Source organism: Balaenoptera ricei, chromosome 13, assembly GCF_028023285.1.
Source record: "Balaenoptera ricei isolate mBalRic1 chromosome 13, mBalRic1.hap2, whole genome shotgun sequence".
Lineage (NCBI taxonomy): Eukaryota > Metazoa > Chordata > Mammalia > Artiodactyla > Balaenopteridae > Balaenoptera > Balaenoptera ricei.
In genome coordinates, this window is record NC_082651.1 from 13,651,114 (window position 1) to 13,791,373 (window position 140,260).

General features: G+C 51.9%; 3 protein-coding genes and 2 long non-coding RNA genes across 20 annotated transcripts in view; 3 read left to right on the forward strand and 2 right to left on the reverse strand.

Annotated features, from left to right (window-relative positions):
* The window catches only part of IL1RN (interleukin 1 receptor antagonist), a 6,068-nt gene extending 3,352 nt beyond the window's left edge, over positions 1-2,716 (forward strand). The window contains exons 3-4 of the mRNA XM_059942651.1: positions 1-102; positions 1,370-2,716. The exon at positions 1-102 is cut by the window's left edge and continues 11 nt beyond it. Of these exons, the coding sequence (XP_059798634.1) occupies positions 1-102; positions 1,370-1,585 (318 nt within the window). The 3' untranslated portion in view covers positions 1,586-2,716. The remainder of the gene's footprint in view (positions 103-1,369) is intronic.
* Positions 2,717-16,762: 14,046 nt separating this feature from the next.
* On the forward strand, positions 16,763-52,904 carry PSD4 (pleckstrin and Sec7 domain containing 4). Of its 6 annotated transcripts, none has more exons than XM_059942250.1 (19): positions 16,776-16,837; positions 26,115-26,237; positions 29,173-29,244; positions 36,489-37,574; positions 38,660-38,785; positions 39,083-39,161; positions 39,654-40,035; positions 43,488-43,697; positions 44,145-44,225; positions 44,362-44,474; positions 44,689-44,747; positions 44,908-44,997; positions 46,051-46,094; positions 46,464-46,624; positions 47,691-47,761; positions 47,853-48,016; positions 48,548-48,692; positions 48,975-49,118; positions 50,639-52,904. In XM_059942250.1, the coding sequence occupies exons 4-19, from the start codon at positions 36,600-36,602 to the stop codon at positions 50,894-50,896; spliced, it is 3,102 nt and encodes a 1,033-aa protein (XP_059798233.1). In that variant the 5' UTR covers positions 16,776-16,837; positions 26,115-26,237; positions 29,173-29,244; positions 36,489-36,599; the 3' UTR covers positions 50,897-52,904. The 6 variants fall into 6 exon arrangements, with proteins under 6 accessions (XP_059798235.1, XP_059798233.1, XP_059798237.1 ...); XM_059942254.1 differs by having other exon boundaries at positions 43,521-43,697; XM_059942251.1 differs by lacking the exon at positions 29,173-29,244.
* Positions 41,728-55,977, reverse strand: LOC132376583 (uncharacterized). 2 transcript variants are annotated; one of them, XR_009506357.1, is made up of 7 exons: positions 55,911-55,977; positions 53,480-53,704; positions 50,660-50,707; positions 49,051-49,217; positions 47,667-47,843; positions 46,154-46,261; positions 41,728-43,686 (listed from the first exon to the last, which is right to left on the reverse strand). It is a non-coding gene; the product is annotated as an uncharacterized LOC132376583 (long non-coding RNA). The 2 variants fall into 2 exon arrangements; XR_009506356.1 differs by lacking the exon at positions 46,154-46,261.
* Positions 55,663-57,927, forward strand: LOC132376585 (uncharacterized). Its single transcript, XR_009506358.1, has 3 exons — positions 55,663-55,743; positions 55,998-56,244; positions 57,287-57,927. It is a non-coding gene; the product is annotated as an uncharacterized LOC132376585 (long non-coding RNA).
* A 6,217-nt stretch (positions 57,928-64,144) lies between these two features.
* PAX8 (paired box 8) lies at positions 64,145-120,398 on the reverse strand. 10 transcript variants are annotated; one of them, XM_059943178.1, is made up of 12 exons: positions 120,287-120,398; positions 119,841-119,951; positions 89,893-90,058; positions 87,809-88,006; positions 86,351-86,439; positions 85,943-86,068; positions 85,528-85,703; positions 81,134-81,254; positions 80,468-80,674; positions 73,562-73,663; positions 66,743-66,829; positions 64,145-65,282 (listed from the first exon to the last, which is right to left on the reverse strand). In XM_059943178.1, the coding sequence occupies exons 1-12, from the start codon at positions 120,381-120,383 to the stop codon at positions 65,206-65,208; spliced, it is 1,557 nt and encodes a 518-aa protein (XP_059799161.1). In that variant the 5' UTR covers positions 120,384-120,398; the 3' UTR covers positions 64,145-65,205. The 10 variants fall into 10 exon arrangements, with proteins under 10 accessions (XP_059799161.1, XP_059799160.1, XP_059799168.1 ...); XM_059943177.1 differs by having other exon boundaries at positions 87,809-88,009; XM_059943181.1 differs by having other exon boundaries at positions 65,192-65,282; positions 80,468-80,595.
* Between the last annotated feature and the right edge of the window lie 19,862 nt (positions 120,399-140,260).

Sequence of the window (140,260 nt, forward strand, 5' to 3'; positions counted from 1 at the left end):
GTGGTGCCCATCGAGCCCCATGCTATGTTCCTGGGGATCCATGGGGGGAAGCTGTGCCTGGCCTGTGTCAAGTCTGGTAATGAGATCAAGCTCGGGTTGGAGGTAAGGACCCATCTCAGATGAACAGCCACCCCAAACTCGGGGGCTTAAAACAAGCACAGTATGTTCTTCCTCATGATTCTGGGGGTTGACTAGGATCAGCTGGGCTGTTCTGTGCCACATGCTGTAGCTGGGGTCCCTCCTCCGGCCACGTTCAACAGGGAACCTGGCTGGGCCTCCTCCTCCAGGCTGTCTTCCCACGGGGTCTCTCTGAGTTCAGTTGCCAGCTTGAGCTTCCTTATAACATGAGTGCTTGCTTCCAAGAGGGATTACTCCAAAAAGACAAGCCTCAAGGTGCAAGCGCTTATTAAACTTTTGCTTGTATCATACCACTAATGTCCCATTAACCAAAGTCAGTCATGTGGCTAAGCCTAGCCTCAACGAGGGAGGGGACTACCAGGGTGTGGACACCAGGAGGCATGGCTCCTTTAGGGACCTCGATCTCTGTATGCTGCTCTCTTGCCCAAGGGTCCCCAACCCACTTGGACTTGCCCTCTTTCAGTAAAGCCAACCTCTGGGACCATTCTCTTCCAACCCTTATCTACTCAAACCCATGAGCTGGCATCCCATCCAAGACCCTGTACTCCCGTGCAATATTTCTTTTATTTTTGCGGGGTGTGGGGGGGTCCATGCCGTGCGGCTTGCAGGATCTCAGTTCCCGGACCTGGGATTGAACCCGAGCCATGGCAGTGAAAGCCCGGACTCCTAACCATTAGGGCAGCAGGGAACTCCCTGTGCAATATCAATGGGCTACCAGTCCTGGGAAAAGAGGACTTTGTATCAGGGGATTGCTGGACAAAATCTTAACTCAAATTGTGAGTGGCCGTAACTATGGCACTGTCCCTTCTGTCCCCTAGTGGACAGACACTTGATTGGAGCGGGGCTGCCTGCTCTGTGTGGAGTAGGAGTGACCACGATAATGTGTGTAACGTCTCGCACGGACTGCGGTACCCTGCCCACCTTCTCCACTCCCCCCTCTCGGAGGTGCAAACGCGACAGACAGCCAGCCTCCACAGGCCTTGGCCTCTGCTGATGGTGCCATGTGTTTAACCAAACCTATTGGCCGAGGGCTGGAGTGAGCAGATTTCCCCAAACCAAGGCGTAACCATGGGACAGCCTCCTTGTGTCACAGGACCCGGGACACTCGGTGTCCTGCCACGGTCTTCGGGCCAGCATTTGTCCGTGGGCAATCGTGGGGCCGGGTCCTGGGGGCTGGGCTACAGGGACCCCACTGTTCCTTGGCTTCACCTGCCCCTCCCCTGGCCTCCAGCCGGTGAACATCACTGACCTGAGCAGGAACAACGAGGAGGACAAGCGCTTCGCCTTCATCCGCTCCGACAGCGGGCCCACCACCAGCTTCGAGTCGGCCGCCTGCCCCGGCTGGTTCCTCTGTACAGCGCTGGAGACCGACCAGCCCGTGGGCCTCACCAATGCGCCTCAGGATGCTGTCCAGGTCACCAAGTTCTACTTCCAGCAGGACCAGTAGTGGTGGCGTTCAGCCTCCCCTGCCCCCGCTCCCAGCACATCCATGACTCCAGAGATGCCACTCCCTCCCGCCCGGGGGGGCTCCCGGTGGTGATTGCAGCGCTCAGCGGGGCGGCCTTGGCCGGGGTTGGGGGGGAACCCTCAGAAGGAGGTCCAGGAGCCCTGGGAACAGCTTCCTCTACTCACCCAGCCTCCACGAGGCCTCCGCCAGGTCTTTCTAAAGTGCAGATGGAATCACGGCCCCCGCTCGAAGCCCTCAGGGTCAAGTCCAGGCCCCCAGGCCAGCCCTGGCTCCTCCTCCCCCCTCACCTCACTTCCTGGCCCCAGACCCCGAAGGCCGCTGGCTGACCTCCCCCCAGGGGGCTCCCATTCCTCTTTTTGCAAACTGGTGCTGCTCCAGGGGCAAGAGTTTTAGGCTCTGTGGCAGAATGGAAAATAAGGGTTTCCTGGTATTTTTTTTTTAATTAAGCCAACTTTGAGAGAGAGTCCTTTATTTGGAGATGATGTCCTTTCTGGAAGGGGGTAGAAGATTAAAATATCCCCTTGTTTAGGAAATGATGGTGAAAGGAGGTGATAGCTTTTTCTCTTTGTCTTTCTTGTTTTTGTGATGCCCTGACCTGTAAAAGTGAAAAGTTAGTGGACTAGGTTGGTCCCCTAGTTTTTTTCTTTCTGGAATGTTCCTAGAAGTCTAGACGCACCCCACCACCCCCACCCCGGCCCAGGCCCCGAGCGCCCTGTCCACTGCAGACCTCCTGCAGCTGCCTGCAGCGCTGTCCCCTTCCCTGCCCTCCCATCAAAATCCCCCAGCTCCCAAGACACAGCACAAATGTGGCTTCTCCGGACCTCCCGGGAGGAATGAATCGCTCCTCGACCATGTTAGCACTTCCGACACCCTGAGACTTGTTTGGAAGATGTTGTGCCTCTGTCTGTCTCCCCACCATCCTGTGAGCCCCTGAGAGCAGGGACCTTGACCTCCCCCCATGTCTTAGGTCTCTGCAGGGCCAAGCACATGGCCTGGCCCTCAGTAGGTGCCCTCAGTGAACGTGTGTTGTATGTGTTGAGTGGAAAGTTTCCTACTCCCTGTGACTTGAGCTTTGTTTTACAATAAAACCTTGAAAACTTGAAAACTTTGCTGGCTGTGTCCGTGGCCTTGCCGGGCTTGGGGCAAAGAGAACTGGAAAACGGGGGTGGGGTGAAGTGTCGAGCGACAGGCCTTTCAAACCCTGGGGCCGGACCTGCATGGCTCTCCTCTGAGTCCTTTCCTCCTTGGGCCTCGCTGTCCTCGAATAACAGGAGAGCAAATCTCTCTGCCAGGAAAGTGTGCAGCACCATCGTGCACAATAGCCTCCAGCTGGAAACAACCCAAACCCCCAGCCCAGAAGAGTGAACACGTAAACCGTGTACGTTCATACATACAAGGTAATGCTCGACAGCGAAGAGAATGGATAAACCACAGCTGGCTGCAGCCACAAGACGGATGGATCTTACAAACATCTTGTGGGCTTCAAGAATCCCAAAAGCATGCATAGAGCACGATTCCAGTTACATACAGTTCAAAACAGGCGGATGGAACAGTCGTGGGGAGGGATGCAGAGACACAGAGAGCAGCAAGGATGCGTCCTGCCTGAAAGCCAGGTGGTGGCCCGAGGGGCCAGGCAGCGTTCTATTTCTTGGCATGGGCGTGGTTAGGCGATTTTCTGTATGTATGTTACATTCACAGTTTTGAAATGTCTAAAAATAAAAAGCCTTGCCCCCTCCCCTCATCCTGGGCTGTGAGGGAAGGGGGCACCTGAGAAATGGTGAAATTAACAGGTGGAATGTTGAATGTGGCCCCGTGAGATGGGAATGCAGGACTGCAAGAATGACCGTTTATCAAACACCCCTCGGCTAAATAGAGTCAGGCCAGCGAGGGGCGCTGTCTCTTCCTGGGATTCTGCTGACTTCTGGGCTGGGTCCCGGTGGTCCTAGAGTCAGGCCCTGCTGGGCCCAGAGCCTGCTGTGTGATTTTGGCCAAGTCACCTCCCTTCCCTAAGCCAGGTCCCTTCTTGTCCCAGGAGAGTGTTGACTTAGATTGGAGTTTTCCAAACAGAGCTCCTTGGATGCCTCTCTGAGGTCCCTGGAAACAAAGCCCATAAAAGGGAAGTGGAGATGCCAGGCTCCGTCCCCAGAACTCAGCTCCCACCCAGCCCTCTGCTTCCCAAACTGGACTTCCCTGCACGGCTTTATTTGAAGAAGAGATGTCATTGCTACAAACAAACAAAACTGAGCAGGTTAAAAGGCAACTGACTGGGAACTCCCTGGCGGTCCAGTGGTTAGGACTCCGTGCTCTCACTGCCGAGGGTGCGGGTTCGATCCCTGGTCCGGGGACTAAAATCCCATAAGCCATGTGGCACGGCCAAAAAAAAAAAGGGCAACTGACTGGAGAAAATCTTTAAGATCTCGCCTAGATCCCAGATCCTAAGACGACAGTGAGGTCGCCCCACCACTCAGCTTTCTCTTCCTCGTGTGTAAAACGGAAGGAGCCACCTGCCCCACGGGGACAATACACGATGAAGTGAGACAATATGAGTGAAACGCTGTGTGTGATAAGAGTTTGAGCGTGGCTGATGTATTTTCAATCTTGGTAAAAGGAGGGCGTTCAAGGCGGAAAACCCTTCCAGGCTTCACGGTGACAATAGCAGCTAACATTTGTGAGGCTCCACAGCCATCCTCCTCTCATGAAACAGGAGGTGAAGCCCAAGGCTCAGACACCATGCGATCTGGTTAAGCAGCCAACTGTAGGTCAGCAACAGGCGAGGCAGTCACATAGCCATGCACGCACGTGAGCCCTGGAACTCTGGAGCCACTTCCTGGCTCTCCTGTTTTGCAACTGTGCTCGTGGATGAGTTAGTTAAAGTCTTGGAGTCTCAGTTTTCCTACCTCTGATGCAGAAATCAGCCGATGCAAAGGGCTGAGTTATTTAATCTTTGCAACAACTTTCTGTGGTCGGTAGGAATGTTCTGATTACTAGTATAAATCCTGCAGGAATCAGTGCTCAGAGGAATCTGTTTGAAAGCCCTGTTGCTCAAAAGGTGGTCCATGGCACAGCAGCAGCTTCATCTGGGAGTTAAAATGCAGAATCCCAGGCCTCACGCCAGACTTACTGTCTTAGGGTCTTCCTCTCAACCAGGTCTCCAGGTGGTTGGGTGCATCTTACAGTCTGAGCAGCTCTGCTTTAAAAGGAAGCACTCATACCATGTCTAAGCTCTGGCATTTTTGTTAAACCGACTCTTGTAATTACAAACCCATACCACATCCTTGCTATCCCTCCCGGTAGCTCCCTGACGGTACCGAAAACTCCCCTCTTAATATCTCCTCACTTTGGCTTGAAATGTTCTTTAAGAGAGGAAAAGCTTTAAGCCGCCCTCACGTTGCTAGAATGTCAGCTCCACACACGCAGGGCTTTCATCGGTTTTGTTTCATGGTGTATCCCAAGTACCCAGCTTGGAAGATACTGGGTGCTCCATAAATATTTGGTGAATAAATAAATTGGCCACTGACATCTCAGTAGGGATTAACGTATTTCATTGTTCGGAAAATTTAAGCAGAGAGAGGACTCAGACCAGGGAAGTTTTAAAAGAAAACTTAGAGAAAGGGAAAGGCCTCAGAGTCTAGGAGGCTTGAGGTATTTGGAGGCTGATGGAGGAAAAAGATCTGACCACCAGGTGGCAGCAGCACACACAAGCTTTACTGGGTGATGCTTTCGGGGAGGTACATCACAGCAGGGGTCCGTCCAGAGGCTACAGGTAGCAGGTCTCTGCTTAGAAGGAGAGGAGGACAAGGGGACTTGGGGGAGGGGAGCTCCTGTGTGTAGGCGATGTCACTCAGTAGCACAGCAGGAATCTCTGGGTCAGAGAGCTCCAAAGGTCAGCAGAGGACATGCGGGGGGCCAGGGTGGGTCTGTTCGGGGAAGGCCCCATAGGCTCCTGCTTGGTTACAATCTCTCTTTTCTTTGATACTCCTCAGTCTTGATGGGGAGAGGTATGGGACAAGAAAGGGAATAATACAGTTTTGGATAGAGAGGTTAATCATAAACTCGGCAGAGGAACTCAGTTTTAGGGGGATTTGGTTTCAGTAGAAGAAGGTTTTCTATTTTCTTAGTCTTGTTAAGACATTTTGAGCTTAATTTTGGGGGGACGTAGATTGTGCTATAACTGAAAGTGTTAAATCGGAGCAAAATTCTTGCAGATCTTGGGGAAACCAAATAATTTTGTGTTTTCTCTTCACATAACGATGAAATCCCTAAGTCATAATGGCAGATCTCAACATGCTTGATATTAAACCCAGCTCTCAGAAAAGTTCGGAGAGATAATGAAATACCCTATTTCTGTTGGGGCTCTTAGCCTGAGAAAACTTAGAGAGATGTTCAACTTTCAAAAGAAAATTTTGCCTCTGGGTCTACTGCTGTTACCCAGACTAGGGGGATTAAAAACGCAGTTCAAGAAATGTCCACCAGGGGTCAGCATTTTCCTGAAGATAGTCCTATTATTCTCTTTTTTTTGGGAAAAATCTTAGTTTTGGGAAAAATCTTGGGAAGACAAATAACTATTTCAGTTTATGCTCTCAGGGGTGAAGATTTAGTCTTTCAAAGATTCCCTAAGAAAAACCTGGTTTTTCACTCCAGGGAAAGTTTATTCTCATTCACCTGTCAATTGAGCTGTAGTTTAGTCCTGATTTGGGCTATTTACACGTAGGAGTCTGACCCCTGACAAGCACCCAGCAAATGTTGTCTTTTATCCATGTCTATTCTCCAAAGGGTGTGACCTGAGAGATTCTAAGGGTCTTCTTACACCTGCTTGAAAGCCAGCATACTGTAGTCGTGTTTCCAGCTGAGGACCGCTCACCTGGATGATTGATTGACATGTGGAATTAACCTCACACCCCCCCCCCTCCCGCACCTCCACCCGGGAAAGAACACACACCCACCTTGCCAGAACTCAACACAGGAACCCCTGCGGCATGTCTGCAAGGGAGACGTGCACTTTTTCATGTTGGAGGGTGCTGGCTGGAGCTCTCCGTAATAGAAAAACAAAAAAGCCAAGACCCTCATTACCATGAGGAGTGAATCCATAGACTGAACAGCTGTGCCTGCGTCCTCTCCCCAGGGAAAGTCCACGCAGACTCAGATGACTCGGAAAATTTGACTTGAAGTCAGAGCGGAGGAATGATCTTGGTGGCCAGTGAACTCAGACAGCTGCTCCTGTTACCCCACCTCCACTCTGAGGGTCTCCCTGCAAAGGGAGGGGAGTTCTATGTCCTGGATTCAGGCACCCCCTTCCATGGGCCGTGATGGAGTCACTCTGCCACTTTCTTCTCTCTCCTTGGCAGCATTCCTTATGAGTCATGGATGTTTTCTTTCCTTGCGTCACAGGCCATGTGGCCGGAGCACGAGGACGGGCGAGAGGTAGGCAGGGGCTAGATCCTGCTGGGCTTGGCTAGTGATGGCTAGCATTATAGTCTGTCCTAAGGCAGGAACAGGCTTTGGAAACTCTGAATCCCATACCCTTCCACCACCTTGTGCCCTAATTTGCAGTGCCCACTCTCTTTCTCTGCACCAACTAATTCCTACTCAACTTTCAAATCCAGGCTCTTGGGCAACTTCTTCCATGAAGGCATTGAGGACCATCCATGCCAGCCCTCATTAAGCCCACTTTCTTGAAACTTCCACTAGGACCCGTGGTCCAGAACCCTGATTTGCATAATACTGATGAGGTCTTTCCAGGTGGGCATGTTTTAGCCGTCCCCTGAATAACCTAAGGTAGGGACTAAGTGTTTTGCATTTTGCAACCCCCAGAGCACCTGACCACTTACCTGAAACTGATTTTAGGTTTCTACCCTGTCCTGAAGTAGAGTATTCCTGTGAAACCTTTCATAAGCCTGAATGGCGTAAAGTGAAGAAGAAATTAGCTTAGGACACATCTTGCTAACAGATGGCACAAAATAAATCGAGATAAAGCACAGATGCTCACAGACACAGTTCAAAGCTATGGCGCCTTGATGCTGAGATGCTGAGTATAGTTCCCAGGGAAGGAGCTCAGGGGTGCTTAGGTGTTACTCCTGCTTCTGGAGTGTGTGCTGCCTCTGTAACGTCTAGCTACAAAACAAACGCTGTTGCTATTTTTGCTTTTCTCCTTTTTTTGTAAAAGCGAAAATCTTCTTCGGATTCCATTGGTGAAAACGGGTACTAAGTAAGTCTTCTGTAAAAGAGAAGCGGTGTAATGCAAACTTTCGAAAAGCGGGGGATACCTGTAAAACTTATTGCAAATACATTCTGAAGTATATTAATTTCATGTGCATTTCCCTTTTACTCTTCCCTTTTCATCTTCTTCACTGAGACCTCTGCAAAAATGGCACCTTATCCAAGAGGTCTCTTTTGACTATCCTGCCTAAAATAGCATTCTATCACCCAAAGCCACCTGTGACTCTTTCATTCACTCTCTCTGTGGCCTGTTTATTTTTCTTTCTAGCAATGATTACTTTCTGACATGTTATATATTTGCTTGTTTGCTTATTTGTCTATTCCCCTACTACATCTCAAGCTCCATTAGGGCAAGGACATTTCCCCACCTCAGAGCCTGATTATTAATTCAACAACCTTCATGGAGCAAGGATTGCGCGTCACTTCCAGGTGCTGGAGATGACACACATAGCGCCCCCTAGCGAGCTTAGCCAGGAGTGGAAAGCAGTTCAAATACCCACGCGTAACTGGTAGTATTTTCCCATAGTTAATTGGTATTTCCAGTTTTTGTCTTCTTTCTTGTGTGTTGTGGGGTGAATTGGGAAAATAACGGTTCCTTCTCCTGGGGTAGATATGGGGGTCTGCGGGGACAAATTTGGTGTCTCTGTGTCCCTGTTGTGAGAACCACAAAAATCTCGGTAGGGCTACTTAAGCTTCCTGAGGCTCATTTTATTCATTTGAAAAACCAAAATCATTATACTTCTCAGAGTCGTTTGGAGGATTAAATAACATATGTGAAAGTACTCTGTATAAAAGCTCTCTATAAAAACCGTTTTAATAATGTTATAACCCAAATGTCTCCAGATGTCTCCAGCCTGTGGAAGCAAAGCAGATCACACCACCTGCGTGTCGTGGTCCTGATCCAGCTCCCCCTTAAGCCCTTCACCATCCTCTGATAGGAAGCCACTCTCCACCCAGTATTTCTGGATGACCCAGTGGGGGACCCTCACTCATGTCTGTCACAACCTTCATCCCCCATCTCCCTTCACTTCCCTCCTCTCCTTATCCGTCAATGTCTGTGCCAAAGGCAATCTCTCCAGATAAGCCCAGAGTCTCCAGTTCTCCAGGTGTCCAAGAAGGTTCCAAGAAAGGAAAAGAACATCTATTTTCTCAGCTTCTGTACCACTAGTGTAGCACTTGTGTCCCCAAATAGCACTCGATGCTGCCCTTAGGTCCCCAGTGAAAAATCTGGCCTGTCATCATTCGTTTCAAAAATACACACATTCCCAAGAAGAAGCAACATTTTGTAGGCATAGTAAAGTCTGATCCCAGTTTAGAGAAGAAACACAGGAAGCTGTGTGCAGAGATGGGGCCCTTGGTCTCCTGTTCAGAGTGCTGCAATGATCACTGGGGTGCATGTATATATCTTTTCAAATTACGGTTTTCATCTTTTCCGGATATATGCCCAGGAGTGGGATTGATGGATTATATGGTAGTTCTATTTTTAGTTTTTAATGGAAACTCCATGCTGTTCCTTTTTTTTTTTTTAATGGAGTATAATTGCTTTACAATGTTGTGTTAGTGTCTGCTGTACAACAAAGTGAATCAGTTATATGTATACATATATCCCCTCCCACTTGAGCCTCCCTCCCACGTCCACCCCCATCCCGCCGCTCTCGGTCATCACAGAGCACCCAGCTCCCTGTGTATAGAGCAGCTTCCCACTAGCTATCTACACGTGGTAATGTATATATATCCATGCTGTTCTTGATAGTGGCCGCCCCAATTTACATTCCCACCAACAGTGTAGGAGGGTTCCTTTTTCTCCACACTCTCTCCAGCATTTGTTATTAGTAGACTTTTTAACGATGGCCATTCTGACCAGTGTGAGGGGATACCTCATTGTAGTTTTGATTTGCATTTCTCTAATAATTAGCGATGTGAGGATCTTTTCATGTTGGCCATTATTTTAATTGAGGGTTTTTTTTTTTATTAATTGTAGAAGTTGAATATAATCTGAATATGACTCTTTTGTCAGATATATTTTTTGTAAATATTTTCTCCCAATCTGGGGTTTGTCTATTCATTTTCCTAACAGGTTATTTTGATTAACAGAATTTTAAAACTTTTTTATAAAGTTCTGTTTATCAGGTCTTTATATCCATTTGTAGGAAATCTCTGCCACCCACAAAGTTGCAAAGGTTTTCTCCTGCTTTCTTCTGGATATTTTATAGTTTTGGTTTTTATATTTAGGTCTATAATCTATCTTGAGTTAATTTTTATGTGTGTTGTGAGGTAAGGGACAAGATTGTTTTGGATTTTTTTTCATTTCTAACAGTTTAATTGAGGGAATTCCCTGGTGGTCCAATGGTTAGGACTCAGTGCTCTCACTGTCGGGGACCGGGTTCAACCCCTGGTCGGGGAACTAAGATTCCCACAAGCCATGCGGCAAGGCCAAAAAAAAAAAAAAAAAGTTTAATTGAGATATCATCATTCATATGTCATGCAATTTAAAGTGTACATTCCAGTGGTTTTTAGTACTGTGATGATTAATTTGATGTGTCAACTAGACTGAGCTAACGGATACTGTAAACCCAGACAGCTGTAAAACATTATTTTGAGGTGTGTCTGCGAGGGGGTTTCTGGAAGAGATTAGCATTTGAATGGGTAGACTGAGTAAAGGAGATGGCCCTCACTATTGCCAGAGGACATCATCCAATTTACTAAGGGTCTGAATAGAACAAAAAGGCGTAGGAAGGACAAATTTGCTCTCTTTTCTTGAGTTGAGAGATCCATCATCTCCTGCCCTTGGACATGGGCTCCCCTGGTTCTCAGGCCTTTGGACTCAGAGTGGGACTTACACCAGTGGGTTCCTGGTCCTCCAGCTTGCAGATGCCAGATCAGGAGAGAATTCCTATAATGAATGAATGAATGAATAAATAAATAAATAAATAAATCCTCTTTCTATTTCTCTAGAATAGAAATAGTTCTATTTCTCTGGAGAACCCTGGCTAATACAAGTGTTTTTGTAGAGTTATGCAACCATCAACACAATTTCATCATTTTTATCACCCTAAAAAGAAATCTCATATCTTTTAGCAATCACTCCCCACTTCCCCTTTCCCCCAGTCCTAGGCAACAATTAATCTACTTTCTGTCTCTATAGATTTGCCTATTCCAGACATTTTATATAAATGGAGTCATGCAATATGTGATCTTTTGTGCCTGAGTTCTTTAACTTAGCATAAAGTTTTGAAGTTAATCCATATTGTAGTTTCATGGGCCAGTATGGGTGAATAATATTCCATTGTATGAATATATTACATTTTTTTAAAAAAAGGTGAGACATTTATTTTATTTTTTAAAATATTTTTTTAGTTATTTGTTTGGTTGTGCCGGGTCTTAGTTGCGGCTTGAGGGCTCCTTAGTTGTGGCATGCAAACTCTTAGTTGCTGCATGCATGTGGGATCTAGTTCCCTGAGCAGGGATTGAACCTGAGCCCCCTGCACTGGGAGCGTGGAGTCTTAACCACTGCACCACCAGTGAAGTCCCATTACATTTTTTTTATTCGTTCATCAGTTAATGGACATTTGGGTTGTTTCCAATTTGGGCTATCATGAATAATGCTGCTATGAACATTCAAGTACAAATTTTTATGTGGACGTGTATTTTTATTTCTCTTGGGGATATAGCAGAAAATGGGATTTAGGTCATATGGTATTTCTATGTTTAACCTTGAGGAACTGCCAAACTGTTTTCCAAAGCTGCTAGATCATTTTATAAGCCCACCAGAAGCATATGAGGATTCCAATTTCCCTATATCCTCACAAACACTTGTCATTATCTTTTATTATATCCAGCCTACTGGACGAGAAGTAGTATCTCATTGTCATTTTGATTTGTATTTCTCTGATGGCTAATGATGCTGAGCATCTTTTCATATGCTTATTGGTCATTTGTGTATCTTATTTGGAGAAATGTCTATTCAGATCCTTTGCCCATTTTTTATTGAGGTGAAAGTTTTCTTTATATATTCTAGATACAAGTCCCAAAGTTCATTTTCTTACCATACTGATTTCTAGGTGTTCCAGAACCATTTGTAGAAAGACTTTCCTTTTTCCACTGAATTACCTTCATACCTTTGCCAAAAGATGCCAATTGACCATACATGTGTGAACCTATATTTGGACACTCTACTTCCATTACATTGATCTGTTTATCTATCTTTATGCCATTTCAGTTTGAAGTATTTCCTAATTTTCCCTGTGATTTCTTCTTTGACCCATGGGTTATTTAGAGGCATATTGCTTGATTTCCAAATTTTGGGGCATTTTCTAGATAAAGTGCTGTTGTTGATTTCTAGTTTAATTTCATTGTGATCAAGAAGACATGATCTATACAATTTCAACCCACTGAAATTTAGAGATTGCTTTATAGACTATATAGTTGGTCTTGGTTAATGTTCTATGTTCACTTGAAAAGAATATGTATCCTGCTGCTGGTGTAATATTCTATAATGTCGATTTGGTAATGATGAATGATAATGTTTATATCTTCTGTACCATTATTGACTTTGTACTTGTTTTATTTATTACTGAGAGAGGTGTTAAAATATTCAACTATGATTGTGAATTTTATATTTCTCTCTTTGGTTCTGTTAATTTCTGCTTGATATATTTGGAAGTTCTGTTGTTAGATTCATACATATTTAGGATTGTTATGTTTTCTTGATGAATTGATCCTTTTATCTTTATAAAATGACACTTTTTATTTCTGGGAATACTCCTTGTATTGAAGTCTGCTTTGTCCAAACTTACTATAACCACACCAAGCTCTCTCAGGCTTAATGTTTACAAACTATATTTTATCCATCCATTTACTTTCAACCTGTCTATATCTTAGAGTATATCTTTTATACTTAAAGTGTGTCTTTTCTAAACATAGGGCTGGGTATTTTCTTAGCCATTTTGACAAGTTCTGCCTTTTAACTGAAGTGTTTAATGTAGTTAATGATAACTTTTCAATATTGCTATTTGTTTTATTTGTGTCCCCTCTTTTTTTTGTTTATTTTTTCCTTACTTTCCTGACTTCTCTTTTTCAGTAGTTATTTTTATATCTTATACTGATATTACTCTGAATTAATATTATAAAGCTTCACATATAGGAACCTTACAACAATATGGTTTTATTTACCTTCCCCTTGTATGCTTTGTGCTTTTCTTGTCATATACCTTACTCTACATGTGTTATAAATCCCCCAATATTATTGTTTTTTATCTAAATTGTCAGTTGACTTTTAAATCATTTAATACAAGAAAGAAAATTGTCTTTTATATTTACCCATAAATTTATCATTTCCAGTTCTCTTTTTTCCTTTCTGTAGATTCAAATTTTTATCTTACATCATTCCTATCTTCCTGAAGAGTTTCTTCACTTTTTTTTTGTAGTGTGAATCTGCTGGTGGCAAAAACTCTCAGGTTTTATTTATTTGACAATATCTTTATTTGGCTTTCTATTTAAAACATGTTTTTAACTAGATACAGAGCTATAAGTTAATAGATTTTTTTCTTTCAGCCCTTAAAATCAATGTCCCATTGTCTTTTGGCCTACATTGTTTCTGATGAGAAGTTAGCCGTTATTCCTATCATTGGGTCCCCATATGCAATGTGTATTTTCTCCCCTGGTTCCTTATAAGATTTTTCTCTTTATCTCTGTTAAGTCAGGAGCTGTGAAAAAATCCGAGATTTGATTTTACTCTGCTTGTAAGCCAGCAAGTTAGCATGTCACAGTTTTCATAGACACTGGCAGAAGATAAGAGATAATTTATGACTCATAGCAATAGAAGAGGAACATTGTTGCTTAGGTCTCCCTACCCCAATTCCCACAGGGCGATATGATGAGGTCCCGATGTTGCCTGCACAGACAGTGGGCCATGCTATAGCAGAGGAAGCCCAATGTTGGGAGGCTCTGATCTTATGCAGAAAGTGACAAACTTGCCTATCTCCCCTCTGGCAGGGAAAGATTGAGGTGTCTCTTCATTCCAGGTTAATACAGATAGAGATGTTTCCCTCCCTGGAGGAGATATATTTATATTCCTTTTGGTTCTTTATTTTAAAAATAATGGGGATCATATTTCTGCTGAAATTCCCTCTCTCTTCACCCTTTATATCTACCTTTTGCTGTAGGTTCTCTAACATTTTTATCATAATTTTTATTTTTAATTCTTTATTTGTATTATATCTAATTATTTTATCTAATTTTTATTTTTAATTTTTGATTCCAACATCTTATTTGTCTGTAGGTGTGATATTGTGATATAATAAGAAATACATATTTGGTCTTTGCCCCTGGTTTCTGACACAGAACTCCTAAAACCTCTTGTAATTTCCTGAGTAAGAAGGTGATAGGAGCATCTTTTGTTATAATACTTGGGGGTTTTTTGTTTGTTTGTCTGTTTGTTTTGTCCCCAGTTTTTGAAATAGCTCTGCAGTGACAAAGGTGAGCGTTTTTTGTTATTCATAACAGGCAGCTTTCAACAACACCTGAGTTTATGTTAATGAGGTGACTTTTGGAAAGCTCCTATAGATGGGAGCTGGTTGCCAGGGGAACCAGTCATGTGATTAGATGTTTGGAACTTTCAGTCCTACCCCTTGACCTCCAGGGAGTGGAGAAGTGCTAGAGACTGAATTCAGTCACCAGTGGTCAATGATTTAATCAATCATATGCCTATGTAATGGAACCTCCATAAAAACCCTAAACAACTGGTTTTGAAGAGCTTCTGGATTGGTGAATGTGTCCATGTACCAGGAGGGTGGTGTGCCTGGAGATGGTATAGAAACTCTGCAGTCTTTTTTTGTCCTATGTATTCATTGCATTTGGTTTTTCCTGAGTTATATCCTTTATAATAAGCTGGTAATAGTAAGTAATGTGATTCCTGAGTTCTGTGGGCCATTCTAGCAATTAACAAACCTGAGGAGGGGGTCCTGGGAGTCCTCAATTTATAGCCAGTGGGTCAGAAGTACAGGTGACAACCTGGGACTTGCAATTGGGGGCAATCTTGTGAGACTGAGCCTTTAACCTGTGGGGTCTGCACTAACTCTGGGTAGTGTCATAATTAAATTGTAGGACACTCTGTTGGTCTGAAGAGTTGGAGAATTGATTAATATGAGGGGAAAACCCACATATTTGGTGTCAGAAGTACTGAGAGTATAGAGGAAAACAGTTTTCCTTTAGTGGGTATATTTTAATTGACTGGATTTTTTTTTTTCCCCTTTTGACCATAGTTCACATTTCCTGTTCACAATGTCTACTATTTTGTTGTTTTTGTTATTGTATGGTAGACATTGTGAATGATGCATTGTAGATGCTCTGGATTCTTTTATTTTCCTCTGAAGAGTGTCAAGTTTTGTTCTAGTAGGAAGTTAAATTATTGGAAATGCCACTTGGTTTTGCGGGAGCTTGGTTTTAGATTTCTCTTGGCTTGTCCCTAATCCTGGGGTATATCCCTTAATCCTGGAATGCAGTCTTTACTCCTTAAGTGTGGTCATTCAGAGGTGTCAATGGACAGTCCAAAGTGTTTACCAAGCCCCTCTAAGATAGCAGGACTTGACTCTAAATTCCCCAGCAGCAGGCAACTAACTGCTCAAATCTCTGCTCAGCTATACTTTTCCTTTGAGTCATGTGGATTCTTGCCCCACGCGTGTTCATTCAGGAGTCAGCCAAGGATTTGAGGGAAGTTTGCAGGCAGATGTTGGACCTCTCCCCTTTGTGGTTCCCTCCTCTCCAGGATTTTTCCCCTCAGGGAGCAACCCCTCACCTCCCAGCCCCAGTTTACATCACATCACTGCTTATCTCTCCCGCTAGGCCGCAAACTTTTGGAGTATTTGGTTCAGCCTTCTATCCCATAGTGCCTAGTCAGTGTCTGACATACATACAGTAGGTGCACAATAAATGTCTGTAGCGTTAACAAATGAATTACTAGTAAGTTGTAGGATTGATGACCTAGCATCAGGGGCTCATCCTAAAAAGACAAAGCAGCAGCATTGTGTGGTAGTGACTGTCTATGTGGCCTTGGTCAGGTTATTTCCCTTCTCTGTGCCTCAGTTTCCTCATTATATGGAAAGCTGCCTACCTTATAGGGTGGTTGTGAGGATTAAGTATTAAGACGGGTAGAGAGCTACTGCCTGGCACATCAATAACACTCAAATTAAGTATTAGCTGCTGTTGTTGCTTAAGGACCTGCAGCATCCCATAGAGACGGACTTCTCTACGTTGTCAATCTCTAAGGAAGCTGAAATATCACTGGCTATACTGGAAAAATGGAATCAACTTCTATTTTCACATATGGTGTCTTATATAGTTACAGAAATGGAAACCAGAGAGTGGCATCAAGTGGGACATTAAAAAACAAGAGCTTCTTGCCAACATCACTACGTCTTAGGACATGTTTGCTAAAACAAATTGAAGTTTCAAGACACAACTATTTGCCTCCAAGCCACCGATCCCCAGACCAGCTAGCGAAAGTTCACCAGTTGTCTGTAAGTCAACAGTTACAGACAGCTGAAATTCTGAGCTCAAATAATGCAGTTTTTTCTTGCGCTCACGAAAGAACTGGCACAGAATGGGTTTGGAGGGACTCGGATTTTGACCCTGCTCGGGGCCTGCACCCGTCTGGGGCTGGCCTGGGTTTCCAGCTGGTTTCTGAGCTGGAGGAAGACACCGGAGAGAGGGCTCGGGGCGCCGGCGGCCCAACGGGGACAGCGCAGGTCGTGCAGGAGGCGCCCGCCCGCCGCCGTCAGACCAGTCGGACGGCTTCGCCCGCCCCGCCCCGCGCCGCCGGCCCGGCCACCGCCCTCCGTCTCCCCGCCGGAAACCCAGTGCCTCGCGCGAGCCGCGCGCCGGAGCTGGACCGGCCTGGTCCCCCGCGCAGCCGCCGCCCCGCGTTCCCCGCCGTCCCCGGCCCGCGCCTGGGCTCCGGGCCATGGGGCGCCCGGGAGGGCGGGCGGGCGGCCGGAGCAGGAGCCCAGCGGGACACTGGTAAGGGCAGGTGGGGCCCCGCGCCGCCCTCGCTGCGGAGAGTGTGCCGCGCACTGGGGGCGCCGCCGAGCGAGGGAGCATCTGCGCAGCCGGGGAGAGCGGCAAGAGGCTCCGAGGGGGCGAGAGCGAGTGGGGCTGGTGGGGTCCTCAGCGTTCAACCTCATCAGGGGGCGGGGCCACCGACAGCAGGGGGACGCTCACTGGGAGAGTCATACTGGCCGGCCTGGGGTGCGGTGGCTCCTCCAGCCGGGCGGGGTGCACCTGGTTGCAGGAGGAGCCCTTAAAACCATCCAGCGTCAGACCTGGGCGACACCGAGAGCCTAACTCCTTATCTCCCGTTGGCCTCAGTGGCCCCTCGGCCGGTGACCCGGCGGGGCCCTCCTCCCTGCTCCCTGCTTGCTGGGAACCTGGCCAGTCTGGCAGGCTGCCTCCGCCAGGAGCGCACTGGGATGGAGGAGAACGCAGCTCTTCCCCACTCCCTTGGATGCTGGCCCCTCTCCTTGGCCCTTCTGGGTGTGTCTGGTCAGAAAACACCAGAGGTTCCTAAGAAGGTAAATAGTGTCTGCTCAGCAGACAGACTCACTTTCCCCTCTAGGGTTCTTTCTGGCTCTGGGATTGAGTTTAGCTTCTTTCAGTAAAACAGTGGAGCCAGGGCTGTGAGTTCCTTGCAGGTGTTTTTTTCCCACTTTGCTAAATGTGCTGACCCAGGCCCTTGTGTCCATGGCCTGCATGTCTAGGTCAGGTGGGCAGCATCAACGTGAAGGCCAGGACACCTGGGGGCTCCACCTGCCCCTGAACCTCATTAACCCAATCCTTCCCCTGGCCCAGAGCTGATTGGATGTAATTAGCAACTAATTGGATGTCTCTGAGCCCCTCTACGTAAGAAACATGAAGGTCAGGTTTAGACAGCAGATAGTGCCGAGTGATTCATTTCTTTCTTCCTTTATGTGAGGGTTCTGAAGAAGGGTCATTCATTCATTCATTCATCCATCCATCCATCCATTCATTCAACATATATTTACTGAGTGCCAACCACTAATCAGGCATGAAGGCACTGGGAATACAGCTGCTCTCGTTTACGTGAATTGCGGGAGAGAGAAAATACCAAGTAAGCAGAAGAATCACATTAGTTCAGAGAGTGATTAAGTGCTGTAAAACAAAACAAAACAGGATGATGATGGGCATGACCGTGAAACAAATCAGAGAACTCGGCCCTGAGCTAGAAAAGGTAGCAAGCAGGCTCTCTAAATGAGGTGGGAAAATGGTACCATCCTCAGGCCCTCAGATTCTGGGGGCACAGGATAGGATGTCCTCTGTGACCATGAACAGGGACTTATGAGCTGCCTACAAGGGATCAGTGAATAAAGGATGAGTGGTGAGTAGCCCCCCTGTGGAGTCCTGAGCATGGCCTCCTTGTTGGGAGGCTTAAATCTGAGGTGGAGATTTAAGCTTCCCCAGAAGACATATCCTGTTGACTCGATTATTTGTTCATTCATTCAACAAATACTGAGGGCCCATATGTTAGGCACTGTTCTGGGTGTTAAGGATACATCGCTGAACAAGACGGTCTTTCCTCTCTAAAGCTTATTTTCTGGTGGAGAGAAATGGATAGTAACAACAGCAATTTTAATGTCATGTCAGATAAATGCTGTGAACAAAAGCAAAGCAGCTTAAGGGGTTAGAAGGTGAGGGGGGGCTCCTGGGTTCAATAGGGTGGTCAGGACAGGCTGTGCTGAGGAGCTGGATGTAGACAAGACACAGGCATGTGACTAGCTGGGGGAAGAACATTCCAGGCAGAGGGAACGGCAAGTGCAAAGGCCCTGAGACGTGAAGGAGGCTGGAGCAGGCTGGGCATTGCTGAACAGGAAGGAGGCCATGGTGCCTCTGAGAGGTGAGCAGGCATCTCTGAGGCTCTCATTAGAGGAGGCAGGGGCGGGGCTCAGCCTGCTGACCGGAGGCGTCCAGGAAGGCAGGTGATGCTCTCAACTGCCGCGACAGGAAGATTTACATGCTGCCAAGAAAACTCAGGGTCAGGCCTGGAGGTTTACACTAGCAGGGGAACACGCGATCACCAGAGATGGAGAGTGTGTCTCTTGGCAGGAGAGGTATCACTTGCTTTCCTTATACCCAGCATCCATCCAAACAACATGGGCTAAAGTGGGAGGTACACACCAAGTTTTCCAAATCAGTAAAGACTTGACATGGGGAGAAAAACTGTTGCCTTCTAGGAAAATTCCACTAATCTTCTGTTTTTCAAAAGAATGATCTCATTAGTAGACTTAAAAGGAAAACAGGAGAGGATATCGGGCATGTACTATATGCCAGGCTCCCTTGAGCACTTCATGTGCAAACACAAATCATTCTCACAGCACGTCTGTGATGTGTGGACCACCCCGTTTCACAGATGAGAAAACTGAGGCCCAGCGAGAATAAGAAAGTTGCCCACTTTTACACAGCTAGTAAGTGAAGAATCAGGATTTATAATCAAGTGGTGCAGTTTTAGAGCCAAGTGCTCTGAAAGAGAGAGAGAGAGGTTTTGGCTGAAGGAATGTTTGTCTGCAGTAGAAAGGGTCTCCAGGGTGCCTCACAGCAGGGGCTGGTTAGAGAGAAGACAGCAGGACTTATGGGTGCATTCCACTTCTTTGCTGTTTTTTAAGATAATATTTTCATGGGTTAAAAATTCTTTTAAAAATATTTTGAAAAGTACTACTTGCCTGTGTTAAAAATCTTTCTACAAGCGTTCGTTCAAACAGCCCTTAAGGAACACAGTGAGAAATCTCCTTCCTTCTACTGTCCTCTGATTCCCAATCTTCTTTAGAGGCAATTGAGAATACTTGCAGACATATGTTCTATTTGTAAATGAGCATATACGTATTATACTTTTTCTTTTCTTTCTTTTTCTTTTTACACAAATAATAAGAATACGAATACTCAGGTCTGGGACTTCCCTGATGGTCCAGTGGTTAAGACTCCGCGCTTCCACGGCTAAGGGACGGGGGTTCGATCCCTGGTCGGGGAAGTTCCGCGTGCTGTGCAGGTGGCCAAAAAAAAAACAACGAAAGAATACTCAGGTCTGTACCTTGTACCGCGCCCCCCTTCTTTTTTACATATTCAGATTCAGGACATATAGACGTGCTTCATCCTTTTAAAATAAATGTGTACTATCTCACTGAATGGATTTAACATATTTATCTAGCCATTCCTTCATGGTCTTCTAAATTGTTTTCCCCATTTTCATCTGTTTTTTTGCTGTGATAGACAACTATGCATTAAGGATACTTGTACCTACATCTTTGCTCACTTCTGTGACTGTTTCAGCAGGAGAAATCCATAAATGTGTAATTACTGATTGAAAGGCTCTGTGTATTTTAGATTTCAATTGATGCCGGCTTGGTGTTCTAAACTGTTCTTGCCAACTTGGCAGACCAAAAAAAGGGCATCACGTTGTCGTTTTAATAGGTATTTATAGTGAGCGGCGTTGTGAGTCTCCTGTATGTTTTAAGCCCTTTGTCTTTCTCTTTCTGTGGACTGTTCAGGTCCTTGGCCTATGATTTAACTTGGATTTTTGTCTTGTTGTAATTATTGAATTATAAGGGGTCTTACGATGATTTTCTCTTCATCCCTCAGCTCTAGTCCCACTGACTGCCCTTCACCATCTTCCCTACCTTTGTGCACAGCAGCTACTCTGATATATTTATGATATGTTTATCCTGGGATCTGGACTGTTTTAGAGACATATATGATGTTGATTTATATATGCATGTATTTTAAACTTACATACGTTGTATTGCGCTACAAATCATGATCTTACTTTTAAACCCGGTGCTCTTCTTTAAGAAGATTTATCCGGCTGCTCCCTGGACACTTGGTTTGTTGCTTCTGATTGCTGCACTGCTTTCCGCGGTTGGAATTATGGAATTATCGTAACAGTTGATTCTTTTTTATTTATATTTATTTATGGCTGTGTTGGGTCTTCGTTTCTGAGCGACGGCTTTCTCTAGTTGTGGCAAGCGGGGTCCACTCTTCATCGCGGTGCGCGGGCCTCTCACTATCGCGGCCTCTCTTGTTGCGGAGCACAGGCTCCAGACGCGCAGGCTCAGTAGTTGTGGCTCACGGGCGCGTGGACAGGCTATCGGGCACCTGTTGATTCTGAAGTCCTGCTCACCTGGCTGGAGGATTTCCGTTGGCATTTAGGACTCCGGGCTGGGGAGGGTTCATGAACCTTCAGCGAGTGGGTAGGAGATGAACGTGTGGGAGTGGATGAGGTCACCATGGGAGAGCATTAAGGGCAAAAGAGGCCCCAGTGGAACAAAGCCCCGGGTTGTGGATGAACAGGCTTGAGAAGTGGATGGGCAGGCTGGACCAGCAAGGAGGCACGGATGCACTTTCGAACTCTGCCCTTTGCTGGCTCCACAATCTCAGGAAAGCATCCTCTCAGCCTGGGAACCTGGGCAGGGGTGGGGCGGGGGTCCTTATAAACAAGGACGGCCAACGAGGGGTCCCAGCCTTCCTGGCATCTCTCAGTGTGCCCTTGGAGGATGAGTGGAAGGGCTGAGGCAGGAGAGAAGAGGCCTCCGGAAGCACAGGTGTGTGGGCTGTCTCCCTGGGGAGGAGCTCGGGGCCCCAGGGCTGTTCCTGCTGGAAGCTGCCAAGCCAGGCTGCCCGCTCTGTCCCTGTGGGCAACTGTTGATAGACATGATCTGTTCCAGCTGGCACAGAGAGGGCACCGGGGAGCCTAGGGCTTTGTTGCTCTGGGCAGGCTTATGTGTGAGCATCCCCAGGGTAACACTGACCTTTTGGGGGTGGGGGGGGCCCAGACAAAACCCCCTCTGAGTTTTGTCTCCCTCCTTCGCTATGTCAGCATATACCTGTTCTCTCTTTTTTTTTTATAAAGTTTTTTTTTTTTAATTTTTATTTATTTTATTTTTGGCTGTGTTGGGTCTTTGTTGCTGCACGCGGGCTTTCCTCTGGTTGCGGCGAGCGGGGGCTACTCTTCGTTGTGGTGCACGGGCTTCTCATGCGGTGGCTTCTCTTGTTGCGGAGCACGGGCTCTAGGCGCCTGGGCTTCAGTAGTTGTGGCACGTGGGCTCAGTAGTTGTGGCGCACGGGCTTCATTGCTCTGCGGCATGTGGGATCTTCCCGGCCCAGGGCTCGAACCCGTGTCCCCTGCATTGGCAGGCGGATTCTTAGCCACTACGCCACCAGGGAAGCCCGCCTGTTCTCTTTTTTATGTAACACCAGAGCCTTGCTTTTCCGCTGGTTGTGCACCTGAATTTCCTGTTCGTCAGTCAATGGCTGATGAAGGCTAATTAGCATCATAAGGAAGACCCTCGACCCCCACCCCGTTCTTCCTCCAAAAGAGTAACTGCTTGAAAGGTTGGATTCAGCCCACTCATTTACATAGCTTGTCATGATTTTTGACAGAAGAGTTTTCCACCTATACTATTTTATTTCATATTTTTCCTGAATACACACAATTTGAAAAAAACAACATGAAGTTGGCATTATTTACTTTAGCATGATCCTTAGCAACAATATCTGTGAAATCATGTTTTTTTAATGCATATTCAAATACATGCTTAACTATTAAAAATGTTTATTATGTGTACCATATGCCTACTTAGGCAAACACAGCTTTAGATTAGTGGATTCATGGAGGAGATAATCTTCGCTATGTGGGAGAGGGGGAAAAAATACTTTTCCTCTGCCCTCTAAGATTCTGTCAACTGGGACCTGCGAATTAAACTGGCAAAAGATTAACAGTAGAAAAAGGTTTATTGGCCTGCACGTGGGAGCCAGTCAGAGAAGTAGCTGGCTTGTTAAAGGGTTAAAGGCTTATACACCTAAATTAGTAGGGGAAAGGGAGCACGGAGAAAAAGCCTTCTCTGGGAAGAACCAATAGGTTTCTTTTCCAAAGACAAATGGGTTTTTAGAACAAATGAGAAATGACAAAGTAGTGATAATGTTGGTCTCTACAGGTGTGAGTGTTTTTGCAGTCTCCTTCTGGGCCATAAATCTCTCCTAGAGAAGGGGTTCGGGGTAGATTTTATTGAGTTCTCCCTTCTGGGAGTAGATCTGCCCTGCGGAAGGAATTTATGGCTGCCTTATTTCTCAGAATTTGCTGCTTTTAGTCAGATAAGGAAAACTCTGAGAAGGCTTCTTACTGTAACTGTCAAATCTCAAATGTCTTCATCTCAAACTTCATCCCAGTTCTGGGGCTCCGAGTAGGTCCCTACACCAACATCAGAGAGGTCACCCTGCAGCCAGTCGAGCGGTGGTAGCAGTGAAGGGTCAGAAACAACAAATACCCACGCAGACCCTCTTAGGCCCGCCCCCGTCTCACTCTAGTCGTCCACTGGCAACCTGGTGGGTAGAGGGGTTGGCAAAGAACCTCCCAGTCTTAAAGTGAGCAGAGAAATTCAATCATTATTTAATTCAACAAATTTAATTTATTTTTGCTGATGACAAACATCATACATATTTATTTATTTATTTGTTTTTTGTACATACGTATTTATTTTTAAACAGCAGGTACACACCAAAAAAACATAAAGAACTTAACATCACGTCCATTGTTACCACACACAGATAGCCGCTATCAACCAGTGTTTTGGTATTTCATTGCCTAAATACACACATTTTTTAAAAAATTGAGACCATACTGAATGTATAATCAAGTTTCTTACTTAATAATATGCCGTGAGAATCTTTCCACTTCATGAAATACTCTTCAAAAACAAGATAGTTCAAGGTTGCTGAGGTTCGCTCTATGGTTCTATGGTTATATCATAATTTATTTATCTGGTTCCTGGTGGATACGGAGGTGGTGAGCATTTTTTGCTTTTATAAGTATCTTAATGCACATGTATTTCAACAGATGTTTGTAAGCATCTTCTGGGTGCCCAGGGGGCTCAAGGACAGATGTGAATAACTAGAGCCCTACTCTCTGCTTACCTAAGAAGGACAGACCTGTGACAAGTGGCTGCAGGGAAAATGCTAATCTGAAAATACAGGGTGGCTTTGGGAGAGAGCAGCTGGGGCCGGACTTTGGTGCCAAGGAATAAGAAGGCCAGGGAGTGGTGGCCTGGGCACCTGTCCACAGGCTGGGTAGGGACGCCTCCCAAGGTTACTGTACCCACCACGGGATTGGGCAACCAAGTCCAAGAGATAGAAGCTTGTCACTCACTTTTGTAATAATCACTTCCTGCCCTTGCCCAGGAAAACAAGGGCAGCCTTGGTGCCCATGTGTGTAGGGCGGTTGGTGATGGTGCTACCGCTGGCCCGTGATGCCCTGCCTCTGGGAGACCTCTCCCTCCCAGTCTAAGACCACAGGTGTTAGGGAGCGGCACCAGTGGCCCCTGCCATGGGCTCAGTCCCTAGAAGCCCTCACCCTGGCCCTCCCTCCCAGCTGTTGGCCAGCGGGACAGTCACCATCTAATCTGGCAGAGGAATATTTAAGAAGGCAGGTGTCCTCCTGTCTGTCCTCCCTGAGGGCCCAGGCTTGCGACGGCCTGAGAGCTAAGAGGGAAAAGGGCATTTTCTGGAGGAAGGAGCAGGTGTCTGCCTTACTCCCAGGCCTCCCTAAAGGACAGAACCTCTACAGTGACAAATTCAGGGACATGGGGGCCCGTCAAGGTGCTTCTGGCCTTGGCTCTCCCCCGGCCTGGTAGCCGGTACCCCCCGGAACGATGGTAGTGAGTTCCATCACTGTTGGAGTTTTCATAAGCTCTGCGTTGTAGAAATGAGTTCAGGCCGGGCCGTGAGGAGCCCTGCTCGCTTGGAAAGCAATCCTGTTCCTTCATAGCAGCAGCGTGTAAATGGCAACAGGGTATAGCAGAAAGTGCATTTGGTTTGGCAGGCCTGGGTTCAAGTCCAGCCTGAGAGACTGCTCTGACCCTCGGTCTCTTCATCTGTTCTGCGGCGTGGGGATCATAACACCCCACCCCCACCCCAGACTCTAGGGTTTGGAGATGCTGCTTGCAAAGGGCCTTGTGAGTGTCAGCCCCTAGGGGCCCTCTGTACAAGGTGGTTAGAAGTCAGGTGCCCATTCCCTTCCTCTGCTGCCTCCCGCCTCTCACCCCTCTGCCTCTCAGGAGGGCAGGCTGTGTGCTGAAAGCCCCAGAGCTCCTCTCCTGGAAGGTGGGCTCCACTCCGCCATCCGCGCTCAGAGCGTGAGATGCCACCTCCCCACCTGTGCCGAGCAGCTTCCGCTGCGGGCAAACAGGAAGTCACTCACCTCAAGGGAGGCAGGAAGGGGCTGCTTGGCAAGGCTGCCTGCCCCTGGGCTGTGGTTGGGTCCGGAGGCTGCGTGTCTGCTGGGCCCCGGGGAGGGGGACAGGGGGCGGGGACCCCCAGAAGTGGGAGGGGGCACCACAGATCAAAGCTCACCGCCAGCAGGGGCTCTGGGCGCAGGAGCTAGTTGCCCCGCGCCTGCCCACACCGAACCACACGCCCTGTGAGCTGGAGGCCCTCCTTGCCTGTGGACCACCCTTCCCCCCGCCCATCCAGTTTTGCTCCTTGCATCTTGGGAAGGAGGTGAAAGTGCTAGGAGACGGAACAGAGCTGGTGGCTGCAGGAGTCTGGGAGTCTCTTCGAGGAGTTTGCTGTAAGCAGGAAGCCCCCCGGCCACACCCCAAATCGCCCCAGATGCACACACCAGACACGTATAAGACCCGCTGCCCGGGAGGAGAGGGGAGAGGCAGACTCCGTTTCCCACGGTGCTGCTTGATGTGATTGAGGGTCAGAAGATGAGCAGCTTTGACTCATTCATTCATCAGAAGGTTTTGGAGCAGTTATGAGCCAGGCCCTGTGCTGCACAACCTGGGTAGCGGTAGAGGTGAGTGGACCAGTCCTTGCCCTTGAGAAGTTCACAGTCAGGGGAAGGAAGGAGACTCATGAATACACGGAGGAAGCTGATTGCTGGTGCCCGGCCTGACTGGCAGCATCTCAGCCCCAGGGAGCCCAGCATGCCGAGGGTCCCCGGGATGGCTTCAGAGCTGGGAGTGGAGGGGGGAGACCCTTGTCCTGGGCTCCTAATCAGTCCTCACCTCATGGTCGCCTGGCTTCTGCCCCCATCGTGCCTCCAGCCCCCACCCCCAGCTTGTCTGTAACCTCCGTGTGGCCTCATTCGATGGTCACTTTGCTCCTTATCTTGCTCTACTTTCCCGTAGCGTTTGACACAGCCGACCACTTCCTCCTTCTGAAGTTATCTGTCTCCTCTCTTGTCTTTCTTTGGTGATGACACACCCTCACACTGTTTCTCTTACCTCCTTGACAGCCCCTGCTGTTCTCCTCTGCGGACTTCTCCTGGGGAGGCTCCGCCAGCCCCCAGCCTGGGCCACCTTCCTGCTGGTCACATAGGAGCTCCTTTCTTCAGCCCAGCCCCTCCTGTCACCTCCAGGTACCAGCTGCTCCTGCTTGAGTATCTCACAGATATCTCAAACCTAATATTTATTTATTTTTTAAATTATATCTTTCTATTTTAACCTTCCAGTATATTATTGTTCCTGCTTTATACAGTTTTAATGTTTACTGCATCTTTACCACTCTTTGCTTATCATTTCTTCTTACATCTCAGACCCTCAATCTGGGAGAATTTTCTTTCCTCCTAAAGTGTATCCTGTAGAATTTTCTTTAGTTTGGGATCACACTTTCTTAGATTTTGTGTGTCAGAAAATGTCTTTATCTCATCCTTGTTCTTAAAAGATATTTTCATTACATATGAAATTCTGGGGTGACAGTTATGTTTCTATCACCGCATTGAATATTTTATCCCACTGTCTTGTGGCTTCTATCACTTAAGTTGAGAAATTTGCTATCAGCATAATTTCAAACCTAATATTTAAAGAATGAAACTCTTGGTTTGCTCCCTGAAGCCTCATCTCCCCACATCTTTCCCGTTTCAGCAAATACCATTACTACCCATCCAAGTTGCTCAAGCCAGAAATCTAGAAGTTGACCTTGACTTCTCTCTCATCACTTACATGGCAGATTCTACCAAGCATCCCCGATATAGATCCCACATCCTCTGTCTCACCTTCTCTGCCATTTCTGCTGCCCTCCAAACCACTGTCCCACCTCCCCTGGACTGTCACAGAGCCCCTGCCTGGTCTCCCCGCTCTCACTGAGCCCTCCACTGTCTGTTCTCCATGCAGCAGCAGGTGATCTTACAAATAAATACACCTGTCACTCCCCTGCTTAGCCCTGGGGACCCCGCGGGATCTGGCCCCATCCTCTTCTCCCACCCTCCCCTAGGCCAGCTGCACTGGCCACGCTGGCTGGCTTTCTGTTCCCTTCACTCCTGGAGACCTTTCCGGCCTCGGGTAAGAAATGAGACATGCAGTTTCATCTGCCTAAAATGCCCACCCTACACTCTTTACCTGCTGGCTGCTGTTTACGGGGATGTGGTGCCCCCGGTCTCCCTCCGCAATGAGCTTCCCCACTGCTCACTTTCCTCTCTCCCCGTCCCATCCCCCCGCCAGCATTTATCACAGTTTATAATCACACACTGATTACTTCCTCACCTGTTTATTTTCTGTCTGTCCCTTGATTGGAAGCTCCTGAGGACAGGGGTCCTGTGCTTTATTCCTGATGGTCAGCAGCTTCTCGCATTGGGATGGCATGGGGCCGGTGCTGACTGAGCCGTGGCCACGTGCCGGACACCCTGTGAGGCTGGAGGCCTGAGGGAGGGTTTGCGTTTAGGCCGAGGCGACTTTAGGTTTCTGGTTGACCTGGCTGGGCAAAGTGTTGTAAAATCCTCCACACAGAAGGAGGAGCAGCTTGGGGAAGGTAACGAACCAGGTTTGTGTTGCACTGACCTTGAGATAAGCCTGCCCCTAACATTTGCGAGCCCCAGAAAAGGGAACAGTGGAGGCCCCCCACCCCAAGATGTGTTCGGATATGTCAGTGTCATAACACCGCACCTGATGAACTGTTATATAAAGTGTGTCCTCTTTTCCTGCCTCTCACTTGGATGATGACCTGGAGGTCCAGCTCTGAATTAGGATTCGCAGCCTCTGCTGAATGTGGCAGCAGAGGCCGCCCCAAGCCTTTAGCTCCTTCCCTTTCTCTCCCCTGCCCTGGCTTGGTACCGCACGCTCATGGAGGGGGTCGACCCGCCCCCAGGTCCAGGGCCTCTCCACCCCCTTGCTGCCTCTTCCCCTCCCCCCAGGTCTAGGGCTGCACAGAGCAGGGATGTCCCCGGGGAGGGGCAGGAGTAGAGGTTCCATGGGTCCAGGAAGCAGAGAATCTCAGACTTCTGGGTGCCCAGAGAAAGGCCTGGTAGGCACGTCCCTGTGGACTCCTCGCCGTGTGTGTGTGTGTGTGTGTGTGTGTGTGTGTGTGTGTGTGTGTGTGTGTTGGGGGGTGCAGCTGGAGGAAGGCTCGAGCTGGAGCCACGCCCTGTGCGCTGTGGGCCAGGCCGGCCTGGGTCTGAGGCCCTTTGATTATGGGCCTTGCAAGTCGAGGAGTCTTCTGGGCGGTTGGATTTATGAGGACTAGAGTTCAGGGAGGGGGGCGGGGTTTTTGGACCCTCAGCAGGGAAGCTGGTGGTCACTGAGACTGGAGAATAGATTGTGCGGAGGGAGGACAGAACAGTCCGGTGAGCCTGGTTCCCCCAGCCTCGGACTCAGACTCCTGGACCCCTGTGGCCTGTGGCCTGCAGACATACGTTGGGAATTCAGCCATGGGAGACGGACGACAGTCGGTCCCTGTGGTCAGATGCTCTGAGTTCTAACCACAGCTTTGTGATTTCCCAGCTGTGCCACCATGGCCAGTGGCTTTACCTCTCTGAGTCTGCCTCTGGATCCATGTAATGGATATAGTAACACTTCATAATGTAAGTGAGGGGGGGACTCAGGGGCTATTGGGGAACCCTTTGTCACTGTAGGACAGTTATACCAGGTGCCGTTATTACCTACGTAAGACATAGCCACACACAGATTGAGGGAAAAAGAAAAGTTACCAGCCCCAGGGCCCTCCCGAGTCCCACCGAGTGCCCTGCCAGGACCTGAGAGCTGGGCAGAGATGAGAACCTGGTGACAGGCCTCAGGGAGGAGGGACGGGGCGTGCTCACAGTCTGGGGCGCTGCGCCTTCCTCTTTCTTTCTCCCAGGCCCCTGATTCGGGGCTGCGCGGAGGGTGGGGGACCCCCGGGAGCAGGGGCGGGGGGCTGGGGCCAGAGGCGCCGGGCCTGGGAGCGGGTGCTCTTGTCTCGGGGCAGGAAGTGTGAGGTGCAGCGCAGCTGGGGAGCCCCGGAGGCCTTGGGGCAGCAGGGGGGTGAGTGTGGGGAGGGGAACGGAAGTCGGAAGCTGCAGCCGCCACGTTCCCCATTCACAGGCCAGACGGACGGGGCCGCAGGACCGCTCCTGGGGAGCTGGGCCCACGCATCCCTTCCCGGGTCCTCTGGAGGTGAGCAGGGTGGGCCTGCTTCGGGTGGGGGGCTCGGAGGGCGCCGGGGGGCGGGGATGCGGAGAGTCACGTGTGGGCCCTTGTGGTGACCGCCGGGGCAGGTGGGCAGGAAGAAGGGCTCCGTAGGCCCCTGCGTGTGCACCTGCTGAGCGCCCGGCCTTGGGCTGCCGCCCCGTCCTTCCCCTTCCTCCTCTCCGTCAACCGACCCCCTCCCAATCTGGCCCTTTCTGTGATTCCTGCTCTGGCTCCCACGTACCCCAGCCTTCCCGGAGCCTCTGGGGGTCTGCAGTCATGAAGTGGCCAAGGACCCTCCTTCCTAAAGCTCCTGTGAGCCTCCCCAGGTCCCAGGTGGCTGCTGAGACTGGTACCCAGCGGGGGCTCACGTGGCCACAGGCCCCAAATGAGCCTTGACCCCTCGACCCTGGAGAGAAGGAAGCCATTCGGGCTGGGGCTTTGGAGGGGGCGCAGCTTTGGGTGCGGTCACCGTAGGAGCTCGGACTCGGGGTTCCCAGCCCCGTGTTGCCTTCAGGCCCCCGCAGGGAGGACGGGTTGAGGGGAGGGGCCCAGCGCTCGCTTGTTCGCCTGGGCCGTTCTGGTTTAGGCCTGTCGACCTGTTGGGTAACAGGAACCAGCGCACTCTCAAAGGCTTCCCTGTTTGGGACACCGTCAGGCCTCCTAGTTGTAATTGTTCATCTCAGCCACTGCCCCCTTATTCTAGGGCCTGAGATCCTGTGGGTGGAGTCAGTCCTGTGTTAAAAGGCTGGGGAGGGCGACCTGTCATCAGCTGATAATAAGTACCCCAGAGGACTGAGGGGCCTCAGCCAGGAGGCCTGTCTCCCAGGGCTTTAGGGCATCACAGGGCTCCCTCCTCTACAGATAAGGAACCAGCCTAGGCTCTTCTAGAATCCAGGCTCTAGGCTCTTTGTAGTGGGAGGGGGAGATCCAAGAAGGGGTGAGGGACGCCCAGCCTGGCCCTGAGCCTTTGTTGCGCTTCACAGGCAGTAGTTTCTCTGGAGATCCTTTGGTCCTCTCCTCCCACCCTTCCCCCCATCCTCTCTGCCCCTACCCCGTCCTCTCTGCCCTCTCCCTTCTCTGTCTCTGCCTGAGTCTCAGCTGACCCCACCTCAGGGTTCTCACCACCAACTCTGTGTGTGTGTGTGTGTGTGTGTCTCTCTCTCTCTCTCTCTGCACATTTGCATGAAGCCTCCTTCCGTGTGGGCAGGATGTGGGGTGGCCCCTACTCATGTACCTTGGGTGCTCTGGCCCCAGGTTCAGGCAGGGGCGTCTGTCCTGCAACTTGAAACCGGAGACGCTCGGGGAGCTGTCCTCAGGGGCAGCACCCTTAACCTGGCCTCCGCCCAGGGCTGCTGAGGGACAGAACAGGTCACCTCCTAAATCCCTCGATGGGCCAGGAGCCTTTGCTTTTTGCATAGGAAGGAAACATTTCCAGGGCAAAAGGAAGCAGTTTTCTGAGTTGGAAGCTTAAAGGGAGAGAGAGAGATGCACGCTCCAGATAGGACATCCTGGGCCCACTCCTGGGGGACTGAGGGAGCCCACTGGGCTGAGTCCGTGCTGTCAGGGAGGGTGGTTTGTTTGGCTGCAAGCCAAGTTAATCTGAGCAAGACGTAGTGTTTCTGAGCACCTCCCAAGGGCCGGGCCCAGCATTAGCACTCAGACCCCCTTCCATTGTATAGCAAACTTCTCAAGTAGCTTTATCCATCTTATTTCCTTCTTTCAACAGGCAAGGAACCAGGTGAAGTTTTGGACCAGAGTCGCATGGCTCGTCCAGTGTAGCTAGGATTTGAGTCTAGTCTGTGAGCCTCCGGGTGTAGGGCGAGTGGGGGCCGAATGCAAGGCGTTCACGCTGTCATCTTTCACACTCAGGCAGGCTCTCCCCCCCCCGCCTCCCATGGCCTTCGGCATCTCGGCACAGGCTCTGTGCCCAAGCGGGGGCTGGAAAGCAAACCCACTCTCAAAAGGATGATCCAGGTGCCATCTGGGCTCCTTCCTGCCCTAAGATCAAAAAGACCTTGCCTTGAAGCCCAGGGCGGGTGTCGGGCGGTGGTGGGAGGGACTTATGTCCCCCTGGTCCCCCAGCCGTGGATTTCTGTGACCTTTATCTTCCATCAGCTAATGCAGGCTCAGCCCCTGCAGAGGTTACTCGGCTCAAGACAGGAGCCCTGGGGGCTGCCTGGTGGAGCGCTGGCTCTCTCCCCCAGCCCCATCCTCAGCTTCCTCCCTAATCCTTCCTCTCACTGGCTTCTGGACTCAAAGCATTTTTTTTGGATTCCAAAGAGCCATTGCACTTCTTCCAGAACTTTTCCTTAAAAGTTTTCTCTTCCTGAGCCATCACGATGCTTAGAAAAATGAAGGGCTACTCATTTCAGAGATAACAAAGCCTACCTAAGAAGCCTGTGGCAGACACTTTCTCCCGCCTTTGTTCTGGTTAAGATGCCTGAGGGATTTCAAAAGCCGTATCACTAAGCATCAAGGGTGAAAAAAGAAAGGTAAACCAAGAAAATGCTAGACACATGAGACCTAGGCTCTGCTCCCCAGTTCCTGTGTGTGTGTGTGTGTGTGTGTGAGAGAGAGAGAGAGAGAGAGAGAGAGAGAGAGAAAGGGAAACTTCTTAAACTCGCATTTCTAGTGGAGAGCACAGACAAGGTGGTTGAACGGGTCCTGAAGTCTCCTTCTCTCTGTCCAGCTACTGCCTCAGAGCCAGAACCCAGATGAGCATTTTGGCTGCTGGGCTGGCCTGGCAGGAGCCACCTCTGGAAAAGCTCTGCGCTAAGCGTTCTGGGCTTCCTGGAAGGAAGGTGTGATTGGCTCATGGCCAGACTGGCCCTCAGGGGGAAGTCTTCATGTCATAATGAGGCTAAATCTCCTTCTCCAAGCCTCAGTCTCCCCAGTCCTGTAGTAAGGTTGTTGAGGAGGGGGTTTTCTGAGGATCCATCCACCCATCCACCTACCCATCTATTCATCCACCCCTCCATCCATCTATCCATCCAACTATCCCTCCATCCCTCCTTCCACCCTTGCATCCATCCATCCATCCATCCATCCATCCACCCACCCACCCATCCACCCATCCATCCATCCATCCATCCATCCACCCATCCACCTACCCATCTATTCATCCACCCCTCCATCCATCCATCCATCCACCCACCCACCCATCCACCCATCCATCCATCCATCCATCCATCCACCCATCCACCTACCCATCTATTCATCCACCCCTCCATCCATCTATCCATCCAACTATCCCTCCATCCCTCCTTCCACCTTTCCATCCATCCATCCATCCACCCACCCACCCATACACCCATCCATCCATCCACCCACCCATCCATCCCTCCATCTCTCCATCTCTCCATCTTTCCTCTTATTTTCACAAACATTTCTGGAGTGCCACCTCTGAGTCAGGCAGGCCCTGCCCTGAACAGTGGGGGAAACAGGTGAATTAAAGTGACTCCGCATCAGAAGAAATTCGTGCTTCGTTCAATCCATGAATGCCCAAAAGAATTGATTTGTGGGTGGGAAGAGAGAGTGCTGCTTAAGGGAGCTACAGACCTGGGTTCGGATCCCAGCGTCCCCACCCACCAGCTGAGCTCCCTGGGCACATTTCTGAAGCTCTCTGAGCCTTGTTTCCTTATTAGTAGGAAGGCGATGTCACCACGTGTCTCACTCGTGGGACTGAGCTCACAAGACTGAGTCTGGGGCTGCAAAGCCTGAGCTGAATGAGTGGCACACCGCAGGGGCGGGGCACTCTTGACATAGGGTTGGGTTGTCAGATACAAGACAGAATGCAGAGCTTAATTTGAATTTCAGATAAATAGTGAGTCCGTTTTCAGTATAAATATGTCCCCAGTATTGGGCATCCTCTATTGTTTACTTGCTAAATGTGACAAGTCTACTGAGAGCCCATGTGCACCATGTGGACCTGTCTGCCTGCCTGGAACCAGGACACCCGCCACCAGCCTCTGTAACCCCAGGTGTCTCATGGGTGGTCCTGAGCTACTCAAGTCAACACTAACCCTCAACTTTCTAACCACTGGAACTAGAGGATAACGATATACCACCAGAACTTTGAAGTTGGAGTGGGTGTAACACAATTGGTCACTAAAGCGATTGTCGGTCACCATTCCCACAGCGAGACAGCAGTAGCAAGAAGCTCAAAGAACCTCCTTCTTGGCGATTACATTTTGGGAAGGGAAGGCAAGCTAGAACCACGTGGGTTAACACACTAGAAATTACGCTGTGGAGTAAATGCTCTGAAATAAGAGCGAGAGGGAAGGCGTGCAGACACACCTCTTTCCCCACCACGTGCTGGATCTGTCTGTCCCTGCTTCCCCCCCAAGTCCCCACCTCACCTCCCTTGGGTCCTTCAGTTCCCCTCAGGCCCCAGACATCTGTTGTCTTCTCTTTGGTCTCTGGAAAGCTGCTACAGCTTCTCTGATTTTTCTTTCCCTTTGAATCCATGGAGGAAGACCCCATTTCTTCTGGGAAGGCCAATTCAATCCTCGTTTATGTCTAGCATGGTCATTAACATTTACCTGTATGGCTGCTTTGTTTCATATACATATTTATTTATAAGGACCTATTGGCAAAGAGGGACGTGTGGGACTCTTATCTTGTTAAAAATTGCAGGGCACCCTTTCCACCAGCCACTGCCCACCATTTCCCCTTCCCATTATTGGCATTTGAACTTTCCTGTCAAGTGATTCACTGATGAGAGGAGGAGAGTTGATGTCATTTGGGCAGAAGGCTGTGAGGCTCCTAAGGCGGGCACACATCGGATGGAATGTGTGGAGGAGGGAGGACGGGGTGGGGTGTTTCCAGAGGGGAGCCAGCTAGGCACAAATAGACCAGGTCTTGGCAGGGAGGGAGGGAGGGTCAAGGGGTCTGGGAAGGGAGGTGGAGATGCCTCGTGTTCAGGTGCCTGTAAAGTAGCTGCTTCCCGGCACCTCTGCCTACCATCTCCTAAATGGAGCTGCCTTCCCAGAGTTTCCTGTATCCTAAGGGCTGGATGCTTGAGAAGCCTGCGGTGGGGTGGGGGGTGGGGGTGGTGTCTCACCTCCTTACTCACACTTGGTCATTCTCCAGGCAGGCCTGGGAAGGGAGGTTGGACCCAGAGGGCTTGCCGGAGTATAGACAATGGGTTCTGGGTGCACTCCCTCCCTCCCTCTTGGTGATAGGACTATAGCAGGGCTCTGCCCTGGGATGGAGAGAAAGAGCCTCGAATGATGGCTGAAGCTGAGCTAAAGGAGTTGGACCCGTAGGAGGAGCAGAGTTCAAATCTACTGGCCTCAGAGCATCAAATACAAGATTAAAAGTAAGAAACGGCCCCACCTCTTGCGAAGCCCCAGTCTACTGGGGAGGCCAGCTGAGAACTCAGTGGTAGATGGGCCCTTCCTGGGGGCTAAAGCTTCAGAATCCTGAGGTCCCAATTCAGCAATTACAGATTCTTGCTATGCTCGCAGTGAGGAATGTGAGGATTGGGACAGAGGGAGAAGTAAAAGCCCAGAAAGGGATTCTGGTTTTGAGAGACTTTTTTTTTTTTTTAACATCTTTATTGGAGTATAATTGCTTTACAATGGTCTGTTAGCTTCTGCTTTATAACAAAGTGAATCAGCCATACATATACATATATCCCCATATCTCTTCCCTCTTGCGTCTCCCTCCCTCCCACCCTCCCTATCCCACCCCTCTAGGTGGTCACAAAGCACCGAGCTGATCTCCCTGTGGTATGCAGCTGCTTCCCACTAGCTATCTGTTTTACGTTTGGTAGTGTATATATGTCCATGCCACTTTCTCACTTCGTCCCGGCTTACCCTTTGAGAGACTTTTGGGAGGATGCTTTCAAGGGGAATTAGAAACTGAAATTCGTGCGGGTCCTTTCTCTCTTCTCTCGGGCGCCTCCTGAAAGAAGGAACAGTGCCCGGCCGAGCTTTCTTGGTGCCCTTAAACAGAAGGACCCCACCCAGCCTTTGTTTCCCAGCTCTGAGTGTTCCCGTTGATTGAGTGTCTCGTGGTGGGCCATGAAGTAGGTGGGAGTGAGTATCAGGAAGTTACGCACGGTTACAAGTCAGGAGCAGGGGTGTGTGTGTGTGTGCACGCGTGTGTGTGCTTTTGTTCCCCCAAATATTTCAGAATGGCTTACACGCACACACAGTCCTCAAAATAGAGATCTGTGAGTGAGGAAAGTGAGGCAAAGGGAAAATAAAAGCTGTGACGTGGTCTGGGGTGCACTTAATACAGGAAATGCGTGCATAGGGCCTGCGGACTTAACCTACACTTCCTGAGGGCCAGTTACCGAGGGAAAACAGGTCGAGTTATGAGTTTCACAGTGTCCACAGGATCAGAACAAGCCAGTTGTTCTGAAGAAGCAGGGCCACCCCGAAAGCCCTGTAACCTGGGGACCACGTGCAGGGGATGGAGATGCATGCTTCTAGCAAATGCCCCACGAGAATCCTTGGCTGCATCCGATTAGGCCCGGCTCAGAGTGCCAATGTGGCCGATGCAGCGGGCAGCTCTGAGCAGGTGTGGAGCGGCCCCAGCTCCCCGCTCCCCGCTCCCCAGAGGGCAGCCGCCTCCTCTCCGTGCAGCCCAGGTCTGCCCCGTGGGCTGAAACATCCTCCTGAGCCAGGCTGCGTGGCTGGAACTGAGAACCGGCCAGTGAGCTGTGGTGAGGATGCAGGCCCCAAAGACAGGAGCCTTGGGAAGGGGAAACAAGACCAGCTGCGGCCTTCCTTTCCTGGCTGCCTGCTTCTCCCTCGAGTCTGTTCCATTCCCCTCACCTCTGGCCCATATCTGTTTGGCTCCCACGTACATTGGTCTCCCCATCCTTCTTTTGGTTTGCTGCTACCTTCCCGCTATTTTGAGACATTTCCACCTTCTGCACCTGCTACCAACCATCTTAGCCTTGACCTTCTCCAATCCAGGGTCCCCAAAGAAGGGTCTGGCTTGCCCAGTTCATCTCTTTCAGCTCAGCCACTCGGGCCACCCTCAGCCAACAGATGAGTGTCTTTGGGGCGGGTGCCGCCCTGGCGCGAGCAGTTGCAGTTGTGGGTCAGATGGCGTGTATGGTACCCTCCTCATCCCCTCAGGGCTGCGGAGGGCAGCGGCCCTTGGCCCGGGCTATGGATGTGGCAGGCACTCGAAACCACGTGTAACTCACTGGACGTGTGCTTCCAGGGGCTGAGAGCCCAGTGCTAACCTGCCTTTGCTTTGGGTACTTCCAGGGTAGATGTGGGGTCCCAGTCACCCCCCTGGCCGGTGCTCCCTCTAATCTACACAATGGGCTTGTGAAGGCGGATGCTTTTGGGGACTCCTGTGCAGCTTGCACTCTGTGGATGATGGGCGACGACGGACTCTGTGAACACCCCAAACCCATGGAATTTTTCGACATCTATTTGGGAGACCACACGCAGCTCCACCCAGGAGCACACCTGAGAGAGACACGCGGCCACCCTGACCTTCTCGAACCTTGCGGGGAGCAGACCTGGGCCTCTGACCCTCCTGATTCCACGAGGCGAGATGTTCATCCCAGGGGCTCCAGCCCAGAGCCCACGCATCCGGGGAGCGGCTCTTCCCAGGAGGGGGCAGGGCAGAAAGCAGCATCCCCCGGGTCACCCCGGGACAGCCATCCTCTGGGGAGCCCAAGCCAGAGCCAGAGCACGTCCACCCAGGTGGTGTTCTGGGCGGGCATCCTGCAGGCCCAGATGTGCGTCCTGGACCTGGAGGAGGAGCTGGAGAAGACGGAAGGGATCAGAGCTGAGCTGAGATGCTGCCTCCCCACGGCGTCTCCCGACCTCCCCGCTTTACGCTCCAGCCCGGTGGGACCCCGGGACTCAGGCCTCCACCCCAGCCCACCCGTGGACGTGCACGAGGCCTCGGGGGACGATAGCAGCGGGCCTGAAGGGGAGAACCGGAACCCGGCATGGCCGAGGGAGGGCGTGCCAGACTTGTCCCCGGAGTGGGGTCCCGAGGAGGAGAGCATATTCTTTGACAACCCCCTCTTCCTGGAGAGCCCTTCCTTGGACCCCAGTGAGTCTGAAGCACGCTTTTCCTGGGGGTTCTCAGATCCCTGCGCAGATGTGAGGACCGGGCCCCAGAGCCCGCAGACCCTGGAGCCCTCACCCCCAGGAGGCAGCGTGCTGTGGGAGCTGGGCAGTGAGCCGGATCTGGGGGACAGCACAGTGGATTCCAGCGGGCACGCCACACCGCCATTCCCTGTGCCCACCTACAGGCTGCACTCCTCCTCCTGGGCTGTGGTGGGCACCACCGAGGGGGCTCCCGCAGCACCTCCCGGCCAGGAGGAGAGCGAGGTAAGCAGAGCCCTGGGAACCAACCCCAGGCTGTGCGTGGGGACACGGAAGGAAGGGCCTTCCTCTGTGGTCACCAGGCCCAGAACTCTCTTCCCAGATGCTGGGGCCTTTGGGGATCCTGGAGCAATAGAGCAGAAAGTCAGGCCCGGTGTGGCCTTCAGAATTAGAGGAAATTTTACAGGCGCCGTGATGTCAACTGAACATGATGGCAATTAACGTTAAGGCACAGATGTCTCCCCTCTCGCCAGCTCCAAGGGGCTGCACGTGGACACATTTGGAGAACAAATAGCTCCTCCGGTTGCGGCGTGTTCCAGGCCAATCTCGGGCTCTCCCTCTCCCACCTCGAAGACATTCCCAACTGTAACAGGGCAGGGGTCAGCCTGCTGGGGTGACCTCTGCCCCTGGTGGGGAGGCGTCTGCTTTAAGAGGCCTCTCTTCTGGGGAGAGATTGCAGCATTTTGTTACTTTTAGCTCACCATCTTTCACTGTATCCAGTGTCACCCGAACAGGCCCACGTGACAATGGCAGAGGTCTTGATATCAACTAGCACGAGCTGTAGGGACAAGTTACGTGAGCACATTTTTCCCAGGGAGGCCTCTGCGTAAGAGATAAGGAAACTCAAGATGGCAGAGCAGGGCTGTAACTTTCTAATCTCTGTGGTCCCAGAGAACAAGGGGAGAGCTCATAACCAGAGCAGCTCTCTCAGCCGACCCCGAGATCAGAGGACTGGGGTCCCTGTGCAGGGCAGCTGTGCCTGTGTCCTGTGATGTGCTTTCTGGGGCCTGGTTGCTCCAGGGCCCCGGGAGTCCTCAGAGGGAGGCCTGGGAGGCCTGTGCTGGGAGCTGGCCGTTTGCGCTCATCTGGGAGGGCAGGGCCCAGCCCAGTGCCTGGGGGCTGTCACCCTCTCTACAGCACAGCCCCTCCTTGGGCAGATGCTGCATGAGACAGGGCCATCTGAGCAGCCGGATAAGAGAAGACTAGAAGTCAGTGAACATGCATGAGGCCCCAAGGCTGGAAGGGTGTCGGGAAGGCCCTGGGAGCAGTTTCCCTTGGGCAAACCTCTCTCTTCTCCTTTTCTTTCCTAGACTCCTCTGGGAGACAGTCTTGCTCCTGCCCGATCTGCAGCATCCTGGGTGGACAAAGCATTGACCTGGGAAACAGAACGTGTGGGATCTGATGCCAGCCCTGCCACATGTCCTGTGCAACCTTGGGCAAGTCACTTCCCCTCTCTGGGCCTCAACTTTTCCATCTGTAGAGAAGGAACATGAAGCCAGTGATTTCCAGGGCCCAGCACCAGCACCCCTAGGATGTGGGTCCCATCCGGGGTGCCTCTTCTGAACTGAGGCCCAGACCAGGGTGTGAGGTCTGGGTGGGAGGACAGCAGGGAGAGGGGGGCCCTGTATACTCATGGTCCCTCTTCCCTCCCTCTCCTCCCCTGTGCCTTCACTGCCCCCTTCACCTCTCAGTGCCTCCAGGGCTCACAGATGCCTCTGTGTCTCTCTCAACAGGCTCTGCCAAGTCTCGAGGGCTGGCAGACCAAGGACGTTCCTTCCTGGCCCCAGGGGCCTCTTCGCCCCCAGGACAGAGGTGAGATCCAATATGGGGTCTGGGAAATTGGGTGGTTGGAGGCTTTGGCATCTGGAGTGGGGACAGAGAGCGTTCCCCAGGGGTGTCATTAAGGAGTCCCCTTGTTTTGTGTTGGAGCCAGACAGACTTGGGCTTAAATCCTGCTTCTGCCTCTGTGACTTCATCAGTACAATGGGTTTTAGAATACTCATCTCATAGAGTAAATGAAGAAATGTACAAAAGTCCCAGCCTTTTGGATGCCTGGGTCTCAGTGGTTTAGCAAGCCCTGAAACCCCGGTTGCCTTGGGGCTGAAGTTTTGGGAGTCGTCTGCCCACTGTCCCTACGTGTGGTGGGTCACTGCCCGACGAGGGACAGAATGTGCAGCTCCAGGGAGGGGCCCCGGGACGGGGGAGCTGCTGGGGGTGGCAGCCCAGGCTGTTCCCTGGCTCTGCCCCCTTGGCCCTCAGCCTGCCCCTCGTCCCGTGCCAGCTTCACTCTACACTCTTCCTCAGGCGACAGGCATGCAGAGCGTGCCCAGGACTCTGCTCCCTGCGCCGCGTCCCCCGGCCCCTGGGGGAGCCCAGCCTCTTCGCCGGAGCCGAGCAGCCCTGAGTCTGAGGCCAGAGGCCCCAGCCCCCGGCCCAGCCCCCTGTCCTCCCAGGAAGGCAGCTCGCAGCTCTGCAGCCACCCCCCGGGCAGCGTTCTTCCCACGTGGATGCTAGATACTACCAGCCCTTCATTCCTGGAGACGGATGGGGCAGAGCCAAGTTCCCTGGAGAAAGAGAAGGCAGGAGAGGCCCCAAGCCCAGGGAAGGAAGTAAAGAGTGAAGGCCCAGCCAGGACTGCCGAGTCTGGAGCCAGCCAGCCTGACGTACCCTTGACTTCTACAGAAGGGTGAGTGTCGTTCTAACCACCCTCTGCCTCCTAATTATGCAGGCATTTAAGAATACCCGGTGTGATTCTTTTCCCATATAAGTTCCTCCAAAATATTGAGTAGAGTTCCCTGTGCTATACAGTAGGACCTTGTTGTTTATCTATTTTATATATAGTAGTGTGTATATGTCAATCCCAAACTCCTCATTTATCTCTCCCTGCCCCCCAACCCTTTCCCTTTTGGTAACCATAAGTTCGTTTTCTATGTCTGTGGGTCTATTTCTGCTTTGTAAATAAATTCATTTGTATCCTTTTTTTTTAGATTCCACATATAAGTGATAGCATATGATATTTGTCTTTCTCTGTCTGGCTTACTTCACTAAGTATGATCATCTCTAGGTCCATCCATGTTGCTGTAAATGGCATTATTTCATTCTTTTTTTTATGGCTGAGTAGTATTCCATTGTGTGTGTGTGTGTGTATATATATATACACACACATACATACCACATCTTCTTTATCCATTCATCTGTTGATGGACATTTAGGTTGTTTTCATGTCTTGGCTATTGTAAATAGTGCTGCTGTGAACACTGGGGTGCATGTATCTTTGCAAATTCTAGTTTTCTCTGGGTATATGCCCAGGAGTGGGATTGCTGGATCATATGGTAACTCTAGTTTCTTAAGGAACCTCCATACTGTTCTCCTTAGCGGCTGTACCAATTTACATTCCCACTACAGTGCAGGAGGGTTCCTTTTTCTCCACACCCTCTCCAGCATTTACTATATGTACACTTTTGGACGATGGTCATTCTGACTGGAGTCAGGTGACGTGAGAAAAGCACATTGGGACTTAACATACTAATATCTATTAAGCCAGGATTATATGACTGAAGGGTTTGGTAGCACAAGAAACCAAAGAGCAGACAGTCATACACGTGGGGCAGGACTTGAATGTGTCGAGGCAGAGCCAGGGAGACGTGTCCACGGCTGGACACCAGGAGAGGACCGGGGGTGTGTGGGGTGCAGCGAACCTGACCTGACCAAGGCCATGTGCCCGGAAAAATGGGGGTCATGCTAGGCAGGTCTGGGGAGAGGGAAGGTCAGAGCTTGTGACGTGGGGATGACATGCCGCTTTGAATTTGAGGATGTGTCTGGGAGGCCCAGGGTGCTGACTCGGGTCTCAGGGGAAGCTGGAGCAGCAAGGAGAGGTTGGATTGGGACCAAAGGAATGGTGGGTCTTGGGGTCCATAGCAGGACTAAGTAACCCTAGAATTGTGACCAGGGGTCGGAATAGTCCAACTGGAAAATCATCCTAGATGTCCACCTGCCCCAAGGATGCTGCATGAAGGCTGTCAGCCCCTAGGATCTCTACGTGGGGAAGGGGTTTTGTTGGCCAAATCGGGGTCATATGAAAGAGACCAGGGGAGACTAGTGATGGTTCAGGTCGTGGACCTAGTGTTGGACTAACTGGAAGGTTAACTCCACTCCCATCTCGAAGTCATTGGGTGATGGTGAACCTCAGGCAGTGCCAGAAACCAAAGAAGCCTCTTCCTTCTGCAGCTGGAAAGCTACACTGTCCCTGAAGAAGTTCAGAGTAATCAGAAGAGTCTCTAGGTGTCTAAAAAGAGAGGGTTCATGATACCAAAAATTGAAGTTAATTCAACCCCAAATAAAAGTAAAATCACCTAAAATGAGAACCATACTTTCATAGTAAATAATGAAAAAAGGTTTAATTGATGCTTTTCTTGGTAAATGACACTAAATATTACATAAGTAAATTTATTTAATCTTATATTTAATACGCTATAGGAGATTAATTTTCCTGGCCTAATTTGGTGGCCCAATGAGATGTCTTTCATTCATCCTTAACTTTCACAGTGAGGTCATAAGGGTCTATTTAATTTATCATTTTATTTTATTTTTTTATTTTTGGCTGCCCTGAGGTGGCATGTGGAACTTCCCCAACCAGGGATCGAACCTATGCCGCCTGCAGTGGAAGTGCGGAGTCTTAACCACTGGACCACCAGGGAAGTCCTATTTTATTTTATTTTATTTTTATTTTATTTTATTTAATATCAGCTTTATTAAGATATAATTCACATACTATACAATCCATCCATTTAAAGTATACAATTCCATAACAATTTATATTTGCCCTGTAGGGTTTTTTTCCTCAAAGTGCCTTCCCATCTAGATATTATTTTAGTAACAACACTCACTGACTAGGTCATTTTTGTAAAAGTATTTGAGGGCTTTGTCAGCTGATAATCTTCAGTAGCTCTCTTTAGATGTGACAAGCATGTCATTATTGTTATTTTCTCCTCTTCAGTTGTTCACTGGACTAACTCTTCCCGTTCCTCACTTGTCAGTGGCTTCCCAGGTGATCCCTGGAATCTTCCAGCATCACTTTCATGGCCTTCATAAAATCCTTTTTGGCAAGATTTGTAATTTCACTTTTCAGTTGGCTTCCGTTACGTTTGCCCTGCCTTGTTGGATGTGGATGAACCTCAGGAAGCAGTGAGAAGTTACCAGCAAAGACGCTGACCCAGTTGGGGGCAGAGATATACATTTGTGTTAAGTGGAAAGGGCTGTCAAGTGCAGCCGAATTTTATAAGTGGGTAGTCTGTCGGTGAACATTTTCATACTGTGATAAGTTTTGCTTATCTGTACAATCCCTGACTGCAGTAACCTGGATGATGACCATTCCACTAACGAGGATACCCCAATACCTGGTTGCAATGTTGCAGGGAAAACGCAAGAGTCAGGGAGAGATTGGGCCGGGTGACCCCTGAGATTCTGAGTGTCCTCTGAGTCTACCGTGAGGGTTGCTGGGGCCTGTGTACCCTCTGTAGGGCACCATCCAAAGCCCCTGCTGGAAGGCCCCCTTCTCTACCACAGGGCTGCCGATACGGGAAGGCAGGGGTTGGAAACCACCTGTGGCAATCCCAGCTGTCAACATTCCTAAAGCCGGTCTCGCTTTCTGTTCTTGCTTCACCCTTGCACCTTCCTTGGCTCCAGATCTAGGAGTGGAGGCTGGAGGCTGGAGCTGGGGGAGGGGAAGGGGGGCAAGGAGGCATGATGGGGAGGGCAGGACAGGTGAGGGGCACAGGTGGCTGCTGACATTTGGGGAGGTATTCCCACCCCTCCTTGGGACGGACTAAACACCACTGGGGTCTTCAAAGGGCTGCACCTGCCACCTGAGGAAGTGCTGGTACCAAGCTCGGCTCCAGCCCTTGCTAGCTTTGTGTGAATACTGCCCTCTCTGGGTCCTCCTGGTGCCCAGGTCAGGCCAGGCAGGCTGTGACCCTGCCTATTCCCCGGGGGAGGCCCTGGTCCGGCTCTTCCCCGGCCACACGAGGCCCTGGAGCTCCAGCTCCTGCCCTGAGCTCTGGGCGTGGACTCTGGGCACACCCGCCCCTACGACTGACCCCAAGGACGCTTGACCCAGAGCCCCTTTGTATCCATCCCAAGCGGGAGTCTGAGGTCACCGATGGACTTTCGCAGCCCTCCTGAGAGCCCCGTGCCCGAAGCGCAGCCCCCAGAGGAAGGCCAAAGGCCCCCAGCTGGAGACAAGCTGGCGAATGGCGTCAGGACCGACAAGGTGGCCTGGAACTTGGCCTCCCGCCTCTATCGCCTGGAGGGCTTCCGGAAGTCCGAAGTGGCCGCTTACCTGCAGAAGAAGTAAGGGGCTTTGAGCCTGAGCGAGGCCAGAGGTCGAGTCAGGAAGGGGGGGAGCAGCCGGTGGGCTCCCTGCCCGCCTGTGGCCCTCCGGCCCGACCACTGACCTCTCAAGCCTTCGTTCCTGTCCCGTCCACTGCACCCCTCTCCCATTTGCCCCCAGACCCTTGCCATGCCTGCCTCTTCCTCTTAGTCACACTGTGTCACCCTCGACCCCTGCTTAGAGCCGCCGGACCCGGCGACCTGCCTTCCCCCCACCCCAAACCCCTGTCCCTCCCACTCAGCATCGGATGGGGTGCCAGTGCCCTCTTGGGAACTAGGGTCCAGCCTGGCTGTGCCTTTCCCTTGATCTCACCCCCCAGCCCCCGTCAGGCCCCAGGATATGTGCAGGCCCTGGGGCCCCCAGTCCAGAACCCCAAAGCAGGCTTCATCCCCACTTTCCCTCCACAGCAACGACTTCAGCAGGACGGTGGCTGAGAAGTACCTTTCCTTCTTCCAGTTCGGAGGCCAGAGCCTGGACCGTGCACTCCGGTAACACCTGGGGGCCTTCTCTGGGGAGGAGGGAGGGATGGTGGGGGGCAGTGGCACCCCCAGCAGAGGCTGGAATCTGATTGGCCCTGAGCTCTGGGGCTGCTGGGCTCTGCCTGGACTCTGGACCTCCTTCCAGGGGCTTCCTCCACGCCCTGGTGCTCAGTGGGGAGACCCAGGAGCGGGAGCGGATCCTCTACCAGTTCTCCAAGCGCTTCTACCACTGCAACCCTGGGCTTTTCTCCTCAGTAGGTAGGGAGACGCCGGCCCTTTGGGGGGACCGGGGAGAAGGATGGCAGGGAAGTGTCCCCAGTCTGCTTGGGGGTTCACCGGGTGGTGGCTGGTGGGATTGTGTTTGGGGGGGGGCTCTGGGGGGCCCAGAAGCATTTGGGGGTCTCCCCGCCCAGGGTGGGCAGAGGAAATGCAGGAGTCCCAGTTCCAACGAGCTTTCTCCCTGGGGGGACAGACTGCGTGCACACCTTGACCTGTGCCATCATGCTCCTTAACACGGACCTGCATGGACAGGTGAGAGCCTGGGGGGTCCTGGAAAAGGGGAACCGAGGCCTGGGATGGGGGGTCAGGGAGGGCCCTGGGGACCTGGGGAAGGTTCGGAGTAGCTGGCCGGGGGTCTTTCTGTTGGGGTCGGGCATGTGTGCCAGCGACCCCCCTCTCCACATGGCCACAGAACATTGGGAAGAGCATGAGCTGCCAGGAATTCATAACCAACCTGAACGGCCTGCGGGACGGCGGGAACTTCCCCAAGGAAGTGCTCAAGGTACGGCACGGGGGCTGCTCAGGGCCTGGAGCCTTGGCTCTTTGTCCCAAGGGGAATGTGAGCTCATGCCTGGCTTTGCCGAAACATCCTTGAGAGGACAGGCCTTCCTTACCGAAGGGAACTAAAAGTGTGGGCCCCGGGCCAGCAGTATCAGCATCACCTTGGAATTTATTAGCTTGTGTGAATACACAGGCCCCCCGCCCTGGACCTACTGAATCAGAATCTCAGGCTGGGCCCCTACAATGTTCTGTCATGCTTCTGGGTGATTCTTAGGCCTGTGAAGTCTGAGAAGCACTGGTTTTTGGTTCTCAGGGCAAAGCTTCAAGTGGTAAAAGTCTAGAGCTAGGATTCGGGAGCCAGAGGTTCCAGAGTTTGGATTCTAGTCTTGGGCAGCTCACTCCTTGGCCAAGGCAAGTTCCTCCGGGGCCAGTGACCATGTTACAGGGTTGTTATCACAACCTGCTTAGCCCAGGGCCTGGCCCACAGTCTGCTTTCCTAAGCAGTTAGAGCATTTATTCTTTTGTCTAGTCAGTGAACATTAATTGAACACTTACTAGGTGCCCGGTGCCCCACTAAGGCGTGGCCAGGGCTACAAAAGCCAGCCAGCCACATTGATGTGAGTACTCTTGGTCATATCATTTCAAAGTCACAGCACCTCGTTTATTCATTCACTCACCGTACACTGACTGCCCCTGTAGTCAGCTGTTCCTGTAGCGTCAGATCTCTCTGGGCAGGATGGTGTGTGGGTGATTCGTTTCCCCTTCAAGGGAACTAGTTCAGGCCTCGCTAAGCTCAAGTAAGGACGAGGATTGCTTTGATCATCCTTGTGTCTCTAGCTCCCAGCACAGCGCTCGGCACACGGCAAATGCCCCGTACATTGCTGCACGTGTGCGCGGACGCGCGGGTGCGTGGGCTGCCTCCTGCTCGGGGCAGAAGGGCAGCTGCCTCGGGGTGGGGGCGGCAGGCTGCAGCATGCCCGTCCTACCTCTGCCAGACAGAATGTGCGCCCCACGGCCCGAGGCTCCCGGGCCCACCTGTGTGTTTCTGTTCCAGGCCCTCTACTGGTCTATCCGAAGCGAGAAGCTCGAGTGGGCCGTGTAAGTGAGACCCATCTTTCCTCCCCTCCCTCTCCCCTGCCCTCCCTCCACCCACCCACCTGAGTTGGAGAACTCGGGCCCCTGGACAGTGCTCCCCTCTGCGTGGGTGGAGCCGGAGGCGGGGCAGCGGGCCAGTCTCAGAAGAGGGTGCAGTGGCCAGGGAACACCTGGAGGAGCCAGAGGTGGCGAGGGTGTGGGGATGATAGGGAGTGATGGGTTGCCTTTGGCGGAGGGCTTCTTCGGGGGTGGGGGGTCCTGAGGTGTGGCTGCCCACCAAGAGAGAGAGGATGGGGGTCCTGAGGTGGTGGTGGGCACCTCCTGATGGCCTCTGGCCGGTCAGCACCCCCAGCCTGATTCTCTGATGTCCAGGGATGAAGAAGACGCAGCCAGGCCCGAGAAGGCCCGGCCGTCTGCCCTGGCTGGCAAGATGAGCAACCCCTTCCTCCAGCTGGTCCAGGACCCCACGGTGCCCACCTACAAACAGGGCATCCTGCCCCGGAAGATGCATCAGGATGCGGATGGCAAGAAGAGTGAGTGTCTGCCTGCTGCCATGCGGGGGCATCTGTGTGCCCGTGAACGGGGGGTGTGTGTGTGCAAGTGCCGTGCTCAGGGACACCGTGCAGAGAGACGGCACGGGCGGAGGACAGGCAGCCCGTGTTCCTTCCCCAGTGCTGACCGTGAACCGGGGTCTGTGTAATGTGCTGGGGGCTGGGGGAGGGGTGCAGAGACAAGACAGACCTAGGGACCCCCCCCCGCCCCGAACCCCTGTGCTAGGGTGGGAATTAGACAAGCACACCAGTGTCTGGGATAAAAGGAAGAAAGAGCTGCGTGGTGTAGGGAGGCCTCCATCGAGTATGGGGTGTGGAGGAGGGCAAGGTTTCTGTTTTTGTTTTGGGGTGGAACGTGGGGGACAGGATAGTTAAGGCTTCTGGGACGCAGTGGTCTCTGAGCTGAACCTTGGAGGAAAAGAGGGCCTGATTATTTGTAGTTGGGCAGAGGGATCCCCACTGAGAAAAGAGCACGGGGCGTGTGAAAGAGGATGGCGTGAGGTGCACCGGGCCTCATCCTGCAGACTGTTGAAGGCTCTGGAGCCGGGCAGCCACGTGACCAGCGCAGGAATGGGATCCCAGATGGGCTGGGGTACGGTGACCAGCCAGGGAACTGGCATTTGGCTGTGAGAAGCCACATGAGCAAGGGCAGGAGGTGACCGTGGGGAAGCAGGCCTTCTGCCCTAGCATCTGAGCCCCTGGGCCTCTCTGGATGGGACCAGAAAGATGTCTGAGAAGAGCTGTGCTTCTGGGCGGGGTGGGGGGGGGGGCGTGTTTGGAGTCAGGATGGTCTGTATGAGCGTCGGCTTTTGTGGTTGTTTGTAAATAGTTCTGTTTTGGTGTCTAAGAGTGGTTGCCCATGTGTGAGACACGGTACTGCCTGTTTGTGATCGGTTGTGTTGTGTTGTGTCGGTGTGCTTGGGCATGTTTCTCTACACCCTGGGGAGGGACTGGAGTTGGTGGAGGGGAAGGGGGGTGGGGGACAGTGTGTGTCTGAGGGTCCGGAGGGGGGGCCACCACCCACCTTTGTGTTCTGCTCCTGGGGCAGCGCCGTGGGGCAAGCGCGGCTGGAAGGTGCTCCACACCGTCCTGCGTGGGATGGTCCTCTACTTCCTGAAGGTAGGGAGGGAGTCTGCACCCGCGACGGGCAGCACGGGGGGACGAGCAACTGATGCAGACCTCTCTTCTGAGCCCGTGTGCCCTGTGGCAGGGAGAGGACCACGGCCTTGAGGGGGAGAGCTTGCTGGGGCAGATGGTGGACGAGCCGGTAGGGGTGCACCACTCGCTGGCCACTCCCGCCACCCACTACACCAAGAAGCCGCACGTCTTCCAGCTGCGCACGGCCGACTGGCGCCTCTACCTCTTCCAGGCACCGTAAGTTTCGTGGCGGGGAAGTGGCAAGCGGCAAGGCCCCAGCTTTCCTCCCTGACCCCCCTCTCATCCTCTGACGGCTACGGGCCCCGCCCTGGGGGGGGGGGGGAGGTGCCGTCCTGACCAGGCCACCTGAGATGGGCTGCTGGCCGGGGTCCGGCTACAGCTGGAAGCGGGGGCTTCCTGCTTCCGTCCCCTGCCCTTGGCCCACTCCGCCACTGCACCACCTCTTCCCTGAAAGTCCGACTGAGCCTCCCAGTTCCAAACAGAGGATTCCAGGAAGTCACTAACACTCGATCATTTCTTGGCATTTGATATAAACTCTATTGCCTTCCCAGATTTGCCTCTTTGTCCGCTGAGAAAAACCACAAGCGGCGGTCAACCACCTCGGCCAGTGGCGGGACTTCTGGCTTTTGTCGGCTCGGAGTCCTGAGCTGCCGGGCTGCTGTGCTGACCACGGGAGGCTGGGGGCGGGGATAGGTGATAGCACCGGACTCTGTGGTCCTGGGGACAGACGGCCACCTCTCCCTGCAGCACTGCCCAGGAGATGACTTCCTGGATCGCGCGCATCAACCTGGCCGCCGCCACGCACTCGGCGCCGCCCTTCCCCGCCGCGGTGGGCTCCCAGCGCAAATTCGTCCGGCCCATCCTGCCCGTGGGCCCCGCCCAGAGCTCCCTGGTACGGCCCGGGGGAGGGGCGGGATGTCGCGCGGGAGGGGGGTGCACCCCGGAGGACTAGGAGGGACATGAGAGGCGGTGCAGCTGGCCTAGGAAAAGGGCTGGGGAGGGGGAGGGATGGGCTGAACCCCTAGGCCCGGGATCGGGGATCGAGCTGTACACCTGGGCCCAGGAACGGAGGCGGGGGAGGGGGGTGTTGGGGGGGATTCTTGGGCTGCCCACCTGGGCCCGGAACGGAGTGGGAGGGCTTGGAGCAGCTTCCCCCACTGCCTCCCGCTCCCAGGAGGAGCAGCATCGATCCCACGAGAGCTGCCTGGATGCTGCCTCCGACGACCTGCTGGATCTGCAGAGAAACTTACCGGAGCGGCGGGGCCGCGGCCGAGAGCTGGAGGACTACCGCTTGCGGAAGGAGTACCTGGAGTACGAGGTGAGGTGCCCGCGCCTCACCTTCCGCCTGGACCCTCTGCCGCCCTCTCGTGGCCGTGGCCGTCCCTGCAGCCTTGGCTCAGGGCAGGGGGAGGTGCTCCTGGGAGAACACGGGGTGCTGTGTGCGCTGTCTGCGCACGAGTGTGTGCACACGCGTGCGCAAAGTGTGTGTGTCCGTGTGCACTCGGGCCGCTTCCCTTCTTGTCCTGGGGGCACATAGCAGCTGTTTGTCTGGAAACACTCTTAGGGAATGTTATTTTCATACATGTTTTTTCTCCTAAGAGTATATTTGGCTTTTCCTACATTGAAGGGAAAGCTATATTTTAACAGAATTATTTCTCCTAATACCTACCTAATAATAATAATAGGCAATATTTCAGAAGCTTGCATTGCATGGATTATCTTATTATCTAACCACTCTGGGGGTAGGGGCGGTGATCCTCATTTTACAGATGAGGAAACTGAGGCACAGAGAGATTAAGCGACTTGTCCAAACCTGACACATTTTCAAGAGACTCCAGTTACATCCGTGCCTCGTGTATGGTCGTAACTAAGGAATGACCTTTATTAGCTCTCTGATCGATGCTGAGATATTTTTTCCCACCCAACACCCACCCTGCACCCAAATTCAGGAGGAGGGTAGGTGAGGGGCAGTGTGGGAACAGAAGGGGTCAGAGGCCACCCAGGGGCAGAGAGGGGAGAAGGGAGCGTCAGTGTCACCTCCTGGCTGTGCCCACCGGCCCTCGCGCTGCCCTCTCCCTTTCTTTCTGGCTTATCCCTTTGGCGCGCTGGCTGCATCCATGGCTGGGAGCGCGCCACTTCCCAGAGGCCCCGGCGTGTGGCCGATAGGACCCAGCTCTGCCCGTAGCATTCCAGCCTCTCCCTACCACTGACTGACCAGCTGGGACCTTTAGCAAGGCCCACCCCTCCCTAGGCCTCACTTCCCTCTTTACAAAGCAGAGCAGTGACTCCCACCCAACCTCCCAGGGCTGGGTTGAGGATCCAGCAGGCTGGAGGGTGGGAAAGCACTAGGTAAACTGGGAACTGTAGCCGAAGGATGCTAGTTACAGAGGCCCAAGGAGTGTTAAACAGATGAGGGTAGTTAACGTCATACTCTCCAGATGCCAATTGTTAAAACGGCACACAGACTCAATTAGGGTTGAGTACAGATGTGTGCTGTTTGTGTACAGTGCTGCACAGATCTCGGGCCTAGCGGGTTACGGATCTTTTAGTGTCTCAGCGATGTAACGTGCTCCAGAGATGTCAGTTACAGCACTACACGGGGTTGGCTGTTAGACCAGGGCTGGACTTACAGGTGTAACTATAAAACACCCAGGGCACGGCAGGGTCTGCAGACCCGGTTGCTCAAGCAGATGCTAGCCTTTGGCCCGGCGCTCTTTCTGCAGGAGTCTTTATCGCCATAGCATCATTCACATGTGAGCTGTCTGTCCCTCACGATCCCAGGCCCCTCCCGACCTGGAGCCAGGGTGGTGCTAAGGTGGCGGGACCCGTGTGTTGCAGAAAACCCGTTACGAGACCTACCTGCAGCTGCTGGTGGCCCGTCTGCACAGCCCGTCGGATGACCTGGACCTGTGGGAAGAGCAGCTGGGGAAGGAGGCCGGAGACCCGCAGGAGTCCAAGCCCAGCCTGAAGAAGTCCCACTCCAGCCCGTCCCTGCACCTGGATGAGGCCCCCACCACGGCCAAGGTCAAGCGCAACATCTCAGAGCGCAGAACCTACCGGAAGATCATCCCCAAGCGGAACCGCAATCAGCTGTGAAGCGGGTGCCCCCTCACCGACTCTGCCCCCCACGGCCTGGGGTGGATGTGGGATGAAGCCCCGAGGAAGAGCCTTGTCTCAGCGGGTGCATGATGGTGATGAGGCCCCGCCCCTCCCCCCGCTGAAGGACAGCCTTGCTTCCCTGTGGTCCTCCTTCCCTCCCTCGTACACAGGAGTTTTCCTAATACTGCTGCCCCGCCCCTGGCTGCTCCCGAGGGCGATGGGAGGTCAGGAATTTGGCTCCACTCCCACAGTTCATCCCATGTCACCCTCCATCCCTTCAGAAACCACAGCGGACACCTTTCCCAGGCCTGCGGGCAGCTCAGTGCTTATTTGAGAGTCAGAGTGCTCGGGGACCCCCGGCCTCTGGGACAGAGGCTGGGGCAGCAGAGCCCTCTGGGCAGACAAGCTAGGGGAGCCTCAGCCCTGAGGGTGGTCTTGCTCTGGGAATCACGTGGCCTGCTGGGAGAGGTCCTGGGAGACCCCAACCAGGCCCCGCCCACTGGGGGGACAGCCTTCTGGGTAGGGGCAGGGATGCGGCGAGTTCAAGGGCTCAGTGAGGCTGACCCTGGGGCCCCGGCCTTTGTCTCCTCTCCCACACATCACCCACTCGCAGTGGGCAAACGAGAGAGGCCCTGCCTTCCACGGCCAATTGCTGATCATCAGAGCAGAGCCAATGGCGGTCAGTGAGGGCCGGAAGGGGTGGCGGCCTCCAGAGCTCGGTGGAGAGCCCTGGAACGAGGGGCCTCTGCCTCCCCAGAGCAGGGAAGGAGTTCTCTCCGGGTTCAGACCCTAGGGAGGCTGAGGGTAAGAGGTGGTGACACATTCGCATCCCCTGGGGGCTCTGGAGAGTTGGGGGGGGGGGGCGGGTGGAGGCCTGTCTCCCTTCCCACACACCCCTTCCCTGAAAGCTCCGTTCCCGAGGGGCTCCAGGACCCTTCCGGACCCCTCCCCTGCCCCAGCCTGCTCCCAGGGGCCTTTGCCACCCTGCCTGGGAAGTCCCCTCGTGCTCCCTCGGGCTGGCTCCCAGCTGGGCTGTTCTCTGGGGGAGGTTCCGGGCCCTCGCGGACCTGAGGCTCTGCCTGTGGGAAGGAGGCTGGGCTGCAAGGACAGCCACCATTGTCTCTGTTCAGCCAAGTGTGCGAGCAGGCGGCCCGCCAAGAGGGGCCTCTCCACTGCCCGCCTGCTGGCTGACGCACGGCCCCTCCGGCCTTCCTGCCGGCCCTGTCCTCCCCTTCATGCTTGTAACCAGCCTGGAACTCCACCAGGTGGGGCTGGCACTTGGGGGCCACGGCCGGGGCCCAGGGCCGGGCCACACACCCAAAGCGTGCACAATAAATGCCAACAGAGAAGGAGGTGTGTACGAGTGTAGGGGGAGGGGAGGGTCAGCCAATTCCGGGCAGCTGGGGCCACCTGCAGGGTGGCAGGCCGCATCCCCCTTGCCGTGTGTGCGTGCGTGTGCGTGTGCATGTCTGTGGCCGTGTATGTAACACACTGAGCATGTGCAGGAGCCACATATGTAGGCTGTCACAGCTGGAGGGGACCTCAGAATCATTTACTTATCCACTCAAGTGTTCATTCTTTCATTTCACAAGTAATATTAGCTACCTTTTATGGGCCAGTACTATGGGATTCAAACACGGATTAAGCACAACCCTGGCCTCCAGGAGATGACCATCCTGCTCTCTGGTTCCCAGTTGGCAGTGTAGAGACACGCTGGAGACATTCCCATCCTACACCCAGGGATTCAGATACAGTAGGTCTGGGTCAGGGACACCAATAGGTATTTTTAAGACTCCCTGGGCAACTCTTGATGTGCAGTGGCAGTTAACAGTCACGGCAGAGTCCGGTCGTCTCATTTGATTGAGGTGGGAGCCTAGCGCCAGGTGGACGTGACTTGGCCCAGGAGCGATGCTTACAGGCTGAATGGCCGTGAGTGGGTTATTCGACCTCACTGACCTGTATGCTTATTTCTAAAACCCGAATAAAAGGCAGAGGTTTGTTTGCATGGGTGCATGTGTGTGACATTTCCATGCTTCTTTGCTCTTGTAGAACTGGCATCTCCCTTTCCCCCCGGACGTGTGAGGCCTTCAGAGCCAGGTGACCGTGGCTGCCGGGTCCCCCTCTGGCCAGTGCTGCCCAGGCCCCCGCTGGCCTGGAGGCCTGGGGAGGTGGAGATGGGTTGTTGGGCTGTGGTTATGACATGTGACCACCAGGGGGCGGGCTTGCATCTTCTAAGCCTGGGCGGCCCAGTTGTCCAGCCACAGCTGTGCTCCCGGAAGAACAGGAAGTTAGGGTGCCCCCCCCTGCCCCCCCCCCACCAGAACCAGGCCCTTCCACTTCCCCAAACCCACAGTGGCCCAGCCAGGCCTCCCACCATCTAGGGAGGTCTGATCCAAGCAAAGGGTTGGGACTTTGACATCTTCCTGCAGATGGAGAGGAAGAAGTTTCTGGAGCCTTATGGGGACAGCCTAGAACTCCCTACAGAACTGTCCCAAGGAACCTACAAAAATGGAAACCAAATGAGTCCCCAGTCCCAGGCCTGGGTATGGAACGGATCAAACCCCACGGGCCTAGACTCACCTCGTCTCCACCCTACTCTTCTTTCCCACTCAGCACTGGGTTGGTCCATATCTTCGCAGGAGAAGGGGCTGGGCACAGGTTCTTGGTGAACAGCTCAGACTCCATAAGGCTGGTTGAAGTTTGCCCTCAGTTCCTCCTTTCCCACCTAGGGAGTTCAGCTAACCAGGAGATACCCCAGATGTAACCTCTTCCTGGTCTCTCAGCATCTCTGCTCCATCTGGTTTTCTGCTGAAGACATTCATTTGTTTGTTGTTTGCCAGGCACCAGGGAGGAGTTAAAATCATTAGGGCCCGAGGCCTGGGTCCTTTCCTCTGGGGGCTCCGAGCCAGATGGAAACAAGTGGGACGTGTCCTGCTCGGCAGGAGCTGGGCTGGAGGGTTGAGGTGGGATAGAGTGAGAGACACACGGTGGTCAGGGTGGGCCGAAGCTGGATCGTAAAGGACCTGGTGTGCAGCCCAGGAGGGTGGGTTTCCAGCAGAAGAGTGACGGGCTCATGGCTTGGGAGACAGTCTGGGAGTTTGGCTTTAAGAAGATGGAACGACTTGAGTAAGTGAGCCTAGAATAGGGTAGATTATGGCCTGGAGATGTTTTATACTATGCATGCAAATTTTCTGTAAGTCTAAAATAAAATGGGGAGGGGGGGGAAGAGAATGCCCTGGAACCTTGGCACAACCTGGCCATCCACATCTGGCCACATCCCTCTCCCTTCCCCCGACCCCCCAACTTGCTTGCTGCCCGTACTTAGGGGGTTTCCTGAATGCCACACTCTGAGTAAGGGCCCCTTCCCACCGCCCCCTCTGCCAACACCTTTGCCTCCAGCTATCCTGCATCTAACTGGCCCCCATCTCTACCTGTTCCCTGTCTTCTGAGGAAGCGATGCTCCCTGCATTCCTGGAACTGACCCGCCCCCCACCACTCGTGCCCACACCCCTCTCCCTCCCCATGTCCTGCCTACCCTGACCTCGCCCTCAGGGGTCCCGTTTGGGTTTTCAGCCTATGCTCTACCCCTTCATTATCTTTCCTCGAAAACAACTTGAAGTATCGCCATCATGAGGAAAAAGAAAAGCCTGCACTTGACCATCTGATGCCTGTAGCCGAGATCCACGGATGTGTGGTCTTTGCCAGCCCTTTCCCTCCCTCCCCCGGTCCCGTTCACACCTGGCACGTTGGCCTCCAGCCACTGCTCCCCACTGATGACCCTCAATCATCAAATCCAAAGTCTTCCCAGCTTCCTCACCTCTCAGCGACCCTCGGCCCCAGCTGCCCCCTGACCTGTGGAACCTGCACGAGGCCCAGTGTGATCCGGCCAGTTTGTTAGTTTCTTGTGCTTCCATTTGCTTCTCTATAAAATGCGGATAATAGCACTACTTACCTCACAGAGTCCTTGTGAGGATTAAGTGAAATTATGCACGTAAACAGCTCAGAACAATGCCTGGCACAGAAGGAAAGCCTGTTAGCTATTAGTACCGGCCTTACTGGCCTTCCTCAGGCACCCTCCCGCCTCTGGACTCCGGTTTACATTCTGCCCTCAAACGTGGCGTCCTGCTCCGAGGCTGGGCCTCTGCGCTCAGCTCTCCCTCTGCCTGGACTTTGTAAGTGACAGATGTAACCTCACATGGGCTTTAGCAGAATAGGACATTGTTTGGCTCCAGTAACTGGACAGTCTGTGTCCAGGTCGGGCTCCACACTGAGCCAGGAACCTGTTTCTCTCTTGCTCCCAGGCCTAGGAGGGCAGGAGCAACCCTCACGGTACCGAGGTGGCCCCAAGAGCTCCCAAGACTCCCTCTTCTTGGTACAAATCTGGCGCGCAGAGAATATCTGCTCGTTGGAAATTTCAAACTCAAGTCCAGGGTAGGGTGTCTTTGAGCAGCATACCTTGGGCCATGTGCCCACCTCTGAGCCAATCACTAGGGGCCTAAGGTAATCAGAGGCCTCCTTCCGAGATGGGGGTGGGGTGTGGAGGCAATGCCACCCAAAGGATGGAGACTGGGACCAGCTGCTGAGCAATCCGGAGTGCTAGGACTGGGAAGAGGCAAAATCCATTGCCGTCCACATGCCATCTCCTCCGTGAAGCCTTCCTTGAGTCTTTCTCGCCCCGGTATTCCCTATCACATCAAAGCCTAACTTTCTACGCCCCTCCCCTGCCCTCCCCTCCTGTCTTTCCTGTCTCTTTGCTCCCAGTAGAACATAAACCTCCCAAGGGCGGGAACAGGGCTGGTTGTTTTCCATCGTATCCCAGGGCCTGACTCCTGGTGTCGAAAAAGGTAAATCTCAAAACTTTATCCTCCCTGGGCTTCCGGTACTCCATGTTCTCCTGGTTCGTCTTCTGCTTTCTTGCATGTTCTTTTCTGTCTTCCCTCCGCTTGTCACCTCCCCCCTCCGCCCAGCCTGAACTCAGCCTTTTCCCAAGGGGGACTCTCAGAGATCTCACCTGGCTGACCACAGGACTGTCGCTTTAGCTTCTGGGAAAAGCCTCCAAATCTAAGCTCTCAGTCCTGATCTTTCCTCTGAATTTCAGACCTGGACTTCTGTCTGCAGGACGTGGTCCCTCAACAAATCCTCCTGGAAATGGTAAATTTCTGTACAGATGTTACTGATTACACGGGAGAGTGAACTTAGGATCATCTCCCCTAAACCTGTCCCCGGCTGACTCCCCTTTTCTATGAATGATTCTGTGACAGGTCGTCCATTGCTTTGAAAGACAACATACCAGGATGATGAGGAGATTTGAGCCAGATGGGCCTTTGCTTCACCTTGGGTGTCAGGTAGAAGCTTCTGATTTTCTGGATCTCTTTGTCCCCATCTGGTGTGACACAGACAGGGTTGGGGGGGAGGTACATGCACAGAGAGGCGCTGACTCCCTCCCTGAGCGAATGAGGCCTGGTAAGTGACCGTGACAACCCTTTCACCTGGCCGCCGAGAGACTCCAGGCCGATGTGCAGCTCAGGTGCAGCCGCTCAGGACCCACTCTTCCACCCATTCTATATTTTCTGTGCTCCTGATGCTTTATTTCTTATTTGTATTTCACTAATTTATTGCATGCATTTCCTGTGAGCTGTCTCAAATCCCCTCTGGAACAAGGTGGGAATACATTAATATTTAAAATAAAATAAACAAAATGTCAGCTTGTGTGTGTGTCTTAGGCTGGAAATTCCTTAAGGGCAGGGACCATGTCTGTTTATATAGCACCTGGCACGGTGTCAAATGGAGGCTTAACAAATGAATTTTGATGAAGACGAGAAAGAAGCTGCCGGCACGAAGATACAGAAGTTTGGATCTCACCCTCAGGCCAGACCTCATCCAAACCCCCTTTTCGCAAGGGGTAACCTTCCTCAGGCCCCTCCAAATTCCCACCTTGTTCCTGATCATCCAGATTCCCCATAACCAACCCCGCCCTCACCCACACTCCACTCTCACAAATGCTCCCCTTTTTCCCCAGTCACCCCTCACTCGGGTCTTCACCCCAAAACGCCCAGCCCACCCTTCTACCCTTTCACCCCGTGCCCCAGCCCCGCAGGCCCAGGCTGGGCAGCAGCGTGTGGTGCTAGGAGATGCCACCGGCTGAGTGTTTGAGGTGCCAAGGCACGCGTAGGGCCCTCCAGCCAGGCGGGGACCTGGCAGAGGGAGGGGAGGGGATAAGGTGCTTCAAACCTCCAGATACAGCAGTTAAAAAGAGGACAGAGGCAATGATCCTTCAAATTGCCACATCTGTATAATCTGCCTTTTATTTTCTGCTTCATGAAGTTTTATTTCCCATTATTTATTCACCTCCCCTTCCTCCCCTCCCCCACCTCTGCTCCTCCTTAGCAGGCGACATGCTCAGATGGGCCCCGAGCCTTGGCCTGGGTCTCCGCCCACCCCCGCCCGGCTGCTGGGAGAAGGCACCTGCTCGCCCTCCGGTGACTCCCTCTCCTCTCCCCATCGTTGTGTTCCAGCCCCTAAATGCCCCTCCCTCCCTCCTCCAAGGAGAGCTTGGTGGAAATGTGCATGGGGGAAGGGGTCACAGAGGTGAGGCCTGTCCCCAAGGTCCCGGTCCCTGTAACCACCCCGAGCCGGAGCTTATGGCCGGGAAGAACCCAGGAGATGGAGGTGTCGAACTCCCAGCCAGGTGGTGTCTCCACCCCACGTGCCATCCACCCGCCTCCTCTCCCGGGCCTCTTCCCGACCCTCTCTACCCAGGACCCTCTTCATCCTCTCTTCCCTCCAGTTCTTGGACCTGTGGTCAGGGAGCTGGGCTGGCCCCAGCCTGGTGCAGGGGGTTATTGAGATGGGGAGGAGGGGGACCAGCCAGGATTGCAGGGAAGTGAGCTCTTAGAGGCCCTGAGCATCCCCTCACGCCCCCCACCCCCGACCCCGCTCCCACTGTAGGAACAAAGATGCAGCTCAGAGAAAGACCCGGGCCATCAGGTTCTAGTTAGTCATGGGGGGCAGGGGGAGGCAGGCCCACAGTGGCTGCAGTGGGGTGAGAGGGTGGGAAAGGGCGCTTACGTTGTGAGTCTCCTCGACATTGAGTCTTCTTGCCTAGCGCCTCCTTAGCCCTCCGTGGGACACAGGAGCTCAGGACAATAGCCCTTTTTCAGGCCCGAGGTTGAGGGTTTGCAGTCGGTGTTCTTAGAGGCTGCTTCTTGAAGAAGCTATGGATGCTCAAGGAAGGCCTGGGAGGGGCATGCGGGATTTTGCAAATCTTACCTGAAACTGGACAGCACTTTATATCACCTCTCTTTTGGCTTTTCTCCCTTTCCCATCTTGCCCTGTACTGACTTTTATAAAAGTCTCATTTTTTTTAATAAAAGCTCTGATGTTTCTTGTCTTTATTTTGGGTGACGATGGTGGTGGTATAAATCCTGTCCAGTTCATCTTGTTTTCTTCTAGGTGCCTATCACGGGGTCTGGCACAGAACAGGTGGTTTATGACCTATTTCTGAATGAACGAATGAATCAATGAATGTGAGTCAGTCTCAGGCCCCAGACTGTATTAACTGTGGCGAATTCACTTCGCTCGGGTTTCTGATTTCTGTCCCAGCCTGGAATCCTCTGGAAGCCTGGCTTTAGCCCAGCCAGCTGAGGCAGGACCCCAGGGCCCTGGGTGGGTGGGTCACAAGAAGCCAATGCCCCCACCCCTGACCCCAAACAGAGACCGGATTCCACATATGGAAATATGGTGTTTGCCTGATGGAAAATTACCAGGGGAATTTGGGAGAAAGAGGGCTTCATACCTGAACCAGCCAGATGAGTCTCGTAATGCCTTTCACTGCCCAGGTGACTACTGAATCACGATGTTACGGCTGGACATCACTCTGGCCCGAGCCACGCATTTTACGGCCAGGGAAGCTGAGGATTTCCCTGGGGTTGCCAACCGGGAGGCGACCAGGGCAGGGACACAGCCCCACACCCAGGCCTGAGCTCGGGAGCAAGGCCGTCCCCCAGGGGGGTAAACAGAGGTGTTATGATGACCATAACTAACAGCTCCAGGGACACCACAGCCTCAGCCCCTACAATGGCCGGCGAGCAGCCCCTTCCCTCATCGTCATCATCAGCAAAGAGGGTGGCTCTGGGGAGGGCGTGACTGTACTTTCAACAAGTAAAACCTCAGTCCTCACCGCGGCCGAGAGGCCTTGCCCCACTTCCTTCTTTCTTACCCTCTACTCTTTCTCTTACTTCTTCCCTTTGATGGAGAAGTAAGTTTCCATTCAGACCGAGCTCACCCGTATTGATGAACAATGTCTTTGCCGCAGCAAGGTCCCCTGGGGAGGCATGTGGGTGGGCTGGGGGATGCTCTTTGGGCCGCGCCCCCGGGGGTGCACTCTTCTCCCCAGGGGGTGTATGGGGGGGAACCAGCGTTGCCCACAGCTGGGGGCCTCCACTCAGGGCCCCCCAGGAGGCAGGAGCAGGACGTGAAAATTGGGACCTGATGGCAGTGGAAGGGTGGGGTGGAGGGGGATGTGAGTTCCCAGGCCTGGGCTGTTAGTGAAGCTAACTAAGGCCCTCCTCCCTGTAAAAAGCAAACACATCTAAAACAAACAAAAAGATTTATTTGTAAATGAAAGCGGTTCTCTTTCAAGGCCGGGCCCCCGGAGTTGGGGCAGCAGGCAGGGCTGTGTGTGTGATTGTGTGCACGCACGTGTGGGCTTGGGCTCCCATTACACGGGGGAGGGTGCCTTGGCCGGAGAGGAGGGGGAGGGGAAGTGGGGAGTCTCAGAGGAGGGGGGGGGACCGGGAGGCGCGGCGGGGGGAAGGGTGTTGGCTTCACGCTGGTACTAGTTTGATTTATCCCTAATGAGTTCTCAGCACATGGCTGCTCCCGGCTCACTCCGGGGGCCAGCGCGGCCTCCCGTGGGCCCCAGCCCGCCCCCGACTCCACAACAGACGCCACTCACTCAGAAAAGAGCCAATTTCCACGCTGCACAGTCTGCTTCACTCAAGGGGAAATCACATTTCCCTGGGAGAGCCGGAGGCAGCGCTTCACTCCCCAGCCTGGCCGGCTGCCACCGGGTACAGATGCGGAGGAGCTGGGCCCTGACCTGCCTTCTCCCCCAAAACAAAGCCCCACTTCCCCCAGCCCTCGCCCCAAATCTCAGGGCAGCCTCCCAGCAGCTGGGGCTTAGCCTTTGCCGCTCAGCGAGAGAAGGAGGAAGGGTGACGTCCAGGGGCGGATGCTGCCGGGGCCGGGACCGGCCTTGCCTGCTTCCTCCAGCTTTGTCCAGGAAGCCGGGCACCTGGTTTGGTTTGAGGGGCTTAGAGATGTGGCGGTGGGCTTGCTGGTGGTGTGGGTGGGTGCATGCGCTCGAGCAGGGAGGAGTAGGGAATCGGGATCTGCCATCAGGAGATAAGGACCTCCAGCATCCGTGTCCCGAGAGCCCCCAAGAGCCAGAGGAAGAGAATAAAGTAATGAGAAGAGTAAGAAACCAGAAGGGATGGAAGGAGGGAGAAATGCTTCCAGCCTTTCCTGAGCAGACACGGGGAAACTCTAAGTACTCCCGAACACTCACCGGAGACACAAAGGTCTCTCAAAGGAATAATTGCTTCGGACTCAGCAGAAGAGGGAGTGGAATAAGAAATTAAAAGAGGTGGGAATGGACTTGAGGACACGGGGAGGGGGAAGGGTAAGCTGGGACAAAGTGAGAGAGTGGCATGGACATATATACACCACTAAACGTAAAATAGATAGCTAGTGGGAAGCAGCTGCATAGCACAGGGAGATCAGCTCGGTACTTTGTGACCACCTAGAGGGGTGGGAGGGAGGGAGACGCAAGAGGGAAGAGATATGGGAACATATGTATATGTATAACTGATTCACTTTGTTATAAAGCAGAAACTAACACAGCATTGTAAAGCAATTATACTCCAATAAAGATGTTAAAAAAAAAAAAAAAGAGGTGGGAAAAGGAAAGAGAAAGGAGCGAGGGAGAGAGAGGAGGCGGCCTTTGTGGGCCAGGATGCTTTCATCACAATCACAGCGGCAGGTAGCAGGCTGGGTCACTCCCTGTCTGCGGGTGTCACACAAACTGAGGCAGAGGAACAATCAGACCCCTGCGGTGGGAATGCTTTATGACCCTAAAAGTTGGAGGAGGGGTGGCCTGGGGGGACATTAAGGGTCAAGGATGGAGGCTCCCCCAGCACTCTCCTCCAGCCCCAGTGCTCCTTCCCGACCTGCAGGCTGACCTCTGGGCCTTTTATCCAGGACTATTCCCCAAGTTGGGAGTGTGTGGCAGTGCCCCAGGCGGCGACATAACTCTGTCCCTCCCTACAAAGTGGTGCGAGCCTGAGGTCTCTGTAGAAGCCTGACCACATCCAGCTATTCAAGGACTTAGATTGGGATGCAGATTTGGCCTTAGATCAGGGGTCGGGCTGTGGCCCCAGCTCCTCTGAATGACCTTGAAAGATCAAGTCATCCTTGTTCTCAGTTTCCCCAAGGGCAAAATGGGGCCGATGTTCAGAATTGGAGACACAAACGGATGTGAATGAGTTTTGAAAACAGACAGAAACTAAGCCTATAGGAGAAGGGTTATTCTAACTTCTGAGGATGGGGGAGTTCAGGGAGGGCCAGGGAGGGAGCCCCAATCCTCCCTGAAGCTCAGGGCACTGACTCGGGACCCCGAGGTCTCCAGCCCCCTTGTCCTGTGCCCACCCCCAAAGGACGAGCCTTCGGAAGACTCTGGTGGGAAAAGTTGTGAGCATTTGGGGAGGGGGCCAGGAGGATGGTGAGGGCAGCGGGAGAGCGGAAACCTTCGCAAGCCCCTCACCTTCTCTGGCCTCCTACTTCCCCATCTGTAGACTGTGGCCACGCTCTCCTCTCACCTGAGATTGTTGTGAGGGTTGAGCGTGTGTCTGGCACACGACGGGCAGAAAGTACATGTTTTTTAGTAACAACCAATGCCAAGAATATTGGTGAAGACACAGGAGGGGCTGGCCTTGGAGCAGGACCCCCAGCTGCCCCTGCCTCCCCCCGCCGCAGGCCATGGGGTAGGGGCCAGAGGGTCACAGCAGCTCCAGCCCACCTTAGAAAGATGGGTTCTGCCCCACCTGGTGGGCCCAGGTAGGGTTCTAGCTGCTCTGTGTCTCCCAGCAGGAAACCCACCACCGTGCAGGGGCTGCCTGGCCCACACAGACCGCTGAGCTCCAGGCACCCTGGGCTCTCCTGGCCGATGCTAGGAGGGCAGGGGGCACTGGAGGAGGGTGAGGATGACAGAGCGGGGAGAAGGGCCTGGAAAGCTGAGGAAGACTCTCCACACAGGCAGTGAGAGGGATGGTTCCAGGGTGCAATGGGGGTGGGGCGTGGCGGGGTGGGTGAGGCGGGGCCCTCGCTGCCCTGGGAACGCCTCGGGCCCAGGCTTCGTCCCCAATTCTCCTGCCAACACACGCACTACTCCCATATGCCTTCAGAAAAACCAGGGCCCAACACCTGTCCTCCCATCCTTCCCCTCGTACTCCTTCTTCACCATGACCCCGTCAGGTACCTCGCCAACTTGTCCCAACACCACCCCTGATGTCAGGGCACCTGAGATCATCTCTCTCCCCAAGCACACAGACGGCTATATTTTCCAAGCCCCGAAGGGGGACCTGTGGTTTGACTGTGGACGGAGTGTCCGGAGCGCTACTGGCCAGGACCTGCTGCACCTGGGCCATGCCACACACTCACCGACACCTGCTCTGAGCAGAGAGTCCTGGGGGGCTCAGCGCACCTCCGAGAAGGAAGGGGAGAGCTGAACCACGGTCAGCCAGCAAAAGCGCAGCCCAGGTCCCTTTGTCATCCAGGCCTTGGAGAGGCTGCCAGGGCACCAGTGTCCCCAGAAAGGGTTTGGCTGTGAATACGAAGGATCGCTCTGCAGGCCCTGGTGGGGCACCATCTATCTCAAGGTGATTCCTGTGTGGGGACTGTCTTAGGGCTCCCAGGAACCCAGAGGTTTGGGATCATGAAGAGCCTCAGATATAATGGGATGCAGTCCTGCACCATTGCTCGTGGCTGGAGGAAAATCCTGTTATTGAAAACTGAGCCTCATCTCAGATCCGCTCAGAAGTCATGGGGACTGGTCTTCTTTGTTGGGGGGGGGGGTTCCACTCTGTCTATGCCATCCTCAGCGAGCATTCCTCGCCTCTCCTTTGGGAGGACCAGGGAGGTCAGAGGCCCATCTCTCAGCCGCTGCCCTCCCAGCCTGGGAGCCCCTGGTTGGGGTGCTAGTGGGGGTGAGGAAGCCCCTCCTCCACGTGACTCAAGCTCAGCTGTTATCTGTCCAGCTGTCGGCATTAATCTGGGCATCCTGCCCCCGGTTCCAGCTGGGTCCCTCATGGAGAGGGTCCACGGAGACACCAGACAGCTGTTGCTGGGCCAGGCACCCTCTTGGGGGTCAGAGACCTGGCAGTCACCATTGTGACTTGTTCTCTAAAATTGCACAGAAGAGGGTTGTCCTAAGTCCTTAGAGTAGCTCCCTCACCCCATCCTAGCCTCAGCTTCTTGACTGCACAGTCTTGCCAAATACTTAGGGACCAAACCAAAAAAAATTAAACTCTCGGTGGCAGTCTCAGAACCTCCCTTGGGTCTAGAACCCCCTGGCATCCCTGATGAGAGCCCTGTGCTGTTGGGTGAAAGTGCTGGACTTAAGGTAAGAGGACTTGATTGAATCTACTACTTCCTGCCTTGGGCAAGTTATTTCATTTTTTTTCTGAGCCTCAGTTTCTCCATATGTAAAATAGGGCAAATGGCAGCTTAATTTATGTGAGGCCCCCAGTCCGCAGAGCCCAGTAACTGTCTTCTCCCTTCCCTCCTCTCACACCTCAGGGATCCTAAGAGCTGTTTATGTGGACTCCAGTGTAGAGCTTGTTCCCGGATCTGCCACCAACCTTCCTGGCTGATTCTCTGGCTTCCTGTTAATAACAACAGCAACTACCTGTGGGGAGTCTGTGATTGGCCAGGCACTGCGCCACGTGCTTATTTTATGCTCGCATTTACTCAGAGTTGGCACAATCAAAGCTTGGGATACGTGATTTGCCCGTTGCTGAACACCTCTTTGGGGCAGAGGGCGAATGCTAAGTCAGGGGCTCTCTCTCTTGGGCATTCGTGGTCCTTTCAATGCCCGGCCCCAAAGTGAGTTCGCTGGCCACTGGGCTCTGAGGTTCTCTGGAGAAAACCGAGTCCTGGGGTGCCTCCTTCCCCAGCCAACCCCAAAGCTGGAGACCAAGAGTAATGGTTTATTGAGTCATGTGGCAATGGTGGGTTGTCTTTAAAAAAAAGAAAGAAGCGTCAAGGGGAGAAGCCCAACATGGCAGGGAGACAGTTCACTGAGAGGAAAAGGGCAGCGTGACTCAAGCAGAGCCTCATTTACAGTATTTACAGTCAGGCCTGGGGAGGGGAGGGCAGGAACGGTGGGAGCCAGAGAGGAAACCGCCATGGCTGGCTTTGGGGGGGGGGGGTGGTTGTCTTAGGGTCTCTCGGGTAGCCGTGGGCTTGGCAGGGCTGTTGGGAGGGGGAGGCGGGTCCCCGGCCATTGTGCCTGGCTCTGCCCTGGGCAGGGCTGCACCCCACCCCCAGGAGCCCGGGGGCTTTGGAATGTCTGTCTCAAGCTGTAATAGGCTCAGCCAGGCTGAAGTCTGGCTGCCAAGGGGGCGGTTCCATGGCGGGGAGCACCTGGGATGGAGCTCCTACATTCACAGCAGCAGGTAAAAGGAAGGCGGATGACCACCTTGACCACCGGGTGGAGCTCCTGGTTGGCTGGACCCAGTGTTCAGCCTGTGGCCGAGAGGGAGGGGCAGGAAAAGCCAAGCAAGCCGCGCGGAGAAGGTGGTGCCTCTCAGGGCGGCGGTGTGGCCTGTGGGCTGGACGGAAGCGCTTACGGCCCACGGCTGCTAGAGCGTGTCGGTGATGGAGCCACAAAGGTGCCTCTGTGTGCCCCTGACCCCGTCGTGGGCCCCATGTGCCATCCCTCTCAAGCCTCTGGCTGTCCCCTCTTCTCTCCCCATTTCTCCTCCAATTTTGTCTCTTTGGAATGGGACGGTTCTGTCCCCCTGGGACTCCTGCCCCTCATTAAGGAGGCCTGGAGGACAGTGTGGTCTTCTCCAACGTCGTCCGGTCTCTCATGGTTCATTAAATCAACCACACAGAGAGGGAGCCGTGATGCTGGATTTGTGGTTATTTTTCATGTAATAAATAAAGATTCCTTTGTGTGACTCTCTGGGGCCCGTCCCAGGCCGAGTCCTCCTGTTGATCAGTCGCTCCCACTGTCCCCATGGCAACTACAGATGGTCAAAGGCCGCGGCAGTGGTAGGTGGCGCGCTTGGCCTTGATGTGGAACTGTAATAATACGGGGAACCTGGACACGTTCGAAAAAAGAACAACAACACTGCTGGTCAGAAGGGGAAACTGCACCACAGCCTCTCCCTGCCTCTGCCAACCTTTAAGACAGCACAAGTTAATCATTGACCCCTCGGGCCTATCTGATCATCAAAGATTAACTCCTCTCTGGCCCTATTTCCTCCTCCTCTGGCCTCACCTTTGAGTTTCTGGCCAGAAGGAGAACAGTGGCTTCTTGCCCCTCCCCCCATGACTCCTTTGACCTTCAACACCCTTGTGTCAGGGAGAGGGCAAGAGAGAGCAGTTACATTTGGAACCCTGAAGAACCAAGTACACACGGGGAGATCACTGGGGCTTTCCCCGGCCTTGCCCAAAAGGTGCGAGGTCAGAGGATCTTCTTCTTGGGAAGCAGGGGGATTGGGTCCTGACTGGTCAAGGGGGATGCACATTTGAGGGCCTGCACCGGGCAGCTCTGCACACCTGCAGGATGGGCAGCCCGGGAAAGTTCCATGGGAAGGGCATGTCTCAAGGCCCTCAGCCTTTCCGGCTAAACCGAACAGAAGGGTGGCTTGAACTTATCTGGCAAACAGAACCCAGCTCAGCCAGCCTCCTAGTCATTTCTGGAACATCAGGAGGTAACAGGAGGAGAGGGGGCGTCTTGGGAATGGACGGTCCTGCCAGGCCTGCGACAGCGCCCTTGCGGTTGGCCGTCCTGCACTGCGGCTTCTGTCCTGTTCAGGTTTGCTCCGAGACCCTTAAGGCCATCCCTCACGGAGACTCCAGTGGGACCCCTCACGTTCCCCATTAAGGGGCCTGGTTTCCTGAAAAGCTTCTCTACCCAGCCCAGGCCCAGGGGGAGACAGGGACTGATGAGCAGCCCCACAGCTCACTCTCTGTTTCTCGATCCCGAAGGCTGTCCATATCTCAAGCCAAATAACGGGAATGCGGTGGAACAGAGGATTTCTGTGTAAGGGCCCTGGTGCTGAATCGTGAGTATTTCTGAGTCGCTTAGATGGTTAATGCGGGCAACAGGATGGCATTGTTTGCAATCAGGGTGCTTCCCAGCAGAAGGGCAGCTGGCACTCCCGTGGGGCGCCCCTGCGACAGCGTCTGCAGCTGTGGAACTCTAAGCCCCTGAAGGCAGGGAGTCCCCCTCCAAGACTTTTCTGGAGTCCACTCACCACTGCCCTCCCAAAGCCTGAGCCCTGAATCTTACACGAAACAAAGATTTACTAGACATGGCCTTGGGATGGGGAAGAGAGAGAGTGAGGCACGGAAGTCTCTCTTCCTTCTGCCTCTTCTCCCAGGCAACCTGGTACCCTGCCTTCCCTCTATCTGCTTGGATTACAGAAAACACCTGTCTTCCTGGGCCCTCCATCTAACTGGGGCCTCCCAGGTCTCAGACAACTTTTGGCTCAGCCTTGCACCCCAACCCGCCCCGCAGAGCAGAGGGCCTGGGCGGCCCCAGAGGCAACTTACTCAGCAAGCTGGAGTTGGGGAAGCGCCAGGCCTCGCTGTAGGAGGAGTAGGGGGTGTGGCCATAGGCGTTGCCAGAGTATTCGCTTCCTGTAGGAGGCACACAGGTGAGAGACCCATGAGGTGGATGCACCAATGGAAGGCTGGGGATGGGGGACAAGGGTCTGCAGGGCTGGCATCGAGCAAGTCCTCCTCCATCAGTCCTTCGGGGGCCCCTCAGTCTGCATCATTTGAGGCAGTGCCTTTTCCATCAGGGACTGGAGGTACTGCCCCATCAAGATCAGCCCTCACAGGAACCCCAGGAGGTAGATGTTAGTATTGTGCCCATTTTCCAGATGAGGAAACAGAGGCTTGGGGATCTGCAGAAGCTCACACAGCTGGAGGGTTTGGTGGAATTTGGAAGCTGTGCTGTGACCAGGGCCCAGGTTCTAACCACTTCTGCTGCTTCCTGGACCTTCTGTAAAAAGGTCTTTCCAGGAAGGGCCAATGGGAGTGAGAGGGGTTAGGGGTCATGGAAGGACTCAGTAAGGATAAGCTTTGTAGCCTCCCTAAATATGGTTTGTTAGGGAGGGGCGTGTGTTTGGTGGTGTGGGGGTTGCTGAGGATGAAGGGAAGGAGAGGGGAAGGCATCTGTGTCCTGGGACTTGCTCCATAGAGATGCTTGTCTCATTTCAAATCTGCCACTGCAAGCAAATTCAGTGCACGATTTACACAAAGCAAATCAGATCACCTCTTTCTGCGAGTGGATTCTTGGCTTCACCAAAGGAATTACTTACCAAAAAAATTACTTAAGAATTCCCTTAAATAACAAAGCAGACCACCGCAATTACTGCTGGGGCTTGGGACGGAGCGTAAAGTTGGCAAAACACTTTCCCACACAGTAAGCCCCTTTATTCTCATAACCTTCCGATGAAGTGCTCATCAGTAGCGCCAATTTATAGAAGAGGAAATTGGAGTATAGCACGAGTGAGTAGGGGGCCTGAAATCACACAGTTGGGAAATGGCAGAGCAGAAGTTGACCTGAGGGCTCTTAACTTGAAATTCCAGATCCTCCATTTATGTACTTAGCAGACGATTTCATCCACAAAGCCAGGTTCCCGCCAACCCTGAGCTCCGGTGAATCCACACCACCTTCCAGAATCTGATCTGCTGTTGTGAGCCTCGTGCTTTCTGTGGTTCCTTCCTGATCTCCTTCCCAGAGTCTGGAAGAGAGGCTCGAAGCCACCTGGCTCTGGAGCTGGCCTGCCTGGAGCCAAATCTCCATGCTCCACTCCCTAGCTGTGCAACCTTGGACAAGTCACTGAACCCCTCTGAGCCTTGGTTTCCTCATCTGTAAAATGGGGCAGGTTATTGTCCCTATCTCATGGGGTTTTGGTGAGGATTCAATTTGATAACACACGTCAAATGCTTATGAGCACCATGCTTGGAATATAAGAAGCAGTCAAGAAATGCCAGCTTTTATGATTTTCCCATTAGGTAGGTGTTAAAATAAAGCCCAGTAGAGCCTCACACCAGTCATCCAACCAGTGTTAAAGCCTGAGCTGGGGTCAGTAGGGGCTGCTTCTCTGCCAGAGAAGAAGGCAATTGCACAGCAGGAACGGAAGTGAGGGGGAAGAGCCTGAAGCAGAGGAAGGTTACTGGGTCCTTGTCCAGGGAGTCAGCGATAGGCAGTAGTAACAGGAAGTTCCTTAGGGGCGGGGACTAAGTCTAACACAGGTCAGACTCACAACAAATACATGTATAAGAAGGGAGGGGAAAAAAAGCAAAGGGATAAATATAGAAAGGCAGAAACTAAGAAATGATCTCATCCAGGGATTTCCCTGGCGGTCCAGTGACTAAGTCTTCGCCTTCCAATGCAGGGAGTGTGGGTTTGATCCCTGATCGGGGAGCTAGCATTCCACATGCCTCGTGGCAAAAAAACCAAAACATAAAACAGAAGCAATACTGTAACAAATTCAATAAAGACTTTAAAAATGGTCACATCAAAAAAAATTTTTTTTAATTAAATAAAGATAGTAAAAAAAAAAAAAAAAGAAAGAAATGATCTCATCCAACCATTCATTTCACAAATGAAGAATATGCTGCCAAGAGAGGGACATTTGCCCAAGGCCACATGCTCCCTTAGAGCCTGCTAGGACCCTAGCCCCCAGTACTTTTTCTTGTATTCACAATGCGACCTGTCCTGCTTACTGCTGGGTTCAGCGCACCCTGGAAGAAGCCGATTCTACGTTGGTTGTCCACAACACCCTCGGGCTTTGATCCCACCTCACCCAATGCCAACCTCAGTGGCTCCAAAGGACAGGAAGAGAGGTGGAAAATCCAATGTGTTTGCCCTCTTGCTGTGTTACTTCTTCGTGCATTCACTCACTCACTTATTCACTTATCCAACACACACTTACAGAGTACCTATCTGCTTCGGTCACTTAGAAGTTGGAGTAGGGTACGGGGCTCAGGAGGTGGTACACCCCCTGGGTGCAGCATCCTCCCACCATCAGATCTGTCAACCCACCTGCAGCCAAAGCAGATGAAATGTCCCTGCACCCATGAAAGGCCAACCCATCCTCTTTGCTCTGCATCCTGCCTCACTCCCCTTTCTGAGGATTTGGTCCCTACAGTTTATCCCTTCTCCTTACTCTTCATCAACGTCTCCCTTTCCAATTCATCACTCCCTTAGCCAGCATACATGCTCTGCCATCTTCTCTTTTAAAAATCCTCTTCTTACCCCACATTCCTTGCCAGCTACCAGCCCTTCTCTGCTCCATGGTCTCTGCCCTCACCTCCTCATCCCCCTCCAATCAGGCCAACGCTGATCTCTTCAAATCTCCACAACCTCTACCCCGATCACTCCAGTGGTCACTTCCGTGTCCATCACCCCCCTCAACCTCTTAGCCGACTTTGATTCAGTTCATCACTCCCTCCATGCCTTTGGGTTTCATGATGCCAATTCTCCTGGTTTGCCTCCGAACCCAAGGGCCTTTCCGACTCACTGGCCTTGCTCGTTCCTTCTCTGCTATGTCTCTGAATGTTGAAGAATCCCAGGGCTTCATTTGTGAGCCTTCTGTGATTTTCCATTCACTTTCTCTTTATAGTGATCTTGTGTAATCCCTTGGCATTAAATAACAGCTTGGTACAATGGCTGAAATTTATGCCCTAGTCAGGATTCTTTTCTGACTTCAGACACACATCATGTGCCTACTGATGTATTAAACTGGTTATCTAGGCGGTGTCTCAATCCTAATATGGCCCAATAGAACTCTTGACTTCCACATGCCAAATACTCTACCTCTTCCTCTTCTAACCTCCCACATATATACTTGTCACCACCATCCATGCTGTTTCCCAAGCCCCAAACCAGGGACTCATCCTTGTTTCCCCTGTCATTGAACCCCTACAGCCAATTCACTAGTAAGTGCTGTTGGCTCTACCACCAAAATACATCCCCAGTGTCTCTGTTCTCCTCCTTCCCTGCTACCTCCATGGCCCACACCACTGTTATGTCCTGTATGAACTACTGCAACTGTCATTCAATTGGTCAGTTGGTCTCTGTGCTTCCTCTTTTGACTGTCTACAATTTGTTTCCCCAGTGGCCTGAGTAGTTTTAAAATTCGACCCATCCACAAACAACATCTCTTCATTCTGTAGTGCTTTTCCCACTCACTCACTGTTCTTGGATAGTTCACCCTCTTTCTTTGTGTGATCATGCTAAACTAGTTCCTGCCTTGGGGCCTTTGCACTTGCTGTTCTTTTGGGCTGGGGTCGGTCTGCCCCAGTTTATCACTTGGCTGACCACTTTGAACACCTTCTCAGAGAGGCCTCTCCTGATCACCCAATCTAAAGTAGTTACCTTCTCTCCCTGTAACTCTTTATTACATCATCCCATTTTATTGTCTTCCCAGTGCTTATCACTATCTGAAATTATCCTGTTTATTCATTCACTGACTTTTTTACTACACTTCTTTCTCCACTATTAGGCTGTCGGCTCCATAAATAGAGGGACCTGTCTTGTTCACTGCTATATCCCCAGCATCCCAAACCATAGATTCTCAACCACTATTTGTTAAGTGAAAAGTGGTGAATGGATGGTAGGATGCAAGGATGGTTGAAAGGGTGGATAACGGATAGATGAAAGAATGAATACGTGAAAAGATGTATGGAAGGATGGATAGAAGGATGGATGGATGAATGGAAAGGTGGATGGATAGATGGATGGAAGGAAGGATGGATGATGGAAGGATAGAAGAATGGATGGATGGATAGAAGGATGGATAGAAGGATGGGTAGATGGATGGGTGGATGGATGGATGGATGGAAGGAAAGATGGATGAAGGAAGGATGAATAGAAGGATGAATGATAGAAGGATGGAAGAATAGACGAGAAGAGACACGGATGTATGTAAAAATGTGTGTAAAGATGAATGGATGGAAAGATGGAGAGATGGATGGATGGATCCATCTATCGGAGCTGTGGGTGCAGCTCCAGAACTGGTTAGAGGGTCATTAACTGTATCAGTGAGACAGGAACAACAGCAACAATTAGAAGACACAACAAAAGATGAATGGATAAGGGAAATCTGTGCCCTGATCTGGTTCCTATGTCGCTCTCCTATAACACATGCCATTATTTCTGGCATGGTGGGAAGCAGTGTGGTGTACTACGCTAGATTTGAAAGAATGCTAGATTTGAAATCAAAAAAACTGTGTTTGAACAACCCAGCCACTTAGTATGGTTATGACCCCGAGCACACTACTTCGCTTTTCTATGCTTGTTTCCTTATCTACATAAAACTAAGATCACACCAGCTTCCCAGTCTTATGGTGAGGATTAAATGAGAAATAAACGTCTACCTATGAATGGCCAGGCACACAGAAAGTGCCTGACAAATGATCTCTTCCTTCCTTCCACAATTGATTGAAAAATGTCATTGGTATGCCTTGCTTTGAGCATTTTGTATGTACCTAGCACACAGTAGGTACTCAAAGAAGGTTTGATTTTAATGGAAGGAATCTCGCTTCAGTCAACTAGGAGATTATAACCACTGGTAAGAGATGGACACGAATACTTTTTCTACAAAAAAATTCCTTAAGAATTCATTTGCACCATGGAGTTATTAGGAACCAGGGATGCATTTAAATAACATTGCATTTTCTGAAAACTGATTTGCATGTAACTTACTGGGAGCCCATCCACCTTGCCAGGCAAGCCCCCTCTCGGAATTCACTTTGCAGTCCATGCTGTACTTGTGTTATTATTTTTTTTTTCCACAACACCCACTCAGGGTGAGGTCTTTATGGAAACAACCTGGGGGCCTTTGATGAGAGGCTCAAGCCTTCCAGCTACCTCACAGGTCAGACTCTGGGCCCCAGGAACCCCTTGCCCTGGGCCTGCCCCCGGGAATGATCCATAATTAAGAGAAAAGCCCTGTGCTTTATGTCTCCTCCTCCTCCTCTAAGCAGGCGGCAGGGAAAGGTGGAGAGGTTGGAAGGGGAATGGGGGGGAGCCGACTGGAGCCTGGGATTTTGATTGAGAGGCCCCATTATCCACACTCTTAAAAAAATAACCAAATCTTTTCCTTTTTTATCTGGACCAATCTCATTTCACGCTCCAGAAGAGGAAGGGAGGGAGGGAGGGGGTCTGGGGCCAGGAGGGAGAGAGGAGTCAGTATTCTGTATTTTCAACGCTGCATTAAGCACATCGCCAGGGCAACCAAGCAGCAACAAGTGCCAGCTCAGCGGGTTCCCAGGGAGAGCAGAGCCTCCTTCCCTCCCGCACTCCTCCCTCCCCTCCCTCTGCCCAGGAGAGCCCAGCCCACCTGCCTCGAACAGGGCACCCGAGTGGGTGGCTGGTAAAGAATAACCCCTGCCAGTGGGGGAGGGAAACAGGCCTGGGTGAATGCCTTGAGTCTCTGGAGTCAGAGCCAGAGAGGCTGGTCCAGGGTTGGCAGGAAGGTCACAGATGCCCTGATTGATCAGAGCCCCTTCCAGAAGCTCCAGGTCCTCAGGCCTCTCTGGGCAGTGCAAATGGCTCTATTCTACCCTATCCATCCTGAGGTCCTTCCTATATGTTTCCTAAAAGATTGAGACTCGCCCAGAGAAACTCTCATTGTCCTCACTTGTCCAAACCTTGATACCCCGGGTCACTGCTGGGTGATGACCACACTGGTGGACAAAGAGACCCCAATGACTGGCAGGGAGGATTCCAGGACAGTCCAAGTGATGATGGAGAAGTACTCCCAGCTCATCTCACACTTTATAGTACCTTTGGAGTTCTCAGGCCACGGGTCCTGCCCGTGCAGGGTTGAGTGAGTGTGAGGTGTGAAGAAGGATGTATTTCAACCATCTTCATCACCAACATCACCAACACCATGCAGACTCAGATTTTACAGAAATGGTAAACTGGGATTCACCAGAGTTAAATAACTGGGAGACCACGGGTTGCTCATAGGCTAGGCTTAGGTTTAGCTCACAGTGTTTCGATGGCCCCCAGCAGCTTCTCCATCAAGGCTCACTGAATCACTGGAAGAAATGGCAGAGTTCCGATTTGAACACCAGTCTGTCTCAGCCCCTCCCTTTTCATCATGGTGGGTAATACAGGAGCATCCGGGAAGAAGGGGGCTGAGCTGGAGAGAGTTACGGAGCCAGGACTGCACTGAAGTCTTTTCTCCAGGCATTTATAAGAAGATGCACCTCTCAGTCTATCCTTCCTTGCCCTTCGGGAAGCCTATGCGAGGGGCACACAGCTCACCTCTCGTCCCCTCTTGCTCCACCTGGGGCCACCACTTCTTCTTTGCAATGCTTCCCCTCCTGCCCAGCCCCTCCCCTTACCTGCCACCATGCCTGCGATGGCAGAAGAGGCATAGCTGCCCTGTCCACTGGTGGGGATGTGGGGTGGGTATCCAGGCAGCGTGGGCCCCACCATCTCTCGCCCTGGAAAAATACAGCAACGTGTCATCAGGTGGGCCATTGTGGGCTCCTGTACTCACTGTCTGGTTCCCCTGAGGCTCAGCAAGCCTTCCCTCTGCCATTCTCGCTCTCTCCCAAGTCATTCTCCAAACCCACTTCCTCCCCCGCCCTCCTCCTCCTCTGAGCCCAGGCTCCTCTCTCCTCTGCTGGCCTTGACGAGGCCACAGGCTCCACCATGCAGGGTGTCCTGGTAACTGCAGTCCTCTATTGCTCCCTGTTCTCCAATGATTTTATTTACACAAATCTCATTCATCCATAAAGAAGTCATGGTACTGGAGGGAGGCTGAGGGCTATGTCTTCTGGGTCTCTGTGGTCTCCCATGGCATCCACATAGCAGCCGGCACAGCTTGACCTAAATAAATATGTTAAGAGGCCACTGGACTCAAAGCTCACATCTCCAGCTCCGAGGAGAACCAGGAACAAGGCCCTATGAAGGGATGGCAAAGGTGTGGCCTGTTGGCCCATCACTCTCCTTTTTCAAACCTGCGGCAGATATTGCTAATCAATCACTGCACTCTTTGCTGCTGAGCCAGAGGGAGGTTCCTGCTACTGGACCTGGCCTTTCAGGTGGATACAACCTAGCAGAACTGCAAGAGACGTGAAACATATTGCCTTTTCCTGACCTGGAAAGGAGATGTGGGCTGACAGACAGTGTTTACACATGCCCGTGAACCACTGACATCTGTCCACGCCATTCCTGAAAAGAACCATCTCTCTCTTTGTTTATCTATAATTTGTGGGTAATACTCTGGCCTTGGTGACACAGAGGCTGCTCTGTGAAGTCCTGATTTCCCTGGCTTTGCCTCTCTTCTACGTCAGGTAGTCAAACCTTCCCATTCTGGAGACCCCACCTGACCTGCTGAGTTTCTCTCCATCTACACCACGTGCCAACAACCACAATGCTTCACCCTTGTCCCTTCTTCCATTGCCCCATGTCCTGCAGGCCCATGAGATTCTGCCTCATCCAAGGATTCTTGGCCAGGTGACAAGACATCCTGTTCTGCCCAGGTCATGAACACTGTCCCAGCATATTTATGAATAACGCCCATTCCACTCTCAAAATGCCCCAGTTTGAATGATGAAATTATTTGGTCGTCCTAGTTCTTGGTGATGTTTACAAGGTTTCTGAACCTCAGACCTACTGACACTTGGGAAGAGATAATTCTCTGTGAGGGACTGTCCTGTGCATTATAGGATGTTGGGTCTACCCACTAGATGCCAGTAGCAGTTCCCAACCAGTGTGACAACCCAAAATGTCTCCAGATATTGTCATATGTCCCCAGGGGGGCAAAAATCACCTCTGAATGAGAACCTCTGTGTTAGATTATCACCATTACCAGAATGCCTTTACCTTTTCCACACTGGGGGCTACCTTCTCTCCTAGGACTTACATAGGCTCCCTGTGAGCCTCTGTCAACCAACTTACCAAGTCCACCCCCTCCATGGCACTGTTTGTCCAACTTTCCTCCCATCCGTCCCCCCGAGGTCCTTCATATATCGGGCCCTTCAGGGGGTGCCTAGTAACAATGGAAGGGAAGGTACCTCGCATGGAACCCTGTAAGTTGTCAATACAGCACTAACTCCCTCCTTACCTCTATTTCTAGAGATTCCCTGAAGACAGTTCATTCATTTGACAAATACCGATTGAGTAACTCTGATATCCTAGGCACTTTTCAAAGCACTTGGGGATACAGCAGTAAGCAAGAATGCTAAATTAGCAAGGCTAGGTGCTAAGTCAAGATGGGGATAGACTGGGATGGGCACTGGAGCCAAGTCCAAGTCTGGGGGGGATCAACAAACAAGACCAGGCCTACAGGACTTCTGCCCTTCCTCTGGAGGGAAGGATCTAGGAACCGGAGGACTTTGGCCCTCATTCCGCTTCTACAACTAATTTTCCAAGTGCCCTAGACCAGCCACCTACATACCCCAAGCCTCAGTTTCTTCACATGCAAAATGGGATACAAAATAAGAGTGGGCTTACACACCTTATTACTATTACCAGAATATTATCAGCATAATTCAGAGCTAAGGTTTCATGCCACAGATAAACACTGATTCGTGCAATGGACACATTCTATAAATTGTTACATGTCAAGGGAAACCTTATAGAATACATCCTGTTGGAAAGGAGCCATCGGTTCATTATTTAATACTGTGTGAATGTTTTGGTAAAAATGAACAACACCCTCTAATTTCCTAATTTGTTTGAGTATAATGTCCAGCAGTGGTCGGTGCTGGACCAAACAGAAAGGAACCCACTGGAGTTCGACAGATGGGTTCAGTTCACTTGACACAGGCCTGAACAAATGAGGGCTTGGCCACACAGCTGAGGAAAGGGAAATTTTAGTATATTTAGAAGGAGAGGGAGAAGTAGGCAGAAGATATACCAAGGGAAAATCTGATCTTTCTTCAAAAAAGACTGCAATACGATCAGCTCTCAGACTCAGCCCCTTGGACCCTTGGATGAAGCCCCTGGTCAGTTACCAGAGCCCATGAGAGGCAAGGAGTGACATGAAGCCTGTGTGGGCAGGATGAGGACACAGGGTGTACGTGACATGAGTAGGAGAGTGATGGAAGAGGGTGGTGGCTAATTCAGGCCTGATGCCTTTTCCTTTTCCTCTTCCCTCCCTACTTCCGAGAGAGAGAGAGAGAGAGAGAGAGAGAGAGACAGAGAGAGAGACAGAGACAGAGACAGACAGACAGACAGACATCTAGGTCCAGATTGTGGCTGAGGAACAAAGTACTTAATTTTCCTGACCCATACCTTCCCGTCTGTCTCATGAGGAGCTAGGCTAGATGATAGATTAGAAATTGGGCTCACCTTAATTAATATTTGACTGATTGGTAGGGGGCTTCCTGGTGCATTGTGTTGAGAAGGATTCTGAGGCTGCATCTGTGTCTGCTGTGATTGGGGTTGGTGGTATATCTTGGCTCTCAGGCCACCTATTGGCTAGGGCTGGCCTAGGTGCTCTACAGAGCTCTTTCCGGCCCTGGAGCCCTGTGGTCCCACGTTCCCCTTCATTCTACTCTTATCCTGTCCCTTTCCATCACCTGGTCCTGCTGCTTCTTGAGCTTTGCAGCTCAGTGGGCAGAGCACCAGGGCACAAGCTCCCCTTAAGCCACAATTTAATTTAGTCACAGTTGCCCCCATGGGTCCCATCCCACGAGAACGAGCTCCCAAACTGCTCTTTGGAAAACTGAATTCACCAGCCTCACTCCCCTGTATTCTGAGATTTTTAATCTTCGTCTCCCCTTAGTCATCTAACTTTCTCCCAGTGGGACGGAGGTTTCTGAATCAGATGCTGGAGCAAACTCCTGAAGGCTTCCTCCCCTGAAGCCTGGCCCCCTTGAAAAGCCTGCTGAGACAGTCTTCAGGACGGCCTTCACCCAGACTCCGTACCATCAACTTTCCCACCAGTCTCACAAGACTCTGCTTCAATTCCTTAAATATATGGTTTTCTCCCAAAGCCAAGAACTTTGCAACCTTCTTAGAAATGAAACCACAGAAGCCAGAAGGTGGAGGCACTCTTTCACAGCCTATTTTATGGACTTAATTGATTTTTAAGGCTCTTCACCACAAGTTTATCTTTGGTTTGTAATTCCATCTCCTCTGTACTCAAATATACTTCCAATATAGTCCTCTTTTTAAGAAGCTGACACAGACACAGGTCTACATTGACTGGCTGGGAAATGGGGTTTTAGAAGAGAACACTAGCACCCCAGAAATACTGATAAATGTTCTAAATATCGGTAGAGGCCAGGATCAGAGCCAGAACTTGGAGGAATTCTGAGGGTAGAGGTGATTTCAGACCATTTTATCCACTCCCTTTGATGTCTGCCCTCTACGTGACCTCTTTTCAACTCCTTATCTTGCTCTGATAGCAAGGAGAATTTATGGCAATCCAGAAATCTCTTTGGCAGGATTAAATATAATTTTGCACAAAAGGATGGAGGCGGGTAACGGGGCTCTTTGATGATAAAACCGAAGTCAGGGCTTTCTCATCAGCTGAGCGGGACTCAGCCCTGGAACAGCCAGGACAAGGACAGCCTCAGTACTGCTCTCGGCCAGTGTGCTGGGACCCCAGACTGGGGCATCCTTTCCTTTTTTTCAAGCTCATCTCTTCCTCCTTTGAATAGGTTTCCAGTCCCCAGACTCTTGAGATCATTCCCCTCCTTTTTTTTTTTTTTTTGGCTGCGCTTCATGGCTTGCGGGATCTTAGTTCCCCAACCAGGGATTGAACCTGGGCCCACGGCAGTGAAAGAGTTAAGCCCTAACCACTGGACTTCCAGGGAACTCCCAGATCATTCCCCTCCTAAGCTGCTTTCTCTCTGCCGTGTCCCCCCAGTCCGCTCACTGTGGCTCAGCCACGTGGGAAGTATTTAGGTCCAATCTTGACCAGAGGCGGCGGGGGGGGGGGGGGACACTCTTTCAGGAGCTCCAGGCCAACCCGTGGGCTCAGCACGGATACTGCCATCATGGGCCTTGTGCCTGACCCATGGGGCGGGCCTAGCTCTGTGAACTGCGGCCTTGACTTGCCTCCTGTTCTTGGCAACCTCCTGGACCCAGCCCCTCCAAGCCTGGCCACTGCCTGCTCTTCTCAGAGCCCCTGCCTCTGGGCGGGGGTGGGGGGGCCTCTTCAGCCCTCAGGCTGGGCTCCACAGACTTCACGGGGGTCACACCCTGCACATCGGCCTCACCTGGGCCTGGCTCCGGGGGCCAGCTGTCTAAATGACCACTGGGTGTCTGCTGCCCACTGCTTTGCCCCATGGGGGCATGACCTCCCAGTCCTGCAGCTGGCTCGGAGAGAGGGCACGTCCATTAAACTAAGAGTGCACAGATGTGATCGCATGGTGGCTGGGGGTGCTTGAAGCCCTAAAAGGGTGGCAGGGAGGGGACAAAGTGTGGGAGCTTTGGGGCAGGGAATTTGCACCGTGCTGTTCCAACCACACTTCACACCACCACCCAGGTCTGTGCTCTGATATATCTGTTTCCCACTGCCCTCTGTCCTTCCCGCTCCTCTCTGGCTGGTCCCGCCAAGCCTCTCCACAGCTCCCATGGTAAGTGAAGAACTGCTCCCCATCACCGCATGCTTCACCCACACCCTCATCCCTTACCTGCCTCATCCCAGCCCTCCTGGCCCCGGCCCACCACGTGCACGAGGCAGGCAGTCTTGCCCGGTGACTGGGCCGGTCCACCCCACAGTGGATGTGAGTCTCTTCTGTTTCCCCCCCTCCCTCCCTCCCCATCCCATTTTCTCTGGCTGACATCACTTCACTCAGCTCACAGAGTTTTCTTCTTTAATCACTTTGGCCAAAACAAATGACCCATCTCCGCTGACTTCACCCTCTTTTGAAATTCTGCACTGAGTCAACACTTTCCTCCTTGCTTCAGACCCTTAAACATTGCCTCTCTGCCCACACACTGGGCTTCCTTTATGAATCCTTTGCCTCTGTGCCCACCTCTTCCAAGAGGACCTCCCTCATTAGACGCAGGGATGCACAGAGGGAAAAAAAAAAATCCTAGGTGCCAGACAGACATAAAACATACAGACAGTTACAAGAAAGGGTCAATGAACTTGAATAAGAGGACCGTGCGGTCCCTCTGGACGGGCAGAGGTCTGGTTCTTTTGGTGCAGTGATTTTCAAGTCCAAGGGCTTTCCGTGGGCAGAGCCCCTACTTCAGACAGAGCAGTTCTTCATTTGTCTGGTTTGGATACCTGGCTTCCGTCAAAGGTTTCATTTCAGGAGAGTGCTGCGAGGTCCAGCAAGTTTGAAAACCACTGGTCCAGAAGGGCTGGCCCACCCCTGGCTTCCCCCGTGGGTCCTGGTTCAATGCCTTGGACCCACATCTGAAAGAGTTTCCTCTCTGTGGCAGCCCTTCAGATATCTGAAGACTGTGATGGGTCTCTGCCCCCCATCCCTACCCCTCACTCCACCTCAGGCCTTCTCCCTGCCCAAGCCAAACACCTCTGACTTTTTCAGCCACTGCTCAGACCCTGGCTAGACGGGCTGATGTCCTTCTGCCAGGGAGACCCAGCTCTGCTGGGGCCTGACCCACACGGTGCATGCCGGCAGAGCCCTCACCATGGTCCTATTCAGGGGCCTCGGCCAGGCCCTTCTCTCTGGGCCTGTCGCCCATCAGTGTAAGGAGAGATTTGCTCCAAATGCCCCTAAGATGCTTCCAGCTTTAAATGTTTTTTGAGTTGGATGAGGTCCCTGGTGGGAGGTCCCTGATCCCCCCTCTCTTGGGTTGGTGAGTCACTCTGCTTGAGTGTCCTCCAAGGGTGACACTCTTAAGCTGGGCACAAGGAGAGTTACACTCTGGAGACCCAACTGGGGCTTACCCTCTGTCTTTAGAAATTTGATCCAGAATTTGGCTCCCAAAGCCAATGCCTTTCTCCCTCCAAAGTTTTCTTTTTTCCTTCTTTTGTATGTTTTACCCAGACCAAGTGTTCAGGGCTTTACCGAGCCTGGCTCCTGGCCTTAGGGTCCCTGTTTTTCCATGGGGCCTTGGGTGGAGGTTCTGGAAATCTGCCGGGCACCCCCAGAGTGCCTGCCACCCCGACGGCCTGACTCTGCAGGCTCGGAGGGGGCACATCTTGGCACCTCCAAAAGTTGCCGGAGGAATCAGGAAATGGGGGTGATGGTGGAGAGGACTGGGGGCCAGAGAGGGGGCTGGACCCACAGCAGGGGACCGGCGTCCGGCCCTGAGGACCCCCCCTCCCTCCCCCCACGATGGCTGCACAGCCCGGGACCTCCCTGTCGTACCTGAGAGGAGGGCCTGGCCCGTGAACTGCCCGTACACGGAGGCAGCATGGGGAAAGGCATTGAAGGGCGGGACCGAGGCACCGGCTGGGACCCCGGAGCCGACTTGCTGCAGATCCAAAAAGGCGGAGCTAGATAAAGAGGAAGGGGTGGAGCTAGAACTGGACACCTCGGGGGTTTCCTGCTTTATGGCGAAGGGTGAATGAGGATCTGCCGGAGGGAGGGAGACAAGGAGAGAGGGGTGTGAGATGATGGGGTGGGAACATGCACAAACCAAGCCATGAGGTGCGGGAGGGGTGCGGCGGCGCGGGGCGGCTGGGCGGGCTCCTCCCTGAGGCTGGGCGTGGAGGGGGGAGGTGGGCGGGGCTACGCGGTGCCCCTCAGGTCTCGGGAGGAGGGGAGGGGGCAGCTCTACCTCCCTGCTGTGCCTCTGTGAATGTAGACGCTGCTGGCTGCGTGTGCCCCGCGCTGAGGGGCAGGCGGAGGAGAGGGGCCGAGGATAGACGGCGAGACCCTCTGGACCCACCTGGAGGCCCAACCAGCATAGCCCCCCTCTCCTCTCCAGGCCCAGGGCCGTTAACACCTTCCTTCTCTCCATCCGCCAGCTCTGCCCTCCAGCCCATCCTGGCAGCTGGGGCCACATGGCCCAGGAGATTCCGGGCATCGTACCTGCCACCACCGGGTAGGTCTGATGAGTCGAGAGGTTGCGCCCCAAGGGTGTATTGGAAGGGGTCAGCGTGGCCTTCCCGTCGTCCAGGGCGCTGTTGAGCAAGGGCAGCGGGTAGAGGCCCTGGCGAACAAAAAGAAGTCAGTGCACAGAGGCCGTGGGTCGCAGGCCCACCTAGAAACCCCACAGCCCAGTCTCCCCAGGAAACACTCCCTTCCTCTGTCCCCTCTTCCCGCTCAATCTCAATCTCGACTCCACTTAGCCTGCTTAATTGGCTCTTATTCTCTGACTCACAGCCCTTCTGTTTTTCTCCCAGTCCCAGGCTCAGGACCTTCCCTTCTGCAGCCCCGGAATTCAATGCCGGCTGGTGGTGCACAGGCCAGGCACAGAACAGAGCAGTTCCTTCCAAGGCCCACGCCCTGCCTGGACGCTGGGCTCCTTCCTGGTCTCCTCACCCTGTCTGGGCCCACATAGAACAGGATGCAGGGCTGGGGAAGTTGGCACATGAGACTGTTCAGGGTGCTTCGCTCCATTCATTAAGTTATTCTTCTCCAGATCAAAAATGCAGGCACAGAGAGGTCAAGAAACTTGCCACACTCTCATAGGGGGCAGAGCCAGGATTTAAACCCCAGGGGTCTGGCTCCAGGGCCCATGCTCTCAACCGCTGCTCTGCAGTGGATAACATCATGACCACTTCTTACACTTGCAAAGAGTGGACACTAGATTTTGCCTGTGTTATCCTGATCCGTTGCCCCCAGCAGCCCTGTGACATGGCTGAGCAATATTACGTCTGTTTTATATGCCGAGAGCCTGAAGCCCAGAGAGGTAAATGTCCCAGGTGTGTATGAGACAGAGACTAAATCGAGGACAGCAGTTCCTGACCCAGGCATTTTCTCCTTCAATAAAATGACACACCCGATACCCCAGCAGAATAGGTGGATTTCTCTCCCCCCGCCCCATATCCAAGCAAATATAAATGTGCACATTCAGCTTGAAGATTATAGGGGTTAATTTGTTTAAAAAATTCTTTATCAGGTACCTGGGGGTTTTCTTAGTTATGACCTCGTTTTCGATTTCACTCGGCCTCCCCTCACATGAGCAGGCCATCTCCTAACATGGCCTCCAAGAAGAACTTGTTCAATTAAAGGCAAGGGTACATCACCCCTCACTATGACTCCCTCCCACCAGGGCACGAGACAGCACACACCTGCTCCCCATACACAGATCACACACGTCACAAATGCACTATGTGAATTAGTGTGCAAAACTGAAATCAAGGCTTGCTCCGTGGTTGCATAACGGCTCATCTAAAGGCAATCGCTTTCAGTGATTTCCATCGAGCTGGGTTCTCCAAGGAACCACAGCAGTTTCTGGTTGTGTGCCAGGCACTTCTGGAAGCTGCAGTCAGTTCTGGAGGCCACAAGGGCACCATTATCATGTAGCAGCAATTACTGACTAAATGGCGCTCTGGTTCCATGCCTTCCGAGGGGGCTTCCTGCTTCTAGGCAGGATGGAGTTGCTTAGGGCCTGGCTTAATGAAATTGAACAAAATGCCTAATTTCTAGAGAGTGTAAGAAAAGTTTAAAATGCTTTATGGATATGTTGATTTGATACCAAATACTTTCTCAAAATCCTATAACTTTCTAAAATTTAGGCAATTCGGTGGAAAACAAACCAACCTATATAGTCAGACATTTTGGTGACGTTTCACTGAATGGCTTAAACATCCCCATGATGACTGGATTTCTTACTGGGATTGAACTTGAATTGGGGTGCAGAGGGCACAATGCTTTAGGACTTGGGTGAGTTTGAGCCCTGGATCTGCAAGGACCAGCCAAGTAGCTTTAGTCTCCTTGACCTCTCAGAGCCTTGGCTTTCTCACCTGTATAACAGGGATAATAGAATCTGCTTCACAAGGCTGATGTTAAGGATTAAATGAGATCTTATATACCTACATTAAATGCTTAGCCCAGAATGCTTGGTAACACAAATGCTCAATAAATAGCTATTTCAGAGTTATGTGAAGAGTCATAGGCTCCCCAATTCTTGAGTCTCTGTCTTCATAATATTCACATTCTGTTGATCTGCTTCTTGATGCACTTGTAAAATAGAGGAACAAGGGCTGTGCAGACTCCTAACTACTCCTGGTGGTAAAATAGCAACCAGAAATGAGCCCACAGGACGTTTCTGTTGAATGCTTTGCCCCTTGTTGACTTTACGGAAGAGATGGCCATGTCTTCGCCCCATCCTGAGGTCAGGTGTGAGGACCTGTGCTTCTCTCCTGGCTCCCTAGGCCAGAGGGCCTTCCTGTGCCCAGTGAGGGAACACGGAGTGTTCCTTCGGCAGTGCTGACAGCGCCAGGGGCGGGAAAGGTAAGGAGCCCCGGGCACAGGCTGGGTTCTCCCTGCCGCTCACCACCGAGCAGGGGAATGAATGAGGGAGTAGATGATTGGCTGAGGGAGGGAATGAATCAATTATGGACACGGCTGAGCCTCTGTCTCCTCATCTGTAAGGTGAGGGGTTGGAGTAGTTCCATGCTTTTCAGGCTCTCTTTTTCCAGTCTTCAAATAACAACTCCCATAGGAGCATCGTATTTAAAGCAGGTGAAGTGAACGGATCTGAATGAAACCAGGGCCGGCAGGTCGGAGCTCCACAGCCATTCGCTTCCCCAAGCCCTCTCTACCTTCTCTGGCCCTGGGTCATCTCCACACAAATGGAAAGACTGGACTTGGTGGGCCCTGCGGTCCCTCTGGCTCAAGACTCTCCATTGCATGACTCCCCACGTACAGCTTGGTGCTGGGTCTCCGGGCTCCTTGTAATCAAGCAGGGCCCCTTGGGGGGCTCAGGAACAGAGCCAGGAAATGGCTCTGTGACCCAGCGGGTCTCAGCAGCAGGGTTTCTCTACTCTACCAGGACACTGGGCTGTGCAGGTTCCGTCTCACACAGCGGGTTCCCGCAGGCCCACCGCTGTGGCCCCATTCGGCTCCCCCTGCCCCGCCCCGCCCTGCCCCGGGAGCCATGTGCTGCCTTGCGGCTGAGTGCCCGGGCCCTCTCCCCAGGTCTGCTGACGGCCAGCCTTCTCTGCACCCCTCCTGGTTGCTACAGCCCGGGCTGATAAAATCGCTGACGCAGATTGCCTGCCCAGCTGCGTTGCTGGCATCGGCCCAGCAGCCCAGACGGTCACTGGCAACGGTTCAGCTGATTATTGGCATCATCACCATTGGCCTACTCAGATCTTAAAGATGTACGGGCACGCCTCACTCCTGGATCCGATGACAGCGTGTGCGGAGAGGGGTGAGCAGACACCGGCCTGGAGAATCCTCAGCTGGTTGACCAGGTGGGGTGAGGCAGGGAGACACTGCAACTGCAGTGTCGATAAAAGATAATGAACCGAGAGGCCAGCGGGCCTGGAAGTTCAGACAGAGGTGTGGAGTCTTTGTTGGGCTCTGTGGGAGACCTTGGACGTCTCTGCCAGCTTTTCACAGAAGCCAACCCACGATAAGCCATTTCACCTGCCCTGAGCACCGGAAATAAAACTTCCCTTGTAGCTGGTAGTTTATTGTGCTGGATTTCTCAATGCGTTCACTCAATCTACCTTTATGGAGCGTCTGTTATAAGAGGGGCACAATGTTAGGTGCTAGAGATAAAAGATGTTTTGAGATGCTGCCCTGTCCTTAAGAAATCTGCTGTGTCTTTACATCTCTGTCCACTAGGCGATTACACTACCCCGTGAGTTCTGGGGGGCAGCAACCCGGACGTGCAGAAGCAGGGGCGCGGGTGAGATGAAGCGTGTCTGAGGAGCAAGGAAGGATTCGTGGACCAGGTGCTGCTTGAGCTGAGTCATAATGGCCGAGCGGTATTTTTCCAGGCGGAGAGGTGGGAGGAAAGGCATTGTGCGAGGAGGGCACACCGTGTGCTGGGGCAGAGGGGTGTGAACAAGAGGGGCGTGGTGGGGAGCGTGAGCAGGGCTCGCAGGGGTGGGCAGGTGTGAGTGGCCCGAGGCGGGGCTGGAGGTGCTGGTAGAGGGCACGCTGTAGAGGCCGGAGCTATGGCTTTATTGCTGTGCGACCTGACCCCGCCGGCTAGGGAAGTCACCGCGGCAGGGGCATGGCATGGCTGGTTGCATTGCCCTAAGCTCAGAGGCTGTGGGTGAGGGAAGGCAACAGGGCTGGGAGGATGAGGAGGAAGAAGCTAGCGTCTGGTGAAACAAAGCCTGTGACGGCCTTGGAGCTGCAGGAAGCACGCGCCTGAGCCCAGCAAGGAACTCCTAGCTGCTTCTAGAACCGCAGGCTGATTAGGGAGCTTTCAGAGCCCGTGCCTTGCTCCAGCAACAGCCCCCCGCCCCCGCCCCCGCCCGGCCTGTCTGCTAACCTCCCACGCCCGGCTGGCTCCTCACCTGCTCGCCTTTGGTGTGGCTGGGGGAGACATAGGCCTCTGGGTAGTGCTGCCGATCAAAGGGGCACTCAAGCGGCTCAAGGTGGTGCTGGCTGAAGGCGTCCGTGCGAAGGTGCTTGCGGGGCCCACTGCCGCTGCTCTGGGAGTCAAGGCTCAGCCGACAGCTGTCCTGGTCACCTGGTGCGTGTCCCCAGGGAGGGAGAAAGCTTTCAGGAGCCCGTCCACCCATCCCCCAGGCCAGAGCTGGGGAGCACACTTGCTTCAGGGGAGGGAAAGGACCAGGCTCCCGGGGCCTCAGGATGGCTTCGAGACAGGCCCGAAAGTCCTGGGCCGAAGGGGGCTTGTGTCCCATCAGAGCCTCAGCAAACCGCCCTCCTGCGCCCCCCAGCCTGCCCTCTGGTTCCCACAACACTCACTGTCATCCAGTTTCCTCTTGCTGTCGCTGCCAGGCTGCGCGATCCCCAGGAGCCCGTTGATGGAGTAGGTTGAACCCAGAGAATCGGACTGGGGAGACTCTGGGGGCGTCACGGCTGAGCTGGGGACTGCAGTGGGGCGAGACGGAGGGTCAGGACGTGGAACTGACACCCCTCAGAGCCCCTGCTGCCACCGTGGAGGGGTCAGGGGTGCCGCTGGTGCCAGGGTTCTTGCCTGAGGTGGTTCCACTCCTGAATACTTCAGAGCAAGGCTGTGTCCCAAGGGAAGGGCTCAGTCTACACACCTGGGTGTGCCTGTGTGGACGTGTTTGTGTGTGACTCTGGGTGTGTACGCAGATGGGTGTGTGTGTGCAAGGGGCTGGGTGTGCCTGCAGGACCCTCGGTACTCACTCAGCGTGTGTCCTGGGCTCAGGGACTTGGCGGCCACGCAGCCATCCATGGGAAGGTTGAAGGGTTGCTGCACTTTGGTCCGGATGATTCTGTAAGGGAGACAAGAAAGGCCCTTAGAAGAGAAGAAAACAGGGCTCCTGGATGCCCCACATTCAGTTGCCTTTTTGAGATCCCACTTGGGTATCTAAAGGCACCTCAACCTCAGCCTGTCCACACTCAAACCCGAGACCTTACTCCTCACGCCTGGTCCTTCCCAGTGTTCCCATTTCACGATTAGTCCCCCTGGTCACTCAAGGCAGAAAGGCACGTGGGGCTCAGCATCTGCCTCCCTCCCTCCTCCATCGAGCCCGTCATCAGGTTCTGTGGGTGTGACCTTGTAGATCTCTCCAGCATCCATCCCTCTCTGCCACCACCAAACTCTCCCTCCAGGGTCACTCACCGGCCCACCCCTCCCTGCTCTTGACCCTTTCTAATCTTTTCTTTCTATTGCAGCCAGAGTGGACTTTCTGAAATGCAAGTCAGCCTCGGGCTTAACATCTGCCAAGATTCTTCGCGTTGCTTCTAGGTCAGAGGCAAGAATACGTTGCACGGTCACCAGCCTCTGAACTTCAGCCTTTCTTCACATCTCCACCTCAGCCGACTTCACACTCCCCTTCCCTCCACCTACTGGCTTTCTTTCAGCTTCTTGTATAAGATCCTATTAGCCACAGGGCCTTTGCACGTGCTGTCTCAGAGCTCCTTTCACCATCCCCCACCCCCCCCTTCACCTAGTTAACTCTTATTAGTTATTTCTTACTCCAGGCATCTTTTCAGAACCTCCCTAAACAAAGTCACCCTCTGCCAGCTCAATAGCCTCATATTTCTCTCCTTAGCCAAACTTAGAGCTGCATTTCTTACAGTTGTTTGCATGGGCACTTGATTAGGGCTCGATTAGTGTCTGTTTTCCCACTGGGCTGTAAGGGCCACATGGAGAAGGATTGTGCATCCCCAGGGCCTACACATGAGTGACTTATGTGTGAATGAACGAGTGAGTGAGCAAGTGAATGATTGATTGAGGTGGTGAGTGAATGATTGAATGACTAAACAAATGAGTGGGTGCTTGGATGAGGGCCCAGTTAGGGGGTCTTGTGCCTCGCTCAAGAAAGGATCAATGCAAGAGGAAGTTTCTTTTATCGAATGAAAGAGGATGTGGTGTGTGGGGAAGGAGACTGCAGCGAGTACAGTCTGGGTTGGGGACGGGGCGAGGTCGGGGTGCGGTGAGGAGAGGGGTGAGGGTGGGGATGCCCCATGGCAGTGAGGAGGCTGGAGGGGTGGTGCCTGCCCTGGGCCCGGGGCCCTTCCGGCCTGACTCTTCACCATGCCGCCCCTTCCCAGGCTCCGTTCCACTCGAGCCAGGTCTCCGTCATGATTCCCCCAAAGCCCAGGTTCCCCGGCCCCTGGCTGCGCTGTCCCTCTCACCTGTTGATGGAGCTGACACTGGGCACAGTGTCGTTGTCACAGACGCCCTCGGCCAGGAGCCGGTCTCGGATCTCCCAGGCAAACATGGTCGGGTTCTGCCGCTTGTAATCCCCGATCTTCTCCACCACCTTGGGGGTGGCCACCTTGGGCTTCGAGCCCCCTATCACTCCAGGCCGGATGCTGCCAGTCTCGTAGTACCTACTCCAATAGAGAACCCCAAAGAAGTACCCAGTAAGCAGGTGGGGTCTTCGGGCAGGAACTTAGCCAGAGACTCTCGTTCCCCTCCGAGGCTTCTGGGGAGGGGCTGGGGGGGGGTGGTGAATCGTGCCCCCAGGGCCGGCCTCCAACACGATGTTCCCGGCACTGCCTGTTTCCCTTGCATGGGTAGGTTTATGCCGCTGCCAAACCAGAACTCTCTTCGATAGACCTCGCCCAGGGATACCTGGCTTCTCTCTTTCCCGTCGTCCCTCTGGCCAGTCTCCTGCGTCTGAGCACCTGCAGGAGCCACCTTATGGGGCACAAAACACCTCCCTTCTTAGAAAGGGCACTTTGACGCATGTGCTCTGCGGGTACATACAGGTTCACGGTGGCGGTTTGCTCTGTCCAGCTTTTCTTGGCTGAAGCATGACTTACTGTTCTCCTTGGCCATCCTGGTTTTACCCCTCCCTCCCCAGGAAGCCAGCAGGGGTCATTGGGCCCTCTGCCCTGTCTTGCTGGTTCCACCTTTGTTCTCCATAATACCCCTCCACCCCTCCACCCCACCCCATACCCCCAGCCACTGGTTTTCCACCAGGTTACACAGTTCAAGTTGAAGCTGCTCCTCGTGGACTCTGGAACCCCAGTCTGGCCTGGAGCCCTGGCCACGTCCAGCTCCCTAAGCTGAGCCTATTCTCCCAGGGTCTCCACTCCCCTTCCCCGCATCCCTCAGCAGGATAGCCTGCCTCCCCTCCTTGGGGAAACTCTGGTCTCTTCTGCCATGAAATAAAATCTGGCTCTTTAAAACTCCCTTTATGTGTCACCACCCTCCGGCGCTCATCCCCTTCGTGGGATACTGCAGCCCATCTTGGGAACCCCTCTCCTGACCCCAGCCTGGAACCACGCTTTTCCCTGACAACTTTGGCCAGGAAAGCAGGGCTTTCCACGTTCAATTACAGATCAAGCTTTGGTCTTTTTGAACCAGAGCTCCTCCTGAATCCACTTACAGGTTGGGTAAGGGAGACGGGTACACTGAGCTGACACGAAGCCCCGAATCCCCCGCGTGTGGGCACTTCCCGCCGGAAGTGGCCCTCCAGACTAGACTATGCGGCTGCGTCAGTCCGGAGCTTCGCTGCTCCTGGTCCCTCCTGAACCTTTGGGTTAGCAGTTCTTAACTCTGGCTGCATGAAATTAGAGTCACTCGAGGAGGGCTTAACACTATACCGAAACTTGGACTCATTCCCGTAAAGTTCTGCCTTAACTGGGTTGGGCTGGGGCCTAGACATCAATTTCTTTTTCAGACTAAGATTCCCCAGGTGACTCTACCGTGTGGCCAGGGCTGTGCACTGCTGCTCTGAAGTTAGCGTCTGTAAGTGTCACCTGGTCATCTCATAAAAATCACAGCGTCCGGGCCTGGTTCCCAGGGAGGCTGCTGTAGGCCTGGCCTGGGGCTTAGGGATCTGCATTTTCTCAAGCAACCCTGTGGCAGATACTCTGGGAGTTACGGTTTGAGAAACACAAACTCAGACGTCCCTCAAGCTGGGGTTAGACCTCGGGCGTCAACTCTGATCGCGTGTCCCCTCCCCAGTGGCTCCCTTCCCTTGGTCTCAGCAGGGGGGAGGGCCTTTGGGGAAGATTCTTCTGCTTTAGGAACAAAGAAGTCTATAGAAAATGGGACATGGGGTAAAGGAGACCACAGGGGAGGGAGAAATGAAAGGAAAGAGAAATGGACAAATGAGGAAGGAAGGGCAGGAAACCACAGAAGGGCAGCAGATGGGGGAAGCCCAGAAGCACCACCACATCCTGTTCAGGTCCTGTTCAGGGGCCCAAGCTGGACACCTCACGAGTCCCCGAAAGGGAGGGTGGTGAGGGGTGAATTTCGTGCTTACCTGCCAAGGATCTTGCTGACACAGCCATGGCTGACTCGGAGCTGGCGGGAGATGTCGCAGGGCCTCACGCCCTGGTGGGCCAGGTCCACGATGCGCTGACGCACCACTTCGGGCAGGGGTCTGCCATTCACAAAGGCCCCTCCCAGCTGGTTCAGCCCTCCGTGGCCTAAAACACAATATAGTCCGGGGGACAGTTGTCAGGGCCACCAGGCAGAGAATCAGCCCGCGTGTGGACATTGGATGTTGAGAGCCCCTGAACTTGAACTCCCACCGTTGGTCACACCCTCTGGTGCTCCCGGTGCACCCCGTCCTGCTTCCCACCTCTGAGGAGGGCTAGCTCGGGTTGGCAGGGTGAGGGGCATGTATGATGCCACAGAGGGGGGACATCCCACTTTGGGGACCTTTTGGGGGGGTCTCCTCTCAGACCCTCAGCACCTTACTCCAAATAACAAGCCCACCACCTCCCTCCCTCCCTCTAGAAAGTATCTAAAGAGTTGAGGATTCAGGCTCTTCCTACTCTGATACTGAGCTGTGTGACCTTGGGGAAAATTCGCCTGTCCTCTCTGCGTCTCTGTTCCTCATCTATAAAATGAGGGCGTAGGATGAAATCAGTGGTATTTAAGTTTCTGATTCTTGTTCTTCTTTTGAACCATAGGGCCAGATTTTTCAGCACAATCACATTGAGAAACACAGACACAAAACAATAAAAGGAGAGCTTCTCTGGTTGAGCTTGGACAGAGTGGGCCCTGTCCGTGGGTTCCCGGCCTGATTGGCCCGAGCAATGTTAGGAGCACTGAAAGGGCAAAGGCAGAGACCTCACTGGCCCACGTTCCAGGGCTTCCAGGACTGACATGTCGGGCTGTGGGCGGTGGTGCAGAACGTGGACACGCTGTGATGTGCGCCTGTCTCGTTAGCGGCCTTCCTGACTCGGCCTCTACCCTCTGGCCCCAGCCTGTGTTTCATTCTGAGCCCATCCACCTATTCAACACATATTTATTGAGTGCGTACTACGTGCCAAATGCTGCACCAGGCCCTGCAGATGTCGAGGTGAATAATGCAGATGTGATCCCTGCTCTGGGCTCATAGGGTTCAAGTAAGGATCTAGACCGGCCAATGACCGCACCACATGGTCACTGCTGGGACCGGGGACATGCAGGGGGTTATGGGAACCCCTGGAGGGGACCAAGCCCAGGCTCAGGGGACCATAGACGGGTTTCTGAAGAAGTCTAAGTGGAGACTGAAGATAAAGAGACGTCAGACTAGAGAAGGAGATGAGGAGGAAAACTGTTCCAGGCAGTGGGAACAGCATGTGCAAAGGCTTAGAGGCAAGAAGGTGTCTGTTCGATTTATCAACATACTTAACTCTCTAAAATCCCTAGATACAGGTTGGGCTAACTTCAGGCCTGAGATCTTCCTTTTGCCGATGAGGAGACTGGGGCTTAGAGATTTTCAGTGACAATTTATGTGACTGATGTGACTCAGCTTATATGAGGAAGAGCCAGGATCTAACCAGGGATTAAGGCTCCCATCAGAGCTGCTGGGTGAGCCCCATTCTATGGCCAGAACTGACCCCGGAAGCTTGGCACCAGCCGTGCAGTTCCACACTGGAGGTGCCACTGCCCGGGAGCCGAGGGCGTCTTTTCACACCAGGGGCATGATTTGGTGATCTGGCTGGGATGTCCGAGCCCTGGGGGTGGGAGTCAGGGGGAGCGGGCAGGGGAGGAGGAAGAGCCAATGCCAGGCTTTCTGCGTCAGCCCGTTAAGGGCTATTTATGGCCGAGGGTGGGATGTACCTCTGCTAGGCACATCGTGCCCATTACGGCCCACTGACGTAGCACGTTCAAAACTGCCCCTGCAATGTCTCCTCAGGGGCCCAAGCTGTTTTCAGCAGAGCAGTGAATATCTGGTTTTTTGTTGTTTTTTTTTTTAAAGAGTCTATAAGTGCCTCTGGCCTGGGCACTAAGTCCAGAGGAAAAGCCCGCTGGCCAAACACCCAGCAGGAGGGACACGATGAACCATCTCCCTGGTGGAGACAATTGGGTGACCTTGGGCACTGCTTCCACCCGTCCCGTTCTAGGCAGCTTGTCCCAGCAAGTGCGTTTCCACCAGGGCTGGGAAGACATCCCAGATGGTCAGCGGAGGGGCCTGCATCCACTCCTGAGCCCTCTGGCTTCTCATTGGCCGCAGGCTGCTGGTGGAAAATAGCTCAGCCATTTGACGCTCACTCCATCCGTGCTGCTTTTCGGCTCTTTTGGTTCCGGACACTGAACACAAGGGGGCGCCAGACAGCCACCCAAACAGACAAGGCCTCCCAGCTTTGTCCCCATTTTCCAGAATTTAGGCTTCCACGTGATCCACCGAGCTTAGATGTTGCGCTAGGTTCTCTACATCTAGAAACGAGGGTTCCTACAGGTGGAGTTCTTCACCCCTAGAAAGGTAATAGGTTTAAAAAACCAAACGCCATTTCTTGATGGCATGAACTGGGAATTGTGCCTAAAAACAAATCTACCCTGTTTCTCCATTGAAGCGTGCGGGCCATCGTCCTGAATCTTCCTGAAGGGCTGCTCAGGATCCTTAGAAACCCAAACTCTCAGGAACCCTCCTGAAAGGTTATTTACTAGATCAGCCTGCATCGGTATGAAGGGAAAGATGTATTCATAGCTCTGGCTCCTAAACTGTGAAGTCTCTGGTGCTTTATTTTATTTTATTGGCTTCTGAGTTCTTTGTGTTACTGTGCAAAGGGCGTTGGGCCAGACTTCTGTGTTGACTCTGCCTGTTTTAATTTTTTTTTCACCAGTTTCTTTTATTCTGTAAAGTTGCTTAAATTCTTCTAAAAAATTCTTTAAATCTCCTTTTGAGGAGTAATTTCTTTTTTTTGCCAAGTCTGCTTCTTCTTCTTAATTTGTTTATCCCTCCACGTATATTTTTTTTTATCATGTAGTCTTTTTTATTTTTATTTTTAATTTTTTTGCAGTAGGTCCTTGTTAGTTATCTATTTTAAATATAGCAATGAATGTGAACATGTCCATCCCAAACTCCCAATCTATCCCTCCCCCCGCCCTTCCACCCTGGTCACCTTAAGTTCGTTCTCTAAGTCTGTGAGTCTATTTCTGTTCTGTAAATAAGTTTATTTGTATAATTTTTTTAAGATTCCACATATAAGTGATATCATATGATATATGTCTTTCTCTCCATATATTTTTAATACAATTTTTTAAGGGTTACACTCCATTTACTTCCTGTTTTAATTTTATCATTTGAGAAATTTGGGGTTTTTTTCAACCATAGTGTTTCCATCCGCTGAATGGGAGCTAAATAACACGATTTGCAGTGTCTGCTGCTGACCTAGGCCAACGGCTGGCAAAGAAAATTTCAGAGAATAACTAACTACATGTACACCTCCCACCTTAGCCCCATCTTCTTAGAATAATAATTCTTATTGTTTGTATATTACAGTTTTCATCTCTTTTGATCTCAACACAGATATACCAAGTACCTACCATGAATCAAAGCACTGAGGAGATCGCCTTGAACAAGACAAGAAACCTGGCCCTCGAGGAACTTACAATCTGTGGAAGGATGCAATCAGATAAATTCGAAATCACCACGTTAAGGGAGAAGTTTCTTGACAGAGATAAGTCAGATGCTAGGGGAGCCCGTAAGTGGTCAGAGGGAAGCTGAAGGGTGGAATGACCAGGAGGTAACCAGGTGAAGAAACTTCCACAGGAAGGAAATCCACACACAAGACTTTGGTGCTCTCAAGAAATGGAAAGACATTTCCTGTGGCTGTCGGAGAATCAGGGTGGAGGAGTTGGAAAGAGCCTGCTGGCTGCAGAGGGAGACGGGACCTCTGGTTTGAGGTTTGGAGCTCAGTCCCCATCACGGAAGGGCTTTTGTCCCTCCTGTGTCCGGTGCGGGGGAGTAGACGCCTTTGGGCGAGTCACCATCAAACGCCCAGAGGTGGGTGCATCCTTCCTTCCTGCCCCAGGGAGGGCCCGGCCGCCCACAGTGCTGACCACCTATCCGTGTGCACCGGGTGGGCTCTGAGGCCGGAAGCCAGGAACGAGTGGGAAGGGGGGAAAGGTGTCTCCCAGGAAGAGGTTTGACGCTTCCTGAACAAAGGTCCTTTGTTCAGGCCCTTTGAATGGTCTGGACGGTGGAGGAGGAAGACAAGACGGCCTGGCCGGACCCAAGTGGGTTCTGAGTGTGAAGTCCGCATACGAGGGGATGCCAACTTGCCTGGGGAGAGAGCACTGAGCCTACAGCGAGGGAGTCTGCAAAGCTCTGGCTGAAGGCTGCTGTCCAAAAATGTATACTTTGGAAAAGTGACCATCTGGGGAGGTCTTAGGCCTTTCTTTGGTCATTCTTCACTCCTTCCAGGGCTCTGAGGAGGAGGGAGAGTAGGAGGACAAGAGAGAGGTCATTGCCCCAAACTCTTGTTACGTGTATGGATACCCAGACCCTCGAGATGTAGGATAATTTCCCTGTGCCCCATAATCCTTTTTTTAATTTTAATTTTATTTTTCTTGGCTGCACCATGTGCACGGCATGCAGGATCTTAGTTCTCCGACCAGGGATTGAACCCGTACCCCCTGCAGTGACAGTGCAGAGTCGTAACCATCGGACCACCAGGGAAGTCCCTGTGGCCCATAATCCTTTGCCCAAGTCTCAGTCGCAGCACTGGCTGCACCGAACTGCACCTTGATCTGTTTAGATTCCTTTATGAGTTCTCAAGGGCAGGGGCCCCATCTTTGTCTACCTAGCACCTGTCACAAAAGTTTAATTAATGTTTCAGTAAATACACGTGGCAGAAAAATGCTTTACAAACGTGAGGGGCTATTGTGATGGTTGGTGAGTGGATTCCCCACCGCGGGACCCTCGAGTCCCATCGTTGGATACTTTCCCCTTTCACCTTCTGTCTGATTCCTCACATCACTTGCCCCGTCCGAAAGTAACAATGGTTCAATGTGTTGTGCTGTGAAAATTTCCACTTAACTACCTGGGGATTTTTGTTTCAGCCCCAAAGAGTGTCAAGGTGAGCATCTGAGCCTTGGCAGGACTCTAGTGGGGAATTCAGCAGCTGCTCTGGGATGTCCTGTAAATCTCGCCACCACGCCTACTCTCGCTCCCCAAGGAATGGCGGTGCCAGCGCTACCCAGTCTGTGACAATCTCAGTTCAGTGATGTTATCTCCCCAGCATGCTCACCTGCAGGCCTGTGATCTCCCGCTGTAACCTCACAGCAGCCCCCGTTGGCTTGGTGCCTTCTGGAATAAAGGCCAGGGCCTCTGCCTCTAAACACTCCTGAAGAAAATGCTCCAGGACCATGGAAACCCAGTGTTCCAACCTCTTGTCCCACCTTCCACCCCAAGTCTACACTCCGGGTCCCTCCAGCATCTATGAGGTGATAGGTTACCTGGGCACATTAGGCCCTTGGATTAGGACAGAGGGGCCAGCACACTGAGAAGCAGCATTGTGCATCTGGCTTTACCCTCAACTTGCTGCATGACCTTGGTCTCTGTGCCTTGCACTTCTCCCAAGGGTAACCGGAGAAGAGAGACAGTCGGTTGGTAAAGCTGCTGCTTTGTGCTTCTCATCCCTTTCTCACTGATGCCTCATCCTCTCACCTGTTCTGGAACCCTACTCCATACACCATCCTGCCATGTCTTTTATATGAGTTACATCTCCCTTTTTACCAGGTCCATCCCCTGGACCTACAAACACAATTAAATCCATTTATGCTGCCTCCCCAGCCCCTGCTTACAAAACAAAACGAAACGAAACAAAACAAAACCTCCCCTTGACTATGAAACTTTTCCTTCCTATTGTTTTCAACCAAATTTCTCAATAAGTAGTCATACTTGGCTGTTCCTATTTCCTTCCTTTCCTCCCTTGCTGTTCAGGGGTCACCTCACGACATGCCTCATGCTTAGCAGGTGCTCGGATGCTAGGAACTAGGTGAACGGCAGGTGGTGGAGGGTGCTAAGTTCTCCCTCTTAAGGTGGCTTCCATACAAGGCTTGGTCCTTGGTCCCGGTTCCCTGTGTTTCTCTTTAATGCAGTTCTCCTCCCTCATTTGTTCTGTGATATCTATTTTTTCCCCAGGCTTCTCTCAAATCCCAGCGCTGTGCCCACTCTACACCATCATCCGTGGTGATCCCACCTACTCTCATTGTTTCACTTACCACCCCTGTACTGATGGCATCGTGGGCATCCAGTTATCTCCAGCCCAGATCTTTCCTCTGTTTTTATATTCACCTTCCTATCGGAAATCTCCGGGTGATAGAGGCACCGCCTCTAGGGTTGTCTTGGTGGGTCACGACACCAGCTGCCATGCAAGCATAAAACCTGCCCTTCAGCTTCATCGCATGCCACCTTCCGCCACAATCTCCGCTCCACACCCTCACGGGTCTTGTGCATGACCTTGGAGCTATTGGTGCATCCTCCTGCTTTGGGACCTTTGCACATGCTGTTCCCTCTGCCTGGCTTCTTTATCTCTGAAACCCTAATATCTGGTGTAATGCTTGATGCACAGTAGGTACCCACTAAATGCTGGTTAAGTTAATTACTGGAAGGAAGGAAGGAAGGAGGAAAGGGAGGGAAGAGAGGGAGGGAGGGAGGAAAGAAAGCAGGTCCAAAGCAAGCTGAGTGAAGCCCACACATTCTTTGCCCTCAGCAGAATTCTGTCTCTTTCAAAGACATATAGTCTTAGACATGAGTTGTTTAAAAAAAAGAAAGGAGTCCAGACATCATGGCACAGGAAAAGAGAGGTTTGCCTTCCTTCTGCAGGAGCCATGGGATGAATGCAGGGGTCTTCCTGTTGGCTTTTGCATCCAACCTTCAAGGTCAACGTTAAGTGTGTGACACTTGTCGGGCTGACACCTTTGCAGGGAGTGTTACAGCCCACACGCCCACACACTGCCGTGTTGGTCTGGCAGGAGCACTCTGTGAGATGAACGCTACTGTCACCAGTTTACACGGATGAGAAAACTGTCACCAACATGAGTCTTTGGGTTCTAAGTTGGGAAGCCTTTTCCTTCTAACCCTGGCTGTAGAGGGTTATGGAGAATGATAAGGAAGTTATAGCTCTGGTGGCGAGATTTCGGCATGCACCAAGGGAAAGAATCACGAGAGACAGCTCCAGCTAGGGAGGACCTCAGTTGAGTAGCAAAAGCTATCCCACCTGGGAACTCGGACATCCCAGACTCAGAGGCCCACTTGACACATTTCTGACTCAGGGCTGCAGGGTGATGCTACCCCTTGATGTCTGCCAGGGTCCCCTCACTAAAAAGATTTGCTACCCCAGATCTCACTGCCAGGGAGCTCAGCACTGTGTTCTGGGTTCAAGGCCAAGTACACGACCAAGCCAGTCTTGGAATCCTATTTCTTCAGACCTTTAAGTAGAGCATTTAAGTAGCGCATCAGTCAGGGGCCAGTCAGAAAACACAAACCTGTTTCTAGGTATCTCAACAGAGGGGCTTTAATGGAGGGACTTGCTTTTCTAGGCGTTGGAGGCTGTAAGAGCGCAGAGGAGCACTGGGGTAACCCTGAGACGGTAACTGTGGAAGAAGCCACCATTCGTAGGACTGGGGAAGAAGAGGAAGAGGCTGGAGTTATCAGAACCTTGACATTTGGAGGAGGGGCCCAGGGAGCTGGGGCTTGGAACCTCCGAGGTGATGGCACCTCCTGGCTGCTGCTGGTATATCCGAGGGGCACAGGAGGCTGGTTCCGGGATTGCTGGTCTCTGGATCACCTGCTGCTGAAGCAACACTGACAAGAACCACATGCAACAAGAAGAAGACCCTGTACCATCTTCCAGCCTTCTACCCCCTGTCACGTGGCCCACTTATCAGTCCCTCATAGAAGCCCAAACTGATAAGCAGCTTGCAAATCTGTCCTCTCACCCTGATGAGTGGCTGCGGTTCATCTATTCATTTACTTTCATGCACTGAACCTGTGTAGGTCAAGGTTAGAAGAGCAGGCTCAGGAGACAGACTGCTGACGTTCAAACCCCTGTTCCACCTCTGAATTTGGCATGGATTTCACCTCTCTCCGCCTCTCTTCCTAGGTGTGTTGTGTGATCCACATAACACAATGCCCATATAGCACTCAGACAGACATTCTCCATCACCACCTGACCATCACTGCTCCCCTGCCAGGCACGGCTCCAGGCTCCGGGGATACATAGGGATCAAGACAGGTGGGTCTCCGCCCTCTTGGATGTTATAGTTTTCTGGGAATGGTTTCAATTTAATGAACTTACTTTCTCAGCAAGTGACAAAGCTCTCCCACCCCATCTACCCTATCTTCCTGCCTGGGTCATTTTCTGCTCTTCCTCTTCCAAAATCCTTAGTGATGGAGCAAAGGGCAAGGTTCTGGAATGCCCTGAGGGGCAGGAAGTAATCCCAGTTCCTCTCTCCCCTCCTGGGTTCCCTGCTAGGTGGTTATTCATTGATTCCTGGGCTTGTTCTTGTTGATTTGTTCTCCTGGCCTGTTGGCCACTGTCCCTCTTGTGGGGCCTCCATGCACTTTAATTCAGCCCAAGAGGCCCCCAGGTTGTGAGACCATGAGGACCAGCTTCCAGCCTCCTACACTCTGAAGTTCTGGCAGGTCTGAGGGTCCCCCAGAGCCCTTGGAATAATAGGTAAGAAGTCTGGCTTCTTTGGATGCTCTTGCCTTAGATCAGCCCAGAGAGTAGGAGGGTTCAGCCTTATTTTTTCATGTCCAACAGGTAGAGAGGGCTGGCAGGGACGGAGGGAGGGAGACAGAGGGGGGATAAGGAGGGTTCCCCTGGATTAGTCTCTAGGTGGGAAAGAACCAAACTTGGCTGGTATTTTACCAAGATTGGACTTAAAAAAAGAGGAAAGAGGGGAAGGAGGAAGGGAGGAAGGACTACTTTCAGTATTCACCCCCCCTCTCCCAGGAGTCAATGCTTCGGAATAAGACTGACAGCCAGCATGGTGGGAGGGACTCACTCTGGAGCCGGCCTGAGCCCTCGAAGTGCATCTTCTCATTCAGTTCTCATAACAGCACATTATCCCCATTTTACAGATGGAGAGATGAGAGTAGAAACTGTCTGTAACTTTGCCCACGGCTGCACTGGGGCAGAACTGAGACTCAAGCTGAGGGCTCCCGGATGTCCCGGCACTGCCCCTGGCAGCGTGTGGTTATTCCAGATGGACAGTCAGACCCTTCTCTGAGGGCGAATGTGTCTTCACATCACCTACCAAGCATGGGTGCATTGCGAAGCCCACTTCAGAAGCCTCTCTGGGTTTTCATTTGGTTGGAGCTGAATTTTTCCTTTTTTATGATTTTCTTTAGCCAGAGAATGAACCGAATTACATTATATTTCTCCCTCTTCCACGTTGGTTTATCTTCCTCCATTCTCTTGATTTCCATCCATCCGCACTCTCTTTCTGCCCAGTCTTTGCGGCTCGGGTGTTTCTTCCTCTGTCCTCGGTCTCCTCCCATTGCCTTGCTGGCTTTTATTTCCATCCGTTGCTGATGGCCCCTGCTCCTCTCAGCCCCTTCCCCAGTCCCCTCCACTCCTGGTCCAAGACAGCAGACCTCTCCCCTGCACCTCTCTCCCACCCACTCACCCTGAGTTTTCCCTCCTCTCTACCTTCCCCCCGCCCCTCACTCCTTTGGCTGGTCCCCCCTCCCTGCATCGTCTTTATCGCCTGCATGACTGCTCTGGTTCTTTATCCCATCTTCCCCTCAAAGGCATTCGCAGCTCAGCTGTTATTCTTGTATTAGCACTGAACCCATTAAAGCTAATTTGTTTGCCCTAATCTCCATTTATTTTTCCCTAGTTGATATTAGATTTCCCTTTCTATTGCTCCAGCATGATTTTCTCTTTGTCTTCCTAATGGTCTACCCCCCTCTCTCTTCTTCTATTAATCTGGTTGGCTTTACTGTGTGGTTTCAAGGCCTTTCTCCACCTCCCCCAGCCCTTAGATTAACTCTGTCACTTCCCTCCCAGGAAGGGCCCCAGGGAGTGGATTTCCAGGGTTGGAGCTGCTGTAAATGTCAGTGGATCTCTAAGCTCCCTCAGAAAAGTACTTGATGAGAGGCCCTGACTTGTCCCGAAAGTCTGGAAGGCTCGGAAATGAGGGGGCTGAAGAGCTGGAGGCAAGTGGGACGAAATGTGCTGTTCTGGGCCCTGAGGGGTCACCCAGCCCAAGGCTTCCCAGGCTGGGCTACCCTTTGGGGCTGTCTCAAAGATTTCTGGAGGCCTCTGCAAGCTTCTCAGATCCCATAGATTGTACCAGGACACCAAACAGCATTGGGCCACTTTCTCCCTGTGATGAATATTGGGCACCATCTCTCCTCCATCCCTGTTTCCCAAACTGGAGACATATTCCCTCCTCTTCCTGAAGAGGCGAAGGCTTCTCTCTGCGGATGTGGCTTTGGGGCGGCTGAAACCCATCCTGGCCATCATGTTTCCAAGGACAGAAGCCTCCCTGGATCACCTCTCAGGAACCTTCACCCCCTACCTTCTTCTCCACTGACCACCCTGGTTCACAGCCCTCCATGTGAGTGTCATTATTGACCATTCTTGGGGCCAGTGCCCTGCCTGTCCCCTGGACGCCTAGCTCCTCGAGAGCAGGTGCAGTGTCCTATCTGACCGTATAAGCTTGCATCGCGGAGCGGAGAGCGGTGCTTCCTGGGGCATTCAGAAACTTTCCACCTCTGGTCACTTCAACCATAATCTCTTGGCATGGTGTCTGTGTTTTTAAAAAAGTTCCTCTGGTGATTGCCCAGAGTTTATGTCCTCTCATTAGATGGTCAATAAATATTTATTGAAAGCATGAATTAACTGATTAAACACGAACTTCCAGTCAAAGGCTGCAAATGGAACTTGCCAGTGCTTGTTGGAGGTTTCCTAGAGGTCATTCTTGGCTCCTTCCCTCCCACTGAGCCTCTTAGATGCCTCCAGACTCCTGGCATCACGCACCCGGGGCTGCAGTGGGAAGGCCAGGGCCTCTGCATTTGGGGGAGAGTGGGCATGAGGCAGGTGTGTCAGCACCCACTGAACCTGCCCTTGGAAGCCCAGCATCTGCACAAATCACTGCTCTGTACCTTCAACTCCCCCTGGGGTCAGAGGCCTGCGGATATTAATGCTGTTTTTTTTTTTTAATGATTCTATATTAAAGCAATTTTCAGTTCATTAGATTTCAATTCAATGAGCTCCCACTCTATGTCTAATAATATTCCAGGCTATATGTATGTGGGGAGATGGTTTCTGAGTAGAAGACACTGAGCTTGCCCTTGAGAAACTTACAGGTTGATCATCCCTGACACCTTAAAGAACCTTAAAGTATTGAAATCCATTCACAAGCACTATCTCCTTCAATTCTTTTCACAACCCCATGGAATACCCACGGGGTGTGTGTGCACATTTCTGTGTGTATGAGTGTGTGTGTGTCTGTTCCTGACCCTGTGTGTGTGTGTTTCTGTTCCTGTCCCTGTGTGTGTGTGTGTCTGTTCCTGTCCTTGTGTGTGTGTGTGTGTGTCTGTTCCTGTCCCTGTGTATGTGTGTCTGTTCCTGTCCCTGTGTGTGTGTGTGTGTCTGTTCCTGTCCCTGTGTGTGTGTGTGTGTGTCTGTTCCTGTCCCTGTGTGTGTGTGTGTCTGTTCCTGTCCCTGTGTGTGTGTGTCTGTTCCTGTCCTTGTGTGTGTGTGTGTGTCTGTTCCTGACCCTGTGTGTGTGTGTGTGTGTGTCTGTTCCTGTCCCTGTGTGTGTCTGTTCCTGTCCTTGTGTGTGTGTGTGTCTGTTCCTGTCCCTGTGTGTGTCTGTTCCTGTCCTTGTGTGTGTGTGTGTGTGTCCGTTCCTGTCCCTGTGTGTGTGTGTGTGTCTGTTCCTGTCCTTGTGTGTGTGTGTGTGTGTGTGTGTCTGTTCCTGTCCCTGTGTGTGTGTGTGTCTGTTCCTGTCCCTGTGTGTGTGTGTTTCTCTGTTCCTGTCCCTGTGTGTGTGTTTCTCTGTTCCTGTCCCTGTGTGTGTGTGTGTTTCTCTGTTCCTGTCCCTGTGTGTGTGTGTTTCTCTGTTCCTGTCCCTGTGTGTGTGTTTCTCTGTTCCTGTCCCTGTGTGTGTGTGTGTGTCTGTTCTTGTCCCTGTGTCTGCTCCTGTCCTGTGTGTGTGTGTGTGGGTGTGTGTGTGGTGGGTATGGAGCCCTGAGGCCTGGTGCGGGGGCTGGAGGGGGGCCTGGCCACCCTGAGGAGACAAACAGGGACAAATGAAGAACAACCGCTCTTTTGAGCCCGACACACTGAGCAGAATCTGTGACAGAACTGCATATCTGTGGCTCCCGCACGTGTGGACAGCTGGTTCTCTAGAACCGGGCACGGTAGCAAAGCGGGTTATATGCTGTGACAGCCGCTCACGGCTGCCTGAGAAACAGGAAGGCCCAGAGGAGCAGGCTCAGCCTGCAGGCTGTGCTTTCAGGGAGGAAACGGGGGGCGGGAGGCTGAGAACTAGGAGGCCTGGGTCCTGCCCGCTCTGGGACCCACCTGTCTGTGCCTCAGTTTCCTCATCCGGCTTGAAGGGCACAGATCATCTCTACTGTCCCTTTAGTCCTAATCTCCACACCTGTGGGACTGCCCTCCGGTCTGCGAATAGAGGCCAGGAACTACCAGGAGGGGTGCAGGTAGAGCTCTGTGGGGGGACTTTGGGCAAATTTTCCATGGAGGAAACCCCCAGGGGGTGGCCCTGAGGCCACCTGTAGAAAGATGAGGGAAGTGGCACACAATGGGCCCGTGGGCTGTGCGTGACCTGCATGACAGTGGAGACAGATGCTCTGATGACGGACGACTGAGGGGACGTGTACGTGTGCAAGGCTGCGGGGCACGTCTGAGAGGGTCGCGGGCCAGGAAGGGGAGGCCACCTGCCTGATGCCACAGACTCACTTCATGGCAGAGCCAGGGCGGAGCTCACATTTTCTGACCCAAGTTCCCATTCATTCCACATCCCAGGGGGGCCCTTTGGGACCTCAGTGCCATCTCAGCTGGGGCCATCTTGGCCACAGTGTAGGAAAACGGTGGTGGGGATTGGATAGAAAGTGTTCCGAGCCCAAGCACACCCTGGAAGAGTCCTGATCCTCTCATCAGTTTGCTTGTCATTTGATTTTCTTCTGTGGTGAACCCCGTCTTGAAGCTCTTTTCTGGGGGTTCTGGGTCGGGGAAGCAGAGTCCCTTCCGCTGTGGGAGCATGGGGCTGTGAGAAACAAGAAAGGCTCTCGAGAACACGTGTCGCTTCTGCTCTCTCTGTCGGTCCCAAACCAGGGCTTCTACAACTAGTGTTACTCGGACCCAAAGCAGCTAAAGGGCTAAACGGGGGGCTGAGCTAGACCCACCACCTGCAACACTCAGATTGTTATGCATTGAACTGAGTCCCCCCAAAACTCACACGTGGAAGTCCTAAGCCCCTGTGCTTCAGAATGTGACCTTATATGGAAATAGGGTCTTTGCAGATGATCGAGTTAAGGTGCGGTCATTAGCGTGGGCCCTAATTCAATGTGGCTGTGAACTTTTAAAAGGGGAAATTTGGACACAGAGAGAGACACACAGGGAGGGAGAATGCTATGTGAAGACTGGAGTTATGCTGTCACAAGCCAGGGAACACCACCGACAGCCAGCATATCACCAGACGCTAAGGGAGCACAGAACAGATTCTCCCTCTCAGCCCTCAGAAGGAACCAACCCTGCCAACACCTTGTTCTCAGACCTCCAGCTTCCAGAACCCTGTGACAATACATGTCTGTTGTGTGGCCCCCTAGTTTGTGGTACTTTGTTACGGCAGCCCCAGCAAACGCATGCACAGATTAACGAAGTTCTAGCTCAGAACTGGGCACAGGAGGCTTGGAGAAGCCCCCTTGGGCTCCTCTCCGGGATGTCTGGCCGCCCCTCCAAGAGACTTTCCAGTATAAGGCAGGCTGGGTCACAGGCAGAGAGCAATCGCCTTCTAACGTCTGACCCTCTCTAGGTGCACCTGCTTCCCTTGACACCGCCATCCTCCCTCAGAGCCGCCATCCCGCTCCATTCCCGATCTTTCCATCAAGCAGCAAATTCTTCTTTAATGCAAGAGCATGAACACATCACACAGCAAAGCTTCCTGTAGGCGTCCATCACTCTTGCCCAGCCAGGCCGTGTTTCCCCCAAGTCCACCAGGACTTCCAGGCTTCTCCTCCTTTCACGAACTTTCTGGATCCAGTCTAAAGGTTGGTTATGAACTCACCCAACATTTGCAGTGCCCTTTCAAAGTGCTGTCAGGTAAGTGATTCCGAAATTCAATTCAGCAAATATCAATTGGGCCTTGGCTGTATCGGGGATGGATCTTCACAATCATTCTATGGCAGGGGGAGGGGCTGGCACTTTGAACCCATTTTGTAGATGAAGACACCATCTTGGAAGGTTAATGGTTTGTGCACAGCCAGTTATGAGCAGACCCGCGACTGCACCTGAGTCCGACCCACTCCTGTCTACTGCCAGATGGGAAATCTCTGGGTGGAGGGGGTGCTGGGCAGGGAGAAGGGCTGTCTCTTCAGAAGGCTGGCATGAGAAACTCCACGTGGGATTGACCTCTGGTTGGGACTCAAGGTGGGCTGACTCCAGATCTGTGGTTCTCCGATGCTGATCTACAGCAGAATCACAGGGAGCCTGTGAAGGATGCAGATTCCAGGACCCCACGTTGGTTAACAGAGCCCCAGGAGCTTCTGAAGCTAGAGACCACACTTGAGAAATATTTGTATAAAGCTAATTTTCAAAAAGGTTCTTTCATTTAGCAAATATTTATTAACCATCTAGCGTATATCTACTGTGGGCCAGATATTGTTTGGGGAATTTTATTCCCAATCTACAGATGCTTGTAACTATTGGTCCTCACAGATGGATCCTAAATCTGGTCAACCGCCCTGCCAAGCTGATACCCAGTGTCTACCGGGAAGGCCCGCTACCGGGTGAGTCTTGCCCAGGCCTGCCAGTGTTTGCCACTCCCAGTGGTCACTTCTGCCCAGCCTTGCTACCCTGTATCGGAGCCCAGGCCAGCAAGATGCCCCAGGACCAGGGAGGCGTCCCGGTGGGGCAGCTCGGGCCTCGATGGCTGCCTCAGTTTCCCTAAATGGCTTCTATCCTTCTTTCCTCAGTCCCATAATGACCACTTATAAAGAAAATGAGAGTAATTACAGCAATATCATGGGAAAAGATCAAGTGTACTTCTTGTTGGGAAAACTTCATTTACAAAATTCAAATGTACAAGTTAGGTTAACTAGTAAGACAGTGAAACATGTTATTGGAGAATTCTGTGAAAACTACCATCATGGAGATTTATGGAGCCCTCACTAGGTCATTAAAAGTGAGAGTATCGGGCTTCCCTGGTGGCACAGTGGTTGAGAGTCTGCCTGCCAATGCAGGGGACATGGGTTCGAGCCCTGGTCTGGGAGGATCCCACATGCCGCGCAGAGCAACTGGGCCCGTGAGCCACAATTACTGAGCCTGCGCGTCTGGAGCCTGTGCTCCGCAAGAAGGGAGGCCGCGATAGTGGGAGGCCTGCGCACCGCGATGAAGAGTGGCCCCCGCTTGCCACAACTAGAGAAAGCCCTCGCACAGAAACGAAGACCCAACACAGCCATAAATAAATAAAATAAAAATTAAAAAAAAAAAAAAAGTGAGGGTATCAGAGAGGGTCTGGTTAAGGAAGTAGAACCTGAACAGGGCTTTGTCAAGGGGGTGGGGATGGGAACGATGTTCCAGGCAGCTGCCACTGAAGGGGCAAAGGCACAGAGGTAGCGATGTACATGGTGTGTTTTGGAAACAAGACTACTTAGCTGGAACATGGGTTTGCATACGGAAATAGTGGGAAATAGGGTCAGAGGGGTGGGATCGAAACTTCTCGTGTTGTACACCAGCGGTTTGCCCACAAATGCCTGTTAATGATTGGATTAAAAGGAAGGGCAAGCAGGACTCTAAGATTATTTCGGAAAATCACCAGGCTCGGATTTTCTGGAACAGGGCGGGGAAAGGCGGGAAATCAGGACATTTTGATAATGTAAATCATCTAGCAATCACAGATTGCTGTCCTGGGCCCTGGAACCTGTCCACACTCCTAGGATGTCACGTCTCTGCTCCTGCTGGCCCCTCCTGAGTCCCCTGGTGGATTCCTTCCCCTGGCTCAGGTCAGGCTCCCCCTACCGCACCCCCACTCACAGCCCAGCTCATCTCCCTCTCCCACTAGCTCAGCATTTTGTGTCTCTCTGGACTGAAGCCTTTCCTTTCTCTCCCCACTTGTGGCTAAAAGTCCAATTTGCTTTCCTCTCTGTCTAGAATGTCAGCATGAAAGCAGAAGCATGGTCTCTTGAGCCCTGTAACCCCAAAGCTTAACTCCATGCCTGCCATACCAAAGGGCTCGGTGGATGTTTACTTACTGAACTGAATATTAGAGGAATGATGCCCTTTGAGACAACTTGGAGTTAGAACTCCAGGTTTCTGTGGTCAGGTGATGCACGACTTGGGAGAGCACGTCATAAGAACTGGAAGTAACTGAGCATGGTTGAGGAGGTGAGTTGAGGGGACGCTCATGATGGGATTAGTGCCCTTATAAGAAGAGGAAGAGACACCAGAGCTCTCTTTCTCTCCAGGCTCATGCACTGAGGAAAGCCCATATGAGGACACAGCGAGAAGGCAGCTGTCTGCAAGCCAGGGAGAGAGCCCTCATCAGAACCTGACCATGCTGGCACCCTCACTTTGGACTTCTAGCTTCCAGAACTTGAGAAATAAATGTCTGTATTTTAAGCCAACCAGTCTGTGGCATTTTGTCATAACAGCCTGAGCTGAATAAGACATGTGATTGGGATGGAAATTTCAGAGGTGACAGGATCTTCAGAGAAAATCTCAGGCAGAGGTGTTATGGCTCTAGGTGTGCACGAAGGAAGTTGAGAATGAGACACAGGGGCAACTGCTCAGAGTGTGATGGGTGAGTGGATGCAGGCCCAGTGAAGCTGAGTGACAGGAGACCCGGATCCAGTAGCCCACCTTTTCTGTGTATGTCTTTGCAACCCACAAAGCAACTGGGTTCCTTGAATGACTGACGCTCACGTGCTATATTGGACCATGTGCCTGGGAAGGAGGGGGTTTATTGGGAAAAGTAAAGATGAGAGGATGGGCACAGGGATATGGCTCCTTTCTTTGGATGGTGGCAACGTAAATTGTCCATGATGGAAATGCTCCGAATGCCTTCTGACGCAGCCATGGGGACCTCATCATTTCACAGAATCGGGGCATCGCAGCCACTATGGGGACATCAGGCAATTCCAGCCTCACATGCAGTCCAGCTGTTCCCAGGGAACGGGGCATCTGGAGGGCCCCACAAAGTGTTCTGCCGAGAACACCACAAAACAGTAAGCTCAACATAGCGAAAATCAGAATGTTCTGCTAAATCCGATCCTAGGTCTTAAGGAAAACATGCGGTAGTGGCCATCATATAGGAAAAAAAAATACACCTTTAGCTCAAAGGTATTTTATCCACAAATGTACTTTTTCCTGCCACCATTACTCTGTTTCACTGTATCAATGAGTGGGCACCTCTGCCCGCTAGGCAGAAAAACATTGCTTGAGAATCACCGATTTATGCAAGTTATACAAGTATTTGTTGATCAAATGCACAAAGTATTCCTGATGCACCACGTTATTCGTAATGATCAGTTGCCGCAGTGCTGCAACAAGCATGGCATTGTGTGTCCACAAGACTGCAGTTCCTGCTCACGTTTCCCCCGTGGGTTTAGTGCACGGGCGTGAATGTTCGTAAAGACCCTGGGCAGGGCCCCCGGGGATTTGGACCGAGGACATTCCCGTGATCTGAGCAGAGGATCCCACTGGTGACAGCCCTCAGCCACCTGCCTTCCATGTTGTAATCCTTGGTGGACCAAGAGACCAGATTCTAGAACAGGCAAGTCCTGCTGCTGTTGTCTGCCCTCTTGGTAACTCTGTCCCCATCTGGGAAGAGTCACCATAAACCCCAGAGCCCAAGCGTTGCCAGTGGCTCCCACACTGGCCAGACAGGTGACCTGTCCCTGGGGCTCATTTGAAAACAAGGTCTCTACCAGGCCTCATGGCTACTGACGTCCCATAACTCAAGTGCGGGACCTGCAGGGGTCATGGCTGGACAGGGAGTTTCTCTGCCCAGACCTCAAACCATACGTTTCAAGAACAGGGAGGTCACAAGTCAGTGACCCCATGCTAGACCGACTACAGTTGATTCCCAAGACAGAGCAGGTGCCCCGGACCTCTGGGACCTCGCTTTCCCTACTATGTCCAGTGTCGTGGACTCAGTCCGGGATCATCAGCTGCTCCTATAATCTCGTGGCTGTGTCTCTCGGGGTGTCTGAGAGTATGGACTTCTTTGGCCGCATTTTTTATCGCCCCCAGACCAAGGACAGTGTTCCGTGCACACGCGTGTGTTTATGTGTGTGAGAGGGTGAGTCTTGTATGCACATGTGCATGTGTGTGTGCGTGAGTACACGTCACCCACGTGTGTAAAGGAGGCGCTTACTTTCAGGGCCTATCCTGCCCCTTAATGAGCCCGAGAGTGGGGGGCTCCTTAAATTTTGCACTCTGGGTGGCTTTGTGCCTCACCCTTGACCCAGCCTTGGTTGTGTGTATGTGTGAACGTGTGAGAGTGTATCTCTGTACGTTGTGTACAGAGTGTATCTCTGTACGTTGGTGTGTATGGAAGTGTGTGTTGTGTATGTATGTGCATACGTTTGAGTGTGTGTATGAGTGTATATGTGTGTGCACTTGTGTCTGTGTGTCTTGGCAGTTCTTACTGGGCTTTGCCATTTCCATCAGCAGCTGTAGGGGCCCCTTCTCATCCGCCTGCGTCAGCCTTCCCTCTACCCCGTGCCACCCACTGAAAGGCAGCACCCTGTCACAGAGAGCCCTGGTTATACTCATGGGGTCTGGGGCAAGGCACAGCTCTCCCGGTCTCAGTTTCCTTGTTGGTAAAATGTGGTGTCAGGGCCTCACCTTTCTGGCCTTGAACAACTCCGGGTCTAGGTAGACTACTTGGTGTAATGAAACCTATAAGGCTCCTGTGACACGTGATCCTCAAGTCTAGAAGGTGAGAGGCACAGAGATGAGCATTCCTACACGAAGTAGGCTGCAAAACATGCCATAAAACTAAATTGCTAGGGACCTTGGGGAGGAGGAAAGGAATCCAGGAAGGCTTTAGGGGGAGGCGGCACTGAGCAGGGCAGGCTGAGGACGGCTGGGCTGTGTGCATCACAGACATGAGGTCCATCGGGCCTCCCAGCAGCCCGCTGAGCCAGCGACCACGGGTCCACTTCACCAGTGAGGGAAACGGCTCCTGAGGTCACACAGGTGCACATGGTTGAATGGGAATTCAAAACCACATGTGTTGGGCTCTTAAGGCCCCACCTCTTCAGCCACCTCCATCCAGGGGGGAAAGAGGCTCCCGGGCCTCAAGATGGGCAACATCTACATGGGGCAGGCTGATGAACACACACAAAACAGTCTGCAAACCACAGAAGGCTGTGTGCAATCGCGTGTACACGGCGGGACAACGAGTGACTTCCAGGGAGGTGGGGACAGAGAGCCGTGTGGGCGGGGGCATGACGTGCTCCTGCCTGGGCTCTCCCGGAGAGGTGGACGCCTTCCAGCCAACCCGACCCAGCCAGGCTCTGAGGAAAGCAACTGTGACAAAGCCATCAGGGCAGCGACTGTGTGGCTGCAAGCAGGACTATGAAGACGGGGACACTCACAAGAGGGTGGATCCCGAGGCCCCAGGGCAGGTCTGTCTCAGCTGGGGGTACCTGTCCAACCAGCTCTGAGGCCAGCAGGAGACAAGGGGCTTGTAGGGCTCTGGATCTTTGGGGCATTGTCATATCACCAGAGGACACGGGGACTGGAAGGATACAGGCCTTGTCACACTGTCTAAAGGGAGATGTCTTATAAAGTCTGCAAATCTCTGGAGACACGGGGATTAAGCATTGGATGTGTCCAGCAAGGGTTCTGACTTGGCCCAAGTGGGCACATCTCCACGGCACTTACACCTACAATTCTGCAACATTTTGCCAGCCATTTGGAGCCCCAGTGTAGACCATCGTGGAGTTGGCTGATCCAACAGAGCCTCACATGCTGCCTTCCTGGAACGGTGAGTGCTCCAGGGATCAACCAGACTCCAGAAGGCTTGATGAGTTTTATCTGTTATCGGTGTCCACATGGTTGTGCCGGGGCGGCTGTTGGTGATAAATGACCTTTGGTGCTCCCACCACCTGTGTTGTTAATTTGCAGTCCTCGTCCCGCCACTGAATTGTTTTGTCTGATTATTTCCCCTCTCGGCGCTGTGGGTCTGCTGCCTTTGAAAGGGAATCTCAAGACTTCAGCTCCCTGCCCTGAGAAGGTGCCTCTCACCCCTGTCATTTACCTGGAATAACCTGGCAGTGGATGCCACCATCACTGGTGTGATGCCCTGCACACAGCAGGTGGCATCCATGAGGGTTTGTGAAATTGAATGAAACCGCTGACCCTCAGATTCCAGCTTGACTCCAGCTCCTCTCCTGCCCCAGCATCCTCCCTCCTAGCCTCTGCCTCCAATTGGAAGTCACAGCCAGGCGCCCGAGGACATGTCAGGAGATCACCCCATTCCTGCCACCTCCATTTTGACAGTCATCAAGAACAATCTCAGGTTCGAGGGAAAGAGCAAAACAGAGCTGGAGTCAGGGATTTGGTGCTCAGCTAATGCCAGACTTTTAAATGTCAACCAGGGTTTGCTATCATGCCAAAGCTGGATTATTATTACACAAAGCTGGAAAATACAAGACGGGAGGTAGGGGTGGGGCTGGAAGGAAGGAGAGAGAAGAGAGAAGAAGGCAGAAGATTTGTGGAGTTTTATTTTTTTTAAATAGACATATGGTTCTGTGTCAATTAAGAACCAGTACACAAGGCACGTCTCCCTGTGGTCCTGTCTCAGCTACACACATAACATAGATGCATGCCCACTCTAGCCCATCTTTCCTAAGACCAATTCTACCAAAACCCTAGAATGTTCTGGATTCCAACATAAAGTCCACGGGCAGCCCATTCTATCATGAGCCTACTGCTTCCCCCGTGATTGGGTTTTCTGGCAAAATGAAATAAGGAATCCTTTTCCAGACTGGGCTGGAGTAGCAGGTGATCATAGCCACAGGGTTCTAAGTCAGCACTTCCCATGAATTCTTTCATTGAATCCAACACCCCTAGGTTGTAGGTCTATTATTTTATCCAGGTGGAATATTAAAAGGTCTGTCCTAAATCTTAATTGGAGCAAAATTTTGACGCTGGGTTTCAAGTTCCTAATGGAGCGTTTCAGAGGAAATACTGAGACAATGTAACGTTTGGACATCTGTGCTGGAGAATTTTGGGAGACCCTCTTCCCTGGGGACCCCTGTACTGGAGCAGGGAAAAATTCTTGAGTAGCTGCTATGTGCCAGGGGAGGATACTGGTTTCACTTTCAGTATTTCCTAGAAACCCTGCAATATCCCCGTGTTTTATACAGAGGAAACTCAAGCCCAGAGAGACAACTGACTCGCCTAACGTCACACAGGGAGACAGCAGCAAGGTCTGGTTCACAGGCAAAGCCTCTGAGGCGTAGCCCCTCCTGCCGCCTGTAGAGATGGAGAGGCGCCCGCAGGGCCTGGCTTCACAGTGACTTCAAAAGTCTCTCGCCCTCTTGATGCCTCACGGCCGCCCCTGAGTTGATCCGAGGAATAATAGTTCTCCCAGAGAAGCTGAGGAATCAAACGCAACACATACAGTGGGCAAACACGCAGTTCACACGATGACAGTAGATTAAGCTGTTTCTCTTAAATGCATCACCCAACCAGCTCCCAACTCCTCTGCTGTGCTGGTCTGACAGCAACAATACGTTGCAGTGGGCTAATTAGCACTAATGACTCAGGTCACTCCAAGGCCACTTAGGGAAACAAGTGCAGAAGAGAACACGGATGAGCACTGGGGCTGAGGACAGGAGAAGAAAGAACAGTTTAAAAAGAAGGGAGGGAAAAAGTGGTCTTTCTCTCTCCATCTCGCTCTCTGCTTAAATCAAAGATGGGTTTGGGGGCTTCCCTGGTGGCACAGTGGTTGAGAGTCTGCCTGCCTGTGCAGGGGACACGGGTTCGAGCCCTGGTCTGGGAGGATCCCACATGCCATGGAGCAACTGAGCCCGTGAGCCACAACTACTGAGCCTGCGCGTCTGGAGCCTGTGCTCTGCAACAAGAGAGGCCGAGATAGTGAGAGGCCCGCGCACCACGATGAAGAGTGGCCCCCACTTGCCGCAACTAGAGAAAGCCCTCGCACAGAAACGAAGACCCAACACAGCCAAAAATAAATAAATAAATTAATTAATTAATTAAAAAAAAATCAGCTTGAAAAACCCTGATTTAAAAAAAAAAAAAAAAGATGGGTTTGCATCCAAGAAATGCAACCAGCCAGGAGCTGGGGGGCTACTGTCCACAGCCTAAAGGGGCAACATGAAAATTTACCCCCTTTCCAGGTACTGGTACAAGTGGAACCTCAGCCGAGGCTCCAAAGGAGCAGACGACTTGATTTCGAACCCCTGAGTGAGAGGAACCCCCAGGAAGCAGCAGAGGGAATGAACCTAAACTTGGGGAAATGAGATCCAGCACCTCAAGTGCTCCCCACTTGCTGCCTGTGGATGGGGCACCTGGCGACAGCCCCTGACTTCACGGGCGGGTCTTTCCAGTAACTCTGGAGCTGTTTCCATCACACCCACTAATTCCAAAGTCTCTGAAATGCACCCAGTCAGGGAGGCCCAGTGTGGTTTGGAGATACCAAGGGAGTATAGTATAACTGCTGGCCTACAATTTATTGAGGTGCCTGTGGGTAACTGCTTTTTTTTTGGTGCAGGTGGAAACACAGCAGCCTGGGGGGATGTGTTGAAAGAAAGCTCCCTCTCTCTGCCTTTTCTAGTGGCTGACCATCTCCTTCAACCTCACAGGACATCCAGGAGGGACACCAGATAGGGACCACTGCTCCCATTTTGCAGATGGGAAGACTGAGACAGCCTGTTTTAATTGAGCTGGAGCCTTAGGGACACTGATGAAGAAACCAAGCTGACAGACTGAAGGTCCTACCTGTTGCTATCGGTAGGAGCCCTTGAGCCTCCTCACCAAGGATGCTGTCCCGAGTTCCCAATGGAGCTGCAAGCGTGAACCCATCTAGTGCTACAGGGAGTTTTGATGAGCTGGACTTTGGGAAGGGGGGCAGTGGAAAGGCAGCTGGAGTCAGATCAGCCTCACTGAGCATCAGTTCTCTTCTCTGCTGTAAAAACGTCCATAACAAACCTGCCTGGTAGACTCCTGAGAATTAAATGAGACAATGGATGTGCCCTCTCCCAGCAGAATCCCACACCTGTAATAGCCCTTGGAGAAAATAATCAGAGCTTCCATTTACCGAGGGCTCACTAAGTGCCAGGGCGTGCTCAGCACTTTGTGTATTGGGTCTCTGTCTTTGGATATGAACGTGGCATGGGCAGAGCTGGAGCGGCTGTGGGCTGGCTGTGCTGAGCCTTGGCAATCCTTGGCATTTTATATGGCATCCAGGACTATGGGAGGATCCTCAGGAATTAACACAGAAACAGGACCCATATATCCCTGGGGGACTCCTGAACTTCCCTCCCCTTCATCTTGGACATGCCTCAGCAAGGAGACACTGGGTTCTACCCAGGCCCTTTGTTCTTCCTGGGGAAGGAGCCCCAGTCAAGGTAAAGCCCAGACTCAGTGACATGAATTGTGGGTTTAAAATAGAAACATTCCCATGAAGATTTTTCTGATCCATAGTCCAGGTAAGAGACATTTGTTCATCTGGGCCACCTGGCCAAGGGAGAGGTATGGAGGGGTTTTCAGAAACCCAAACAGGCTTGTCAGCCCTAACTCTGGACCTCAGGACATAATTACAAATGGTCAAAGATCTACTTAAAAGTGCCATGACCTCAGATACATAAGGAAGGGTGGATACCCCAGCCCACTCTACCCTGACCCAGAAACTCTATCCCAGGGTCCCTGACTGTAGACTGGAGAAACTGAGATTGGCCTGGGAGGGTGAAGTTTTCAGGAACCAGGAGATGCTTGGACTGTATTTCTCTGTCCTCCTTCCCCCAGAGAGAAACACCTAGCACCTCTGTTGGAAGCAGGCATTGTACACACTTCCTAAGCAGACTATCTTTTAGCCCCGTCTCCAAAAGAACCTGGGCTAAGGTGTTCCAGAAAGAATCACTCTCCCAAAGAGCTCTGAGTGTGGGATTGCATTCTCTTCTTTTTAGAGAGTGCATTATACCCCCCAAGTTCTATCTCTGAAGGGAGTGTGGGCTCCTGGGGGCTGGTAACTCAGTCTTTCCCCAAGTCTCAACTAAAACAAAAGCAAACTGCAGTCTGAAATGGGGGCACATTCCCCTGCCCTCTCCTTTTAAGATCATCTTTTTTTTTTTTTTTTTTCTTCTTAAACGAAATTGTGTCTTTTATCTTTTGGCTCTTTGTGTACTCAGAACCTCGGAGCTCAAAGCTTTCTCAACGCAACTGAGAAGTCGGCACCTCTTGGATTGATAAATAGAGCAGCTTTAAAATGCTTAGAACTGAAGACAGACCAACTGTGGCGAGAGAAAGTAAACACATGCCCGCACCAGTCAACCCTAGCAAGCGCCTCGCTGAGATTACAAACTGCAGTTCCTGCCTGAGCTGGCAAGGATGCTGGAGCAAGCTGGGGTGGGGAGGGGCAGAGCCCCAAAGCAGCCTCCCTTTGCCTCAGTCAGTTGTGTCCCAGAGGAGATGGGTCACCTGGGAGCCTACTCAGGACCCGGTTTGGATGTTCCTAAGCGTAGCCTACTCTGCCAACTGGTTTCACGCCTGGAAATGTCCCAAGAGAAGAAGGAACCAGCTTCCTTCTTTGGATCTAAAGGGGGTTCATCTCCTTTACCCCCACACTCCCCGTGTGCAGGTGAAATTCGCCAGTGAGAGAATTGGGATTTTTCACAAAATAGACTGTGATCACTACATAATTTGATATGAATATTTGAGGAACTTTTCCCATGAAAAAAATCCATACTTCAAACACTCCCCCCCCCAAACACACACACAAATTGTTTTTATGAGAACCAATTAATAAATGCTAATTCATCCAGGCATATCTCCACTAAATTACTGTTTCATTTAATTGCGGGGGAATTTTCCATTACTAAACTCTCCCTTGCTGGTTTTTTTTTTTTTGCATTATTTATATATTTTTTTCAGTTTCACTAATAGTGAGGTTGGTATGCGATATTATCTGCTGTTTGTACGTCTTAAATTTCTTTTTCATTTAAAATGTTTCCTCATTCTTGCAGCTCCACGTAATCTTGGAGAAACATCATTAAAAGCAGACAAGATTTTATACGTAAATGATGGAAACAGGCACTGGCTGAAGAAACGGGGCACAGGAGAGCGTCTTGTCTGATGGTGCCGCTCTGATGTCAGGCGTGCATGGGTTTGCGGGAGCGTGTGTCTCCACTTTGGGTTAATGTGGAAATGTTTTCCTATGTCAGTGAGTCACAAGTCAATCCACGAAAAGACGTGGGTACACAACTAGGAATGAAGATCACAGGGGCTTGAACAATAAACAACACTTCAATCTCTTTTTAAGCCGCCAGCGGACAATGTGTATTTTCTTGCTTCCTTTTCATGGACACCAAATCCAAACTTTGACATCTAGACACCCAAAATCCAGACCAGCTGGTCCCCAAAGATCCTGCCTCTTTTATGCATAGAAAACTGGGGGGTTCCAGTGATGGTTAGGGGTGGCTTAGGGACTGTGGTTGAGATTACATTCAAAAGGACATGTTTTGAGGTAGAATTTTGATTTCCTTATAATGAATGGCAAAGTTTCCGTGCACCTGGCTACCATCGTTTCTGAAATAAGTTCTTTCATCTTTTTCTCTCCAGCCACCTTCTTCCCCTCTCCCCTCCCCTCCCCCACTGCCTCCTTTCAGTGTCTTTCTTTTTCTCTTTAGTCTTCCCCTTCTTTTCTTTCACGGTAACACATTCTGGAGGATGTGAATGATTAAACTGTTTACTCCGAGGTTTGAGGTTTAGGTATGAAAAGGCATGTCACTGTAAGTAAAGTTTCACCTTTATACCCAACTCTATCAATAATTACAGAACAAGGATGACTATTAGTAAATCTTTCTTACAGTTAGCTCTTACAAAAAGTGATGGCATTTATTCTGAGTGTACTGAGTTCTACTGATCTTACTATTCACAAAAATTAATTACAAAGCTGAGTAACCTCCAAAAGGAAGTCAGCATATAAAGGGACCATGAGTATATCCCTGGGAAAATGCATACCCATAAAACATGTGCCACATTAAAATTCAAGATTTGAGGTCATAAATAGAAAGTTTTGACATGTTATTATAATAGTAGATGCTTTCCTTTGAACCAAAATATCTCTTAATAATTAAAATTCCGAGATTGATTTTTGTGTTGTTTTTCTTCACTTCCTTTGTCCGCTTCAGCAAAATTAGGTAGAGTCCTTTCGGGTACAGACTGATAAAATTAATTAACTTTTCCTTCCACCCCCAAAATGTCCCAAATAAATGCTTCCAATAAACATCAAAAAGTGTCAATTAGAAATAATTACTTCTTATCAATCAGTAGGGCAATTAAAGTGACAAAGCTTGAAAAGATACTTATCTTAAAACTAATTCACAAGGTAGCTAAATTATCTCCTAATTAACTTGTATTGAGGAGGGTGGGAGGACCGACCATCTTGAAACAAAGATGAATTGAGGAACCCCAATACCTCTTTATGGTCTTCAAGTTCCTCAAGACTGTTTTTCATCCTGAGACCTTATTTTCAACCCAGGCAAGAAACCTGGGCAGAAAATAGATCTTTGGCCCCCTTTTTAAAACCAAGAGGAGGGAACAGGGGTTCTACATCTGTGATTTAAGGAAGTTAAGAGATACGCTCCTCCTTGATCTAAAGTCTCCTTTGACTTCTTGAATAACCTATTTTCAGGAGCTGGGGAAGAGGGTTTCTCGGAAGTTATTGCGCATAACTTTTAATGACAACCTGCTTGCTTTTTACTAAACTCTCTTCTTCATGGATACAGTATTGTTTACATTTTAATATTTATGTGGCTTTTCTTGTACATCTTTGACTGTTTAAAAAAAAATTCTTGCTTTAGAGGATCTTTGTTCCCTGATGCTACAAAATTCCCAGTAGATTTTACAGACCATTCCATTGCTGACCATCGGCAGGTCAGAATCATTCACTCTTCGCTCTCCACATCCCTTCAGAAAAAAAAAAAAAAAATATATATATATATATATATATATGTGTATATATATATATATATATAATATATATATTTTTTTAAAGAGCTCTCTGCGAAGCAAGATCAGCCGAGAGCGAGCCGCAGAGGGTGAGCCAAAGCGGCCTGGGAGGCGGAGGCCGCGCAAAACTTTTCTCGGGCGTCTCGGATTTTTGGAAACCGTGCGCTTGGCCTCGCTCCCGCGAAAAAAGGCCCGCAGCCGCCTTCGCCCCGGATTCTGCTTCAGGGGAAGCTTCAAGGGGCGCTCTCCAGGCAAGGCCCAGGCAAAGCCGAACTCAGAAATGGAAGTGCCTGGGGAAAAGAGGGAAGTCTCTAAGATCTACAAGAGAAATGGGCTTATAAAAACAGGAGGGCTCAGCTTATGAATTTAGCTCTAAATATAGGCAATGGTGTCAACTGATTAGAAAGACAGAGGGTCTCTCGCTCAGGTTTGCCTAGAGAGGATTTAGAAAAGAAACAGGGGACAGTCTTGAACATTCTGAGCCATGTTTTAGGCAATTTTCTTCTGTTTCATTAGCACTAAATTAAAGGAGAAAGTCTTATCCTCCCTCTGCCTCATATTTTTGTTTTTTATTTGTTTTGGGGAGAGGACAGAAGAAGCCCCTCTGACTCCTCTAGACAGAAAATTACCTCTGTCCCAGGCCCTGCCAGGGGTGGACGGCTCCCTCCCCAAACCCAAGGGCGAATTGCCTCGGAGCTAATGGAAAAGCTGTGTCTCCTGATCTGGGTCTGTTGCTGATTAAAAATAAAGTGTAAATAATTGTGTCCTTTCTTCTTTCCTTTTATTCTAACGAGTGCTTCTGTAATGAAAATCGGTAGCGAAAACAAAATCAAGCCAACCCAAGGGACCGTGACATCGTCTTATTTCTCGAGCAGCGACAAAGAGGAAAGGGTCTGGTCCAGCACGGTAAATTCGAGGTCCGGGAGCACCCACTCCCATCACCGCCACAAAGGTCAGGGGAAGGTCGGGGGTTGGTTGGGGCTTGGGGGTGAGAAAGGAACCCAGAGCCCAGCAGAAGCGGCCGGGACCAGCCTGGCGTAGGATCTGGCACCGGGCGCCGCGCGCTCGGCCTCGGAGACCGTCCTGATGATCCCGAGGCGAGGGGATTGACGTCTTTCATTATACCCGCGTTTGGCTAAAGACTAAGGGACTAAAACCTGGTCCTGGCCTCAAAATGTGGTCAAGAAGCTTGCGTGGCGCCCGGGCGCGGGTGGGGGCGGGGTAAGGGGTGCCAGGCGCTCCCCTCGGTCCCCTGGCTCTTCGACCCCGCCGCTCCCGGGGAAGGGCTGTGAGGTCTCCACTCCGCGCCCCTGGAGGCCTGGCGCCTGCAGAGGGCGGCCAGGACGGCGGTGGCCCCAGTCTCCTAGGGGCACCGGGGTGGGGAAGGAGCGTGCCGCTGACTCCGTCTCCGGTGGTAGAGCGAACCCGAAGGAGAAACCTGCCGGCGCCCCCGGAGGGGGGGGGGGGCTGCGCCTCTGCCGGTGGAGCCTCGGCCCCCAGACCCGAAGCAGCGCGGGCGCAGCTCGGACCCGCGGCGCTCTGGGCTAAATTGAGATCTCAGTCGCGCGCCGCGCCCGATTCCGACCCTCCTTATTATAACAAATGTCCCGTTTGCCGAGCGGGACTTCATATTCGCCGAGAATTCATCTGAAATATTGATTTCCTCTCACTCCACCGGCCCAAATCGATAGCGCTGCGCCCTGGCCCCATAAATCGCCTTCCCCGCGGCCGGCCCAGCTCCATCCATCACCGCGGGCCAGGCCGCGCCTCTGCCCGCTGTCCACACTTGCTGAGCGCCTGGCCGGCCGTGCCCACCGCGCCGCCCGGCCCCGACCCTGCGGCTGTTTCCTGGCACAGACCACCCCGGCCTGGGCCAGGAGGTGGGAGAGAGCGGGAGTCGCGGCCAGGGACCCTGGGCGCTTTTGAAGGGCCTGGGCCCGGACGCCGGTGGGGAGGGGAGTTCGGCCCGTTGGGGGGCTTAGTCCTCGCAGGCCGGACGCCCCGAGCGCGGGTTGCCGCCTGCCCGGTGCTGGGCAAGGAGGAGTCCGAGAACCCCCCAGTGCGCTCTCGGCTCCCAGGCCCCGGACCGCGGGCTCCTTGCCATTTGGCTGGAGAGGTGCGCTGGGCTCACGGTCCCGCCCGGGAGCCACGGGCAAGAGCTGCGCGCACCCGGGGACGAGGGCTTAGAGGTCGGGGGCAGGGGAGCTTCAAGTCCAGCACGGCCACGGCGCAGGGCCTGAGAGCATGCAGGATGCCCACTCTCATGGGCCGGGCAAGACGCGGCTGGGGCGCGAAGGGCACCCCTCTGACCCCACGGAGAGGTCCTCGCCGCTCCGGGTGGTCCGCAGAAACCCAGGCCTGCGGAGGGCAGCTCCGCAGGGCCGGGAGGGATCTCAGGGCCCGAGAGCGGCGAGACGGCAGCCGCGGAGAGAGCCAGGCCGGAGGCGTCCCCAGCTGCGCCCCCCACGCACGGGGTCCAGCGAGCCGCGAGCCTACGCTCCCCAGCCCCACCGACCCGAACGTACGCACGGACGCACGGCGACGCGAAGGCTCGGGGGTCCCGGCCCCTCCGCGTCCTTACCCGATCTGATGGAGTTGTGAGGCATCGCCGGGGAGTCACTCGCAGCCCGCCGAGGGCTCAGGGCTTCCTCACCACGCAGGTCCCCGCTGCGCCCACCGCCACGCCGCTGCCCTGCACAAACCCAGGGGCAGGGACATGAGACTCCCTGCCCGCCGCCTTACACCTCCTCCCCAGGCCCTACCCCTGAGGCTCTCATCGCGAGGCAGGAGTCGCAGGATTTTTCGGTGAAGTGTGGCCAACCTCAGCCCGGCCTAACACATGCGCCCGGCCGGAGGATCCGGCGTTGGCATCCTCTGAGCAGTCCCAAACTCCAGCCCGGTGCCCTCTACCTCTGCCGCCCCAGCCTTAGCCAGTTTAACTTGAGAGCAAAAAGGCTACCGGGCTTCCTGGGACCCTCTCCCTTCTCGAATCACCCCTTTCTCCCAGTCAACCCCTGGGCGGCATACCTGGCCGGCCGGCCGGCCACAGGCCTTCACTGCCCGGGTCCGCCCGCGAGGGTGCCCTGGGCCCCGCGTCTCTCCTCCTTCCGAAGTTTGTTCCCATCCACCCGGCATCGCCGACCGGTTTTATCCCGCCAGGGCCCGGAGAGATGGGTCTGGAGAGGCTCGCAGGCCGCGGATTGGCTGGCTGGGTGCAGGGGGGTGCAGGAAGGGGAGGATTTTGCAAGGGGGACATGGCTGAGTGGACTCAGGAGTTAGAAACATTCGCTGGAGCTTCTGTTTCCAGTGGAGAGAAAGGAGAGGGAGGCAGCTGGGCCCTAACTCAGCAGGCCTGGAAAGATTTGAGGAGTGGGCGATGGAGGCCTCAGGGCCTGAGGATGAGGGTCTCTGGGTCCCCCCGGGGTCAGTGACACCAGAAGTGAGAGACATGCCACCTCTGTGCACCCTGCGTCCCCTCCTCTCACCCCTAGTCTGCTCAGGGGATCACCTTTTCTTTTGTGGGAGGGCACTTTGTTCTATATGCCTGGTTCTTAAGGTAGATGCCTATTCTCAGGGCTGGAGGCAAGATGGTCTAACCTTCTCACCACTGGTGTGGACCTCTTGCAGGGCAAAATACTGAACAGCCCCTGGACCCATTCCTTCCATACCAGCCAGGATCCACACCTCACATTGTTAAGTTAATGAAAATGGTCACCTAACCTATTCCACAGGAACACCTTTCTCCTTCTAAACACACAGCCGCCAGCCTCCTTCCTTGCTCCCTGAGGATTTTGAACTTGGGAGGAGAGTCCAGAGGACAGGCCATGAGGGCCTAGGTTTCAACTCAACGTGGAAGGGTGTTAGAAAGGGACAGGAAGAGCTGAACCCTTTCTTGTCTGCAGGAATCAGCAGCCTTGGGGCCGTGTGGGCCTGGGTGTGGATAAGAAGGGCTCCCTTGGGGTGGGAATGAGAAGCCCTTAGTGGGGGTGAAAGCTGCCCCCTTCCTTCCTCACAGGTCTTCTCTTCTGTGGGGGGAAGCGGGTACAGAGAAGATTGTGTTGGTGAACAAATGTCCTGCAGCGCCAGCAGGCCGGTGGGGCAAGGCCTGGGTACTCCCCAATCTCAGGCTGTGCTCTGGACTCAGGATTATATCTGAGAGGAGTGATGTCCCTGGCCTGGGCGGGGGGCGGACAGCTCTGGGGTACAGAGGCTTAGAGCTGCCGGAGTGAGAGGGAAGGGATGGGGCAGAGGCAACTGGGGTGATTCAGAGGGATGTGTGCGCGGGTGTGTGAATACACACAATTTTTCTTAATTAAAAAACAAAAAAGCTCTCTCTTTCAGGTTAATCCACTTCCTCCTCCCACCCAGCCTTGCTCGTTTCTCGATTTAGCAGAAATTAATGATTCTATGACAAGCAAAACACTATGAATGTTCCAAAATGGATCCTCCACCCCATACGTGGCTCTAATCAAAAAAACAATTCGTGCTTTATTGTTTTAAATGCGTCTCAGAACTTGTTATTTAAAATCGCTCTGTGGTTTCAAAATGTCCAGATATTCCACTTCTCTGGTCAGACCTCCCCCCAACACACACACTCTAGAGAGAGAGGGAAGAAAGGTGCTGGGATGAGAGTGGGCCTTGATGTAGGTCCCATGGACCCCACAGGCCAGTTTGCTGCTCTGGTGCCTGCCCTGTTGTCCGTAGGGGAGCGGTGGAGTGCGGGGACCACGGCAGAGACTGTCCACCCAGGCTCCCCTCCCACTGCGGAGGCAATGCTCCAGGGTGAGCCTGACAAGCCCTCATCCAAACAGTTCTGCGAACCTCAGAGCGTCTGCCCAAGCTGAGGTGCTGACAGGTACCCATAACCTTGAAAACTTCTGCATCGTTCTTGCCAGTGCTTTCCTCCTGTTCAACAAAACAAGATCCCCTCCTCCCTCCCCCCCCCCCCCCCCCCCCCGTTTAGCAAAACTTCTCAAAGGACAAAAACAGCAAGTTATCAAAACAGTCAGGTCCCAATTGTGAGTTCATTTTTTAAAAATTCATTTTAATATGAAAACTTAATATGAAAAAAACACACCCACACACCTTAAAAGCACCCCTTCCCCAGAATGCAGGTGACCGCTGATGGCCAGTAGGGGGCTCCACAGAGAAGTTCTTCCAAAGCCAACAAGCCAACAGGCAGTAAGAACACAGGGAGCGCCACTGCCTCTTGGTCTGGTCCTGCTTTCTAATTACAGTGGGATTGGAATAGGACCTATTTATTTTCAACTAAGGCCAAGAGAATGGTTATTAACCAGTATCCCAATCCTTTGCAAATGTAGAGGTTGAAATGATACATATATAATTATATATATATATATATATATATATAATTTTTTAAAATGCCTTTTATCACTGTTTTTTTGCAAACAAGAAAAATTCATGATCCTTTCAGTTAAGCATAAACATCTCAAGCCTTCCTTTGATGTAATTAAACTTTCCAAGTGAATTTAGCATCCTGACTATGACACTCAGAGCAATGGGAAATTGAAGACATGCTTTTAAAAACTAAAACAACTTCTTCTGCCCTCTTCTCAGATTTGATGTCCGTAAGGCTTTCAAGCTGAGACTATCACCTGGCAACCTGTGATTGAAAGCCAGTTATGATTTTTTAAACTCAGTGTTTTCCCAAGAATATTTAATTCGTTGCCAGTATGAAAATAAATCGAGAAGAGAGAGTAATTCTGGTTTCCTTTAAAAATTTGACAGATCTGGCCACAGATCTAAGTGTTTCTTTGTAGAAATGAATTACCTTGCAGTTCAACATTCAAAGAGTTTAATATACATCCCAGGTAGCTGCCTAACCCCAGTGAGTATTCTGTGATTTTTAAATTCTAAGTTGATCCACTGAAGTTTCAAAAGATGGTCTTTCTTTCCACAGTTCAGCTGAAATCCACCGAACTGGTGGTAGGGTTTGTTAGGGTTGAGACTGAGGACATTCCCTAAATGTGGGATTTTGGGTGCTAAAATACTGAACTGTCCCAGGGAAACCAGTATGAGTTGGTCATGTTAGCTGATAGAGCTGGGAAGGAAGGGGTTTGGGGTCTTTTAATAAGCAGCTCAGAGTTTACACTGTGTCTGGGCTGGGTGTTTAACTGTGCAGGTGGAATCCTGCCTCCTTCTGGATCAGGCCCTTGAACCTCTGCTTGGTTCAGGGGCCTCTCTTTCCCCCTCACCTCCCTGTATCCCAGGGAGGGGACCCAGGACCTCTTCCTCCCCTTTGATATAAAGTCTCAGAAGTTTCTCTGTGCCAACTGCCCAGAGGCCAGCCCTGGGGGAGATCCCTGCCCCCAACAGCCTTGGGGGAGATCCCTGCCCCCTGCTTACCTGCCATGTCACCTTCCCCTACATGGTAAACAATCCCGGGACTAAAGTGCATCCTTTGGGGAGGAAACAGCAGCTCTCTGCTCTGAGTTAGAAGGCAAGCGTTTCAGCCCTGGCTGTGTGAAATGGGACCATTCCCTTTGCCTGAGCCTCAGTTTCCTCTTCTGTAGGATGTGGGTGCGAGTGAGGAGTGGGGAGGGTGAGACCCACCTCATAGCCTTGCTGTGACGGTGAATAGAATTATGATGGTAAAAGCCCTTTGAAAACTGCAGCTCTGTACAAAAGTTAATTATTATCAGACAACAAAGGCAGGGCCATACTTCCAAGAAGGGTAGAGGTAACACTCCTCTAAAATTTTGTTGTAGATGTTGGTTCCTTTAATCCTTTCCCAGCAGCACCGTGAGTTCTTCAAACAGCTGTATGAGCTGCTGGGTGATGGACAGGTGAGCCGTTGAGCAGGAAAGGGCCAGTGAGCGTGTGTTCGTGCGTTGGGTGCAGGGTGGGTGTGGGAGCTTCTGTGGGATGGGGGTGTCTGTGAGGGGAGCGATGAATAGTCCCTGGCCCAGAAAGAGGGAAGCAGAACCAATGGCAGAGGGGGAGGGCCAGCGCCGGGGCAGAGCTTCGGACCCCCTGACTTCACCATCTGCAGAAGGCAGAAGCGCTCAGGGCACCACCCTCTCCCCCCGACAGACCTGTCCAATTGTGCCCCAGCCACACGGGATTTCTACCCAGTCCCACACCTCAGGAAATGGCCGACAGCCTGCCCTGAGGCCTCCTGGCGGCTGTGTCAGAGAATCAATCATTAATTACCCTGCGCTCCTCCCCCCACCCCCAGGCTTTCAAAACACAGAAATAGAAATACAGGTCCTGGCAGGTGAAAGGAAAGTGGAAAGCAGTTTGGAAAAAGCCACCCGTGGCATCTGTCCAGTTGCTTTTGGGGTTGGAGATGTGTCCTGGGCACAGGTCTCCGGAGATCTTTGCCCACCCCAAAGCCCCTAGTGGCTGCCACCTGGGCTGCTGTGGGGGACGTGGTATTTTCGGGGTGGAGTAAGAAAGAACCCCACTGGGGAAGCAGAGAGAAAGGTAACAGAAGGAGAGGAAAGGAGCAATGTATAGAGGGGATAACACAGGTCAATTGTTTTTTCTTTTTTAATAGTTTTTTAAAAGTTACAAATAATGACCTAGGCCCCTTGGCAACCCATTTTGCAGATGAGAAGACTGAGCCCCAGGAAAAGTGAGTACCAGATCTGAGGTTACCCAGCTGGTAGGTGGCAGACTCGATGTCCAAATAAGCACTAGAGACCCAGGTCTGGCCTTAATGCTGGAAATTCTGCTCACCCCAGCCTAGTTCCCTCACTCCCCAGCACCTACCCCACATCCCGTCAGGAAGGAAGGTTCTGGATCCCAGGGAGTGGCCAGGGTGAGGTCGGACTCCCATGGCCAGAAAACTTTCCTGCCCCAGGAGAAAAGAGCAGCTCACCAGGAAGGAATGCCCTCCCCTTGGCCAGGCCCCTGAGTCCAGCCCAGAGCAGCGGGGGTCAGGACACAAGAATCCTCTCAGGCCAACGCGCCAGGGCGCTGGAGTGGGCTGCTGTCCTGACAGCTGTTCTTGGGGAGGCGCCAAGGAAAAAACCCAGGTCCTGGGCTTTGCATCAGACTCAGGGTTGGCTTTGTTCTCTGTGGCCTTGGAAGGCCAGAGGTTCCTGCTGTTGGCACAAATCACAGAACAGAGCCTGGCAGTGTCCAGGGCCCTGATGAAAGCACCAGAGACCCTGGTGGTAGGGTGGGGGGAGAGGGGAGAAGCGGAGGAATAGAGAAGACTTGGGGGCTCTAACCTGCCTCTTGCCCCCAACCTTCACTGCCTGCCCCCTGGAAGGCTTCCCGCATTCTGATCTGAGTAATCCTGGGCGACTTGCCATGCTTTAGGCCTTGGCCGGCTTCAAAACTCTCCTCCCATTTAGACCTCTTTCATTCTCCCGCAGATCCTACAGCCCCTGCCTTCCCTGCGTTTGGAGGAGCAGGGCTTTGGTCCCCTGTTTTTGTCTCCATGCTCCAGTGTCGTAGCAGTGTGGCCACCCTTGGTCCCCATAAGAGGGTAGACACACCATCAGGTTGAGGGAACTCTACACACGGTGTCTCCTTCTAAGAACAACAGCTACCTCTACTATTATTTACTAAGTATTACTAAATGCCAGGAACTGTCGAGTGCCTTACGTATAACCCCATTTATTCTCCACAACACCCAGTGAAATTGAGTTTTGAGGCAACACGGGCATAGAGGCCGCTCTGGGTCACCCCGTTGCTGGGCGGTAGAGCTAGGATGGGAACTTGGGCTCATCTAAGACCTGTGCCAGCATTCTCTCTACTCCCCCATGGGCTGATTACAGGCACGACAGCTGTAGTAGCTCCAAGAAAGCTATTGGAACAAACTAGAAAAAGCGTCTTGTTTGTCAGTTTTGGGGGCCACCAGTGGCTTATTGGGAAGCTTGACATCTAGTAATGAGATTTATCCTTCCGAGGCCCACGGACAGGCCAGGTCAATGAAAGAATGAAAAAAAAAAACCAAGGCGGGAGTCACGGTGACTGTATTCTCACTCACTTAGCAGAGCACAGACACAGAACACATTTGAAGCAAGAATGAGTTAATCACCCACCTATACATTTTCCTTTTTTTTTTTCTGTTTTTTTCAGCTGTATTGAGGTATAATTGACAAATAAAACTGTAAGATATTTAAGGTGTGCTTTGTGGTAATTTGATATACGCACACATTGTGAAAGGATTCCCACCATCTAGTTAATTAACACACCTATCATCTCATTTATTTGTTTGCTTATTTTAGTGAGAATGTTTAAGTTCTACTCTCTTGGTGAATTTCAATTATATAACACAGTATTATCAACTATAGTCACCAGGTTTTACATTAGATCCTCAGGAACTTATCTACAAAACAGAAATTGAGTTACAGATGTAGAACATAAACTTATGGTTACTGGGGGGTGGGGTGTAAAGGGGGGGAGGGGTAAACTGGAAGATGGGAATTGACACATACAGACTACTATATATAGAACAGATAACTATTAAGGGCCTACTGTATAGCACAGGGAACCCTACTCAATACTCTGTAATGGCCTATATGGGAAAAGAATCTTTAAAAGGTGGATATGTGTATATGTATAACAGATTCACTTTGCTGTACACCTGAAACTAACACAACATTGTAAATCAACTATATCACAATTAAAAAAAAAACCTATACCTTTTCTGAAACTTCTTAAAAACTTCTTTCCAGTTTTAGGTACATCATCTTTACATAAGGTAGCATTTCCTTTTCTTTGTCCTAAACTCCTCGTTTTGAACCTCAGGGCATGCTCTGTGGGCCTGATAACTTCTGTTCGCTTCATCCACTTTCCTTATCTCTTTATAGACAGTCATCGTGTTGCTCTGAGACTTCAGTTTTCCAAGCAGAATCACTTCCCTCAAGCTCACTCCGGAGGATAGAGCCCAGAGTCCTGGGGAAGGATCTTTTGCCCCTTGAATCCTGGCACCTACCCCTCCACAATGCAGAGAAAGGGTAGGAGTCACCATTCTCTGTGGGGCTGGGAATCTGGCGCTCAAAGCTGGAATCCTGGCACAGTCCTGCACAGGCTGTGTGACCTCATGCTGAGTACCCACCTTCTCTGAGCAGAAGTTTCTGAGTCTGAGAAGTGAGACTAATAATGGTATTTCTCTTCTATTATGTTGTGATGTTTAGGTCAGACAGAGCGCTTGGAGCACAATGAATGCTCAGAAATGGTTAGTAACTGAAAATAAAACTAGTCACAGGGACTTCCCTGGCAGTTCAGTGGTTAAGACTCTGCGCTTCCACTGCAGGGGGCGCAGATCCCATCCCTGGTCGAGGAACTAAGATCCCTCATGCTGAGTGGTACAGCCAAAAACCAAAAACCTAGTCACAATACAGGTGATAGAGAGTGTTGTTCACGGACCTTGGGGTGGTGTCACTGTCACCATACCCAGGACACCAGGAGACACCGAAAGATTCCAAAGGACAGTGGGGCGAGGGCACTGGGGAGAAGAATTGAACTTGCCGGTTCCTGGGACAATCAGAGCACAGGGTCCCCAGGCACTTGTGAGCTGCTTCAGCCTTTTCCACCCCCATCTGTGGGTGTGCAGTTACCCCAGGGTCCCTGAGACTGCCCACATGGACCAGACCAGCTCTGCTCCCTGAAGGGGCTGCCGAGTTATTTAGCCTGAGAACTGTCCTCCCAGACACTGTTCCCTTGGCTCCGAGGGTGGCGTCCAGAACATAAGACATCGTTCCTGGAGGGGCAGGCATGGGCCTCAGCTTCCCAGTGGGGGATGTCTGAGCTAACTGCCACTTTTCTGATTCATTGAGAAGCCGGAATCTTCTCTAGTTTTCTTTATTTATTTTACGTTTAGCTTATACACATAATAAATCATAAATAAACAATAATGATAAATGTCTCCCTTCTTCCAACACTTAGCCCGAGGTAACCCTGTTATCTATTCAATATTTGTTCTTCCAGACCTTTTCTATTCATACCTTATGTCCGTAACTATAGAAATAATGGCCTCTGTTTTGGGGGAGTGTGTGTTTTAAGATGTGTAGTAGCATCCTGGAAGTAAGTTGTGCTCTGCAAGTTGCTTATATTCACTCAGCAATGTCTGGAACATCTTTGCATTTCAAGACATATAGCTCTACCTTGTCCTTTTGAACTTCTCCATCAGAACCCAAAATGTGAATGCGATAGAGTCCAAGCAACTATCCTCCTTTTGATGGATATTTATCTCTCATCTGTTTTGTTATATCAAAACTGTTCCGCAATGAACTCTTTGTGCACATACGTGGATATTTTCCTGGAGAAATTGAAAATGAGAAATGGGATTGTGGGAACACTGGGTGGGCACCTTTAAAATAGGGATGAACTAATTGGCTTCCCTCAAGCCTAGTCTGGCTTCTCTTTTCATGACTCTTGAACGTCCCTTTCAAGAGGGAAGGTAAGCAGGATGGGCAGAGTAAGAAGGTGCCTGTGAGGTTTCCTGATCCAGGGTCATTGCCATCCTCCAGGCAGTGACCACAGTGTACAGAAGCTCTGGGTGGGCGTCCTGACTGGGGAATGTTCTTCATCCCGAGAGCATTCTGGACTGCCTCAGTCTAATAAGGGAATAAAGAGAGGGTGGGTTTTAGCCCCCTGGGATCCCAAGGCCACCTTCACAGGTCAAATTGGGTGACTGAGTTTAGTGTTATAGTCTCTCCTTCAAGATTCAAGAGAGAGCTGGACTCCCATGGTTGGGACTCGGCCTCTCCATTCCGGAGCCTGAGGAGTTGTGAGAGACTTGAGTTTATGATACAGTCCTGCTCTGAGCTGTGTGATGTTGGGAAAGTCACTCACCCACTCTGATTCTCAGGTTCTCATACTTGGTAAAAATGCATATAATATTCACATCCTATCAGCAGGCTTGTATGAAAGTGATTTGTAAACTGTTAAGAAATGTGAGGGATGATGAATTTGAAGCAATTATGATGCTGAATATAATACCGTTGTACAAATATTTATTGAACATCTATTAAGTGCTGAGCACAATGCCAGGGCCTGGGAACACAGTGGTGACCAAAACAAGAATCATGTCTTCAGGGAACAAATAGGTTCTGCAGGGAGGTGTGCCCCCTGCTGTGATGGGGTTGGAGTGGAGAGCTGGAGGCATGGGCAGCCCAGAATCTGGAGGACACCTCACAGAATCTTGGCTGTTCAGAAGGGACCTCTAGCAGAGCCCTGAAGGAAGAGGCAGAACCAACCAGGCAAACAGAGGAAAGGGAGGAAGTAGAATTTTTCTGCTGACATGAGCAGAAAAAAAGATAACACATGTGAAGGTCTGGAGGCTGGGGGTGAGAGGGGAGATGGGGCAGGCACAGCTAGGGAACCGAATTCACTGTAGTGAGAAGCAAAGTGGAATTGTAAGGGGTGTGTGTGTGCACACAGGTATGGTGAGGGCTGAGAGATGGGACTGGGAAGTGTGCATGGTTGGATCACAAGAGTCCTTAGGCATGTTAAGGACTGCGGGACTTTATCCTAAAAAACAAAGGGGCGTGTCTAAAGGGATTTTAGCGGGGGCGGGGTGGGGGCGGGGAGGAGCGGCCAGACTCGTGTTTTGGAAAGCTCTTCCTGGTGCAGGGTGAGAATGGGTTGAAGGAGGCCAGGCTGCAGGGTCGGCCAGGCTGTGATACGATAATTCCCTGCGGGCTAATGGGAGCAGTCAGGGTGGAGAGAAGCTATGATGGGGATGGCGTGGTGGAAATATTGTCATGGTTACCTGTTGACTCTCCGTTTCATATTTGGTCTGGTGGTGATAAGCTGCAGCCCCGTGAAGACCAGATTGAATATAAGTGCTAGCCCTATCCTATCTTCCTATGTTTTCTGGAGGGCTCAGACCTTGGGTCCCCCGAAGTGCAGGCAGATCTGGCTCTTCTGTTCTTGAAACCTCCCAATGGCCAAGGGGACGTTTCTGTCTGATGACAGATCAGACACGAGAGAATGGAGATGTTGGTCCAGGACCCAGGCTGTCATTGATGGGCTGGGGAGGAGGCATGCACGTAATGTTGCCCAGGATTTTGGATTTCAAATCCCACCCTGATCTGGACACAGGTAGCACCCCTGTGGCTGAGTGACAAAGAAACAGTGACCACGACAAAGGAGGGGGTGGAAAGTTACACGAGGGGTATCTGCCTCTATGTAGGACAGTAACAAAAGAGGATTGGCTGAGAGTCAGGAGCTTAGGGTCCCAGACTTGGGACCAAGGCTGTGGGACTTTGGGGAGGTCACTCGGTTTATCTGGGCCTTGGTGTCCCCAACTCTATAAAGAAGGACTAAGTGGGAGGTGGAAAGTGCTTTCAAGTACCAGTGCAGAGGAGTATCTCCTGGAGATGTGTCCTGAGTGAAAAACACTCAATATCTCTATACCATGTTTTCTCATTTTCAATACAAAGTGCTTAAGGACATCTTCCTTGCTAATCTCATTGACTGGCTCTTATGAACCAGTGTACATGGAAGCACGTTGAAACCCTAGATGTCGTAATAATAGTACAGACTAATACAACTCTTATTTTTTTGAACCCAGCCTAAACCCAGATTGGGGCTCAAACCCACAGAGCCAGGACTCAAAGCCGGCCAAAACCCTGACTGGGACTTGGACCTGGCCCAAACCCACAGTCTTCCAACTGAGATCACACACCTGGTCTCAGGACTTAATGAAGCTCAGGTTCTTGATGTCTCATCGCAGAAAGAATTCAGTGAGAGACAAAGTGATGAGTAAGAAGTGGATTTATTTAGAGAGATACACATTCCACAGACAGAGTGTGGGCCATCTCAGAAGGTGAGGAAGGCCTGATACAACTCTTTGCAGTGAATAAATGCTACCTTATCCATTATCTCATTTAATACCTACATATTGCTATGTGTATCTACTGTATAACACTATGTATAATACATATTACATGGTATCTACTGCTATATATAATATATATTGCTACATATTATATACATATATATGTACGAGATTCTAATATATTCCAGTTCACATTCAGTGTCTCGCCAGCTTCCCCAGAGAAAATGACAAAATTCCTGACTGTCCTCTAAAGCCCTACTCTATTGGCACCTGCCACCCCATCACTTCCCTCATATGTCTCCTTCTCCTCCCCTCTTTTATTCTGCTGCAGCCACACTGAACTCTTTGCTTGCTTCACCTACGCCAGGCTAGCTCTCACTCTGGACTTTTCCGTTGCTGTTCCTTCCCCGGTGAGCCTGGGGCTTGCCGCCTCACCTCCAAGTCTTGGCTCAAATCACCTTCTCAGTGAACCTTTGTCCAGTCCCCCTACGGCAACCCTCTCCCCCGACTCGTTCTCCTTGTTACTCTGCTTTATTTCTCTCCACCATCTGACATAGTATGTATGTCACTTATTCATTTGTTTATCGCCTGTCTTCCCCCAGGAGCAGGTAACAGGCATGAAGCCGGGGGTGTTCCCATCCATTTTTCTCGCTTCAGTGTCCTCTGTACCTAGAACAGTGCCTGGTACACAGGGGGAACTCAGTAAACATTTGTGTCAGTACGCGTATTTGATGGGGCATATGTGAGCAGCAGGGATAACACAATGACCTCATTGTGACAGCGCGCTGCTGGGCACTGAACACACAGCGGCGAACAGGACAAACTCTGGACAAAAGTCTCAGCCGTGCATGCCCCTCATTGGCTCCTGGCCATTAGTGGTGGAAGCAGAAACTCAGTAGCCCTTAACGTTTTCCGTGGGGATGTTGCCTGCCTCTCTCTTCTTTGTTCCGGGCAGCTATAGATCCTCTGAGTAGAATCTGGGTGGGAGTTGGGCTCAGGTCCTGGCCAGGGTCAGTGGGAGGTGTACAGGGAGTGACCTCCCTGCACCCCCATCCCAGGGGCAGTGAGAGTCAGCCAGACCCCCTTCCTCCTCTTTGGCATTCAGTTCCTCCATCGAGGGCTCCAGATCTCTGGGCAAGGTCACAGTACCTCCTGCCCAGGGGACATGTGACCATGTGAGCACTGCTGGGTTGGAACAAGCCACACTATCAGGTTATTGTGCTAAACATGCAGGTCCCCTTGCCAAGCCACCACACCCCATTCCACCACTGCCAGAACCTTTTGGGGGCCCTAGTTTACAGGGGCCTGAACTGGGGTGGGTGTTGTCCCAATGGTCCTAGGGAAGGAGGGGTCTTTTCTATGAGACCCACTTACTCTGGCTTCCTCTGAGATCCGGGGAGAAGGAAGCAACAAGCCCACCTTGGCTTCAGGCCCCACAAGGAGTGGCAGACATCGACAAGACCATGACTGTTTGACTCTTGGGGACACTTTGGCATTAACCATTGTCCTGCAGCATTTGCTTTGGGGGGCAAAGACTGTTGATCACTAACTTTGATTTTTTAGGAAATCCAGAGGTGTTCCTCCTGTTGTGACTGTGTCCAGGAATTCCCAAGAAGTCCCCTCCTGGAGAAAGATCTTCCTTCACAGAACTGATCCTCAGCAGGCCACACAAGGATTTGGGGCTACCGAAATCTGGGTGAAGCCTGCTAAGCTCAGATAGAGCTTGGAGGGGTGGGTTTCTGGGGAGTTAGACTGAGCTGTCAGGGGGGACAGTCCATGTTTCCTACTTTCAAGCTGAGTGGCCTTGGGCATGCTCCTTAACCTCTCTGAGCCTTAGTTTCCTCATCTGTGAAATGGGGATGATAACACCTATCATACATGATTGCAGATGATCTTGAAACGAGGTCTGTAAAATACTGGCCTGCACAACAAGACTGCGTTTGTTACCGTCCTTCTAGGAGTGAACGGTCCTACAGGGCTTTGGACGGCGGTGACACTCAGGTAAAACTCACTGTCAGGTTTTATTTCACAGGCATTTAGTGACTGTAAGGGATCCCAACCTGCTTAGGCCATTTATGTTTTTCACTAGAAGTGATTCTGAGGGAGAGGGCATGATGAGGTAGCATTCAGCTTGGTGGCCGCAGCAACCTCAGTTTTAACAGGGGGTGAAGAAGGAATATTCCTTTGCTTAGTGCACTTCAAGATGCTCGAGGGCCTGGTATGTAGTGAGTGCAAAAAAAGAGGTGAATCTGAATCAAGGAGCTTGAAGTCATCCAGGCCACCTTGGGCTCCAGGTACTCATGATGGGTTTAGAGATCCCAGTTCGGCTTTGTTCTAATCCTCCGCACAAAGAGGATCTAATCCTCCCTTTCCACAGAGAGGGAGGGAGAGACAGTGACAAGCATTTACCCTTCTCCATCTTACTTTTGCAGGAAAGACGTTGGTCCAGAGGCTGGGACCCAGGTACCCGAGATACCCTGGCCCATAACCCTGGCTCTTAGGGCCCAGTAGGTGATTTCTGCATCCCATGTTTTGGCTCTCCAGAATCATCTTCCAGGGGAACACATACTCCCCTGCCACGTGAAGGGAGGTCTGGGCACGGGACGAAGAGCATTGTAATTTTTGAGCTCCTACTCTGGGAACACAAACTATGTGTCAGGTGCTATGCAAGGTACTGTGTGTATGCCATTTCCACTGTTCCCGGTTGCCCTCACCCCTAAAGAAAAGGACCTGAGACCTTGAACTTTGGAGTTGGTTAGTCTTGGAGGCTCTGCTCTGCCACCAACTGTAGGGTTTACACATGTGATTTAGCCCTCTGGGGGTCTCAGTGGCTGAGATGGGGATAATTAGAACACCTACATGGGTGTGTGAGGATTAAATGAGATAAGAAAAGCATTTGGCCCAGGGTTTAAAAGCAAATTTTAAGGATGATGATGATGAAGATGCTGAAATAGTGTGGGCTCTAAAAGGCTCCCCTAGATGCTACTCTTGACCTCATGGCTACTTGGGATTTCCAGCTGGCAGCAGAATGGCCCTGACACTGGCAGTCCTGGGGGCCTGACTCTATTTCTCACTTGCTTGGTCACCTGGGGCCAATTATTTCCTCCAGACAACTTTGACTGGGGTCTGAAAGTTTGGTCCTAGGGTGCTGGGCCAGCGGCACGAAGTCAGAACCATTGCAAAGGACAGAAAACCCCTCTCCTTCTCCAGGCGCCCAGGCCTTGCCCCTAAGGCGGCAAGGTGACGCCGCCCGTGCTTCTGTTTGGAGAGGAGAGATAACGAGAGGAGGGGCCGCGAGCAAAGGGCGAGCCCCTCGTGGGCCCGTCTCCCCCGTCCCCCAGCAGCGCGGCAGACTTGCTCTCTTCCCACCGGCTGGGTCTCCAGGTGCCTTCCTTTTAATTAAAGGTACTTAGCCTTCCGCTACACTGGCCTTCATTTGCATGCGATCCTTCCCTTTATGCAGCCTCAGTATCACAATGAGCCAGGAGGTTAACGGAACATCATCGCGCGGTGCCCTGGAAGGCGGGACAGAGCCGGCTGCGCCCCGGTTCCCTGAGCGTTGCTCCCCGGGACTCCGCACGGCGGGCGGGGAGCTGCCAGCTTTCCAGCCCCTTGGCCGCCGCGCCTGGCTCGGCCCCGGGCCAACGGAAGCAGAGGGGCTGCAATTTACTAAGCCTGCGCGGGCGTGGCCCCAGCTTCCCTCTTCAAAGGGCCTTTACAGACCGAATCTGCCTTGGTCCCTGAAGCCAAGGCGAGTCCTCGAAGTCTCTGCAGCCTCAGGGCTGGTGCTTGGTGCGTGCGTATTGGATCCACGAGGAAGGCAGGTGTTTTCCAATCACCCATGTTTGCCGGCCCCTGGACTCAGTTCCCGTGGTATTTCGGGACAAATCACAGCTCCTATCCCGAAGGAACTGATTGCTGATCAGGAGAATTGTATTGGAGATTATACAAAGAACCGTGATGTCGGGCAGAGGGTGGGTAAAACTTCAGGAAGGCTTCACCTGAAGGGCACTGGAGTTCAGAGGGAAGCAGGACGTGAACTGCCAGTCAATGCCAGACACTTACCGATTAGTATTCAAAAGAAGATTCTGATGCTTCAAAGCATCAAGGAAATTCACCACGGTCACGTAGATGGCTTAAACTCAGGCCCATCTTTTCTCAGGAAGAGAGGAAGCTCCACCTTGGAAAGACCAGACTCCTTCCGTTTCAGGTTCTTACGCTCTAGTGAGAAGATAAGACACAGACCTGGGAGACTCTCGATCAAGGTCTTTTCTTCTGTCCCTACACTTGCCTCCATCTCGTGGATCTGGCTTCCTCAAGACCTGACGTTTTCTCCATAATCTCCCACCAGCCCGCTCAGTGCCCCACTCACCTGAGTCTCCTCCATCACCAGGTCTGTACCCTGTTTCTCCCTCTGGATGCCCTAATGTCTCAAGGCCAGGGAAACAAGAGCAAGGTCCACCCTCCTCTATGTGGCTGGCCCTGTCCCTAAAGATAAGGAAGAGGAGATGCAGAGCAGGCTTCTTTATCTCTGCTAAGTTGTTATCCCTTTTCCCAGATTGACTCTGATGATTTACCTCCCAGCTTCTGTGAACCAGCTCTTCCTTTTCTACAAATCCCTTTTCTATTTTTTTTTTTTTTAAAGATTTATTGATTGATTGATTGCTATGTTGGGTCTTCGTTTCTGTGCTAGGGCTTTCTCTAGTTGCGGCAAGCGGGGGCCACTCTTCATCACGGTGCGCGGGCCTCTCACTATCGCAGCCTCTCTCGTTGGGAGCACAGGCTCCAGACGCGCAGGCTCAGTAGTTGTGGCTCACGGGCCTAGTCACTCCGCGGCATGTGGGATCCTCCCAGACCAGGGCTCGAACCCGTGTCCCCTGCATTAGCAGGCAGACTCTCAACCACTGCGCCACCAGGGAAGCCCCCTTTTCTTTTCCTTAGACTAGGAGACAGACACCATGGGGTGGGATACTGGGGGTTGCTGTGATTTCTTCCATGTAGTGTCTGATACAGAGAAGACAACAAATAGTGAATGAATGAATGGGCTCAGAATTAGACTCAGTCTTCCATGTTAAAGACAGAGGAGAGGGCTTCCCTGGTGGCGCAGTGGTTGAGAATCTGCCTGCCAATGCAGGGGACACGGGTTCGAGCCCTGGTCTGGGAAGATCCCACATGCTGCGGAGCAACTGGGCCCGTGAGCCACAATTATTGAGCCTGTGCGTCTGGAGCCTGTGCTCCGCACCAAGAGAGGCCGCGATAGTGAGAGGCCCGCGCACCGTGATGAAGAGTGGCCCCCGTTTGCCACAACTAGTGCCCTTGCACAGAAACAAAGACCCAGCACAGCCATAAATAAATAAATTTTAAAAAAAGACAGAGGAGAACAGAGACATAGACCGGAATGTGGAAGGGTTCAGAACCTCTTATTCACTGGCTCGTGTCCCAATAATCTTCCCGAGTGTAAACCCAGGGGCTGTCATGACGTCAGCCCCTCCTGCAATGCTCCAGAGGATATCAGGCAACATTCCCACTCAATTTATCATGTGAAGCTTCTGGAACTGGGAGCCCAGGGGATTCCTTTGCCTTCTGGAGCCAGCCCAGACAGACAGACGGTCAGTCAACACCATTCTAGGCCCAGGAAAGGGCGGGGTAAGCTCAGGATTTCCTTTAGAGGTTTGTTTTCAGTGCAAAAATGTTAGTACCTCATTCCTCTTCTCTACCAGATGGTGAAGCACATGGAAGATAAAAGTCTTTCATTAGCATTTTCCTAGCCATGCACCTCGGAATGGGGTGAGTGCCCCCCGTTCTCCATCTCCCTTGCCATGTGTGCCTTGCTGAATCGGGGGAGGTGGGGAGGCTGCCATGAATGATGGCAGCAACCAACACCCACAGGGCACTTTCCAGCAGCATAATCTCATATCACCCTCATAAACAATTGATGAGGTGAGCGTTGATCTGTTTCACAGGTGAGCAAAGTAAGGCTCTAATGGGCTTACATACCCAAGTCCCCTAACTATGAGTGTTGGGGCCAGGATATGGACCCAGACCCTCTGATTCCAGAGACCAGGGGTCAGTGACCAGGAAGACTATCTGAAAGACAAGTGGCTGGGCAAGACCCTTGAATCTCCAGGCTTTGGCCTCTGGACCAAGAACACTTGAAAGAACAGCTTGTTTGAAATGACCCTCAATAGGTGTCTCCTCTAATGAAGACACTGTGACTCTAGAGGTGCTTGTCTTGAGAAGAGTGTGACAATATCAATCCAAAGGCCCATCAGACTTGTTAGCAAACCCTGGGCCATTCGATTAGCTTACTGTCACCCAAAAAGTGGAAAGCATGGCCCTCAAGGGTTAGATCTTTAGGGCAGGTACAATTTGCAGCAGAGGCAGGGTTGACAGAAAGATTATAGTCTCAGGTGGCATTCGTAATAATAGCACCTCCAAGATAAAAGTGCTGATATTCCCTCCGCATTCCTTTTGAGTCCCACCATACCGGGGTTGTGGGCTCAGTTCTAATGACCTTCAAAGGAGGAGGATGAGAAACAGAAACGGAGGGGACCAGGGGAGCATAAAGGGACTCTAAACCATACCTACTGAGGATGAATTAAAAGGATAGAGGATATTTTACCCAAGAAGAGAAGACCGAGGGTGAAATGGAAGGTGTAGCAAGGAGATAAGCCCCGCCCCCACTCTGCCCATCAACAACCATGTGAAGGAAACATCTTGGATGTGGATCTTCCAGACCAAGTCCAACCTTTAGATGACTGCAGTCCTGCTTGACAGCTTGGCCATAACCTCTGAGAAACCCTGAGCCTGAGCCACCCAGCTGCAGAGTCCCTGGATTCCTGACCCTCAGCATCTGTGTGAGATAATAAATGTTTGCTGCTCTAAGCTGGTAAGTTTGTGGTACTTTGTTACACAGTTCTAGATAACTAAGACTATACTCATTCTTCTATCTGCTCTGAGAAATTCTATTCTTCGCCGTAAGAGTGTTTTGTCAGCAGACGGCTCAGAGAATATTTTCACTGCTAGAGCAAAAAAATAGAATTTCTTCTTCTTTCTTTCTTTGTCCTCAATTGACTTCATTGAGCTTTAAACCTGCCTCTAGCCCTGATGTGGAGATTTGGTGAATTAACACATCAATTCCTTCTTGGCATTTTAAATGTAACTGTGGTCAAATTCCCCAAGGGAATCTGTCCTCCCATAAGCTAGTCTGGAGATATCAGGGATGCACCTCTGAGTCCAGTAGTTGCTTTATTCTGCGTTGGCTGGACCTTCTGGATGAGACAAGGAGTCATACTGGGGGAGAGATCACATGGCCTTTCCTAGAGAGAAGTTGGAACAAATGACAGCAATGGGGGTGGCAGGCAGTGGTTGAGGTTGGTAAGACTCACCTTTCAGAGTCAAGGAAAAAGAGAGAGAAGGTCCATCAGGTATAGAGTCTCAGTCCCTGCACTTCGTATCTGTGTGTGGCTGTTCATCTTTCAAAGAATTAGAGGCCAGGACCAGCGCTGGACAAATGTCACAAGTTTTGTTAATTTCTTTCTCCTTAGTTCTGATTTCCTCTTACAGGAAAGGGAGCTACAGAGCGGGGAACACAGTGTGGGTTGCGGGAGAGGCAGGGACAGCAAACATGCTGAGTCTCTGAGGACTAAGGCAAAGGAAGAAAAAAGTCCAGGAGAAGCTGGTCTGGGTCTGTGAAGGAGGTCTGGGCACTTCAAGTGTCCTTCTGGGATTCCCAGACTGTCCTCTGCTGTTTCTTCCCATTGGCTAGACTCTACCTGTAATTCAGATAGATGCCACCAGGTGGAGAAGTGTCTGGATTACAACCTCTTGACTCGCAGGATTTCCCACCGCCATGGGTAACTAAGAAGATAGAGAGTTGGACTATCAGGTTCAAAACTGTCCACAAAAAAAGCACAAAATGCTCATTACTGAGGAAAGACTCCTCCACTAACAAGCACTGTAAATTTATGAAATTACTTATCACTAATTCTCTCCAGGACTTTGTTACCTTATCTTTAAAGTGAAAGAGGCAAGCAAAGTGATTTCTAATGTCCAGCTCTGAAATCCTAGGATTCCAGGGACTTCCCTGGTGGCACAGTGGATACGATTCCACTCTCCCAATTCAGGGGGCCCAGGTTCGATCCCTGGTCAGGGAACTAGATCCCACATGCATGCGGCAACTAAGGAGCCTGCCTGCCGCAACTAAGAGCCGGTGCAAACAAAATAAATAAATAAATATTAAAAAGAAAATAAATTCTAGGATTCCATAATATAACACTTGTAATAAGGTTTATCTTAGTTATCATTGATTTCTCCTACTTCCTTAAGGCTGAGGGATCTCAGCTGTATTCCCCACCCCTTCCTTTCCCATGTTTACTTGAGCTATGTCTCATCAATAACCATTCAATGTCAATTTCTTCACCTTTTCTCAATAAAATAAAACAAGTTTGTGTATTTCCATTCATCCATTCTCCCCTTTTTCTTGGTGTACAGGCGGGCCTTGGAGATACTGCACGTTTAGTTCCAGACCACCACAATAATGTGAATATCCCAAAAACTGAGTCATACAATTTTTTTGGTTTCCCAGTGCATGTAAAAGTTTATGTTTATATTCTACTGTAGTCTATTAAGTGTGCAATAGCATTATGTCTTAAAAAATGTACACAACTTGATTTAAAAATACTTTGTTGCTAACCATCATCTGAGCCTTCAGTGTGTCATTTTTGCAGTAGTAACTTAAAAGATCACTGATCACTCATCACCAAAACAAATATAATGATAATGAAAAAGTTTGAAGTATTGTGGGAATTACTAAAATGTGACATGAGTACATGAAGTGAGCAAATACTGTTGGGAAAATGGTGCCAGTAGACTTACTTGATGCAGGGTTGCCATGATAATTTGCTAAAAACACAGTATCTGTGAAACGCAATAAGGTATGCCTATATCAGACACAAATTTTGTGTGCTTTCTTGGATTCCTCCTTTCTCTCTCTTGTTTGGTGCCCATTCCATTCTGAGTCATCCCTGCACTTACGGACTTGATCACACCACGAGATTTGGTGTTTTGGCGGACAAAGACTGAATGAGGCGATCCAGAAGTTCAGGGGCATTTGCTCACTGTTGGATAAATCTTGATTGGTGGGAAATGAGAGACTGGAAGGGGGTCAGATAAATTCCTCTCCTCCTTTCAGTGGATACTTCAAGGTTTGATTTCTCTTTGTAACTCTTACGGAG

What these genes read in the sequence shown, in the direction of transcription:
- PSD4 (XM_059942252.1), top strand. Translation starts at nt 36,600, where the DNA reads ATGATGGGCGACGACGGACTCTGTGAACACCCCAAACCCATGGAATTT. An exon ending in GAGAAGCTCGAGTGGGCCGT is followed by an intron (nt 46,095 to 46,463) that starts GTAAGTGAGACC and finishes TCTGATGTCCAG; the next exon opens with GGATGAAGAAGACGCAGCCA. An exon ending in TGGTCCTCTACTTCCTGAAG is followed by an intron (nt 47,762 to 47,852) that starts GTAGGGAGGGAG and finishes GCCCTGTGGCAG; the next exon opens with GGAGAGGACCACGGCCTTGA.
- PAX8 (XM_059943177.1), bottom strand. Translation starts at nt 120,383, where the DNA reads ATGGGAACAAACTTCGGAAGGAGGAGAGACGCGGGGCCCAGGGCACCC. An exon ending in TCACAACTCCATCAGATCGG is followed by an intron (nt 90,059 to 119,840) that starts GTAAGGACGCGG and finishes ATTGTGTTTTAG; the next exon opens with GCCACGGAGGGCTGAACCAG. An exon ending in GTCAGCAAGATCCTTGGCAG is followed by an intron (nt 88,010 to 89,892) that starts GTAAGCACGAAA and finishes TCTCTATTGGAG; the next exon opens with TAGGTACTACGAGACTGGCA.